The sequence below is a fragment of the Lepidochelys kempii genome, chromosome 3, assembly GCF_965140285.1.
Source record: "Lepidochelys kempii isolate rLepKem1 chromosome 3, rLepKem1.hap1, whole genome shotgun sequence".
NCBI classification, from domain to species: Eukaryota; Metazoa; Chordata; order Testudines; family Cheloniidae; genus Lepidochelys; species Lepidochelys kempii.
Window position 1 is genome coordinate 158,541,491 of NC_136382.1, and position 144,179 is coordinate 158,685,669.

General features: G+C 45.4%; 1 protein-coding gene across 1 annotated transcript; it reads right to left on the minus strand.

Annotated features, from left to right (window-relative positions):
* Positions 1-19,404: 19,404 nt before the first annotated feature.
* STUM (stum, mechanosensory transduction mediator homolog) lies at positions 19,405-88,459 on the minus strand. Its single transcript, XM_073338697.1, has 3 exons — positions 88,164-88,459; positions 31,406-31,585; positions 19,405-19,587 (listed from the first exon to the last, which is right to left on the minus strand). Exons 1-3 carry the CDS (start codon positions 88,363-88,365, stop codon positions 19,562-19,564), a joined length of 408 nt encoding a protein of 135 aa, XP_073194798.1. The 5' UTR covers positions 88,366-88,459; the 3' UTR covers positions 19,405-19,561.
* Positions 88,460-144,179: the final 55,720 nt, after the last annotated feature.

Sequence of the window (144,179 nt, forward strand, 5' to 3'; positions counted from 1 at the left end):
TCAGGGTGTTTGGTGGTGGGGGAAGAATTTGACTCGGGAGCAAAGAAGGGGGAGGGAGGGAGAAAGGAAATCCTCTAAAATCCAGTTGCCTCTCTCCCCAAATCCACTCTTTCCTCCCTATCCAGATTTTCCCTTTATTGCTTTACCCAGGCCACTTTTTCCACCCTACCCCCTGTTTAATAACATGAAGCAGAAGTTTGGAAGGGATGAATGGAGATAGGGAGGCTATCGCCCTAGAGGAGCGGGGGCCAGGATCCCTTGCAATGACCCCATCTTATTCGCACAAATCAGAACTAGAGTACTCTCCCTCCACTCTCACTGTGCTGAGCTGCCAGTCCAATCAGCAACTACTCTAATTCCAAATGTATGCAAATTTCTATTCATCTGTATGGCTTTGCCTGAGAACATTGACAGGTGGGTGGAAGAGAAGCTGCAGGTGAGATCAAGCTGAGGCACTTTCAAAGGAATAGATTTTTTTTTTTAAATAACCCACATCAGACACCCCTAGAAGGCTCATAAAACTGCCACAAACTGCTGCCCTGGCCAAAATGTCACATTAATGCTTGCTACATATAAATGTGGAGAAGGCAAAGAGAAAGGTATTGAAACATTCGTGTTAAAAAAATACTCACCAATTCAGACCCCTACAAGAAATGTTATGCATGTTACACAGCAACAGAGTGAATTTGTGTGGGGGGGTGGAGGGTGAGAAAACCTGGATTTGTGCTGGAAATGGCCCACCTGATGATCACTTTAGATAAGCTATTACCAGCAGGACAGTGGGGTGGGAGGAGGTATTGTTTCATGGTCTCTGTGTGTATATAATGTCTTCTGCAGTTTCCACAGTATGCATCCGATGAAGTGAGCTGTAGCTCACGAAAGCTCATGCTCAAATAAATTGGTTAGTCTCTAAGGTGCCACAAGTACTCCTTTTCTTTTTGCGAATACAGACTAACACGGCTGTTACTCTGAAACATGTTACACAGGTATGTGTGGGCACACATGTAGCTCTGTAACAAATGACTCTTGAGCAATGCCTATTGTTAAAGTTGCTTCTGGGCTTCCATTATGAAGGGTCACTTTGTGGCTTATAACTTTCTCAAAGTTTCACCTTTTTGGCCTGAACTTTGACACACTTTCTGTCAGTCAGGGAGTGAGCTTTTTCAGAGAGTTTTACTGAAAATGGTTGAACCATTTTCAAGCATATAAGGAGTGAAAAATAATTTCTGCTAAGAAAATATTTGTGGCCGTGTTTTGTAGTAACAGCTCTAACACGTTGGGATAATATAAACAGAAAACTTGGCAGGCACTTGGGGCCAGCTTTTTAAAGGTAATTAGCTACTAGCTCGATTTTTCAAAAGCATTTAGCATCTTCAGGAGCTATCTGCATCCTTAGGGGCCTAAATACCTTTTTAAAATCTAACATTTAGTCCCTACGTCCTAGGACAATAGATGGACCACAGGTCTGAGTCACTCCTTACCTGTCTCTGTCCGTAGCCAGCAGGGCTGGCCTTAGGGGTGGGTGACATGGTCAGGGGGATGCCAGATGCAGCACAGAGATATACAAACATGAGTGCTGCACATGAGCAGAGTTTCGGTGGGGGGGGGAGTGGTGACTCAGAGCACCCAGCATTGCTGCTCGCTCCCACCCCCCCGAACATTCCTCTGCCCCCACATGGGCATAGGAGGGCTTAAGGGGGAAGGGGGCACAGGAGAGGAGTGCAGGGGTTAGGGGAGTATTGTTATTGTGTATTTTACAAATAATTTCAGACATACATCTCAGATTTGATGCCTGAAATCACATTCAATTTTATCAGTGACTACCATCTCTCAGGTTCTCTGCACTGGCACAAGATGGGTCCATCTTCCCCTCTGTCTGCCTGGGTTTTCTCCTTCCCTTATTTTATTCTTGGGAGCATGCAGAAACCTATCAGCAGGAGCCAAAAATTTGATCCTGAAACCTTTACTCTGCAAGGAGTCCTTACTCATATGCTTAATCCCATTAAACTCATGAAAGTTGCAGGATCTGTCCCCAAATCCTGCTGTAGCTTAGCAGATCAGAGTTTTGGAGCGGCACTATATTTGTGTTGATTTGTCTGCAAACATTTTAATGTTCTGTTGCTGTCATGAGGAATAAAGAATGATTCTATGTTCTACCATACAGTCTTTGTATCCTGAAGTAACAATCACATATGGCAGACTCCTGTTGGCTATATATAACATGTGTTGGGAGAGAGAAAGCATGTTTTCTTGCCGATTCTGACGCAGACATTGAAGATGTGTAATGTTGTTAAAGCTAGAATGTATGCATTTGCACAGGAAGAATTTCCCAACAAATTAATTTCTAATAAAGATAATTTCTTCAGAATAAGCACTGGAATCGATTTTTGCCATATTGATTAGCCTAATCAAATTATTATTTTTGTAAAGATTGTTTAATAGCAGACAATGTATGTCCAAGTCCAAAATTTATATCACTTATGCTATGGTTTTTGTACTTGTTTATATATTTATTGCTTTTTATTTTTTAGCCAACAGAGAGATTGCTCTGTGGTTGCTAAATTATACAATTATAACAACAGAACCCTGGCGAAGCAAGCGCTGTGTGTTCTGTATTCTGTTTGACTGGCTATTGTGAATATGTTTTTTTAAACCTTAATTTCTTGAGACTCCAATTTCACAGCCATGGATAGTGGACATTCCTGTGGTAGATGAAGCAGTGTTGTGCAGTAAATGAGGCATGGGACCACACATTCACCAATGAGGACAAAAGGAGCTATCAACTAGCTGCCTTGTTCCCTGAACACCAGCCATCCTACAAACCAAACAAGGCAGGGTTTCTTTGGGAAAAATAATACAGGATAGTATGATTAAAGAGGTTATCATAATGCATACACACAAGGGGGCTGAGTTAAGGTTGCAGGGGCTGCTTTGAGTGCTTTACTTGCAACCTTAGCATTCTTTTAATGTAGTATTGTTGAATGGGATATTGTATATGACAGTGTATGTGTCAGTCGCACGCTCTTTCCCATCACACAGACAAGAATCATTTCTGTGATTAGAAACCTAAGCCCTTGGAGAAATGCAAAACTGCCAGAAGAGACCCATCGATTCACAAAAGCACTCCAAACAACTGGAAGTGATGCAGCAACACTGTCGAGAGAGATGTTTCCGTAAGTTTTGGCGTGGGGGTATAAATGGGATGATACACTGAACTATAGCAATTCCTGCTCCCATGCAGGAATTGCGGCTAGGAGGTGGGGATACTTCTTGCAAAGTCAGTGCCTTCTTTGTTATGCAAACAGCTTGTTTAAACCCATGGTCACATGGCACCTATATCCAAGGGCAAGAGACAGCCAAAGTTATGAGCAGGCTCAAGGCCATCCAAACAGCCACATGAGAACTGTCAGCCAAGAGACATCGTGTGTGGGTATTTAAGAGCCAAAACATTTGCGAGGTCTTAGATCCCTGCCAATATATCTTCTAGGTTTTTACTCCCTTTCCTCTATGCATTGAATAAGGATAATTCGTTAGTATAAACAGGGAGATCACACCTGACTGTTTTTCTGTGTGAGTGCAAGGCATTAGTGGACCTCGGCCCTTTCCATCTTCCATGTTTATATTTAGCCATAGAGGCCCTGATTCTCCACTGCCTTGTAGCCTGTGTAGTCATTTATAACCGTGCAAAAGGAGTGCCAGGTGGTACCAAATCAGCATTTTACATCCACTTTGCCCTCATTTTGCACACACGTAAGTGACTATGCAAGACACAAGTGAGTTGAGAGCTAGGCCCAAAGACACTACTCTTTGTCCATGACCATGAAAATCAGTTTCACAGATCAAAAGGTGAATTATGTATGAAAGGTCCATGTCAAACTATTTAGGCTCCTCGGTGGATTTTTCTTTAATGGAAGGTGAATTCCTTGCTGCCTCTCTGGAGCATGCCTAATAAACACTGTATGTTAATATGGACATTACTGAGGACAGGAATCTTTTATAAGGAGTTGTCATGGACAACTCCGATAGCTGAACATTCCCTATATACAGATTCATTAAACTGTGATAATCCCCAATCTAACAGCCCCCTGCCTGTGTCTTGTGTTTGCTGAGCAACTGTACACTTAGGTTGGCTAGTAGGAAAATCGTCCTACAGATGAGATGGCTCAGTAAGACTGTGGACTGATCTCCCAAGGGAAGGGAGCTCCATTGCTGGAGTTATTTCAAAGCTGGACGAAACAACAAGGAAACCACAATAAGGAACAATTCTGCCTTTATTAGGGGATAGACCACGTGAGCTAATGGGTCTTGCTCAATCTTTGATTTCTAGGCTGTGGACTCAGGTAATGTTAGATGGGAGGGAAACAGCAAAAATATCTCTGTGTGGCAGTTTTGGCCACTCATCATTCAAGTCTGCATTTGCCCAATGGCCTCAATTCATTAATCCTTGAGAACGCTGGGCCATGTCCCCAGTCTCCCTTCAGACATCATGGGTGTGTGCTTATGTTTACTCAGAGCTACCACATATACAACTGGTGGGTAGGAAGAGAGCGCACATGTTAACTTCCACCCAATAAGAATACACTGTCTCAAGGCTGTAGAGAGAATCTCTTCCACTCCACTCAAACTGTACAGCAAGAGAATATATTTAACTAAAAAAAAATCCACAGTATCAAAACACAGCAAGTCACAGTAACATACTTTGTGATATAAATAGGCATACAATTTTTTTTCAAACAGTTTGGCACTCTACGCAATCAGTTTGGACTCTTATATATATATATATAAAGAGTATATGAGTGTGTGTGTGTGTATATATATATATATATATATATATAAGTTAAAATCAAGACTAACCATTGCATTGCAAACCTCTTAGCTTCCTTAGGGTGATAGGGAAGGGAAACCAGACATACACAGCCATTGCCTTTTGGGATGTAACACATGATACAGCAGATGAAAAGAATATTTCCTGATGTTCCTTGAGCAGCATCCAACTTTTGTTTGGTAGCAAAGAATTTTAGCCTATCCTATGTAGCACTTGTGTAAATATTTGCTGAAGAAGTTCACTTCAGGAGCTGTTGCTAACCTTTCAGGAGACCCAGTATAGGCCATGTTCTGCAGCTTGTTATATTAGTGTAATTCCAGAACAACTCCAGTGAAGTCGATGGACAAAATCCTTCTCTGAGTTGCAAGCATACTATTCTCGATTAACTCAACGAGAATAGCATCCTTGTAACTGAGAGAAGAATTTGGTTCAGTGAATTACTTTGGATTTACCAGTGTTAAATGAAAGCACAATTTGCACCTGTGTGGAGACCTTCCTAATAGTTATTTGCTTGTCTTCACTGTAGATTCCCCCACATTTTACTCTTTCATCCTGGGAAGAAATTAGGAAACATAGTTTTCCTTTGGCTTGTTCACTGATACACAGGACTACCGATCAGTTAATCCTAGCTTAGCCCTAGCAATAAATACAGATGATCAAGAGGAAAAGGTATGGGTCCTAGGTGTACAGTGGAGGTCATTAGAAATCATTTAAAACTGACTTGTGGGTATAATCTGATTTCACATCAGATCAGTTGCACATAAGGGGAGATAACACATAATGTGGTCCTGATTGGGACAATGAATTGCAGCATTACCTGGACATGTATAGGTGTCTGCTTGAACATGGAGGAAAGCTGGATGTACAAGTTTACTGAAATATTGTCAATACTGGCTGGTGGGGGCATGAGTAAGAAAGCACTGCTTTCTCCAGGATGGAATGTCGCACCTATTTGAGTCTTAAGGTTATGTCTTCTCGTGGCTGGATCCTAAGTGTCTCTAAGCTCTTATTGCTGCTGTACATCCAACAGATGCGTTCTTTTGGCTAAAATGGGAAAAGACTTGTTCTGACTTCTACCCTCGCTGTCGCTTGCTATGATATTCTATATCACTATAATGGAGTGGCACAGTGTATTTTGATATGCAGCTGCAATGCCCAAAATAAATATGGTGGAAATGGAGTGAGGGTAAAACCTAGCTTTTTTGACTCGTTTGTGGTTCTCCAGCTTAAATACATGTGATCTGTGCAGTGCATTAAAACAGAAGTTCTCCCAAAAGATCTTGCATGCTTCATGCAGCAGAGAGAGATGAGCACAGGGACAATTTACATCAGCACCTAGAGGGTTTTTTATTCAGTTGTGCATTCCCTTTCACAAACTTAAGGCGCATGCGTTTTTTTTAAAGAAAGTACAGGACGTAGCACAGACAAAAGGATCCTATACTTATAACCATTGATCTAATTTTCCTGTGTGCTTGAACAGCACTCCTCAACCTTTTCAGGCAAATGGATTGATTTGCCAGATGTCCAGATCAACCAAGTTCTTGGTCAGTGTCTGCCACCTCCCATTCAAATGTGAGAGCACTCTGAGATGGCAGCCTGGAACACCCCAATATCCATGTCCGGTCCGAGCACTCGTCACTGAATGGGAGGTGGGCAGTGGTGGCACTCTGATCCCTAGTAGACAGGACCATTGGGATAGGAAGAAAGAAACTGGAGTTACAAGCACGAAGGAACCACCACAATAAAGCCCCTTTGAAAGCCCTTGTTTTTATGTTGAGAAATATCACAGGTAACATTTTGGTGCAGTCTCATGCCTTCAAGCAAATGGTGATGCAGAAGAGACAAGTACTGTCCCCCTTGTAAAACTTTTATCTCAAACACATTCATATTTATAAAGGGGAAAATGACATCTATCTACCCTGGCGCTGTGCACATTAGAAATGTAGATCAGATAAACAGTAGATTATACAGAAATCAACAGCAGACAAAGTCACAGGCTTTAGGGGTTTTCTTTACTGAGACTATGAAATTAGGAAATATTTGACTGGCAGCGTTTTGGTGGAAGCACTAAAAATTTGACGGAGGTTCCTGTTTCCTAGGTTTTCTCACAAGGAACTGGGCATTTTGCAGGTAACCTGAGTAACATGGTGTGGCAGGAGTTAGTGAAATGAAGCATTTGTATTTCTCCCACTGACAACAGGCGAATGATCAAACCCACATTGCCTGCTGGCATGTTGGGGGAGGCAGCCTTCCTCTGCTGCAGTTTTTTCAGAAGGAGGCATAAAAGCTCCGGGTGATGAATCCAACCCTCTTCCTGCCCCCCCCCCCCAAAAAAAACAAAAACAAACCCACAACCAGCAAACCCTCTCCACTCATACGGAGGGAAAAAATCACCCTCCAAATGAGCACTTATGAGTTTTCCCTGTATGATTCTTTTCATTACAGGAATTGAATCCAGGACCAATATTTAGCTTTCATTTATGAGTTGACACTAGCTTCCCTTCTGTAAGTACTTGAAATTCTCTCTGTTTATGAGCAACTTTAGGACTTTGATGAGAGCCGAATACTTAGAAGTTGTGGGGTCCAGTGAGGCCTCCTGGCCTACGGGAGGGTTTTGAGTGCCATCCAAAAAGGGAGTGGTATTCAGCTCTTTCCAATGACCTACATACAGTAGGGTTGGTTCTGCTAGGCTCTGTTCCTTGCTCAGATTCTTAGGAAGCAGTGTTTCTCCTTGTTCCAATAGTCCTATGCTGGAAGGGAAGGTTGTCCCTCCTGGTCTCACATTGGGTAAATATCAGTCGCAAACCAAAGCAGCCCAGTTCAGAAGGGAGTTGAAGGGATAGCGCTGTGATTACAAAGACCCTTGTTTATATGGCAGAACAAGCAGCCTAGTCCCTACCTCAGCTCAAATGGGAAAGTCACAATGCTGCAATTAGCTGGACAGGACAGGGAGGCCATTGGGGATCCTTCAGATCCTGTCTCCTGCTTCCAGATTTAAGGGAGAATTGTGCTACTTTGTCAGGCTCATTCTTCTCGTGTTTTATTTGTGGGGGAGGGCAGGGTGGGAGATGGGAATGAACAGAACCCTCAACTCTAAACACTGGGACATCTTGATCCAGACCCAAACTTCATGGCTGGCCCTGCCCTATACAGTGGCCCAGACTAAAACCTCAGATCTCAACTTTGGGAAAGTTCAGATCTGGAGGGTTAATGGTGCAATGGGAATTGGAACTGTATAACTGAGAGCAGGATTTGGCCCTACCTAGTCAATCTTCACAAGTGCTCAATGAGGTATTACCCCCACTTTACAGCTGAGGGAGACAATGAGACAGAGAAGTGAAGCAATTTTCCCAAGGCCACATAATTAATCGGTAGCAGAATTCAGGGTGTCCTCACTCCCAGTCCTGGCTGCATTTCTTCAGGTTGTACTGTCTCCAAAACCAGACAGACTCACTTTTTAGTCAGAGCAATTAGATGGGAATGAAGCGATTATTTATTTGAACGGTGGTACTTTGAGGAAAATCCAATTCTGTGCTTGTTCTCCAGTCGCCGTTGAGAATCGCTAGCCAATAAAGTGCATCAACAATAAACGGCACCAGCTGGAATGATCTTGTTTGTCACTAATTAAAATTGATTAAGCAAATATAAGGTGCCAGGCAAAAAAATTGCCTTTTGTGTGTCACAAGCAGGGCTCAACATCGCTTCATCTTAAATATTTCAGAACTTCTTGAATGGCAAGTTGGCTGCTTTTCTGCCTCAGTCAATCTGATAAAACAGCTCAATGGCTATGGAATTTTTAACAAAACACCAGAACTTGCATGTAAATTATACATCCTATAGCCTGTTTATGCAATGCATGATGCTGTCTATGCCAACATCACTAACGCAATAAAAGCAGCCAAGACACAGGCATAATTAAAACACTGCAGTCTCAGAAGATACAAGGCAGCCCCTCCGAGTTCAACATTTCCATAGCAACTATCCCCTGATTAATCCCATTTTCCTGTCCTTGCTAGAATGCACGATGGAAAACACCGAACATTAGACAAAAAAGAGACCGGCAAAACCTCAGCAATGCAGACAAGCTGCTAAATCCTTTATCACCTTTTGGTACCAAGAGACTTTCTGAGGCGTCCTGAATTCCAGCATGTCAGACCCAACAGTTGTGCCAGAGGCATCTGTTGGCTGGATCTAGAGTCTTGTATCTGGTGTCACAGGAGACATGTCTGTGGGCAATTTAGTGTCCTGTGGCAGCACTGGTCTGTTTACAACACTGAGGTTTTCCAAACTGATTTCCAAAGAAAGCATATGCAAATGTTCAGACTCCAAAGGTAAGAGCAGCATCTAGAGGGTTTGTACTATTGCCTCATCTCTGAGCTACTGAAACTATTGAGAATCAGAGGGCTCTAAGTTACACCCTCACCTCGGATGAATCACTGAGCCCTTTGAATTGGGTCAACCACTAGTTGCAATGAAGCTAGGTACCCAGACCAAGAGCAATTCCCAGTAGCCAGAGCACGACAGTGGAGTTGTTCTTGGGTGCACCATAGATTCACTCTCTGACCGTGGTGAGGTCTATGCCTCAGTTTCCCCTGCTGTAAAAGGGGGATCATATTCTATAGGACGGTAGGTGAGGACTAAGGCCAGGTTGACACTACACACCTATATCAGTATAACTACAGCGCTCAGGGGTGTGAAAAATCCACACTCCTGGGCGACACAGTTATACTTCTCTACCCCCCGTGTAGACAGCGCTATGTCAATGGGAGAGCTTCTTCGGCCGACATAGCTACCACCTCTCAGGGACGTGGATTAAATAGCTCAGCGTAGTACTGTCTTTGTTGAAATATTACAGCGGTGCAGCTGCATTGCTGCAGCGCTGTATGTGAAGACAAGCCCTAAATCCACAATGTTACACCTATCTGTCAGGGGGTTTTGAAGCTTAATTCTTTAATATTTGTAGAGTTCTTTGAGACTGAAGAAGCTAAGAAGTGCACGGGACTATTATAGTACTGATCAGTGAATAATGAGCAGCCATGCAGTAATGTATTCTAGTTGGTATAAATTACCAGAAAGACTTAAATTCTGAGGAGAATTCCTGTGGGTAATTCCTGTAGTAATAGTAATCTTGATGATTTTATCACTTGGCATTAATACAGGTGATTCACATGATACTTTGGTAACATTTCCAGTATAATTCGCCAATGATTAACTGGGCCTTGATTTTTAACATGCTGCCGTTGTGGAACTTTCTAAGGGGCAAAGCGAAGTAACCATCTCTCCGCCTGAGTGTTGCATAATGACAACGATAGCAGTTTTCTTTGTTAATCACTCCTAGCAGCACGTTAAGGAGAAGCAAAAACTGGCACCTATCACTCAAACAAACCCACTTTGCTGCTGTCTGTATTGTGTGATTTTTAAAAAAAAACCCTCCAGAGTTGGTGTTTTGTTTTTTAAAGCTACCTTCCTCCAAAATTTTAAGGGCAAAACTTTCCTCTCTGCTCCACTCTGCAGATCTCTTCTCTGCAGTGCAGAGCTGAGAGGTGAATTCTAGCCATGCACAGCAGCCACATTTTAATAAAGGATATTTATTTATCTTTAATAAAGAGTATAAAATACTAGGTATTTAGCTTAGCAATGTGGTCCAATGCATAGGACATCAGGCCAAGGCCATGGGCTTGTTGTATAATCTTGGTCAACTCTTTTGACTTCCCTGTGCCTCAGTTTCTCATTGGTAAATTGGAGGTAATGATTCCTACATTCATAAAGTGCTCTGAGATCTACAGGCAAAAAGTGTTATTGTTAGCATTCAGCCAGGCCACATGAAGGGCTAACTCAGGGAGCTCCGTTATAGCAAGCAAAGCTAATCTGTTGGTTGATCTTCTGCCAGTCTAGTGCTGTTTGATCTTCTCCTGAGGGAGCTGTCCCCAATACCACTCCTTTTTATGAATTTGTGCCAGTTGTGCTTGAAGAACCAGATGAAACAGGCTTTCCACCCTCCCAAACTAATCAAATGCTGCGTCCCCCTTCCCCATGTGATACAGACATAGGGGGATGCATTTTCAGCCAAACGTCTACATTTTCACATGTAAACCCTGCATTTGTGTGAGCACGTTGGCTGGTTAGAGGTCTTCCTAGCTTGGTGTTTACACACCAGGTAGTGTCTGTGTATGCCTAAAATACAGACCCAGCAAAAATTGGGCCTAATAAATATATAACTACATAAAATCCATTGTTTATATTAAGGATTTGGCTCCTGATAGATAGTCTCTTTTGCAGTCTCCATGTGTGATATCAAGGCAGTTGAGATCAGCTAAAGTACTTGAGCTAACAGCCTCCAGGTTTAAATGGAAGAGACTTAGAAAATTTCAGAGAAGGTTCCTGGACTCTTGAACTCACTCTCCTTCCTTTCCATGTCTGACAGATCCTCAACCTATTGCCCATTGGTGCAGTTTGTTGTCTGAAATGCTGATCTATTTCCCATGCCTGGTCTCTGAGTACATCTACACTGTCTACACTCACTGCAGCAAGTCTCAGAGGCCAGATCTAGGCGAGGTATTGCTAGTAGAGACAGAAAAGTCTTCTTACCATTACACAGCGCACTGGTGAGGCCTCATCTGGAATACTGTGTGCAATTTTTGTCTCCTATGTTTAAGAAAGATGAATTCAAACTGGAACAGGCACAGAGAGAGGCTCCTAGGATGATCAGAGGGATGGAGAACCTGCCTTATGAGAGGAGACTTAAGGAGCTTGGCTTGTTTAGCCTAACAAAACAAAGGCTGAGTGGAGATATTCTATAAATACACCAGAGGAATAAATAGCAGGGAGAGAGAACAGTTATTTAAGTTAAGGGCCAATGCTGGTACAAGAACAAATGGGTATAAACTGGCTATCAATAAGTTTAGGCTTGAAATTAAGCAAAGGTTACTAACCATCAAAGGAGTGAAGTGCTGACACAGCCTTCCAAGGGGAGCACTGGGGGGCAACGAAACCTAACTTGTTTCAAGACTGGGCTTCACATGTTTATAGAGGGGGCGGTACAATGAGGTTACCTACAATGGCATATGGCCTACCTGCGACTGCTAGCAGCAAATATCTCCAGTGGCTGGAAATGGGACATTAGATGGGGAGGGCTCTGAGTTACTAGAGACGATTCTTTCCCAGGTGTTTGGCTGGTGGGTCAAACTGATCGCTATATTTGGAGTTGTGAAGGACTCAGGGAGGGAGGTCACCTTCCTCTGCAGCACGGGTCACTTGCTGGTTTGAATGAGAGTAAATGGGGCATGTGCTGTAACTTGAAGTCTTTACATCAAGATTTGAGGACTCCAGTGACTCAGCCAGAGGTTAGGGACCTATTACAGGAGTGGATGGGTAGGGGTTCTGTGGACTGTGCTGTGCAGGAGGTCAGACTAGCTGATCATAATGCTTCCTTCTGGCCTTAAAGTCTATGATTTGGGCTCGTGCTATGGCACTAAGAACAGCCGTGTAGACATTGCCACTCAGGCTGGGAGGGAGATGGGCTTCAGATCTTAAGCTCCAGCCTGAATGTCTACACAGCTGTTTTTAGCACTGTAGTGTAAACATGAGTCTGTGGACCTGGGCTCTGAGAATGGCTGCTGTGGGTTTTAGAAACCAGTGTAGACCTGCCGTGAGAGGGTGGACTGAAGGAGAGTTGGATCAGCTCGGTGGGATAGGAAGGTTTTTATGTAGATGATGGGTAAGCCTGAATTATTTTGACTGGTACTAAAAGAATAATAATCTGGCTCCAGCTTCTGTTGAAGTCAATGGGAGCAGGACCTTAAATTATGCCTGCCCCATGACCATGACCATGGGAGAAGTGCTTTTTTCTGAGTATAGAAAAGTACAGCGAGTACACGGGTGTCTCCCCTCCTGAAAGCTTTCTGATGCATGCACTGAGGAGCTGTCTTCGTTATTTCTGAAATCCAGAAAAAGATGAATGAAATGCACTGGTGAAACCCTGATAGGAGCAGGAGGATGTGAGGGTGATGGGCAGGGGAGGGAGGAAACCCTGGCTTCTGAGAAGAAGAATGGACACAGCCTTCAATGAAGACAAGCTGCCCAGTTACAGTTGGGAGAAGAGCATTTGAGATTAGAGATGGTCTGAGCTACCTGCTTTGTAGTGACAATAGTGTTGAAATTAGTTACTGTCCCATCCATGCTACCTGTGGTAGTTATTTACATACAGGTCTACAAAATGCAGGACACATCTCAGTCTGGAGAGAGGGGCTGTGGCTGTGGTGTATCTAACTATGTAACTGTTATTTCTTGGTTTTCTGAGCCCTACCACTTTAAATCTGGAAGGACTTGACTCTTTGCAGAGCCAGGCAGCCATTTTTGTGTTCAGTCCAGTGCAGACTTTTATAGAGGGCACCCACATCTGCCACAGGTGCTCCATCATAGAGACTTTACTTTTGTTCTTTGTTCTCTTTAAACTAGAACAAAGGTCATTCTAATTGAACGGATCTGTTGGCTCTGAAAAACCACAGCATGATCTAAAAGCAAACATGGAGAGGGAGATCTGGATAGAAAGCTATGTGGAGGTGGGATTTCATGCCCTAGCCCCTCTCCCACTGGTTCTCTTAACTATGAAACAAAGAGGGGTGTGTATGAGAGAGAGAGTTACTGAAGAGTCTTGTACTTGGACATGTCTCTCTTTTGATGTGTCTCGATTAAGGCTGTGGGGATTTTTAACTAGTTTGCTGAAAGAATAGTTCCCAGAGGGTGAGAATGGCAGTATGATTTTGTTTCTGAATGGCTCCTCTCATCATCTTCTCATAGAGGGGAAGTGACTGGCAAACACGGTTCTGTCCATTGTTCACAGTGCACTATGAGCCTGATATTCAGAAGTACTGAGCACCCACACACCTCTGAATGTCAGGCCATCAATCTTCCCATGAATTTCATTCCGGTGTGCTGGATGGAGGGGCCTGGAGAATGAAGTCCTTTCTTTATGCTGCATCTATTTGAAGGCTAGTCAGTGGCAGTGTTTCACAATATCAGTATGGCTCAACCCCGACCTGGAGGGACCACCACTCTAGGCTTCAAAGGGTAGTTAATTTTCCATGCTCCAGTGAGTGGCCAAGACTGCTAACATGGTGTCCAGTTAGTGCCATCTGTTGCAGTGGTCTTTGAAATATGGGCACTTGACCCCTTGGAAGAGGATCAAGACCACTGTATCATGCAACACAGGCAACAAAACACACACAATAATTATATTAACTCCCACAGTATGGTGCTATTTATCCACAAGTCTCTTTCACTGGCGTTTTAGTCTCTGTAAAATACCAGTTTAAACCGGAAGCATTAGACAGCACAAACCTCACTCCACCCCCCCACCCCCCCGCACAAAGCACACGTCACACCATGGCGACCCAGTTCTTTGTAAGAACCAGTTTGTTACTGGCTCGTGGCAGGTCAAGTCTTTTCTCTTCTTTCAGCAGGTAGAAGCAGGCAGGGCATATTCACAGCCTGGGTCACCAGTAAAGTATGATTTAGAGCAGCCACAAGCAAAACGTCAGAGGATCTGCAACGACAGAGGTTCAGTGAGCATCATAAACACACACAGCAGAAGAGGCTGAGCTGAACCCCTGTTATCATGAAGCAGTCAAGAAAGGACTCTCAGGAAACAAGGTATCACTCAGCTTTGGCTTTTACATACTGGACATATATCTATAAATATCTCCTTCATCTTGATGTTCACCGCTGGGCTCCTTTAATGGTCAACTACAAGGAGGGCAAATGTCTCCAGCTGCTTCACACCCTGCAGCTGGAGAAAGCAGCATCCCCACTCTTCTCACCGCCAGCCCAAGTGCCATCTTCCACAGCAGCGTCTCATTCTACCAGTGTTTTCCTCCCTCCTCGGGATTGGCCGCCGATCACGACGTGCTGGCTGTGCCAGTCCTAACCCACGTCATGTTTGCCTCATCGCCGGTTCTAAAAGGGATCAGTGAAGGTCTCCATCTGCTGCTCTGCACCTCCGCTCCGCTGAACAGACGCACGCATTGGTTTAAAAAAAAAACAAAAAAAACAAAAGAAAAGAAAAATGAAAGTGGAAAGGTCCTTGTGCCCACAGCTGACGGACACACCACGTTCCGTGGAACACCCTTGTCCCAGCCATTACAGCTGCTGTGGGATCCCCTGTTCCTTGTAGCCTGTGGGGTGGGGTGGGAAGGGAACATGATTAAAATGTTGTTTCATGGCCCACAGCCTTGGTGAGCTGCAAACAAGCAATCAGCAATGGGTCAGGTTTAACAGGACCCATCCCACTGGTCAGCCAAGAAGTGGGGGAGAGAGAATTTTCTCTTTCATTTATTTCCCCTGTGCAAGGGCATGTGTAGTGGGGGACTTGTTTTGGGGTAATCATTGCTGACTTAGCCCATTTTGGGGTAGCTTGGTCATTGCCCTTTCTGATGCGCAGTTCTGACAGGAAATGGGCTCTGGGTTATAGCTTTTGCAGCCATATGTACAGTGGGGCTGGCTGGCAGGCATGGTTTGCAGGACGCAGAGCCAGCCGATTCAGAGTGCCTCTTAGGACATTGTGCAAAGTACACTGGGGAGCAGTGGCTGCAGCTCCCTCCCCTCGGGCTGGCCTCAGAGTGTTTGGGGGGCAGACAGGGCGAGGGCAACTGGCAATGCCCCCATCCTGCGCAGCCAGACTCCCCTTTGGGATGTGTTTTTATTATCCTTCAAATCTCCCCTTAAAACTCACCTCTGATGTGATGCCTACAAACACTTGACAGCAACCTGGGCAAGTGGCGTGCTGGGACTGCAGCTTATTGTTCTGACTGTAACCATCTCACGGTTACCTCATGCTCCCCCGTCTGCTTCTTGTATCCACCTGTTGCCTCAGCATAAACGTAGAGTGTACGCTCTTGGGGGGAGGGCCTGTCTTTTGTTAGCTGTGTGTACGGCACCTAGCACAGTGGGGTCCTGATTGGGGCCTGTAGGAGCTAGCACAGCACAGTAATAACAGAGCGCCTTGCTTCCCTGGCCTTGCCCACGTGCCATTGCACTCAGGGAGCACAAATGTTAACGTTCTGGCTGCCTTCTGCATGCCCTGCCCCCCACAACCTGCCCTTGTAACAGCAACCACACTGGCCCACAGGGTCCCTGTGTCCCTAACACAGATTTCCTCAGCCCTTCTGGTTCACAGGGGGCTCCCAAACATTTTCCCCAGATTCAGAGCATGTGGGTTTACGTCGCCATGAGCCTTGCTTTGAAATTGGGGAATCAAACCCATCCTACAGCCCCCAGCAAAGCTTAAGCAAAATGGCCCCATTTTGACTGGTTTCCATCCAAAGCCATAAATCAGCCCAGGTCTTGGTTGAAATTTGGCTCCAAGCAGCTTGCTGAATGGTCTGTGACTCTCTGGAAGGGAAGCAGAGGGCCTGCATCAAAAATGAAAAGAGGTGACTTTCCCCTGCTTTCACAATGAAGGATTTCCACAGCACTAGTTTTAATACAGCAATTTTTTCGGCAGGTTTCCCCTGCGGTGACAAGCATCATCCTAGGTATGGCTGTCCTGCTCCATCTGGAGGCATGTGTCCTGGGCGTCACAGGGCACACAACTTCCTGGAGGCAACATTTCTTCTGGCAGATGACTGGCTTTTTTGGTCTTCCCCACTGCTGGCTCTCTGTCTAACTGCACCTGCTGTGTTAGTAACTGTAGAGTCTGCAGTGGCAGGTCTGCCTTGAGAGATCCTGGAGAGACTGCAGAAGTGCATATGGGGCAGGGGTAATAATGGATGAGCCTATGGGGACAAAATTCAGTGATCCACACACCCCTTCCTGTAAATGTGAACTTTTCTGCCTACATTATTGAATGCATGTATATTATTTTTCAGGAGGAAGACAGAGTTAAGGGAATGAAAACGTCAATATTACTCCCAAGGCGTTTCAGCAGCTGCAGTATTCAGACACTGCTGGCTGGCTTAATAACTTTTGTGATACTTTCATCTGAGATGCTAAAGGAAAGTTTGCATGTTCTTTTATTTAAACTTGTATGAAGCTAGTGCTCACTAGTGCCTGCTAACAAGAACCATACAGGAGCTGTGTGCAATCTCCCTTAGACAGCTGCTCTTCCAGGCTTAGCTGAAATACCCCTGGCTTTTTCCAGGCATGGCCCTCTCTCATAGAGCTCCCCAGCAATGCCAGATTGGAGGGTGGTCTGGTGATGGGGACAAACATCCACTTGAGGTTAGGATGAGACCTAGGTTATGGGGCTAATAGGCCAGGATTGGAACACAAATCTCAGGCCCCCACCAGCGAGCTCATCCCTTCATGCTCCCTTCCTCGACATCCATGTTTCCGTGCTCTTGCTGAACTAGCACATCAGAATCTCATGCATTATAATCAGGGCACAGCTGTGCTGATGGATTTGTAAGCGTGCAAGGTGTTGGAGTGGAGAAATCAGTTGCACTGGGTGGCTTCTGGATTCTGATATAAGACAGAGGAGTAGGAAAGGCTTCTCTCATTACGTCCCAGGCCTTGCCCACCTTACTCAGATAAAGGTAACCAGTCACTGTTTGCTCATGTCATCATCAAGGAAGCAATGCACTAGTGGCTTTTCCCTATTGTGCTCGCAAATGGTCTATAGAAATGTAGGGGTCCAACCAGGGGACTTCAGTGCCCAGCTTTAGACACTCCAAGAGCTGGGACCCAATCCCCTATTCTTCCGTGCTTCTCGTCTTCTCTTCCACCTTTTTCCTGGGAACACAAGAACTGCCCTCCCAGATGGTGTCGTGGGTTCCTGTGTCTCATTCCCCTGGGAACACAGAATTTGCCCTCCTGGATGATGCCATTGACACGTGCTCATGAGCTTGGACCTTTGTAGCTATTTTTCAACACCTGGTGGTTGAGTTGGGCGTCTATTTGGGGCACAGTTGCAGGTAGAACTCCATTCCCCGTGACTACTCCCCAGATGGTTACGGTCAGGGGAGAGGGGCAGGAAAACCTCTCTCCACCTGTTTCTCATGATGGCACGTGACCATGGCGGTATTAGTTCTTTTAACTTTATCCAGGTGGTCACAAAGTCTTTACCAGAATTACCACCTGGCTTTTCCAATTGAGCCAATGGTTATTATAATGGCATCAGTGTGGAGCTCATCTATTTAAGAAAATAATTGTCCTTATCTGTGTCACCAGTAACAATGGAAATGTTTAAAATGAAACAATTAAAAATGCCGTTTCCTTTTCACCTCCCCCCCAGCTTGGGCAGTGAAACTAGACTGGTCAATATAACTTCTTGAATCTCAAGCAATTTTTAAATGTCCAACATTGCAGAGGAATATTTAAATCCTAAAACAGCTTTCCACTCTCATTTTCTTTACTCCACTGTTCGTAAAACCCTTTGAATACAAATGTGAATGAAAACTACTGGAAAGTGTCCCAATCTGTATCTTTGAGGAACTTTTATGACAAGTAATAGCCAGAGAGAGATATTTAAAAAACGAAACCCAATAGAAACATCCCTGCACATCAGAAAAATTCAGATCCAGGTGCAAATCATGGAGCCTGGGTCTATCTCAGGTAATAAAGCGATGCAAAGAAAAGAGATTGGCACTCTTTACTATTTCTGCGTCCATTTTCAGTTTTGTTCTACATGTTGTGTGGATAAATAGACACCAGAAATACATTCTGCTTTTCCAAACAGCACTTTCAAAGTACATAAGGAAGGTTTCCTCTGCATTTCTTAGCTAGAACATGGGAATTAGGTTTGAAGGCAAGATTAAAAGACAAAAAATCCTAAAAACTAAGGGCCTCTCTATGCACAGAAATTGCACTGATTTAACTTAAATCAGTTTAAAAACCAACTTAGTTAGACTAATACAAACTCCTTTGTGGATACTCTTGGTTATATCAGTTTAGCTTACACTTCTAAATTTACAGGTGCAAGGTAAACCAATATAAGGCCTGGTCTACCCTAGTATAATTATTTTGGTTAGGGGTGTGATTTTTTTTTTTAAGGAAGTAGTTATACCAGTAAAAACCCTAGGTTGTGTCTACATTCTGGAGACTATACTGGTATAGCTATGCTGCCATAGCCCAGTAGTGTACACACAGCCAGAGGTTCTTCTGTCAGTTCAGGAACACCACCTCCCTGAATGCAGTGATCTAGGTTAACAAAAACCCTCTTCTTTTTTTCACACCCCTGCCTGATATAGCTATGCCAATACAGAAGTTTTCAGCATGGACCTAGTGTGGAAGCAGTTATACCTATATAAAGTTGCCTTATATTGATATAGCTATTCCCCTTCCCATACAGAACTAGCAATCCTATTATAAAGCACCTTTATACCAATATAACTGCATCCACACTAGGGGGATTGTACCCCTTCACCATACCGGTATAGTTAAAGTGGTATAAGTTTCTAGTGTCGAGAGCTTTTAGGATTAAATTGAGTCACACACAAAACTGCACCGATTTAACTAAATCAATTTAACACCACACCTTTAAGTAAACTGAGACAGCTTTGTGTATAGACTGGGCCTATGAAAAAATGCACAGGGACAAACTCTCCCTCAGCTGTGCTTGTAGAGATCTCCTACTTAGGGGACTGGGAGCACACATGCAAAGTCAGATTTTGACTGAAAATGAGTAAAACACGCTGAACTGAATCCTAAGGTCTTTAACTGGGGCAAACATTCATTGATTTCAGTGGAAATTTGCCGGAGTAGGTAAAGCAGGATTTTAGTCACTGGAAGTTAAGAGAAGACTTAGAAGAAAAACTTACCTTGTGAAACTTTGAAGATGAACAAACAGAGGCAAAGGAAGCATAAAAGAAAGAGAGAAGAGAAAAATATAACAATACAGGTAACATCCAAAACTTATAAAGAACTAGAAAAGAATAAATAAATTGAGGCTACATAGTAAACAGAGAACAGCTCCACTACAATTAAACATTCACACACAGCTAACCAGGCTTTCTTTATTAATATCCATCAATTTCAAGAAGCTGATTTCATTTTGTGAAGGGGAAATCCCTACTTGCTCTTACATAACTGGACCTAGGCCAATAACAAACTTTGACACTTCATGATCAAAATTATTACCCCACAAAACCTACATTAGCAATGTAGCCATTTCATGTGTGTTGGTTAAGGGGAACTGTTGAAATTAGGGTATATAGGAAGCAGGACATTATCACACAGGAAGAGGTGTATCCTATTTGTTAGCATAGGGGACCGGAAACAAAAGTCCTGGGTTCTTTTGCTACTGATTTGATCTGTGCCCATGGATAAGTCACAGCAGCCACTCTGTGTCTCAGTTTCCCTGTTTATGAAATGGGGATAATGCCTACCTTTTGGTCAAGTGTTGCAATGGTTAGTTATAATGTTTGTAAAATGCTTTGAGATTCTTATCCTATTACAAAGTAGATCCGTATTGGGTCTGAAAGTGCAGAAAAGACTACTTTTACATACTTTTCTCTGGCAGAGGTGAAGTGCAGCTTTAGGGGGTAAAAAAAATAAATAGAGGTAAGCAATCACTTTCTCCTCCAAATTTCTTTCATCCCAGGAAGGCTTTCTCAGTCAAAGAATTGGTTCTGGCTTTGCTTTTATTGTGTGTTTTAGCAACACTTGCTACCCTCCCACCCAGCCACTGAAGTCTGGCTTGGCAGCTGCAGCATGAGGAAAAGAATGCTGGATATGCCTTTCTAAAGGCCCCTACAATCTAAAAGTACAGTAGCCACATTATCATTCTGTGCCGCTAGTAGGTTCTGAGCACTGTAATTAGCAAACGAGTGACAAGTGGACAGCATGATTACAGGTAATTTCTTATTACCAGTTGGTAATGAAGCCTTGACAGCCAGCATCATGACCTGTTAACCTTCTGAGATGTGACTGTGAGAGTCTGCTGTAGCCCATGAAAACCAAGTGTTCCTTGAACCCAGAGTACTTATGGCTGCAGTTATTTGTGGGCACAGACACACACATTGCAAGTAGAAAACAAGAGGCTAAGCTAGGGACTCTTTAAAAACCATACCCCTATATCAGATGGCTTATTTAAAGGGGAAAAGGTGTGAATTGACCCCTTTGCTCTGATATAATTTAAGTGGCTTTTATGGTCAGAGTCTCTGGTACGTCAGAGAGCAGGATTTTTTTTTTTTTGTAATGTGAATTCAGTGTTGTTGAGAGGCGCTAGATTGACAACCCTGTGGGCCAAAGGCTCAGGCAGGTAAAGCACAGTCAACAGGAGGGCAACCTTCTCCAGAAAATGCCTCATGTGTGACCTGAACAGACATCTCTGGCAGTGTGTGGCGAGCTTACTATCCAGGATCTGTCATTTTCTGTTGAGACCACTTACGTGGAGGGCCTTTCTGCTGCGGACACTTGTCTGCGGCCCTAGGACTTGGTCTGAGACTTAATCCCAGCTCATTTCACAGACAATGATGGTGAGGTGGTAAACAGTCTCAAGTAGGGTTCAACCTAGAGGTGAAAGGCTCCCCCACGACCATTACCAACCCCCGAGCCAGGCGGTCCCTTACTTCTACTATCCTCACTACCTAGATATGGTATTGATTATTTTGTAGATTGCTTTCAACAATTAGCATAATTTTTTTTACAATGAGGCACTGCTGAAGCAAATGGGTGAGCTTTTAAGAAGGGCAATTTTGTTCAAACTATCTGACACTCATTTGGCTAACATTTGGGATGGTGGGAACATACCCCAAGGACTGATTTATGTGGGAGTGGAGGGGGAACTCGCACAAAAACATGTGTCATTGGCCAGGTAACAAAAAATTAGCTCCATTTCACTGTAGCTCTTCGCAGCCTCCACATAGATGCAATCAAAGATTCACAGGCCTGGTCTACACTGGGGGTGGGGATTGATCTAAGATACGCAACTTCAGCTACGAGAATAGGGTAGCTGAAGTTGACGTATCTTAGATCGACTTAGAATCACTTACTTTGCGTCCTCGTGGTGCGGGATCGACGGCCACTGCTCCCCCATCGACTCCGCTTCCGCCTCTTGCAGCGGTGGAGTTCCGGAGTCGATGGCAGAGCGATCGAGGATCGATTTATCGCGTCTACACTAGATGCGATAAATCGATCCCCAATAGATTGATCACTACCCGCCAATCCGGCGGGTAGTGTAGACGTGGCTAGAGAGACTTTAGTCTCTAAACACTGCTCAGCAGCTAGCAGCTGGGGAGGGGCTGGGTGGTGATCATAAAGTCAGGAAGCTTTAGAGCAGAAGAGCGCTGCCGAGGGAGAGTCAGCAGTCACTCTCTGGGATTAGACATTAGGGAGGCCAAAGGGGAGAGCAAGTCCTGGGATCCTTGCCTAAGTGCAAGAGGCTGTCAAATGGCCACAGGTGACACAGAAGAGGAATTGGAGAGGAGCTGGCTCTGGTGGGAAGCCCTGACGAAAGGGCAGGAACTGGACTTTCAGGGAGAGGGATGCATCTAGTTGAGAGGGATGTACAGTCAAGCCCAAGGAGGGAGGAAGTGGGTTTTTGTTTATACTTTTATGTTGGGACTTTGTTAGGGGATTCGGGGTGGGAGGCGCACCTGAGAGTCCTGCCCCCTGAAACAAGGTTGAATCTAGAGAAGTTGCGGGAGGGGTGAGAAGGCCTGAGAAAGGCTGGGTAGGAAGAAGCCCCGGGAAACAGCAACAAGGATAGGACGGAGCAGCCCTTGGACGCTGGTTATAGGGTCCCTGGGCTGATACCTGGTGCAGAATGGAAGGCCTAGGTTCCCCTGCCAGCCAGCAGAGAAGATGGTGTGAAACCCCTGAGAAGGGCATAACGACCAACAAAGAGCTCTGCGAGGGTGTGATGACAAAAAGGTCTGGAGTTGGGGCCAAAGACCTTTGGGTGAGGATGTTTGGATCCTTTATTTGCTGGACATTCTGTTACCCTGGAAGGATTAAATTAAATTGTGCCCTGGCCAGGGGGCTGAATTACAGGAACAGAGATCACTGCAGTGCCAGAGTGACTGGCGGCAGGGAGCACTAGATCGGGAGAGAGCTACTCTGCCACACCTGACCACAAGGAGGCACTCTGGTGACGAGTCCCCCACCTCTACTGCCAGTGAGCTCTTTTTGCTTTCAGGCCCCAAATGAAACAAGAAGCTGTTTCAAAAGCCATATATAGTTGGTTAGAGAAGATATCTGTTTGGTAGCTAATGAGGCCAGCTGGCAATTCATTTACATTAGGAAAGAGATGGGAAATGTCCCTTAAAATTGGACAGTCAAAAACTAATTACCTGTGATAATAAAACTGAGTTCAATTATTGTTTCTCCTAGGGTGGATCCCTGACAAAAGGGCAATGTGCGAAATACTAGAGCATCCTCCAAGCCCTCTTCATTGAACTGTCTCAACCCATACCCTTTATCTTAGTGAGCTGAAGAGATCTGGGCAACAGGCAAACTCAGTAAAGATTCCAGCAACAATTCCCATACAAAATGTTAGAGTCTACCAGGCTCTTACCGCGAGAGACTTTGCAAAGTGACCTTAACCTAAGCTTCTCTCTCTAGGAGTTTACACACAGGATTTATAGCTTCACCCACACTCTCGGGGTTCTTGAGGAATCTTTGCAGGTATATAGAGAAGAGACATCAGCATCTCATTTTAAGTACATAGCTCTCATGAGAAAGGTAGCTGCTCTTCTGGCTCCTTTCCAGGGTCAGCAGTAAGCATAAACTGCCTAATCCGTCCCTCAAATAAGACTGGGACTGATGTAGTCAATAACTCACCAGACCACTTTCTAGTAATTAAGTTTAGCAGAGCTGTAGTGGGGTTCAGAGCTGGAATCTCAGAGCTATTGATCAGGACTGAGGTACATTGGCTATAGGGTGGCTCAGAAGTAGGTCTGGGTGAATAACTGATTTTTCAGTTCATTGACCATTCAGAAACATTGGGGCGGGGGGGGGGAATGTGGTTGGAGTCAAACCAAATCTAAAAATTCCAAAGAGTTTTGGTGAGTCCAAAAAGTCCATTTTGCGTTGAACACAACGTGGTGTTTGATGCAAAATGTTTTGTTTCTGGGCATCTTTAAAGGGGCAAATTCACAAAATGGCCAGAGGAGGAGGTAGGGCTGTCACTGCCATCCTTATAATGTTTTGTACAGTGGTGTGGTTAGGACACTCAAATGGGATGTGGGAGATCCAAGTTGGAATCCCCTCTCTGGTGCAGCTCTCCCTGGTCAGGTAAGTACCCTAATCAGCAGCCTGTAGGCTAGTCTGTGATGGCCCTTCCTTGCTCAAACCACCTGGCTACAAGCCGGGCACTACCTCTTCCTCCAGCCATTTCGTAAGAGTAGCCTGAAAAAAGATGTATTGCCAAAACTATTTGGCAAATTCATGTCGAACTTGTAAAATGGGGGTGGGTCAGCCAAAGCTGACCAATGAACTATTTGTCTGAAAAAATGTGCCCAGTTCTACTCAGGCCCAGAGCGGCAGGGGGAGTCACTGTTTAGCATACAACCGCAACTACAAAGCTACCATTAGGTGGCCAAAGCATTTTTCAGCACACAGTGCCCCACACCTGCATCTAGCCAGTAAAACTGGCTCTTGACCCTCACACACAAAAACCAAAAGCAAAATGGTGGCCCAAACCAAGGACCTAGGACTCTCCCTCTTCCTGGCCCCTTTTTTCATTGCTGGCCCCATTACCCTTAGATATGATGCACTTTCTGATGCCTTTGCCCCTTCCCCCCAAAAACTCGCTATGATCCATATAATGGCACATCTATAGGTCCTTATGCCAGCTCGGGGGCTAACCCAAGCTCCAGCTGCCAGATTGTCACTAGTTGTTGTCACGCGTATTTCCTTGGAGAATAAAATGTCCTTTTGACATTTCTCGCCCTCCCTGTGCAGAACAAACAGAGCAGCGCTCGCTAAATCCTGTTGTTATGTTCTGGCACCTCTTGGCCTGAACTTAATCACCCCCCATCCTTCTCCTTGGCAGATGTGTGTTGCTCTTGGAAATGGTATCTGCCAGCTTTCAAATTCATCAGTGGTAACTACACTGACAACAGGAGGCACTTGTGACAGATACTTCCCAGCTGCACCTTCCTTTCTAGCAACCAGGCTGGAAAATTACTCAGAGCCTTTCTGCCTGCTGCCCAGATGATTGGCACTGCATTATCCACTCACCAATAGGGACTCAGGGCTCATCTTCACTACGGGGTTATAGCTCTACAGCTGCAGTGACAGAACTATGCCACTGTAACCCCGCAGTGCAGACGCGTCCTACAGCAATGGAAGGGGGTTTTCCATCGCTATAGGAACTCCACCTCCCTGAACAGCAGTAGATAGGTTGACAGAGGCATTCTTCCATTGACCTAGCTGTGTCTACCCCAGGGATTAGGCTGGCATAGCTACAGTAAATTAGAGAGGCATAGTTGGGCCGTGGCCAGATCCTAGACTATGGGAAAAGGTGCTTTTTTGATGAAGTTAGTTCAACTGATCTAGTTTAACTTGATTGAAAACTCCACTTAGCACCAGTATTAGACATAGTTTAACACCTTTAGCTTGATTTTTAGCAGGTCAAGTTATAGCCTAGGTTGAAAATAAAGAGATAATACATGGTTAGCTAACTGGACGTTCTAATTCGTTTTCTTTGGGCTATGTCTACACTACAAACTTTGGTCAATGCAAGTGACATCATCATGCAGCTGCCAAAGTTTGTATATCACTCAGGTGCATGCATAATTTGCTTCTTGCATCGACACTGTGCCAACTCACCAGGAGTGCTTGCGTCAAGGCAAAGTGCAGTGCGTCACCAGTAGGTATCGCAGTGTGCCATGCACTACCATCTGGTGCAATACTTTTAGGGAAATTTTCACAGTGTGTTGTAGGGTGGAAATGACTCATCCATGGATCTCTGGGAGATAGAGGTCAAGTTCCCAGCATTCAACTTCCTTCATCCCATGATGCCATACATATCCCATCATTTTTGTGCCTTTTAAAAAAAATCCTGCAAACCCATCAAGCAGTTTTTGGAGTCCGTCATCTCGGATGGAGCCTGCAGAGCTCTGCACTATTCTCACGAACATTGCAAGTGCAGGAGGCATGAACCTCCTGTATTTGCAGCCCTACAGTAAGTACCGCAGCAACAGAGGACACGATTTCTTCGAGGACAGTTTGCTAAGGGACATAGCAAAAGCCAATAGAAGGTTGTTGGTGGCATTAATGGAGCAGCTGCTGATGGTGTAACACCACTTCTGGGCCTGAGAAATGAGTACGGACTGGGGGGAATGCATTGTAATGCAGGTTTGGGTCGACAAGCAGTGGTTGCAGAACTTTCAGACATGAAAGGCCATTTTCCTAGATCTGGGCCGAGCTTGCTCCAGCCCTCCAGCGCAGGGACACCAGAATGAGAGCTGCACTGACAGTGGAGAAGCAAGTGGCCATCTAACTCCAGAATCTTGCAATGTCAGATTGCTGCCAGTCAGTGAGAAATCATTTTCATTTTGAAGCTGGAAAATTCACAGTGGCGGCCGTCATCATGATTAATTATGGTGTAGGGCCATTAATCATATCCAGCTATGCAGGACCAGGACTCTCAGCAATGAGCAGGACATAATGGATGGATTTGCTGGAATGGGGTTCCTGAACTGGTGTGGGGCAGTAGACAGCACACATACCCCTATTTTGGCACTAGCCCACCTGGCCATAGAGTTCATCAACAGAAAAGGCTATTTTTCTATGGTTGTGCAAGCATTGGTGGATCACCAGAGATGCTTCTCCACAAGCAGTGTGGGCTGGTCAGGGAAGGTGCATGATGCTCGCATCTTTAAGAAAACTGGACTGTTCAGAAAGCTCCAACCATGGTCATTCTTTCCTGACTGGTGGATTACCACTGACAATATCGAAATGCCTATAGTGATTGTGGGGAACCCACCCTGCCCCTGGCTCATGAAGCCGTACACCAGCCACTTGACAAGGAAAGATTCAGCTCCCTGCTCAGCAAGTGCACAATGACAGTTGAATGTGCTTTTAGTAGCCTGCAGTGTTTACTCACTTAGACTGGAGCTCATTGAGAACAACAGCCCAATGGTTATAGCTGCTTGTTGTGTCTTGCGTAATATCTGTGAGGCAAAGAGGGACAAGCTGCCACCAGGGTGGAGGGTGAGCGGCTGCCTGCGGCCTTTGAGAAGCCAGAGGCCATTACAAGAACCCAGCGGGGAGATATACGGTTGAGGGAGGCTTTGAAAGAACAATTTAACGGTCAGCCACAGTAGTGTTCTCTGCTGGCATGCTCTCTTTGGGTGCCGCTAAGAATTGCTCTGCATTTATAAAGAGGACCCAGTGTTTTCCTGACGCTCCGAATTACGTGGTACTTGCTGTACATTTACAAGTACCATTCCCTTTGAGTGCCACTGTGCATTCTGCAGTATGCATTGTCAATGAATAAAGATAATTTTATTCTCCAAAAATAATATGTTATTGAGTAGGAGAAACAGTGCAGAAAATCAATGTGAGCTGCCCGTTCCCCAGGCAATACAATACAACCTTTTGACAAATTAATGGCGTGGAACTTTAAAACTGGAGAGGCAGCAAATATTTCTCTCCATTTCAGGGCACAAACGTAGACCGATGTAGACCGTGGTTCTTGCAGGTCCGTGTACGTGCAGCTGTAGTTTTCCTTGTTTCCTCCAGCATTGAGTGGTAGGGTAAGGATATGGCCTGTGATGCCACATAATATGTTGAGGGGTGCACAAAGCAGAGACCATGGAGTTCTCCAAGGACTGAAAAGGGTGGGGAGGCCAGGATTTTTGAACCTGTAGGCCAACCAGGGTCTACAGCATTTGGGTTTGCTGCCTGAGAAGACCCATTATGTCCTGGTGTATTTTCATCTACTTTTCATGCTGGGACTCCTGGGCCTTTCTCCTGATCTCTTTCCTTCTCTGTGCCGTCTGCCATGTTGGCCCTGCAGGTCCTTTGTTCAGTGCCCGATGCAGCACCAGCTTGCAGGATCTTGCTGAGTATGTCCTCCTGTGTCCTCTTCTGTCTCCTCCTCATCAGATCAGGCATTTTGCAGGTGTGGAGGGGGCACCCTGAAGGCCACCATGCCAGAAGCTGCTATTAAAAGCAGAGAGATGTACCTCTGGATTTACAGTCACAGCAGAAAGGGAAAGATAAGTTTCAAAACTCCCTTCCCTTATTCCCATAGACACTTCTAATGAGACATGCTTATGGACTCTTCAGCTTTGGAGTGCCCAGCACCACTCTCCAGGCCCAGCCATGGGGAGTTTGGCCTGCCGGGGCGAGGAGAGGGTGAAGGATTTTTTGTTGCATGAAGCAATAATATTTCAGTCCCTGTTCCACGGGGATGCGTCTAGGGCAATGACACTGAATGCTGGTGCCATTGTCCACAGGCAGTGGGGATTTTAGCTGCTATCTCATTCCTGAGGGTAACAAAGGCACAGAGAGCACAGCTATCCCTGGCGTCCCGAAGCTGCCCAGGCCTGTATGCTGCTAGCCTGCGTACTGCCACGGTGCCTGCTGAACTCATAGCAGAATGGCGTGGGAAACTGTCCTACCAAGGACGAAGAAATAAGGCAGCCATCCCTAGAAACCGTCATGAGACGACTGCAGAGTGTCTCCGTGAAAGTTTCATTGAGATCTCTCAGGAGGATACAAGGGACATCCCTGTGTACATAAACAAACTGCTCCGCTGGCCCTCCCACCTAACCTACAGGGAATGAAAAACAGAGGCCAACTCTACCTCTGTTAGTTGTACCTCTATCTTATCTCGTAGGAGTACAACTATGAAAAGTCAATACCTGTGTCTTGTTAACTTGGGATGGGCCGGGTGCCATCTTTACATTTAAAAACTCGAAGGAAAAATGCATGCACACACTTACCCGAGTTCCCTTCCCCTCCACCAGGCTCATCTATGCTCACCTGTTGGAATTGGCTAGACTGTGGTGGTGTCTAGATCAGGTCCTGGCTTGTTGCATGGTTGGAGCTCCTTCCTGTGTCACCCTCCTCCCACACCTTCTCGTCCTCGCTGGTCACTGCAGGGGGTCTCTGTCTTGGGGTCCTCCAAGCAATGTTCCCTCAAATTTTTTACATCCACGTGCGGAATGAATTTTGCTATGTGCACCAATATGGAGGTGATGTGTGGAGGGGGTGGGGCCAAGGGGTTCGGAGTGTGGGAGGCAGCTCAGGGCTGGGGCAGAGGGTTGGAGTGCAGGGGGACTTGAGCTGGGAGTGAGGGCTCTGGGGTGCAGCTGGAGATGAGGGGTTTGGGGTGCAGGAGGGGGCTTAGGGATGGGGCAGAGGGTTGGGGACAGTGGGGTGAGGGCTCTGACTGGGGATGCAGGCTCTGGGGTGGGGCTGGAGATGAGGGGATTGGGGTGGAGGCTTCTCTGGAGCTGTGGTGGGGAGAAGGACTCCCCCCAGCCCTCTCTCTGCCGCAGCAGCCTGGGGCCGGGAGAGAGGTGCCTCTCACCGGCCAGGGAAGCTCCAGGGCTTGGGCTGGGGGAGAGGCACCTCTCCCAGCCGCAGCAGCTCCAGGTCCGAGACTGGGGGAGAGGTGCCTCTCCCCTCTGCATGCCTGCGTGGTCCTTGATAGCCTGCTGCGCAGCCATGTGCCTGCACAGCTTAGAGGGAACTTAGCCTCCAAGGTATCCTCAATGGTCTGCTGGGTCTGACATGTCTGACATGCGGCTCGTTGTAAAAGCAATAGATCTATGGGGTACCACCAGATCTATTGTTGGCCTTCTTGGTCTTGTGCTATGCTTGGCCAAGTTCCTTTGCTTGCACATGGTGCTGCTGCAGATCCCTGTCATACCCCTTTTCCTGCATCCCCTGTTCATAGATATCTATGTTCCTACCTGGTCCGTAGCTACGCTTGCACAGCCTCTTCTTCCCACAGGCCCAGGAGATCCAATACCTCCTTTCTGCTCCTGGCAAGAGCAAGTTTAGCTCATGGAGCCAGCACGGTCGGTTGGGGAGTTGCATGCATCAAGGGTGAACTACTTGGTGTGCTCACAAAGGTGAGCGATGTGGAAAAGGCATTTCAAAAACATGCAGAGGTCTTTAAAGGGGGATGCTTCCAGGCTCCGTGACCCCTGGGAAGTGGAGGTTACAATGGTGACCAGAGTGGTCAGTACTGCAGGGCATGGGGCATTATGGAACAGCTGCTGGAAGACTGTTGAGGTTGGCACAGGCCACACAGTGTCTGTATTTGCACCGCACTGACCTCAGTAGCTTGACCATGGTTCCATGCTGTTCAGGGAGGTGGTTTGACTGCGTCGCTGTAAAGGGACACTTATGTCGGCTGGAGACAAATTTCAGTGTAGACGCATGCGCTTACGTCGACCTAACTTTGTAGTGTAGACCAGGCCTTTTAGAGATGCATTTGTCTCTTTCTTCCCCTAAGACTGAGGTCTTTCTTGGAGTTTCAAGGTCCCAAAAGGGGACTTTTACATTGGAGAAAGCTTTAAGATGCATTGATAACCTCGTTTGCCTACAAATTGATCTTAAGAAACCTTTGGATAAATGGGGTTTATGAGAAAGTGGGGAGCCAGCCACTCACAGAATGAGGAGGATTCAGGGCATCTGTGGAGGTAGCTACCTGAGGTTTTGTCTACACTATGAGCACAGTTGAGCTGTTCAGAATGTAGATGTAGTCTAAGAGTACATACGTACCCAGATTGGTGGGTAGTGATCAATCTATCGGGGATCGATTTATCGTGTTTAGTGTAGACACGATAAATCGATCCCCGATTGCTCTGCCGTCAACTCCTGGAAGCAGAGTTGACAGGGGGAGTGGCAGCAGTTGACCCCGTGTCATGAGGATGCGAGGTAAGTCGATCTAAGATACATCAACTTCAGCTACGCTATTCTCGTAGCTGAAGTTGTGTATCTTAGGTCGATCCCCCTCTAGTGTAGACCAAGCCTTAAAGTACAACACCAGAGAGTCTAACTAAACTTGGGTTCACCTCAGTTAGCTGGAGTACGGTTAAATGGGAGGATGCTGTGGGACTGCTGAGGGCGAGAGTGCTTATTCGAACACCGATTGATGCAACATCAGGAAATGGGGCCCTGTAAAGCAGGGGTTGGGCTGAAGTGGAAGGGGGCAGTATTTTGTGCCAGCACTTCTCTGGTGGCCCCATTCATTTCTACAGCTTTCATTCTAAAATGGAATATCACATTCCTAGACTTAATGGTTGTGGGGGGAAAAAAACTTTCCCAAAGTGAATCAACACCGTCCTGTCCTCTTGAGTCTGCAGAGAGACTGTGGAACAATCGCTCAGGGAAGTGGGGGCTACTCCTGTTGAGTGGAACACTGTTCACTCTGAAGCATAATGATGCCAAGTGAAAGGTGAACTTTGTTAGGCATCTTACAGAAACATTCAGCTACTGGGAGCAGAGCTTGATATCATGGGAAGAAATCAAGCAAATGTTCATCACTAACCTCCCCATAGTGCTGGGGCAGATCCACTCTTTATGTCTCTTTTCCCTCTGTTTCAGTGTGAATGTCCCCATTTAATAAAAGCTGCCTGGTACTGTTTCCACTTTCCTCATTTCTCGGCTGGGTTCCAGGACGCTAGCTGAGCCCTAACAACGTGGGGGTGGAGACAATGATTGCACTGTACTTACTAGCAAGAATGACCATGTCCATCCCCCAAAATATACTCATGATCCAGCCAACCATCACGATAGCCGTCAGAATCTGAATCAGCGCCGCAGCGATGTTCAGCCAGAAGACGCAGCACATGTGCCTGTCGGGGAGGTCAGTCCGGGCTCCGCACAGCACAGTGAAGGCAGACACGAATGTCCCTGTGGAAACAGCAACAGTAAACACTCAGTGGAGAGCCTGACATAGAAACAGCAGGAGCTGGGATGTTAGTGCCTCCCCAGAAAACAGCGAAGCTCCATCCAGACTGCCCCCCCCAAACTCTTGTTTTAGATCTGGTGTTCACAGCATCCCTCTTTTTATTGTTGCCACTATAGAAATGCTACAAGCATGAAACTGTTCACAAAATGCATCACAGTATTTGCCCAGACATCTCAAGAGGTGCTGACTCCTTCTGAGAAACAAAGGCCCAATCAAACTGAGACTGCACCTTGATTTTAGAGATCAGCCAGCTCTCTAGGGGACACAGTCCAGCTGCTGGGCATACCCTGGGCTTCCCGAGCTCGTAAAGCCCCCACTTCTCTTCTTGCTGCTGCTCTGAACTGATTTCATACTCCCACCTCATTTCCTTTACAGCAGCTTGAAGATGGGAGTGGAGAAACAGTTTAGAGGCAACACAGAGAAATGGAGTAGGTGGGAACGGCTGAAGCAGTGGGAGGCAGCCCCGCATTGGAATATTACAGGGAGGGGAGATGGGAGTTCTTCCCCCATGTGAGAAATCCCCTCAGGGTTTTAGCCTCCTACTGCTCAGGCTCTGATATCCAGGGTTTTATATTTGGAGCTGCTGAAGCCTGAAGTGTCACCTGTGTAATTAACCCCTTTATTGCTGCCTCGTGTCCACCAAGACAAAATGTACTTTCAGTGCCAGGTACACAGGGTGGGAAAACTCCCATTGTCAGCCCAGGGCAACCAAAGCCTCATCTCGGTTTCCTGGTAAACAGCAACTGTGCCCTGTGCTGGTCTTTGGAAACAGCACTTCCTCTATCAGCCATGTGTTCTCTTCCTGGGGGGGCAGCGTGCCATGTACCTGGCAGAGAGGGATCTGAGGAGTCCAGAGTAGTGGGGATGGACAGGCAAATCTTCCAGGTCTTCCCAGCGTTTTAAAGGTGGGGGCGTGCAGTTGTGAACATATATTACCCATGGCTCAGCTTGTGCTGGGTGCTCCTGTCTAGAGGCTGCTCCACTGCTGCCACCAGCTTTTGGGGTCCCAGGTTGAGTCCTCATTGGCAACCCAGGATGGCATAAAAGAGATGTGTGCAAATGTACATGCACTCAAATGTCAGATGTACATGCACGTATCAGGTATATTGCATACAGATGCACATCAGCTATATTGCCTCTATGCTTATCAGCTACACTGTTTTTTTCCAGTTAGATCTGTATGTAACGTGCACATGGTTTGCATATTCAGATCAGATGTTTGCATGCATGTTGGTGCAGCCCATGCAATTGCCTGTGACTACCACTGGTTATCTGGACTTGCTTTATTCATCCTGAGGGCTTTTTTGCAGAGGCTGGCGGACAGGCAAGGAGTGTAATTACAGTAGTATGCCAAGAAAGCTGAGTTAATGTGAGAGGCGTCTGAGGCAGAGGACGGGGAGATGAGAAGGTAGGAATCTAGCTATGATGTCTTTTAAAAATCCCCATGGTGGAAAGGCCTTTTAAAAAACCCTTTGAGATGCAGCTGAGGTGCTCCCACCCCCGAATGAACTGTCATTTTACAGTTGCAGTTTACAACTAGGAACCTGTGTAAGCTTGAAAGCCTGTCTCTCTCACCAACAGAAGTTGGTCCACTAAAAGATATTACTTCACCCACCTTGTCTCTCTAACTAGGAGAGGGTGGGGAGGGGGATCCTCCTTTGGGAGGCAAGGGCAAGTAACATTAACCAGCCTGGTGCCACCTGGCTATGTGTAATCTGTGACATGGGATAAGGCAGATTGTTTTCTGGGACAGATGCCTGAGCCAATGGCTGGTTGGGCTGGGCAGGAAACGGGAGATGGGGGTAATTATTTAAAACCCTCTGGGTATTGCAACAGCCTCACCCTTGCTTGTTATCAGAGGCAACCCGCTCTGACACAGTGGCTTTGCTATCATTCCAGAGGAAATAGCCTGATGTCTCCCTCCCTACTTTCCCTACACCGTATGTTTGGAAAGGCAAGAAAAGGAGTTGGAATATCCCCCAGATCTTGTAAAAACTGGATTAGGAGAAGCTATGCACCCTGAGATCAAACTTGGATCAGGGATAGCTAAGAGGATGGATGGATGTTTCTATTACAGTGGACATCCGTATGCTTAGTCTACATTTAAAATAACCCTCCACCCTCTCTCCCCCACCTGATTCTTCAAGCTTATGAAATAGTTTGTAAATGAAAAATAATTCTCAATACTTGGGGCTCTGTTATACAGACCCTTCCAATGATGTTTTTATTCAACACTTCATACTGGCAGACTGCTGTACTGCATTAGCTAATTAACCTTCCCAAACAGCCCTGTACCGTACAGAAGCATGTTTGTTCCCATTCACAAGATGGAGCAGCACACAGAGAAGTGGGACATGCCCAAGCCTAGAGAGAGAATTTGTTTATAAACTAGGATATGTAGATTCATAGATTGTAAAGCCACAAGGAGCCATTGTGATCTCTACTCTGACCTCCGGGATGACAGCTGGAGCCACACCCCCTCCAGCTCCCCTTCCTGCTCCTCCCCTTTCCCCCAGCACCCCTCCCCTCTCCTACTCCTCCCCCTCCCCCAGCTTCCCCTGCTCTGGCAGTGTCCTCCTTTTGGGAACCTGAAATATGGTAACACTATGCCTCCCAGTGACACTCAGTCTGCAACTACAAGCCCCAGTGAGAAGTTGTAGTGGGGCACCAGCCCTACTCCCGCAGAACAGGGGTTAAAAGCAGCCCTGGAAAGGGCGGCAGCTGGGAAAAGGGGTGAGAACAGCTGCGGGAAGCTGACTGAGTAGCTGACCACAGGTGTGGCCAGCTCAGTTAGGGCACAGCTGGCCCTGCTCAGAGGGCTGGGGGCAGTGCCAAAATCTTAACAATCATAGAATCATAGAATATCAGGGTTGGAAGGGACCTCAGGAGATCATCTAGTCCAACCCCCTGCTCAAAGCAGGACCAATCCCCAATTAAATCATCCCAGCCAGAGCTTTGTCAAGCCTGACCTTAAAAACTTCTAAGGAAGGAGATTCTACCACCTCCCTAGGTAACGCATTCCAGTGTTTCACCACCCTCCTAGTGAAAAAGTTTTTCCTAATATCCAACCTAAACCTCCCCCACTGCAACTTGAGACCATTACTCCTTGTTCTCTCATCTGCTACCACTGAGAACAGTCTAGAACCATCCTCTCTGGAACCACCTCTCAGGTAGTTGAAAGCAGCTATCAAATCCCCCCATATTCTTCTCTTCTGCAGACTAAACAATCCCAGTTCCCTCAGCCTCTCCTCATAAGTCATGTGTTCCAGTCCCCTAATCATTTTTGTTGCCCTTCGCTGGACTTTCTCCAATTTATCCACATCCTTCTTGAAGTGTGGGGCCCAAAACTGGACACAGTACTCCAGATGAGGCCTCACCAATGTCGAATAGAGGGGGACGATCACGTCCCTCGATCTGCTCGCTATGCCCCTACTTATGCATCCCAAAATGCCATTCGGTTCCCTATAAAAAGTTCTGATTTAAGGGATGTGCCCCAGTATGTATTTTTTGTACCAATTTAAAATTTAAAAATTCCTCCCGGACGGTGATTTAAGAACCAAAAAGCCTGACCTGTCCGGGAAAACACGGATGTATGTTAATCCTGCTTAAAGTTCTTTGTTAAAAAGATGGGCCTGAACTAGAAATGAGCTCCGTTTCACATGTGTGGGTCCCTGCCACTCCCTGGGGGTGTGCTAGGGTGACCAGATGTTCCGATTTTATAGGGACAGTCTCGATTTTGGGGTCTTTTTCTTATATAGGCTCCTATTGACCCCCCCCCCCGTCCTGATTTTTCATACTTGCTGTCTGGTCACCCTAGGGTGTGCACATGTGTGGGTCTCAGCTGCTCCTTGCCCCCCTCGTTGAAGCAGGTGTGCAGGGTTACTGCCCTGGGAACTGCAGGGCACCAGTGGACGTGGAGTCAGCTGCAGGCAGGGGCATGGGGCAGGGTTAGCTGGAGGCAGGGGGTGCAGGGCTGGCTGCGGGCAGGGCAGGGGGTGCTGGGGCGGCTGGAGACAGGGACTGGCTGCGGGCAGGGCAGGGGGTGCGACAGGGGCTGGCTGCAGGCAGGGCAGGGGGTGCTGGGGTGGCTGGAGACAGGGGCTGGCTGCAGGTAGGGTAGGGGGTGTGTGTAGCAGGGGCCGGCTGCAGGCAGGAGGTGCAGGGGTGGCTGGAGACAGGGGCTGGCTGCAGGCAGGGGGTGCAGGGGTGGCTGGAAACAGGGGCTGGCTGCGGGCACGATGTGTGGGGGTGGCTGGAGACAGGGGCTGGCTGCAGGCGGTGCGTGCAGCCAGGGCTGGTTGTGGGCAGGGGGTGCAGGGGTGCCTGGAGACAGGGGCTGGCTGCAGGCAGGGCAGGGGGTGCGTGCGGCCGGGGCTGGTTGCGGGCAGAGGGTGCGGGGGTGGCTGGAGGCAGGGCAGGGGGTGGCTGGAGACGGGGGGTGGCTGGAGGCAGAGGACGGGGGGGCAGCTGGTGGCAGGGCAGGGGTTGCTGCAGGGGCTGGCTGCAGGCAGGTGGTGCGGGGGTGGCTGGAGGCAGGGGCTGGCTGCGGGCAGGGTGGTGGGTACTCATGGGGAGAGCAGCAGGATGCAGCCCAGGCCCAGCAGAGCAGCCGGGGACCCACCAGGCATCATCGGGAACCCCAGGGCCAGGAGTCAGGGGAGCAGCAGCAGCACCAGGGCTCGTGCCCAGGGCCAGGCAGCAGCCCACATGGCTCCTGCAGTGCAGTGCCCCCAGCGGCCAGAGGAGGAATTACATCCCTTCCCGGCCGGAGCCCATCAAAGCCTCAGCGCCCCCTGCAGGGAAGCGGGTTAACAACCGGTTCTAAAACGGCTTCAAAATTTAACAACTGGTTCGCGCGAACCGGTGGGAACCGGCTGCAGCTCACCGCTGGCTGGGGGGCCAGAAGCTGGAGGGGTCTCACTCCAGCCCTGGAGTGGGAGGGGCTAGTTGCCTGGAAGCAAGGTGCCTGAAGTGGAGCAGTGCTGGGGAAGGGCAAAGGGAGCTGGGGAGCTCCAGCCTGGTAAATCCCCAGGCTGCAGGCCTTGTTTAAGGTCTACGAAAGGTACTGGGGCTGCAGAGGGTCAGCCTGAGGACAGGCAAAGGCAGCAGGTCCTAACCCCTTGCCAATGATGACTGGCCATTATAGACTGCAGTCTGCCCCAGAGAAAGGGGGCTAGATGATGACTGGCAGAAGACACTGAGGCAATGTGGGTGTAGAGGGTTGGGATTCCCCTGGGAGGGGAGACCCAGAATGTGGGGGTACTGTGGTGGGCAGAACCCCAGGGTAAGGGGCACCGGGGTCTGGGAGGGACACGGGGCCAGTGGCAGGCGAGACATTGACCAGGAGGAGGCACTCTGTATGCTGGAGAGCTAATTCCCAAGATGACCAGCAGGAGGTACTGTGCTGGTGAGTCCTCGCTTAGCTACAGAAGTCTAATAGAGCTGAGTGAATAGTTGGGTGGGAAAATCACCAGTGAATATTTATTTTAATTCTAAAGCAAATTAACTTGACCATGCCTGGGACCTCTGAGTGTTTGCATTTCCCTGAAGCATGTAAGCTTCCCTAGGGTGAATACTCACAAAGTGTGATTCACAAACTCGGATACTGGTTCAAATGAGAATTTCATGTTTATTTGATTGTTAAATTTGCAACTTGCACTGTGCTGGTTAGTTAAGTTGGTCATGTGATATTTTTTCTGTTCCCTGATTGGAGGACTGATGTAACTAACCAACACATAAGAACAGCCATACTGGGTCAGACCAAAGGTCCATCAAGCCCAGTATCCTGTCCTCTGACAGGGCCAATGGCAGGTGCCCCAAAGGGAATGAACAGACAGGTTATCATCAAGTGATCCATGTCCTGTCACCCAATCCCAGCTTCTGGCAAATAGAGACTAGGGACACCATTCCTGCCCATCCTGGCTTATAGCCACTGATGGACCTATCTTCCATGAATCTATCTAGCTCCCTTTTGAACCCTGTTATAGTATTGGCCTTCACAACACCCTCTAGCAAGGGGTTCCAAAGGTTGACAGTGCGTTGCGTGAAAAAATACTTTCTTGTGTTTGTTTTAAACCTGCTACCCATTAATTTCATTTGGTGGCCCCTTGTTCTTGTATTATGAGAAGGAGTAAATAACACATTCTTATTTACTTTCTCTATACCATTCATGATTTTATAGGCCTCTATCATATCCCCTCTTAGTCGCCTCTTTTCCAAGCTGAAAAGTCCCAGTCTTATTAATCGCTCCTCATACGGAAGCTGTTGTATACCCCTAATAATTTTTGTTGCTCTTTTCTGAACCTTTTCCAATTCCAATATATCCTTTTTGAGATGGGGCGACCACATCTGCACACAATATTCAAGGTGTGGGTGTACCATGGATTTATATAGAGGCAATATGATATTTTCTGTCTTATTATCTATCCCTTTCTTGATGATTCCCAACATTCTGTTCACTTTTTTTGACTGCTGCTGCACATTGAGTGGATGATTTCAGAGAACTATCCACAATGACTTCAAGATCTTTCTTGAGTGGTAACAGCTAATTTAGATAGGATGATGTTTTCCAATGTGCATTACTTTGCATTTATCAACATTAAATTTTATCTGCCATTTTGTTGCCCAGTCACCCAGTTTTCTGAGATCCTTTTGTAGCTCTTCACAGTCTGCCTGGGACTTAACTATCTTCAGTAGTTTTGTATCATCTGCAAATTTTGCCACCTCACTGTTTATCCCTTTTTCCAGATTGTTTATGAATGTTAAATAGGACTGGGCTCAGTACAGATGCCTGGGGGACACCACTATTTACCTCTCTCCATTCTGAAAACTGACCATTTATTCCTACCCTTTGTTTCCTATCCTTTAACCAGTTACCAATCCATGAGAGAACCTTCCCTCTTACCCCATGACTGCTTATTTTGCTGAAGAGCCTTTGGTGAGGAACCTTGTCAAAGGCTTTCTGAAAATCTAAATATACTATATCCACTGGATCTCCTTTGTCCGCATGCTTGTTGACCCCCTCAAAGAATTCTAGTAGATTGGTGTAAGCTGCTAAAATTACAATTGAATATACACTGATGGCCCTGAAAACCCTGCTATTTTAACCTAATGTAAACAGATGAACTTCTTTGAATATCTGCAGTATTTCCTTGTACTACCCTATAGTTAGTATAAGAAATACCTTCAAAACTGCAAACACTGAGGTTAATCTAAATACAGATGCATACATGGAGCATGATCCTGGTTCCTTTTCTTGCACTGAGTAGTATTTTTGCTGACATTTAGCTCCTGGCAAGCTGGGGCATGAATCTAACCCGCACTAGTCTGCCATGCAGTAACTGCCCTAGACCCTGCTAACATGCACGAACAGTTCCTCTGGTGCACTTTGATCTGGTCCCTTTTCAAAGCACTATATATCAACGCACCCTACAGAACTTTTAGTGGACATCAGCAGGGTCCACATGCACACTTAGTGTGCAGCAGGTGCAGGGATTTACACCCCAGCTTGCCACATACTAAGTATTCATGTAGACAAGCCTTTACTCCAAGAGTAGCTCATGGAGGGCTGCCCAAAGGCGGGGGGACAAAAGGGCATTTTGCCCCACTCTGCCCCTTTGAGAGGGGCCCCCAAACCACATGGGATTGAGACTGCCATGCAGGGGTCAGAGTGCCACTATCTGAAATTTGGCCTCACAGCTCCTCTCTCATGATGGAGAGGCAGTTGGGCCAAACTTGAGGAGTTCTGCAACCCTACATGCCAGGTTGCAATGCTCTGAGCGGGGAGCTGGGCCCAGTCCTGCAGGACATGAGCCGCCATGGGGGGATGAGTGTGGGGCAGGCTTGTTCTCCGACTTCCTTCCCCTGCTTCCCCTCAGTGGTAACTTTTTTTTTTTTTTTAGAAGGGTGAGGGGGCCTCCATTTTAGATATTGCCCTGGACCCCCACAAACCTCTGTGTGACCCTGGTCTCATGGTTCTTTTACTCCACAGGCAGTTCCATTGAAGTCAATGGGACTACTGAAGGATTAAAGTATCGCTCAATGTGTCTAAGGACAGGACTACACTACAAATTTACAAACGTACGCTGCTGGTGCGTGCAGTGAAGATATTCTAAGCGGACGGGAGAGAGCGCTCCCGTTGGCTTAATAATTCCCCTCTATCAGAGGCAGTAGCCATATCAGCAGGAGACGCTCTCCTGCCAACATCGCGCTGTCTACATAGGGGCGGGGGGTTAGGTTGGTATAACTACGTCACTCAGGGGTGTGGATTTTTCACACCCTGAGTGACTACTTATACTGAAGTATGTAGTGTAGATCAAGCCTAAGGGTAGCAGAACTGAGCCCTTAGTTGCCTAAGGGGATTGCCAAATCAAGAGCCCTACTGTACCAAGAAAAATTTGTGCTAGGCAATAAAACACAGACTGTGAATATTCCCAACAAGTTTCTCAGGAAAGAACTAAGCATCCAAGAATTATCTGCTTCAAATATTTTGTAATAATATGGAATAGTGAATACATGTGATCCCTGTGTAGACAAATTGCCAAAAATAAAGACAGACTGTGTCAACTAATTTGTCAGCTCTGCCTAATGATTATGGCACTTGAGCTCATCAAGGCCTATCACAACCCCCTGAATGATCCTCACAGGTGCTGATTGGGCGTGTTTGTTTTACGCCCTCAGCTTGGGATCTGGTTGGAGCTCTCAGGGACTAAGCCCTGGGGTAGTGGGAAGAAACCGCAGGGTGGATTGGGGTAGAATTTTGCCTCTCTACAGCAGCTGTGAAAGTACCAGATGCAGCAGTGATGGGCAGAAGCAGGAAGCCTGTGACACTACCATGACTCTGTTTGCACCAGAGGCGTCAGTAGGATGTAGGCACCGCGACTGGTAATAGGCAAGCAAGGAAAGAGTCTGCAGGAGAAATGGGAAACAACCTTTGAGAAGCTGCATTTGCTTTTGCTATCAACAGAATCTGACAATTTCTAATTATACAAACAAATTTGGAAAGGCTTCAATTTCAGCAGTTTGGCCCTTTGAACCTGGTAAGGGGTATATTCACCCTGAGGGGACTTTACGGGTACTGCTACACAGCCAGCAGCAGCCTGCAGCAGTGAGGCTCTGAGCCTGGATTGGCAAACTTGCGCTCATGGGGCTCGCGCAATGGCTCTAAAAACAGCTGTGTGCCCATTCCTGCCCAGGCTGGAGCTCAAGGTTTGAAGCTTCCCCCCCCATCCCTACCTAGGCTTCAGAGCCCGAGCTCTGGCCTGAGCCGGAACAGCCACACAGCTATTTTTAGTGAAGTAGCCTGAGCCCCACAAGCCTGAGGGTGTCAACCTGGGCCCTGGGACAGGCTGCTGCCCACTGTGTAGACTGAGCTAGTCTGCCAACTCCTCCCCTTCCATGTTCCTGCTCCCTCTCTCCGCTACCAAACAAGTCCTCGTGCTCTTCCCTGATGACCATCCTAGATACAGCCCTCCACTCCACCCCAAACATGCTGATGGCTTCAAACTGCTGGCTCATTCTCTCCATTGCCAGCTGGTCTTCCCACACTCTCAGCCTTCTCACCCAACACACCCTTCCAGTTCCTAGCCTGAGAGAGGAGTGGGGGACACTGGTCAAAGTAGGAGTGACAGCCAGGGGATAAGGATGATGGTGTGAGGCGTGGGATGCACGGTAACTGTGGCTGTATTGTGGAAATGTGTAGTGAATCCAAGCCCTGATCAGAGCATCTGACAGGAAAAAAGAGGGAGAAAATGTGTGTGAGGATTGAGTTTATTCCAGGTGTGTGTGTGTGTGTACATGTGCGCCTGTAACCCACTAGTCAGTGTGTGTTATGCATCCCCTCTGGGCATGATCCACAGAGGATGTGAGTCTGTTACAGGTCTTGGATCTTTAGGTGTAGCTGTAGAGACTTTTTTTTTTTTTTTTTTCTGGCTTTGGACATTTTCAGTTCAATCTCCAGAGTCAGTCAAGATGGTAATTGTCACACTCTTGAGGGGAGATAAAAATAACTACGGAAATGCTTAGCCAAACAAGAAGGATGTCTGTTAATTGTCTAAACAATTCCTTGCTCCTTCCTTGGATTTTCCACCTTTCAGGTAAACAGAGCGCTGTCCAAGGGGCACTACTTACAAGTCCTGGACTGAAATTGCAAAATAATAAAATTCAGGCTGATGATCTGGGAACATCTCCTGAGCGTGAGATGCCTAATACTTTGGAATAGTTTCTCAAAGCAAGTTTCTCTTTGCTTGAGATGGCAGACACTAGTTAAAGCCCTCAAATATACTGTTAGGGACAGAGCTTCATTGGCCAGAAGAATAGAATGAATGTGTCCCTTCCATCTTCAGGTGCTATGATCTGGCTCTAATGAGGGCCTAATCTATACTAGAAAAGGTTTGCGGGTATAGTTATACCAGTAAACTCTCCTATGCAAAATAGTGCTTTTGCCAGTATAGCTTATACAGATTCTCCAGATGGAATAAGGTATACCCGCAAAAGCAGTTTTATGCTGGTACAACTGCATCTACAGTAGGGCTTCTGCCAGTAGAAAACTGTCTTTTTAATCACACCCTTAGCCAATATTGCTGTACCAGGTAAAGCTTCTAGTGCAGAACTGGCCTGTCTCAAATGAGCAGGTGATCATTTTCTAGCTCTACAGCTGTAATCAAATGAGAGAACAAATCAGTTAATGATCCAGTTATTTTCTTCGCTCTAGAAATAAGGCAACACATTACTTGGCAAGCTGTAGAATTACACCTATAAGGAGATATATAGGTCAATGAAACGCAACATGCAGCACTTAATTACCCAGTTAACCTAAATGCTGGAATTATATTGAGACTCAGTCTCCACAGTTAGCTGCCTCTCTTCTTGAAGAACTGGTCTCCTAAACCGAATATCCTGACAAGTTTCCCTTTTCAGATCAAATTTTATTGGATAGCTGTGCAAGCTTCATCATCCATCTTGCTAATCTCACAAGGCCTACTCACTCTTCTCCCATAAAGGTGAAAACAGGCTAGGATGGATATGTGGCTTCAACAGATGAAGAGAAAGAGAGAAGGCTCAGTAAACAAAGGTTTATTCAGTCCCAAAGAACATACTTTAGAGTGGGGAGTTTGAATTGCAGATCCATGGGTCAACATCGATCACCAAGCAAGATGACCTTCAACGTGTCAGACAAAACAATGTGTTTGGGGTGGAATGGACTAAAAATCAGTGGGCGATACTGGTGGACACCTGCAGCAATGAGACCAATTATTAACTACCACAGATTTCAAAGCTCATCCCAGTAGGTGGGAATGCACACAGGATCCAGGTGACACAAATGGGAGTAGTGGGGATAGGAAGAGGAGATGGAAAAGACTAGAGGAAAAAATGCTAAGCAAATGTGATGGAATCCAGCCATTGCCACTGAGTGAATCTCTTGTGATTTTTTTTTGACTGCCATGAAAACAGCTATGTTTAAAATAACATTAAAAGGTTACAGCAGAAGTGAAGCAAAGCAAGGAAATTCTATGTGAAGCCTGACTGTCCAATTCTTCTTGACTCACTGTGAACAAAAATACACAACAGCTTGATGAGTGAAAGCTGAAGAGTCAGATTTGCACTTTTGTCTCCCATCTCGGTTGGGTTTGTCACAACTTCAATGTCCCTTTAAGAAGCATTTTTTTGATATTGAATTATCTTATTAGTTGCCCCATTAAATTAAAAATGTCTTTAAAAGATGTTTACAAAACACATAATTTACTGAGTCAAGATAGATTGGAACAGCTCCAAATATGTCATTAGTGCTCAGATAAAGAGCTACAGTTGTTTACATTATAGTTTGGTTTGTTTCATGCATTCAGCATGACCTGCCTTATTATTATTTGCTCTGTGGTAGCACCCACAAAGTACTAAGTGCTGTCCCCACACACAGGAAGAAGATGCCGTTCCTGCCTCAAAAAGTTGAGGTTATTTTTGTTGTATGGAAAAAACTATTAATTTTGAAAAGTTCAAGTTTTGCTGTAAATTTCAAAATGTTTGCTATGAAGGTCAAAATTTTGACTGTAAAATGAATTTCACTGACATTTTCAAATCTGTGAAAATACAGACAGCAAAAATTTCAGGTTGTACAGATTTTTGTGACAGTAAAGTAATTTATTGAAGCCTCAGTTACCCACAGATCCCGTAGCATTATTTTTATCCTGTAACTCTGCTATATTTTGTACATAAAAAAACCACAACCGGAAAACAAACACTCAACAACTATTGATATATAGTTAGACCACAGTATGGCATGTTCTCCTGCCAATGTTTCCTAATAATTTTCAGAGTTAGGGATCTAACCCTCCCTCCCCCCACCTCTCTGCCTAAGGCCCCAGTTCAGCAAAGCCTTTAAGCACATGTTTAAATTCCACTGACTTCATGCTGAAAGTTAAGCAAGTATTTGAGTACTTTGTTGAATTGCAGCTTAAGGCCCCAGTCCTGCAATGAGATCTGCATGGGCACACAGTGAGTCAGTGGGAGATGCAGGGATAGAACCCAGGAGTCCCAGATCTTTATTTTAACCAGCAAAAAGCTAGACCTCCTGAGATGACCAGCAAGGGTGGCGATTGTGTTCTTGGTTTTTGCGGTATGGACACCTGCCAGTAGGAATTGGGCTGAGACAACTGAACTCTTTTAACAGACCACCGAACACAACCATCAGGTGGTAAGGACTTTTAGGAACTAAGGACCTGCCTTGACATGCCAGTTAAATTAGTGCTTTCTTATTTTTTTCCTCTGTACCCTATAACTGTCCCAGTGACCCCATCCCCTTCTGCTTCATGGCCTTCATTGCCCCTCATGCTCCAGCAGTTCTGTTCTAGTCTATTCTGGTTTTTATATCCATTCCCTTCCTCATTATCCTTTCATTCTCCTTAGACTCCTTCTCCTGACAATTATGTTCTTAAGGTGAAGATTGACTCCTTCATGCTATAGTTTGTGACATTGCACTACATATGCTTTATGGAAATATGCTTGGAATGTGAATATAATGTAACTGGAATATGCTTTATGCAAAAGGTCTCTTGTAAGGTATTATTACAAAGCTTATAATCTACTGAGTGTGGTCATCCTATTTGTATGAATGTATCATTCTTGTATCTGAAGCTAGAAATATGAAGTATTACTCTGAAGTCCTATTGTCTAGACTGTGAAAGAAGTTTATTGGAACACCTCTGAGGGTGAGATTTACCTGTATTCAGTTTCTTAATGTATTAGGCTTAGACTTGCGTGTTTTGTTTTATTTTACTTGGTGACTTTGTTCTGTCTTTTTTATTATTTGGAACCACTTAAATCCTATTTTTTATTCTTAATAAAATCACTTTTGTTTATTAATGAACCCAGAGTAAGTGATTAATACTTGGGGGAGCAAACATATATGCATATCACTCTGTCAGTGTTATAGAGGGTGGACAATTTATGAGTTTACCCTGTGTAAGCTTTATATAGAGTAAAAACTGATTTATTTGGAGTTTGGATCCCATTGGGAGCTGGGTGTCTGGGTGCTGGAGACAGGAATACCTGCTGAGTGGTTTTCAGTTAAAGCCTGCAGCTTTGGGGACGTGGCTCAGACCCTGGGTCTGTGTTACATCAGGCTTGCATGTCTGGCTCAATAAGACAGGGTTCTGGAGTCCCAAGCTGACAGGGAAAACGGGCTCAGAGGTAATTCCAGCATACCATGTGACAGTCCCGGGGGGGTCTCTGTGACCAAACCCCATCACAGTTTACATTAAAATCCCATGGTGGAGCATTGCGTTCTGTCAACATGCAGAAGAATCATAGAATCATAGAATATCAGGGTTGGAAGGGACCCCAGAAGGTCATCTAGTCCAACCCCCTGCTCGAAGCAGGACCAATTCCCAGTTAAATCATCCCAGCCAGGGCTTTGTCAAGCCTGACATGCAGAAGATGCAGATTCAAGAGTCCAAGCAGGTCAAAGTTGTGATGAAACTCACTACTTCTACGTGGTTTTTTGTTTTTGTTTTTTATCCCACGTCTTCAGCCTCCATATGAATAAATAATCTGATAGCCAGGGTCAGCGATTGGTGCTGGAATAGAATGGGAAGGGCATAAGGGTCTGTATAGTCTCAGGGCTAGTTTTTGAAATAGCCAGCCATCTGTGCATTAAGTTTTGTGTTGCAATCTGTAAATTTCAAGACAATGCTGAGTCCAGATCTTGCAATCTTCAGATCAGAGGAAGACTGTTTCCTTTTGTCAGAGATCCCCTTAACAGCCACGTTACAGAGTAGGCCAATCAAAGTACCCTTGGAGCAAAACAGGCATGGCTAACTACTTGTAATTAGACAGGAGAATTGGCTTTCTTCTGAAGGCTTGTTTATACATGATTTAATCTGTGTGATGATACCTAGAAACCATGAGGATGGACTAGAAATATGAGCTATAGACAAAGTGCAATACAAAAATACACTAAAATGCAATAATTAAACATTTGTAACAAATATTACGGTGGCATACTAGCTGGTGCAGAGCACACATCACATTCTGTTTTATTCCTGGCTGGTACAGTCAGCCATACAAGCATTCCATTTGTTGGAAAATGACAGGACTTAAGGCTGATCTATGTCTACGTGAGCAGCACATTGCCAATATAAGTAGACAGGTACACGATACCAGCAGAGCACTCCTCATGTGGGTGCAGTTTTTATACCAGCAAAACTCAGCACTTTTGCTGGAATAGCTTATTTCAGGCCCTGCCCTTCCCAATGTGAGACAAGCTGTAATGACAAAAGCTCAGCTTTGATGGAATAGCTGCATCTACCCTAAAGGCTTTTGCCTGCACAGCTGTCAGTCGGGGATCGCACCCCTGATTGACACAGCCATGCCAGCCAGCAAAAGACTGTAGTGTAGACCTGGCCTAGAAAAGGTATGCTATGCTGGTCAGGAGTGTGTGATATTTTTTTAACTAATATAGCTCTACCAGTATAAGCCCTTGTGTGGATGCAGTTATACTGGTTTATCTGTGCCTTGTACTGACATAGTTTATCCCAGTCCCTGAACTAGCATAAGCTATACAGGTATAATATGCACTTTTACCTGAATCCACACTAGAAGGGTCTTGCTAGTTTAACGATACTGATATAGTTAAACCCTCAAAATGTGCTAGTGTAGGGTAGCCCTAAAAGTCAACGTTGTGCTTTGCAATACCCTGGCTACTCATTCAGGCCCTAAAACCAGTGTCTAGCCCTGAGAGTGAAAGGGGGATCATCCACCGGTGTCAAGCAGGCCTGGGGGTTCTTGCACCACTCCCTCTATCTGCTGCCAGCATGGTAGGGAAAAGAGGGTGTGGCCAGAGGAAAAGAGGCATGGTTAGAATGCCCGTGTTCCACACCAATGCCCGCTATGGTTTAAGCTCCTTGGGACCGGTGTAAATTAGCAGCTGGTGTAAGTTACAGCAGCCCTCAGGCTGCTCTAATTCAACACAAGAAGATCAGACTGCACACTCAGCAGCAGCAGGAGCAAGGAAGTATAAAGTTGACCTTTAAGCCACCCACACCTATGCTCTGTTTGCAGTCCAACAATAGCCAAGGATTAAGGCCTATTGTTAGGATACAGATATGCAGGCCTGTCAGTAAAGGCCTATACTCTAATTTAGGCGTATTCTTATCACTTAGCTAGTTACAGAGGTATAAAAGAAAGAATCAAAATCACTGTCTGCTGGTGTAAGGGCCTTCTCTTACTGTGACAGTCTGGGGCCCTGTTCTTAGGCTAAGGCCTTTGGCTAAGCAGCAGAGACAGCCATAAGCTGGGAAACATATGGTCACATCTTCACATTCCAAACTAGTCACATTGAAATAAGGTGCTATTGGGCTGTTAGGAATACAATCCTGTCCTGATAATGCCTGTCACCTCCAGAGAAAGGGAAGTGCCTAGAAGATGTAAAAAGAAACTTAGTTTGATAGCATCCTGTCTGGCAAGAACTCACTTAATAAAAATAGCTGGGATGTGAAATCTTCATTTCTGTGTTGCTCTATCACTGTAGTCCCCATTTCCCTATTGTTTGTCTGTATAATTTCTGTCTGGTTCTGTGATTGTTTCTGTCGGCTGTATAATTAATTTTGCTGGGTGTAAACTAATTAAGGTGGTGGGATATAATTGCTTAAATCATGTTATAATATGTTAGGATTGGTTAGTTAAATTTCAGTAAAATGATTGGTTAAGGTATAGCTAATGTGACGGGACAAGGCCAGATGGCTATAGAAAAGTAGTGGGAGCTAGATATATTAGCTCCAGGCTAAACAAATCCCTGGTACCAGGTTAAGCGAAATGGAAGCTGCTCCAGGTCAATTAAGACACCTGGGGCCAATTAAGTACTTTCCAGAAGGCAGGGAGAATGCTAGGTTGATTGGGACACCTGAAGCCAATCAGGGGCTGGCTGAAACTAGTTAAAAGCCTCCCAGCCAGTCAGGTGGGTGTGCATGTCAGGAGCTGTGGAAGGAAGTTGTGCTGCTGGAGAGGCTGAGCAGTACACACCATATCAGGCACAAGGAAGGAGGCCCTGAGGTAAGGGTGAAGTGGAGCTTGAGGAAGTGAGGGCTGCTGTGGGGGAAGTAGCCCAGGGAATTGTACATGTCATGTTTCTAAAAGGTCAGCTGCCATAGTTGATACTATTAGGGTCCCTGGGCTGGAGCCTGGAGTAGACGGTGGGCCTGGGCTCCCCCCCACCTTTGTCCCCTGATTAATCACTGAGACTGGGAGACAACAGAGACTGTGCAAGGAAGGATCACTTCTCCTCACCTCCCTTGGTGGCTTATGATGAAAATGGCTCAGTAGACTGTGACCCTTCTCCCTAGAGAGAGAAGGGTTATGTGGAGGGTAACAGTGAGCCTCTGAGGCTAGCGAAATCCGCCAGGAAACGCGGGACCCACGGAGGCAAGGACAGAGCTTTGTCACACTAAGCAGAACTCAAGTTTTACTATATAGTCTGCAGTCAATCAGGAAGTGGGGGGGGGGGGGGGAGAATTGGAATCATGTTTTGCTAAGGGGGGGAATGGGAACAGGGACAAAGGTAAGGCTCTGTGGTGTCAGAGCTGGGAAGGGGGACACTAAGGAAGGAAACTGGAATCATGCTTGCTGGAAGTTCACCCCAATAAACATCAAATTGTTTGCACCTTTGGACTGCCAGTATTGTTGCTCTCTCTTCATGTGAGAAGGACCAGGGAAGTAAGCGGGTGAAGGAATAAGCCCCCTAACACCTATAACTACGACCCTGCCAGATCCTATATGCCTCTCACTCTGTCTCTTCAGCTATCATCTCCAATTGAGTTGTTAATCTAATCTGGCCCTTTTAACTACCTAATAACATTGTCTCATTTATGGAGAAACAGATCAAATACTTCCCAGATTCACTCCTCAGTGCATGGTGGTTTGAATCTGGGTTTATGGAGATGCCCTACGGTCCTTTTATCATAGAGACAAATTACATTAATTCAGGGCTACACAGAGACACAAGACAGAATCAACTGTATTAAAAAGTTAGATGTGGTCTGGGGACATAGAGCAACTAGACTGGATACAGACCAAAATAACCTGAGTGTAAGTGCCCCAGCCCCCAGCACTGCAGCTAAATAGGAATACAACACAAAGCTGCGGCACTTTTGGGTTCTGGAGCAATATTTGCAACCAGCTCCCAAGCATATTGGTAATCTACACTGATGGTAGGCAAAGAACAGTTTCTTATGAAGGCAGAAATAATTCTTTAAAAAATCTGTATGAAAGTTTATATGAAGCCAACATTTTTGAAACACGGAATTAAGAGGAGCCATAGTACAACATTTAAAGAATTACAGTGTGAGGCAAGGCAGGGTGGCCTTGCGATAAAGCCACTGGACTGTGATTTGGGAAATCTGGCTTCAGTTCCCAGCTCTGCTGCAGAGTCATTATGTGATCACTTTAATCTCTCTGTGCCTCAGTTTCCCGTCAATAGAACAAGGATAATAATACTTCCTTTGTTTGTTTTTTGTAAACACTTTGGGGAAGGGGACTGTCTCTTATTATGTGTTTGTATAGTTCCTCAGTAGAGAATGGTCTCAGTGGTGCAACAGTAATACAAATAATGACCATCACTCTCTCTATACAGAAGAGAACTGTAGCTTCAGGTTCTTGTTTCTGTGGACAACCCCGTGCTGCTACCAAGCTATCAGCAAAGTCACTTATTTTGATGAGTGATTCTCAGCTTAGGAGAAGGTGACTTACTCCATGAAACTTACTATCATGCTCTTTAGTGGCTTGGATGGATGAACGGGCACAAGAATTCAACATATGCCACTTAAAACCTGTACAGAAAACAAGCCAATTGTCCTGTTCGGGGAAAAATAGGGGAAGGTTTCTGGGGCATAACCAGTCCTACCTTTAATCAGAGGCATCTAGATAACTGCCCAGGAGTCAGAGCAGACACTAACACCCTTTGAATGATACCTCTCAAAGCAGGATTGTTTCTAGAAAGGAATAGCAGGTAGTGAGGAAGACAAGAGTCCCCATGCATTCAGACTGCAATCAGGATGGGTCTGATTGGCTGGATCCTTTTTCAGCCTATTCATTTTAGAATTGTGATAGGTGAAATTCAATGCAAGGCCCTCCACACAACGTATGCCCTGCAATTTAGCTTCTTAGTGAAGGACTGTGGGAGGATCACGAGTGCAGAGATACAACGACGTCCCTCCCTACATGCTATGGAGAGGTGCTATACAGTAGCCCCAAACAGCCCAGCATATAGGGGAGGTATGATGACAGGCTGAAGGCGGGACCATGATGCCTGTGCCTTGATACCACACTGAATGGGCACTTTATAAATACCTAGAGACTCTAGACCAGGGCGGGTCCATGGCTGCACAGATTCTGCAACCTAGGACCTCTGTGTGCACAGGGGATGTAGAACGATAGGGGCTGTTATTATTTCACACACTGATCACCCTCTTACAAAGCCAGAGCTCCAGCTTTGAGGAGATGAGATGAATTTCACATCTATGTGCACAGCAGATACTGCATCAAACTAGACAAGAGTTCATTTTAGGAATAAGCCAAGCAATGTAAACTCAGCTACAGCTCACACACACAGTGTTCTGAATGGAAGGTTTCCTATTAGGGCTAACAAAATGCAGAGACTATGGAGGCTGATGCACTGTACCAGCACTACCCGGCAGTTAGTAAATATCCTGTGATATTTCAGGAATTCCAGCCAGTCTCTTCTGGGCTTTAGCTGATATAAATAGAGGTTGATTAATGGGAAACCTAATAGGGACTCCCAAACCTTGTGAAGCGTCTGTGTTTTACATACTGAAAAATAAACTGCTGATAAAGACCACCCTGTGTAATCTCTATGGGGAGTTTGTCTTCCCTTCCCTTGTCCCTGTGTATAAAAACCAAAGTAAAATATGCTCTACCTGGCATGATCAGCATCAAAATTCAGCTTCTTTCTACTGTGCAACATTCTCATGCCACCATGTCATGGACCGCCCTTGAACACAAGACCCTCATGGATGTGGGGCCAAGCCATATTCAGCTGTCTGATACCTGAACATATGGGTCCGGTTACTCTCCTAGGAATTAATATCTGAATGGGAAATACTTTCACAAGGAACCACATGCCCAATAATGTGTGAAATGTAACTGTGTAAAGGCAGAGTCCCACAACATTCCTCACTACTACTGCCACACACACACTGTTGTCCAAGCACTCTCCCCACTTTCTGGAGTTTGCCTTTAATAGCAAAGCCCTAAAAAGCAGGACTCTGCTTTCACATGTAAAAAGGTTTAGCTCAGCCAAAATTCTCTTCCCCAGAGAGCCACTTAGCCTTTTATATCTCCAAATGGGGGCTAAAGGAACCCACCTCATATAGCTGCCAAGATGAGTCAGAGAAATAGCTCTGCATTGCCCCGCATTCAGCATATGAGTGGTTTGAATCCTGTTAAGATTCTTTAGGCACCATCTCATCCCTTTTTACTCTTTCATACAGCTGTATCTGCACTGAGACCTGATCGGGTATGTGCACGTGAGATCTCATCTGTTGTACTTACTAGAGATGGGCCAAACCAGAAACGTTTATCTGAATATCCCACATCCACCACTGCCTCTGGGAATTCTTGGGTTTCCAATTTACAGGAAATTGTATTTCATCTACCCTTGTTTTGAGTGTCACATGTTTTGACCATCTATAGATGGATATGTTATACACTCACATGCATTTAAATACATATTTGTCTTTGTAGGTGTAAATGTATATGCATATGTGTGTGTATATATATATCTCAGAGAACTGTATTCCTAGCATCACGTACATTGTGTGTGTAGCAAGTAGAAGAATAACTCTATTATGCAAAGATTCAAGAAAGCCTTGCTTTAAAGATTAGAGCAGAGATACATGTGGGATTGTGAAGTACTAGGGAAAGTGCTATAAAAAGGTAAACCAGAAGTTATCAGGATTTCATACTATCTGTGGTTCTTTATTTTATCTGAGAATTATAAAAGGATAAATTGGGCTTTGGGGGTGGATTGAAATAGTTTAAATCTCTACTGGAAGAGTTCTGGAAATACTGGCCTTAATATTAAAGGGACAATGTCAACATAAATCTCACATTTTGTATAAATTTCCTCTCCTGGGTATAAGATCGCCTTAAATTATTAAAAGAAAACATTCTGAAAATCAGCATTGACACTGGGATGGCAGATACCACAGTGATAGGCAGAATGCGACCACCTAAGCAGAAAAGGATAGATTGTGTTTACTTTTCTGTAGTTGCCTTAGCTTGGGAAAGAGGACTGGTTTACAGTCTGTACCTGGCCAGTTTCTCTTTCTGGTTCTATAGTCTTGGAAAGTGCTGTTGTGTTTGGGTTTCCAACACTACAAAGCAGTGGTTCTCAACCTTTCCAGACTACTGTATCCCTTTGAGGAGTTTGATTTGTCTTGCGTACCCCCAAGTTTCACCTCACTTAAAAACTACTTGCTTACAAAATCAGACATAAAAATATAAAAGTGCCACAGCACACTATTACTGAAACATTGCTTACTTTCTCACTTTTACCATATAATTATAAGATAAATCAGTTGGAATATAAATATTATACTTACATTTCAGTGTATAGTGTATATAGAGCAGTATAAAGAAGTCATTTGTCTGTATGAAATTTTAGTTTGTACTGACTTCGCTAGTGCTTTTTATGTAGCCTGCTGTAAAACTAGGCAAATATCTAGATGGGTTGATGTACTCCCTGGAAGACCTCTGTGTACCCCCAGCAGTGCATGTACCCCTGGTTGAGAACCGCTGATACAAAGGAAAACAAACTAAAAAGCCAGCGTTTTGATTAGATTTAGTTCATTATTATTCTGTGATTGTTTTGCTGTAGCGCCTAGGAGCCAGAGTCATGGACCAGGACCCTATTGTGTTAGGCCCTGTACAAACACAGAACAAAACGACTGTCCCTACCCCAAAGAGCTTATATTAATATTGGGGGTTTGTCATTTTTTTCAACACCTACATTTTGGGCCCACCGTCCCTGACAGCATCCCTTTAAACTATTGTGGGGACAGATTCTCTGCTGTGCCTCAGAAGGACCACTTAGGGGCTGCTGCAGGCTATGGCACAGTCCAAAATCTCTGTGAAGACTCCCCGTATGCTGAGGGCTATGAAGGGGACAGTGTGAGGCTGGGGGAAGTCTCTCCTAGCCAAATGCACATCTTTATGGCCTGGTGTATAGGGACCACTCTAGCTGAAAGGGCACGTTTTCAGCTCCTTTATGTGCTTTTTCTATTGTTGTTCTACTTCTACCCCCAAAAAATTATACTGGACCCACATTCATCCCTCACATAAATCCACTGATTGCAGTGGAGTTACACCAAGGATGAATTTGGCGCACCACTGCTTGGCAGCAATTCAGCAGTGCAAACGCCAGGAAGATGAGTCAAAGGAACTATGTTCGCAGACCACGACAAACAATGTCAGATTGGAGTTCTACTTCTCAGCGTGTGGCTGACAAATCAAATACAAACATAATCCTGAGCAGGGCAGACATGAGTATGTGTCTGTGAGGTTTAGTTAGGATTAGCTCGCTTTTAGAGAGGATTAATAACACCACATTCATAAGGGGCCCAACGTAACTTTGGTGTAATGTCATTGATTTCTGAGACATGACACCAGGGATGGATTCAGCTCAAGATACTGGCTGGTGTCATTGTCACGTTATAACAATCTGAACCACAGGCCTTGGCGATTCTGCAGCCCTCCAGGCCCAATTTGTGCAGAAAGGCTGTGGCAGTTTGGATGACACGTACATTTGTGCTAACTTCTGTAGCCCTGCTGTAGTGCTAAGAAAATAATGGGCTCACAGGTACCAAATGTTGCAGCTGCACTGAAATCCAGGGGCCAAATTCTGACATGGCTTCAGAGAAGCTGCACCACTTATAGTCCATTGGGGTTGCACAGGTGGAACTGAGGACAGAATTGGCACACACTCACAGCAAAATAAAAAAAAAGGATCCCTGGTGTAAATCTACTGACTTCAACAGAGTCCTTTAACTTTACCTGCTTCTCCAGCCCACCTCCCAGTCTACCTCCTCCCCCTCATCTCTAAACTCATTGAGTGGGCTGATCACAGTCATTGCTTCAACTTCATGTCCTCCATTCCATCATGGTTCTCTTCAAATCTGACTTCCGCTCTCTGTACTCTACTGAAACTGCTCTTGCTAATGTCTCTAAAGCCCTCTTCCTGGTCACATCTCAGGGCCTCTACTCCATCCTCTGCCTCCTGAACCTCTCAGCTGCTTTTGACACTGTCCGTCATTCTCTCCCTCTCTCTATGAGTGGGCTGTGGGGATACTGTCCTCTCCTGTTTCTCTTCCAGTCTCTTCAGTATCTCTTTCAGTGGGTCGTCAGCCTCTCCTCTCTCACTGTGGGTATATTGGAGCTGGGGGCTGGCAAGGAGACATGCTCGTGCTAACTCTGATCAAGCTGTGTCAGCGCAAGCAGCAGGAGAGGCTCGCCACCTTGAGTACATACCCAGTGTCTCAGAAGGGATTGTATCCAGGGCAACTGGCCCCTCCTGCCTCTCACAGCTATACTCTATTTTTAGTGCACTAGCTCAGTCACAGCTGGCATTGGTATGTCTCCTCAAGCTGGAAATTACACCTCCAGCTCGAATTGTAGATGTACCCTGGCGGGGGAGGGGGGTGGTACCCCAGGGATATGTCTATGGCCCCATTCTCTTCTCACTTTACACCCTATCTCTGGCCAATCTTAGCCACTCACAAAGTTTCAACTACCATCTCTGTGCTGCTGACTCACAAATCTACTTCTTTATCCCTGGCTTGTCTCCTTCTGCCCAGCCCCACATCTCACCCTGTCTCTCTGCCATCTCCTCTTGGATGTCCTCTTCTTGTGTAAAACTGAACGTGGCCCAAAATCAAACTTCTTATCTTCCCTCCCAAGCCACTTCCCCCGTTTTCCCTCACTGGTGACAACACCATCATTCTCCCCGTCATGCAGGCCTACAATTGGGCCGATTAATTTTGTTAATTTGTCCTCTCCTTTAGCCCATGCTGTGACCCAGAAACCCATTGGTGCCAGTAGGCAAAGGGTTCATTGCTCAGGGTCAGCAACTCCTAAAAGGCCTGACAAACTCACTACACCAACACACCACTTTCATACTATTTATCCATCAAGAATATAATGTAAAGTATCCAATAAAAGCGTATGTCATACTGATTCTGATCATCGCTGTGAGTGGGTGCGGCTTCATACAGATGATATTTGAGGAGGTGTGTCTATGTGCTGAAAACAGGGCCTCATAGTGTGTATGATGGTGTTACTCCCCAGCAGAGGTGAAAAACTGGTCTCCTGCCAGACCAGAGATGTTTAGCCATCTATCTGATGAAATGTCAGTTAGTGTCTCCTTCATAATCACTAATCTGAGCTAAATGCAGATGAGCTTTAACAGGAAGAGAAGAACAGCAAGGGGGAGTGGGGGAGCTTTGTCTTGAGGGTGAACTTCAAAGGTTGGTGGGATTATAACTGGAGGACAGGGACAGCACCCTGTTAGCCTGCATCTGAAGAAACAATCTGTGATTACACCCATGAAAACGGGATCCCAACCTGTTCTGGCTGGCAATGCTGCAAGAAAGCTCTGGGTGAGATCAGACGGCTGGCAGACAGATGGTTAGCCTGCTGAAGTGAAGTTTAGTCTATAAGAAGCATGTTACACTTTTGTTTTACATGCAACCATTTAGTTTCCACATATTATCCTTATTTGCAATCTCGTCAACCTTTATCTTTGATACGCTTATGATTATTTCCACTATACCTAAATCTCAGTGCTGTGATCTTATAAAGAACCTGATCCTGAGTTGGACTACCAAGCTGAATGCCCGCTGTTTCCTGGGGGACAGCAATCCTGGTAATTTCTGTGAATGTCCCGGGAGAGGGGCTGGCTATTACAGGGGGGTGCTTCCAGAAAGGCTCAGGGGCTGGGTGCATCTGCTGTTAGCCTGCAGGGCAAAAAAGAGCTGGCAGAGCCCTGAAGAGATTGTTTGGGTAGCTAACAGACAGGTGGTGTCAGGCAACTTGCTGTCACGGAAATGTAAGACCAAGCAATGGATTAGAAATCTGTATGAATAAGAAATGCACCTGCAGTTCTAACAAGCTGAAATAAAATGACAAAGGCTCTACATTCTCATGCCTTAGGCATGAACTAAGGTCAGGAAGAAATGTCCCTCCACCATTGTACTATTAACCAGTGACAGAAACTGAAGTAACAGGCAAAGTGTGCTCTCCAAGGCAGGCTACAGAGCTAGACAGACCATTGGTATGTTGCAGTATATCAGTATTATCTTCCTATGCAGATCCCTAACTGTACTATTTTAACTCATTTAGGTGTCTATGGCATAATTATGTAGTCATTATAGCCTACACATAAGCATTAAATAACCCCACATTTCTAGCTAACACAATTCCTTTTTCTTTCTCTTTGAAGATAGGAATGTGGCATTTTTCTCCCATTAGGCTTTTACAAAAAAGAATTTTCTAAGTTCAGTATCATTCAAAAACAGCTCTCTGCCACATTAGATGGAGCCATTTTGCCCTCTTTTATTGTGCATGCTCCAAAAAAATAAGCAAGTATTTTTAGCTGACTGTGCTACATGGAACAGTCTGATTGCAGAAGCTTGTCTTCAAAAGAACATTTGCTTAACCAGATGCAGTCATAAAAAAATTACCTTCATTTTTATGATCATAATGTTTTATAGATAAAGTTTGCTGGTAACAAGTGAAATCCAGAGATAGCAGAGTACCAGGCCCATGCCACATACTGTTGTCTTTCCTCTGAGATCAGTTAGAACAGGATCAACCAGACACTGAGACATGCATGGCCACATGGGAAAAATCATATACAAAACTTGCACTGACGTCACTCAGCTATCACAGTGATGAGCACAGCGTAAGAACCTCAACAGGAGAGAATGTCATAGCCACTGTATAACCTTGTACAGTACTGTACATGTACTATCCTGAAATGCACCTCTTTCTGCTGGGGTAGACGCAGCAAATTGGCACATATCTCAGTAGTGAGGGATGGGAACTTTAGGGCCAAGAATGATGGAGCAAACACTTGCTCTTATGAAAAGCACCATGGAATCTTTAATGACCACGTGCAGCCAATCTCAGAATGTAAGGTCTCATCCAAACTACTCTTGCACAATAACCTATGCAGTATCTCTGCCTTGGACGAATGAAGAGCTGCACTGACACTAGAAGGATTTGAATCATGGGCTAGGCTGTGGTTGCTTTTTGGAGCAGTGGTGGTGAAAAGCAGCCCTAAAGCTAGAGTAACTAGTTAATGAAAGATCACCCCAGAGCAGGCTGATCGTGAGGATGCACAGATGCCATAGCAGCTTTTATTCCACCACTCGTCCTGTAACTGGCAAAAGGAGGTGGCGGCTAGCAGAATTTAGGCACAGCTAGAACTTTTGGATCTACTTGAAGTCTTAAGGTGCTCCAGCCATCTCCAGTGTGGCCCTGGGATGATTTGGGGAATCAGTCTGTGCAATTTATGAATTCTATGTGAGATTCTGAACTCTCTGTATGTATCTTTACCAAGTGGTGAGTTCCATTTTCAATATGCAGAACTTTACCTTCTTCATTGTCCATTTGCCTCCACGTTAGACAGGAATTCCAAGGTTGGGTGGCAAGGGCTAACAAGAGAGGGTAGTTGACTTAATGGCTCTCCCATTGAAATGTAATCACTCTTAACAAGAGACTGGCTGCCAACTAGGAGAACTAGTTTTAGCAGGGAAAGGTCACCAACAATGAAATCACCTGGTAGGACTCTGTGGTCCCCTGTTGAGGTTGACACCAGGAAGTCTCCTGATTGAGGGATGAGAAGATTATAAAGGGCAGAAACTGCTCTTGTTGCTCTCTCTCTTTGGCAATTTTTTACCAGCTTAAGACGAGGGAAGCTGCTGCAGGAGCTGGATGAGGTGGGCAGGGGAGAGGAGGAGGAATGCTGCCTACATCTCCCAAGGGAAGCGGGAGTGAGGGGAAATCTCGTGGGTTGCTGGCAGGGAGAGCCCAACTGGATCTGCGGCAGCACATACTAAATTCAGGTTCAGGAGAGCAGAAGCGTGACTTAAAGTCACCTTTGTGTCCTCCTTTCTAAATTACACTATGCTTTCTTCAGCCACAGTGGAAGACCTAGGTCTGGATGTGTCGAGCTCAAGGTTTAGAGCATTCTACCAGCTGCTACAATTATCACAGCTGCTGTTGTTTGTATCTTGTTTGATAGATCAGTGGTTCTCGACCAGGGATTTGTGGACCCCTGAGGGTACTCAGAGGTCTTCCACGGGGTACTCAACTCATCTAGATCAGTGTTTCTCTACCTGTGGCTTGCAGCCCCAAGGGTGGTCATGGGACAGGTTTAGGGGGGTCGCAAATGCAGGGCTGGCATTAGGAGATGGCAAGCAGGGCAATTGCCTGGAGCCCCATGCCATATGGGCCCCACGCAAAGCTAAGTTACCTGCTTCAGCCCCAGGCAGCGGGGCTTGGTCTCCAGCCCTGGGCAGCAGGGCTTGGGCTTCAGACAAAGCTCACAAGTGAAAAACAGGCTCAGTATCACAGTGAAATGTAAGAACAATACTTATATTCCAATGGATTCATTTTATAATTATATGGTAAAAATGAGAAAGTGAGCAATTTTTCAGTAATAGTGTGCTGTGAGGCTTTTGTATTTATGTCTGATTTTGCTTGCAAGTAGTTTTATAGTGAGGTGATACTGGGGGTACTCAAGACAAATCATACTCCTGAAAGGGGTATAGTCGTCTGGAAAAGTTGAGAACCACTGTGATAGATGATCAAAAATTGCTGTTTGTTTAAGGTCCCCTTGCCCAGCAGGCAGATATGAGGTGCTGTATATGATTCCATAGATGCCATTTGATCTTTTGGCTGCATTTTTGGAACATGGTTGATACAAAGACTGTAACAAGCCCTCAAGGCTTTATGGTCTACAGCAGGAGTTTCCCAACTGATTTGTTGACCACTTGCTGGGAGTCCATTCAGAGCTGACTAGTCACATGGAACAAGCTCTGTTCTGTGTATCTAGCTAAGAGTATAAGGCCCCATGGGTCTAGAACCCAGGCCTGGGGTGCTTCTAGGTAGCTGACCTCTCCAGCCTGCCACCCAGCAGCAGTTATAACCACCTTGTGCTCCACTTCCCTTGACCCACTCTGGACACAGACTGTGTGAAGTTCCGCCTCAAGTGGTTGACAGACAGTAGCCCCATGGCTCCTGACTGGCTCCCTGCCCTATATAAACCCAGGGGGCATTCCAGGAAGCATCCAAGCAATGGTGTGGAACTTTTGTAGCTGCCATGACTGTTCCTTGCTCTTGAATTCATGGCTTGACTTGGTCTTTGCCTCTTGACTTGGACTCTGACCCTAAGTATTGACCTTGGCCTGGACGTGATTAAGAACTGCTTGGCTATTCCTAGCCTCAGGTTTGCCCCTGCTCTGACCCTTGGCCCTGACTGCCTTTATTGGTCTCATGACAGAGAGAAGGATGTGGATGGGAAGAAGAAATGGAGAGAAACAGCAGGCAGCATGAGCAACACTTTTCACAATGGTCAGAACATGTATTGCACTAAGACAGATCAATGAAGATAGAAATAATTTCTTAAGGTTACTTTCCACGTAAGCAATTCCTCCAGGGACGGCTGATGACACTCTGCTCTCCAAAGACTATCAGCGGGTGGGTTGGAGCATTGCAAGGGCACTACTAGCATGTTTAAAGTTGGCATTTTTATGTATGCTTTCTCTTGTGCCTTGTAGGCATGATTCCTGCATAATGCAGACATAATACCCCCAGCCATCACTACCTGAACTTTCCTTGCTGCCCTAACATGTCCCAGTACTGCTTACACCCTCTGTACCCCCTAATACATCTCTGGCTGTACGAATATGTAGGAGAGTTAAGAGAGAAGTGACAGCGTCCATAATGTCTGTACAGTGCTATTTAGGTGCTAAGTATCAGCATTGTTAGCCTCAGGGCAATCGGTGTTCGATGGGCACAACTCCATATCACAATCGTGATCCAAATATAACCACAAAATTTAAGATTCCCCCCAATACAAAACTCCTTTTTCCAAAGTGTCTTTTATTTTCCAGTTATTGCAGAATATTAGCAGCCAAACCAAATGCCTTCCCGAGGCGACCCTACCAACATAGCTCTCATATTTCTCAAATGTCTGGCTCAGAACTATTTATAATGCATGGATATTTTTTTTAAACATATGCAAATAACTCTGCTCATATCCTGTTTTGTTCTGATTTGAACACACTGCTGCTTCTCTTCTAACTCAGTTAAGTGGCCTGATTGAAACTAGCACTTTTCATCTTTGGTATTTCGTACACACTTCACAGGTAGGTCTGCATTATCCCTTGTTTTACCTCAGGGGAAACTGAGGCAGAGTGATTAAGTGACTTGCCAAAGGCCCCAGTGGGAGTCAGTATAAGAGCTAGACTGAAATTCAGAAGTTCCTGGTTTAAACTACCCTCCTCCGCAAGGCCTTCTGCTGTGATGAAAATGGAGCATATGTGCTGGGGCCAGTAATCTCCTCTCTATTAAAGATCTACAAATTGTAGAACTCTGAAGGCCACATTTGCCCAGCAGATCACTGTGAGCTAAACTATTACAATTAGTATTAGATCTTCTTTAAACCAGCAATTATGCTAGGCCCTTTACTGTCAAGGCAAGCAAGCAAACAAGATCCTTGGCCCAAAGAGTCTGCAATCTAAATAGACATTGTACAGATGACAGATGCGATGCAACTCAAATAGTGAGAGAGAGGTGAAGTTTACCATCAGTCTTGTTACTTCAAGTGTGGTAGCCATGTTGGTTCCAGGATATTAGAGAGACAAGATGGCTGGTCCAGTAAAATATATTATCTCATTGCCTTGTCAGTTCCAGAAATTCTTTAACTCTTCATAGCAATCAGGATGAGGGTTTGTAAGTACAGCTGAGCAAATAATTGATGTATTTTGGAGCGGGGGTTGGTTCAGGGGCTGCATTGCACCAGAAGCACTGGGGTCCCCATGTCTGGGGTAGTCTGCCTGGAGGATCTGCCCTGGAGCCTTAGAGCAGGGACCCTACCAGTCCTGAGAGACCTGGCTCTAGCCAGGGCTTCAGGGAATGATATATTCCCTGCCACAGAGCTTTGTCAAAGTTTTGTCAAATCTGCAATAGATTCAGCTAAACTTTTTGGGCCAATGAATCTGCATTTCCCAATGAAACTACGTTTCTGACCAGCTATATTTATAGGACTAAATTAATTGTAACTTGTTGTTCTGGCCTTAACACTACAGGAGAAACTCCTTAAGCTTTACAAACTGCTTTGTGGTGTTACTTACGTGATCTGCCAAGTATGTCAAGATCAGTTACCAAATCAGAAACCTGTCCTCAGCAGGTAACTATTGATGTCTGCCATTCTCCACCATGTGAGCTCTATGGCATGTTTGCGATGAACTGTCACTCACACAAGGTGTAAGCCATTCCTGGGCAAGCCCCTGTTTAGTTGTAGAAGGCTCCTCTTATTCTACTGAATTAAGCAGAAAGATGTAATTGTTTCTAATACTTCATAGCAATGATGCTTTGCACTTTCATCCAAGGACCTCTAAGCACCTTATAACTGTTAAACAGTTGAGCCTCATAATCCCATCTGAGGTAGCATAGGATTGTTATCCTCATACAGATGGGTAAACTCACAGAAGTCTTACGGCAGTGAAGTGACTTATCCAAGGTTCCACAACAAGTCAAAAGCAGAGGTGAGACTAGAACATACAAGTTCTGCCTCCCAATCCCCCCGTTTTTCTGCTAGACTACACTCCCTCAACATCTAGTAAAGGTCACCTCAATCCTGAACTCAAAAGAGAACAGCCATGGTGTTACGAGGTAGGTGATGCTACCTTGAGGCTTGATGTCAGAGGAAGAAAAATGAAAGGAGCCCACACAGTCTTAGCACTTCATTTGAAGGATTAGCCACCTTTCATTCCCGACAACCCTTCCTGAGAAGGGACCCGTTTCCAAGAACAGACTAACATAAATGCCTACAAATACAAAGCCCTCTCCTGTCAGCGGCACCCTCCTTTTAATGCAAGTTCCCCCCATTGTACCTTGGAGATGTGCAGCTGTTCTAATACAGCCAGACACAGGCAGTCTTTAGATGCTTATCCCCAATCTACCATGCACAATGCAGAATTTGTGTTATTGAAAGGCTGCCATATACTTTGCTCCAGCTGAAGCAACGTATGGAACTGCTGCTTGTATAATCCAGCCACGCACAACTGTCATGAAAACGCATCAGCTGGGGAAAAAGTCTGCAAGTGCTTCTTGACCCTCCCCACTCCCATATCGCTCCTACTCCTGGTGGCACATGCCTCTTCTCATTCCCTGGTGACTCCCCTTCTCTCCCAGCTGGGTCCCTGGTGGCTCTTTCTCCCTTGTTTTTGTTTCCTCTTGGCTAACAAGTGCTTTGGAGGGGAAGCAGGCTCCTTTCTGCCATATAAGGCTAACAAGATCAAGACAGCATTAGAAATAGGGAAGAGATTATAATGTGTTATAGAAATCAGTGGCATGCCCTCCTCTTGAATACTGTTTGGTATGGTCACCCCATTTCCAAAAGGATGTAGCAGAAACACAAAAGGTCCAGAGAAGGACAATGATGATCATTATAGGCACGGAAAGGTCGTTATGTGAGGCATGATTACAAAGGTTAGGATGGTTTAGTTTAGAGAAGAGATAAATAGTATGGGATGTTAGAGAAGGTCAGTCCAATTTATTCTTTCTCATAATGACAAGAACAAGAGGGCAACCAATAAGATGAACAGGCAATGCATTTAATGTTGATCAAAGGTAATATTCCTATTACACAGTACTTAATGTGTATGAATAACAAGAACATTCACCATTAAACTAATTGATAAGCTATATGAACTCATGTTTCAGTGCATAAGTGAACCAATAATTACTTACGTTAGAAATAAATTTCCACCGTGGGCAGGTTATTGTACAACTGTTCATCATTTTACCTTCCTCTGAAGCATCTAGGACTGGATAGGACACTGGACTAGATGGACCATGGGTTTGATCCAGGGTAGTGACTCTTATAGCCCTGATGTAAAATATGAACTTATTGTGGGTGTGGAGGGGAGGGGAGGATCTGAACTGAAAAACCTATTACTTTTTTTTTTTTTAATACTTTCATCATTCTTCCCTTTAAAGCAAGTCAGGTGAAAGCAAGTTCTTTCCCACGTCTATCTGCTGTGATCAGAGTCTTCACCAAAATGCCCTTGACCACTGCCTGAAGGCTTTGTAATGCTGACGAAATGCTCCTACATGTTCAGGAAGACATTGCCCAAATGTGGCTGTTTCTAATCCTTTTATACCGCATTTTTCTAGCGGGCATCTTTTCACAACATGACAGGGTTTGCATGGCTTAGATGAGCACTGTTGCTAAGAAACAAGTCCCAACTGTGCCTTTAAAACTCTGCGTTTAAACAGAAAACTCAGGAAAATATTTGTCTTTTCATGTGATTGCATTGTGTGTGTTTTTATTATAGATTTCTTTTTACTAGGCTTGATCTAGCTAGATCAAAGGTAGCTCAGCTATGTCTACACTCCTCCTGCCTCCAGTGTACACACCCTAAAGGTATGATGTCCAGCTCGGATACACATACATGTGCTAACTCTGTTCAAGCTAGCGTGCTAAATGTAGTTGTGTGGCCACAGTGGCCTGGCTGGAAGCTCATGCTAGCCCCCTGAGTATGATCCCGTTGAGATCCTAGGTACATACTTGGGCAACTAGCCCAAACCACCCCACCACCCATGCTACTGTGGCCATACTGCTATATTGAGCTCATGAACTCAAGCAAAGCTGGCATGTGTACATCTTCCCAGGCAAGGAATCACAACTCCCAGCTGCAGTGTAGACATACCTTGAGCTGGGAATCTCCTCCCCAGCTCAAAGGGGTGACATCCCACGCTAGCTCTCATCCAGCTAGTGTGCTAAATATAGAGTATAGCCACAGTCAAACGAGCCATTGGATGGGCTAGCCACACCAAGTAGGTGCCTAGCATCTGATGGGCACACACGAAGGCTTTGTGTAAAGTATCTAGATTCCAGAATCTGGGGAAATGCAGGACAAAATTAGAGTTAGGAGAATGAATGCCTGGCTCAAATGGGGAGAGAGAGAGAGAGAGAGAAGTGATGTAGTGTGTGACAGGAAAATACACATAAGATTAAAAGGGAAAGTCTATAAAGTGGTAGTCCATCCAGTTTTAAGGTATGGCTCTGAGTGTTGAGCAACAAAGAGGAAACATGAGCAAATGACTGTTCCACAGAAAAGCAATGATTGAGATGGATGAGTGGCATAAGCAAGACATGTGAGGAATCTGTATGTTAGGGACATGCTCAAAAATGAAAGAATGAGGGAGTGCAGGCTCAGATGTAAAGCCTGTAAAAAGGTCATGTAAAGCACAGTCTTGACAACTAAGTGGGTAAGAGTCCAAAAGATCGAGACTGAAAGAAAAAGAGAGAGGCCAACCCAAGAAGAAGTGTTCGGATGTCATGAAAGATGATATGTTAGCATGAGGTGTGATGGAGGAAATGGCATTGAACAGAGCACTTTGGAGAGAGAGTACTCAGAATACAGAACATAAGAACAACCTTACTGGGTCAGACCAAAGGTCCGTCTAGCCCAGTATCCTGTCTTCTGACCGTGGCCAATGCCAGGTGCCCCAGAGGAAATGAACAGAACAGGCAATCACCAAGTGACCCATTTGATGGGATTAATGCAAGGAAGATGACTTTTGTCTGGCTTATTGTAGGGAGGCAGTGTGGTTCCCCGGTGCCCCAGAGAGGGACGAGTTCTGCCAGACACCAGAGTGGGCGGAGTCAGAGCACTCTAAGCCCCCCCTCCCCCTCTGAGGGTGAGAGGCCGGACGGGAAGTATAAGAGCTCAACCCCAGAGCTCACTCGAGAGGCAGCTGCTGGAGAGGCCAGACATCCCAGGCACAGCTCCCGCCGGGGAGACTCCAGCAACCAGCAGCAGACCTGGAGACTGGCCTGACCGGCTGATATTCAATACGGACCAGCGTATGGGAGAGTTGCTGAGCCTACCCCTCACTAGCTACCCCGAGGATCCAATGGTGATCGACCCCCCTGAGGACACCACCTTGACCCAGGTAGCTCCAGAGGGGGAACTGGGAAGTAGCCCGGGGGCAGCCAACCTGAATCTGGCTGCAACGCAGCCAGAACCCATGTCAGTGTGTTGCGGCCAGGATCCCCACTGACACAGCAGCGGGCCTTGGGCCGCTGCTAGGGCCCCAGGCTGGGACACAGTGGAGTGGGAGGGCCTGCGTCCCGTCCCCCAACCCCCAACACATGGGTGGCAGTCTCCCCCTCTCCCAGGCCACTCGAAGCCTGGGTGTGCTATTTATCTGTGTTTGCTCAGCCTCTGCCTGAGGGCCTGAGCTGCGAGTCTTTATTGTCCCACCCTGACCCAGGGCCTGGGCTAGTTATCTGTTAATTGTTACCTGTGTGTGTTCAGCCCCTGCCCGACAGCTTGAGCCAGGACTCCTGCGGCCCAACTGATTCCCGAAGGGGCCGTGCAAGGACTAAGGGAGGCGGTGTGGTTCCCTGCCGGCCCAGAGAGGGACGACCCCGACGAACCCTCTCTACACTTATCTATTTAGATTGTCAGCAGTTTGGATGCAGGGATTGTCTTTTAGTATGTGTTTGTACAGCACCTGACACAATGGGGCCCTGATCTTGGTTGAGGCCTTTAAGTGCTACTGGAATAAAAATAATAATACAGCCAAACCTTGCTAATCTGCCTACTCTATACTTCAAACACAGTAATTGCCAGTCTATGCTCAGTTCTTAGCAAAGATTTAATATAAGTCACTGGAGTGACGCCTCCTTTTATTAAGACTTCATTACTTTTACAAAATATACTACCAAACATTGACTACATTGTGAAGCCCCATAAATAATAAGTACAGTACACTTCGTGAGGCATTACTCTGGGATTTTTAATCTTGGTTGTTTGCTCATTTGGAAAACAGAATAATTCCCAATGGATTTCCTAGTCATTAGTGCAAATAACCAGGGTCTACTCTATTGTTTGGTGTGCAACTTAAGGGCCGCATTCTGCAATCTTTTCTCACTGTGAGTAGTATTTACTTACATGAGCAAACCCATTTATTTCAATAGGGCTGCTCACGTAAGTACAACTCTGTGGGCCTGATTTTCTCTCTCTGTTTTTACACTGGTGTAACTTCATTGATATCGGTGAAGCTATCCCTGATTTTCACCAGTGTGAGAAAAGAATCGGACCCAAGGTGAGCAGAAGTTGCAGAATCCGGTCCTATGGGTTTGATTCAATATTACCCTGCACCTTATGCAGCCACAGCCTTGCTCTGAGGGTGCAGAACGCTGTCAGTTCTGAAAGGTACCATCTTACATCCACTTTACTCTGGTGTAAATTACTGCACAAGTGCAGGGGATGCTGGATTAAGCCCTTAGTGCAATTAGAAGTAAAGGATTCTATGGGCCTGGTCACCTGCCTGATTACCTGGACGCCAACGTATTAAAGGAGCAGTGAAAATGTCTTCCGTGGATTTAAAGTATTGTGAGTGAGTAGGCCTTATGGGCAGATCATCCGCTGTTGTAAATCAGCAGACCTCCATTTAATGTACATGCTGTAAGGTGGCAAATTCTCTTCTCAGTCACCCCTTGCAGGGTCCAAGAGCCCAGACTCCAGCCCAGCCCAAATGACTACACTGCAATTTCATAGCCCCACAACTTGAGCCCAAGCCAGCTGGCGCAGGCCAGCCACGGGTGTTTTGTTAGAGTGTAGACACACTCACAGAATCCGTTCCTTCTCATCACATGAAGGGCTTGTTTCAGCATTGCCCTGCACCTTGAACAGCTACTTACAGCAGTGCAAAGGGGATGTAAAATGCCACCGTTCGATGGAGCTCTGCTCATTTGCACTAACTGAGGAGCTAGCCCTTGAGATGTATGAGCGAGGCCGCCTCAGGGTACTTGAGGTTTGTGTAAAAATCAGTTCCACCGCAGCTGAATGTCCACTTCACAAAGGCCTGGTCTACGCCCAAAACTTAGGTCCACCTATCTACATAGCTTGGGCGGTTAAAAATGGCACACCCTGTGCGACATAGTTAGGCCGACCTAATCCCCACTGTAGGTGCAGCTAGGTTGACAACAATTCTTCTGTCGACCTAGCTACCACCTCTCAGAAAGTGGTGTGAAAAACGGGGTCCAAACTTACCAAGGGGAGAACAGCAGGTTTAACCTCCCCCCAGAATAAGCAGCTAAACCAACTGATTGCAGGAATTCCTTGACTTTAGCAAAGTTTTGGTATGGTCTCTCACAGTATTCTTGCCAGCAAGTTAAAGAAGTATGGGCTGGATGAATGGACTACAAGGTGGATAGAAAGCTGGCTAGATCATCTCGGCTTAACAGGTAGTGATCAATGGCTCCATGTCTAGTTGGCAGCCGGTATCAAGCGGAGTGCCCCAAGGGTCGGTCCTGGGGCTGGTTTTGTTCAATATCTCCATTAATGATCTGGAAGATGACGTGGATTGCACCCTCAGCAAGTTTGCAGATTACACTAAACTGGGAGGAGTGGTAGATATGCTGGAGGGTAGGGATAGGATACAGAGGGACCTAGACAAATTAGAGGATTGGGCCAAAAGAAATCGGATGAGGTTCCACAAGGCAAGTGCAGATTGCACTGCTACAGACTAGAGACCCAGTGGCTAGGCAGCAGTTCTGCAGAAAAGGACCTAGGGGTTACAGTGGACGAGAAGCTGGAAATGAGTCAACAGTGGGCCCTCCTTGCCAAGAAGGCTAACAGCATTTTGGGCTGTATAAGTAGGAGCATTGCCAGCAGATCCAGGGACATGATCGTTCCCCTCTATTCGGCATTGGTGAGGCCTCATCTGGAGTACTGTGTCTGGTTTTGGGCCCCACACTACAAGAAGGATGTAGAAAAATTGGAAAGAGTCCAGTGGAGGGCAACAAAAATAATTAGGGGACTTGAGCACATGACTTATGAGGAGAGGCTGAGGGAACTGGGATTGTTTAGTCTGCGGAAGAGAAGAATGAGGGGGGATTTGATAGCTGCTTTCAACTATCTGAAAGGGAGTTCCAAAGAGGATGGATCTAGACTGTTCTCAGTGGTAGCAGATGACAGAACAAGGAGTAATGGTCTCAAGTTGCAGTGGGGGAGGTTTAGGTTGGATATTGGGGAAAATTTTTTCACTAGGAGGGTGGTGACCTGGAATGGGTTACCTAGGAAGGTGGTGGAATCTCCATCCTTAGAGGGTTTTAAGGTCAGGCTTGACAAAGCCCTGGCTGGGATGATTTAGTTGGGGATTGGTCCTGCTTTGAGCAGGGGGTTGGACTAGATGACCCCCTGAGGTCCCTTCCAACCCTGTGATTCTATGATTCTAAGTATTACTGTAATATAAAAGTATCATGAGTAATGTCTTTTATGAAGGCTTGTAATGTTCTGAACTTGATGGTCATTATGAGATGGAGACAGATTGTGGTCATGACTTTATGTATTTGTGTATATATAAAACTGTGCTCATAATTTGTGCTTCAACATTCAGCTACACCTCACAGCTGGGCAGTGAGCAGCTAGGCCTCTCACCAGATGTTTACACAAAACTGCCCCCAAGCAATTATCCACTGTCCAGCCCAGGAAAGGATAATGGTGGACCACTGAAGTTAATGGAAAGACATTGAGACTACTGGGAATTTCTCCAATCTGAATAGCCATGAGTCACTGTAGCCTGAAAATGGTGGGGGAGGGAAAAATCCTTTAAAAGGAGGCTTGAACCTGAGGTCTTCATCTAGAAACTGAGGCCTGGTCTATGCTATAAAGTTAGGTCAACATAAAGCAGCTTACACTTATGTCAACCTAACTCTGTAAGCGTCTCCACTAAAATGTTGCTCCCAGCGATGTAACTCGCACACTACACTGACTTAATAACTCCACTGCCACGAGAGGCGTAGTGCTTTGGTTGATGTAGTTAGGTCAACACAGAGTCACTATAGACACTGTGTTGCTTACATCGACTGTTGCTGCCTTTCAGAAGCCATCCCACAATGCCCCACACTGACAGTTTAATCGGTGCAAGCACTTGTGCGGGGGGAAGGATGCACAACACTGTCGCAAGGAGTGTAGTCTGGATATGCAAAAGTGACTCAATTACTGCGGTAGCTGTAAGATGTAACTTAGGTCGACTTAATTGTGTAGCGTAGACTTGCCCTTCGGGACAGTCACTGGGTGGGTGCTGTCTGTGAAATTTTAGGTCCCCTCTATGGGAGGGGGCATGCTGGGAAACTGGTCCAAGGCAATAGGTACCTTCCCTTTTCGAATACAAGTTATCTAATTTGAAAGTCCAAAGCCTCAGACTGTATCTTTTTGTTGATTTTTCAGTGTAACTTGTATATGTTTGCTTTGCCTCATTATTTCACTTTTGAATCTGTGGTTTTTCTATTTAAATACCTGTTTTTGTTTATTTTTTACCCCAAACAGGTCTCTGTTGTGCAAACTGTGGAGTGCATGTGCCAAAGGAAGTGCTGTCTGGATGACTGGTGTTACATCTTTGGGGGTGATGAACCAGAGGAGAAAAGTCCGAGCGTCTGGTAGTTAAGAGCTTGGGGCAGATGGATTTGGGGAGACTTGGGACGGGAAGGGCTGTTGCGGTCACCCTGCAAGGAGTAACTGGGTTGGTGGAAGCCAGGGTGAGACGTTGTGCTTGTGGGCAGGCTACTGGTGTCAGGGCTCTGAACCACAGCTGCACAGCATGAAGGCACCCAAGGTCAGAGGGCAGGTGGTGACAGAACCCCTTACTGGTCTGGGTGATCCCAAAACGTCACAGGTGGACTTACTTCAGCAATAGAAAAACCCCTTCTGTCTGTCTAGTGCGTGTCTAACTACAGCTGTGCCGCTCTAGAGCCTGTAGGGTAGACATACCCTAAGAGTCAGGGGGACCTAATCTGCTCGGCTACATCTGTGCCATCCTGTTGGCTTCAGTGGGACATCTGGGTGTATTGACAGCCAAATTAGGTAAGCACATGACCACTATCACTTAATGTTTTAAAATAAAAAGAAGGAAAAGGTTTTGTGCTCACACCAGTCAGTATCTATGGACCCCGCTATCTGTTTGCTCTTTTGTATGATACAAGTGTCTTCAAGCAGCTCCTTGTCCTTTTCAGTCACACGAGCAATGTCCTCTGTAACCATAAAGAACTGTCAGCAGGAGAAAAAAGCTGATGTCTTTCCCAATACTGAGACCAAAATATTATTTACTTTGAATTTCTCTCTCTCAATCCCCTTTTGCCTCCTCAGACATTAATCATAGTTTGTTTGTCAAACTCAGAGCTCAGAAACGCCTTCACTCCTTTTATTCCAAATACACATGATAAAAACATATACAATCATTGCCATTAATATGGGCGGAGCTGGCAGCATTTTCAGATTTATTTGGAATGTGAGAGCTAATGTAAGGCCCCATCCTGAAAATTCTTACTTCACTGAGTAGTCTTCCTACAGCAAAGCCAATGAGCCATCATTCACACTGAATAACTGGAGAAGAAATCTGGTGTAAATGAGATCAGAATCAGGGCTTGCACTACACAGGGCTTCAGAGGGAGTTGTAACCTACACAGGCATGGCATGGGGAAACTTGGAATACTATATGCTTCCCTCACAGACACATGAATATGTGACCAGTGGAGTCTCATAATCATTACACCACTGGCTCCACCATGCAGGGAACTGTACTAAATGACCTCTCGAGGTCTCTTCCAGTCCTATCATTCTAAGTCCTATCCCAAAGCCATGACAGAAGCCACAGAGAGGATTATAAGGCAATGGGAGCTGAGGGTACTCAGTAGTTCACAGGTGCAGTTCTTGTGACTGCTTTGTAGGTATGCAACCATTTGGGGTCCATTTGTGCTTTCAGCCTTTGCTTGAGATTCAGAAAAAAGCTAGTCAGTTACATGGATAATGCAAATTTCCACCGCTATGTTACATACAGAGATCTAAACCCTCATGATTCTAGCACCTAAACTAACCACTAACTACCTGGATATAGGAAAGAATTTCCCTTATTGGGCAAGCTATATAATTGCCCATTACGGGGTTATTTGCAACTTACTATGAAGCATCTGGTACTGGCAACTGTCAGTGACCGGATACTAGACTAGATGGGCCACTGGTGTGATTTGGAATGGTAAATTCCTATGTTCCCATGCCAAGTTGCCACCTACTTTTCCCAATACTGCATACCAACTAAAATGTTGAATATGCACTCACACACAAAATTATGTTTATGGAAATGAAATTGTCATGGCAACAGCAAAGGTCTCACCAGTATTTTAAAAATAGCAAATTAACAAAACCCATTTATGAAATCCAAAATCCATTCTTTTATGAATACATTTAAAAACAGATTTTAAAAAATGGTTTCCTATCTACACAATAAAGAAATCATATAAACTGGAGATTTTGCCTTCTGATATTGGTGGATTTTTTTTTTTAATTTAGAAAAGCAGAGCTCAGTTTCAGGGTGATCATTATTCAGAACACTTTAGGGCTTATTAGTTTCTCACCAGGTAAAATATTGTCACACAAATAATATTATGATTCATACTCAGTAAGATTATTCTGTTTTTTAACCTAATACATTTATAACAGTGTTTAATCCTGGTGTGTCTATGATTTTGTGAATCTCCATATAAAAACCCAGTTTCTCAGGGGTTTATAACACTGCTCTGAAAATGTACTTGGCTCCAGGGTTACAGGGTTGTTTTCTTTTATAAATTTTCAATAAAATCAGTGTGGCCATTTAGGCTTTGCCTTTGCTAGACTATTGGTCATGGTGTAACTCAAGCTTATTGCTTGCCAATGAACCTGTGTTAATTACCCTATGAACTTCAGCATAGACATGCATAATGTTTGTGGTTTGCTGAAAGCTCATCCTAGAGTAAATAACAAATATTTGTGTCTTTGGACAAACCTTTTTTAAAAGTATATTAGGAACAGAAAGAATCCTAGCAATGGTATTGGTCCATTACATGATGGAAATGGTAGAATGATCAATAATAATGCAGAAAAGGAAGACAAGTTAAATAAATATTTCTGTTCTGTATTTGGAGGGGAAAGATTGTTATCATTCAATGATGATAAGTCTTTCCATTCCATTAGTATCTCAGGAGTATGTAAACAGAAGCTACTAAAATCAGACATTTTAAATCAGCAGGTCCACATACTGTACCCAAGAGTTTTAAAAGAGCTGTCTGAGGAGTTTGCTGCACTGTTAATGTTGACTTTCAATAAATCTTAGAACACTGGGGAAGTTCCATAAGAGTGGAAGAAATTGAATATTGTGCCAATGTTTAAAAAGGGTAAATGGGATCACCCAGGTAATTATAGACCTGCCAATTTGACATTAATCCTAGGCAAGATAATGGAATGGCTGATATGAGATTTGATTAATAAAGAATTAAAGTAGGGGAATAAAATTAATGCCAATCAACTTGGGTTTATAGAAAATAAATCCTGTCAAATTAATTTGATGTCTTTTTTTATAAGATTACAAGTTTTGTTGATAAAGGTAATAGTGTTGATGTAATACACTTAGACTTCTGTATGGCATTTGACTTGGTACTGCACATTTTAATTAAAAAACTAGAACATATACAATTAACATGGTACACATTAAATGGATTAAAAGCTGGCTGACTGATAGCTCTCAAAATGCAACTGTAAATGGGAAATCATCATTGATCAGGTGTGTTTCTAGCGGGGTCCAGTAGGAATCGGTTCTTTGCTCTATGCTATTTAACATTTTTAATCAATGACCTGGAAGAAAACATTAAATCATCACTGATAAAGTTTTCAAATGACACAAAGACTGTGGGGAGTGGTAATGAAGAGAACAGGTCACTGATACAGCACAATTTGGTTTGCTTGGTAAGCTGAACGCAAGCAAGCAATATGCATTTTAATACAGCTAAATATAAATGTACACATCTAGAAATAAAGAACATAGGCTATACTTAAATGGATGGGGGACTCTATCCTGGGAAGCAGTGACTCTGAACATGATTTGAGGGTTGTGGTGGATAATCAGCTGAATATGAACTCCCAGTGTGACACTTTGGCCAAAAGGGCTAATGCAATCCTTGGATGCATAAACAGGAGCATCTTGAGTAGCAGTAGAGAGGTTATTTTACCTCTGTAATTGGCACTGGTGTAACTGCTACTGGAATATTGTGTCCCGGTCTGGTTTCCATAATTCAAGAGGGATGTTGATAAATTGGAGAGGGTTCAGAGAAAAGTCATGAGAATGATTAGAAAATATATCTTATAGTGATAGACTCAAGGAGCTCAATCTATTTAGCTTAACAAAGAGAAAGGAATGACTTGATTACAGTCTGTAAGTACCTATATGGAAAACAAATATTTGACAATGGACTCTTCAATCTAGCAGAGAAAGGTATAACATGATTCAACAGCTGGAAGATGAAGCTAGACAAATTCAGACTGGAAATAAGGTGCATATTTTTAACAGTAAGAGTAATAATCATTGGAACAACTTACGAAGGGTCATGGTGGATTCTCCATCACTGGCAATTTTTAAAGCAAGATGCGATGTTTTTCTAAAAGCTCTACTCTAGGAATTCTTTTGGGTAAGTTCTGTGGCCTGTGATGTACAGGAGATCAGACAAGATGATCACAAGAGTCCCTTCTGGCCTTGGACTCTGTGAATCTTTATGATATGTCTGAATTAGCATTTCCTTAGGTGTTTGGCCTGGCCTGGCCTACACACAGATTTTGTACCAGTATCACTATTTTAGTGAGGGGTGTGATTTCTTTTTACTGAAATAGTTGTACTGCTATAACCCCTAGAGTGGATGCCGTTATATCAGTGTAAAGGTTCCTTATACTGCTATAGCTTATTCCCTTCCCGTACAAGAATAGCTAAAGCAGTAAAAAAGCACCCTTATATCGAGTCCACATTAGGGGGTTTGTACCACTTTAACTATACAAATCTCAGGCTTTGCCTATACAACAGGGCCTTTGCCGAGATATACCAGTACAGCTATACCACAGAAGCCCCTAATGTAGACACAGCTTATGCCAAAAGAAAAACTCTGTGTTGGCTTAGTAACACCACCTTCCCAAATGACATTAGCTATTCAAAGCACTCTTCTGTTGGTATAGCTGCGTCTGCGTGAGGTATTTTGCCAGCATAGCTGTGTCAGCGAGGGGATTTACACCCTGACTGACATAACTATACCAACAAAACTGTGTGGTTTAAACCTGGCCTCAGTAAAGCAGTACAACCTTTTGTGTGTAGATAAGCTAACTTGGGTCAATTGTCAAAAAACTGGCTCGGGTTACAACAGGGGCAAAAACCCAGCGGCTATGCCTAGACTCGAGTATGTCTGCACTAGAATTTTTAGCTCGAGTTAACAGATTGCCAATTAAGTTTAGTTAACTAATGCTTTAGTAAACGCTAGTCTGGATACTTGAAAAAGAGTTTGTTCCAGGACACAAACGTTTGTGGGTTTGTGCAGAATAGCTTGTACAAACATGTTAGTACGTTAACTAGCAATCAGTTAACTTGAGTTTAAAAACTCTAGCGCAGTTTTGCCAATCCCAAGTCCCCAAAATCAGCATTTTTTCCTGAAAGATTCCGCAGACTGCAAAACCTAGTAAGTGTATAACGTTAGATATACCAACAAGAGGAAACCAATTAAATGAGAGGGGAAGTGATTCTTATTCAGACTTCAAATCACTTTGGTTTTTTAACACATATTTAACTCAAACTCTCAAAAAACATATGGGGAAAATCTCTTTGTTAAAAATTTGGCACCCTTGCCCTGATAAATGAATGAAAAAGCGTCCAGTCTGCATCAGGAACCTTCAGCAAAACCAGGGAAATCCAGACTTCGCACTCCTGCTATCTCTAATGCCTGGTCTGCACACATTTTTTGTTCTGGTAAAATGATGTCAGTTAGGGGTGAGATCTTTTACCAATATAGTTACACCAATATTACCCCTAGTGTTGGAGGCATGTTTAGTGGTGTAAATGTACTTATACTGGTATAGCTTAGGCCAGGTCTTTTGCCAGCACAGATATGTTGGTCAGGGATATTTATCTAGCTATCAGGAATCATAGAATATTAGGGGTGGAAGAGACCTCAGGACGTCATCTAGTCCAACCCCCTACTCAAAGCAGGACCAACACCAACTAAATCATTCCAGCCAGGGCTTTGTCAAGCCGGGCCTTAAAAACCTCTAAGGATGGAGATTCCACCACCTCCCTAGGTAACCCATTCCAGTGCTTCACCATCCTCCTAGTGAAATAGTGATTCCTAATATCCAACCTAGACCTCCCCCACTGCAAATTGAGACCATTGCTTCTTGTTCCATCATCTGCCACCACTGAGAACAGCCGAACTCCATCCTTTTTGGAACCCCCCTTCAGGTAGTTGAAGGCTACTATCAAATCCCCCCTCACTCTTCTCTTCTGCAACTAAACTAGCCCAATTCCCTCAGCTTCTCCTCGTAAGCCATGTACCCTGATCATTTTCATTGCCCTCCGCTGGACTCTCTCCAATTTGTCCACATCCTTTCTGCAATGGGGGGCCCAAAATTGGATGTGGCATCACCAGTGCCGAATAGAGGGGAATAATCACTTCCCTCGATCTGCTGGCAATGCTCCTACTAATGCAGCCCAATATGCCGTTCGCTTTCTTGACAACAAGGGCACAGTGCTGACTCGTATCCAGCTTCTCATCCACTGAACTTGGGTTCTATTCCCAGCTTACCCACTGACTCTCTCAAGCAAGTCCACAACCTCTCTGTGTCTCCATTTTCACCGTCTGTAAACATGGAGATGATCATACTAACTGGCTTCACGCATGGGTCCTTTGTCAATGTCTGTCAGGCTCTCTGAGATCTGTGGATGGAGGATATAGGAGTATTGCCTCCTCCTGTCTGACTTCCCATCTAGCCAAAATGCTCCAGCTAAAAGTACCTTCCTTGTCCAAGTCACTTCCCTCTTCAGATGCTTTCACTGGCTTCCCCACTCCTTCTGCACAGAGCTCAAGCTCGTTATTCTGCCCTTCAAGGCTCTGCACATCTCTGGCCCCGGCAAACAGATCAACTCTCATTTCCTTGTATAAAGCCCCCTCAGGCCCAGTCCTCTCCCCTGCATGTTCCTTTCTCCTCCCACACTTGACTTTGTGCTTTCCTTCATATCACATCTTGTGACTGGAATAGCCTCCTTCAAATTCACTTTATTCATGTAGCCATGTATCACCAATCTCCTCTTCCTGCTGTCTGCTCCCACCTTCACCTTTAATCTTCCTAAAGTATCTGTCTAAATTACATTAGAGAATGAATTGGATTGCAAGAGATGTTCAGCAAACTCTGTCTTCTTGGTTGTTTAAGTGCAATGTACACCTATGCTATTGTATAGACAACAGCAGTGAACAGACGTACTTTTATTCGCTCCTTTTTTTCTTTTCCCATTTTGATGAAAATGGGAGGAGGGGTTGTTTGGATTTAACCAGACCCTTCAGTGGCTGCAGGGCCAGATTACCCATTAGGCAGTAGGTACATGCCTCAGGGTGCTGGCATTCTAGGGGTGCCTAAACATTCAAATTTTGCCACTCCTGGGTCCAGCAGGGGCAGGGGCAGGGCCGGCTGAGGGGCAGACAGCCCCATGCAGCCCTGCTGGAGTGCTCCTCACTCAGCCCGGTGGACAGTCACCACCTCCCAGTGGGGCTCATGAGTGTGGCTGGGGGGCAGGGCTTGCGAGAGTGGGTCTCTGGAGGGCTTTGGGGGGGGCCTTTGGGCAGTAAGGCGGTGGGGGGCGCTTGGCAGTGGCGGGGGTTGTGGGTGGCTCTGGGCAGTGGGAGTTCTGTGGGGGGGCACTGGGAAGTTGTAGTGGGGCTATGCGGGGGGTGCTCCGAGCCATCATGGGCAGCAGGGGGCACCTCACAGCTCCCGGCCACCACGGCGAGTGTGGAAGGGTGGGGCTGTGAGCTGCTGAAGGTGGCAGGGGGTGCTCCAAGCTGCTGTGGATGGCCAGGGGGTGCTCCAAGCCCATGCACCTGGGGTACCGCAGGTGTAAATCCAGCCCTGAGTGGCTACACTCCAAATACTGTGGTACTGGGCTAGTGCTTGATAGCCTGAAAATGAAACTGACTAGAGAGTCACTATAATCAAGAGTAAAACTGACCAGACTACTTTCACTGGTCAGTGAAAAAAATAAACAACATAAATAAAAATATCATTATTTGTATTGTGATAATGCTCTGTGGTGGGGCAGCTGCCCTAGACAGGTAGATGGAGGGTTAAAGCAGCCCTCAAGGAGGCTGCACAAAACCCAACCAATGGGAGGAAGGCTTGTAGAGAGCCAATCAGGAAAAGGCTTGTTGGAGCAGCCAATCAGGGCCAGGGAGGGCCACATAAAAAGGGCTGCTCAACAGAGCAAGGGGAGTTTCCCCCAGGAATGCAAAGGAGATGGACTGGCTGCTTTAGAGGAGTACTTTAGCTAGAGCAGTGTCAGGGGAGCAATAGGGAGCTCCAGCTTGAGGACTGCCAGACTGAGGCTCCTGGTACAAAGGGCTGGGAAGATGCTAGAGCTATGGGGAAGTGGCCCAGGGAAATAGGCGGCAAGAGTTGGAGGAACGGCAGCACGTGGCTGCCGGCTAGCGGGTCCCTGGGTCAGGGCCTGGAGTAGGGAGCTAGGCCCACTTGCCACAGAGGGGGGTGTCCAGTATTCGGACTACAGTTTACCCCTTGAGGTGAGGGGCTAGACTGAAGGCTGCAGTAGGCCACAGCAGCAGGTGGATGGACTAGAGACAGCCGGTCCCCCTGGAAGGGGGAAAAAGGGAGCGGGGCACAACTGGTGGGCTGTGCCCAGAAGAGGATGCTGTGGTCTGGGGAGTGATGTGGATCTTAGAGGTGGAGCAGAAGCGATGGCGGTGAGACACCATTAGGGGAAGGCGCACCGGCAACCCAAGAGCTAATTCCCAGCACAGCCAGCAGGAGGCATTGCGGGTGGTGAGTCTTGCCCGATTACATGCCCCCGATCAGGACCTCCTTCAGCTAGGCACCATACATAGACAGCCATGTCCCTGTCCCAGGGACCTGAGAACTGTATATGCCTGTCCTTGTTCAAGTGCTTGGAGTATTGTGCCCTATAATACACAATAAATTTATAATCTCTTAAAGCCAAACAGATAAACCCAACTGAAGGAGTCCAATAAATAAAAAGTGGGAAAGAGGAAGGTAATAAGTATTGGGGCAGCAGTGGCCATAATGAAATACATCAATGGGGTGGAAAACAGCTTTGAGATGTTTCTTAGACATGGGGAGAGATGGATGGAGGTGGCTATCAATGGGAAGTGAATTCCATCTAGCGCACAGCACATCTAAAACCTCAGCCCTTTCTGACCTGAGACATGGCTGGAGCCAGGAGGACTCTGTAACAAATCATTTATTGGATGAATGTTGCCCTTTCTTCTGTACACAAATTATCTGAACAGACATTGATTTTATGAGTTTGCTTGTTATTCCACATCGTCCAAACTCTTCATTGCTACAAACATATTCCAGACCCATTTGACCAGATCTTCGATCAGTCATTATTTGCAATCAGCAGCCTAAGGTCTCGTCTACACAACAGGGAACAGTCGATCTAAGCTACGCAATTTGAGTTACGTGAATAGCGTAACTCAAGTTGACATAGCTTAGATCTATTAACCGGGGGGTCTGACTACATGATGTCGACAGGAGACGCTCTCCCGTCAACTCCTCTTACTCTTCTTGATCCAGTGGAGTACAGGAGTCGCCAGGAGAGCAATCTGTGGTCGATTTAGCGGGTCTTCAGTAGACCTGCTAAATCGACTGTCGATGCATCGATTGCTGCTGGTCAATTCCATCAGTAAATGTAGACAAGCCCTTAGACACATGGTATTCTTTCTGATCTGACTGAAACTTTTGTAAACAGGAGGAGAGAAATCCAAGGCCTTCTCTACACTGGAAAAAATGGGACCTGCAATGGTGGAAGCTGTAGTGTATACGAGACTCAGAAGTTCTTACTACTGTCACTGTGTTAAACTAACCGTGCGATCCAGCTATACTACACCTTCCACCATTGGTGGCACCAATGATGAATTACAGGTCTTCTTTTTTGACAGTGCAAATTCAGCCAGAGTTCTGTACTGAGAGTTCCACTATGAACCTTCACATGAACCCAAACGTGCACAGGTGTTTGCTTTCCACAAACTTGCTTGCAAACAGACTAAACAAAATCACTCATTTCCACATTTGTGGACAAAAAGGGAAAAAATACCACAATGAGTTCCTGAGTTTAGTGCACAGAGGTTTGAAAGTCCTTTTTTCTTCTTGTATTATTTGCCAGATACTAGATGTGACAATGAGAATGTTTTAAAATTCTTCAATTTAATAAACTGAAGTGTTGTTGGTAATGGGGTGACCAGACATCTCAATATTAGGGGCTTTGTCTTGTATAGGAACCTAGTAACCCTACCCAACTCCCGGTCCTAATTTTTCATACTTGCTATCTGGTCACCCTAGTATTGGTAACAAAGGGAGGAGACTTTGCCTTGAGACGTCCATTTAATTAATATGACAGCAGAAATAAATAGGATATTGATATCATCATGCAGATTTCATTCTTCTGACTGTTGCAGGTGATGATTTGTGCCCTTATTCAGTTTATGCATAGAGAACTCAACGGGGCTCTCTGCCACAGAGTTGTAATTAGAGCCCTCAGGCAGATCATCCATTTGAATAAATGGATGTAGCTCCATTAAAGTCAATGGTACTACACAAATTTATACCAGCTAAGTATCCGGCCCTTAAACTTCAACAAGGAGACTGTAAACTGAATAAACAGTTGGAGAAGAAGAGAAGAGTTGTGATCAAGAGTGGAAACATTCAGGATAAACAAGAATTGCACAGCACTAATGAAAAACATTCAGTGGGATGAGAATCATTCCCTGCCTCTCTGCATATCTGTGGGAGGCCATGGACTGCACATCCTTCAACTGGGACCTTCAGTGGTTACCTGATGGTGGCTCCCCCATCTTGTCCTCACATTATTTCAAGCCATTTCTTTCAGTTAATGCACAAAGATGCTCTCTTTAAAACCACCAAGTCTGAACAATACAGGATGTGGTCCAAACCTCCGCCCCCAATCTGAAAGGGGGTTTTCATACCAGAGAATATCTTACACTTTCAGATCATTCCACTCACTTTTCATATTTCCTCCAACGCCCCTCACAGCACCATGTGTTTTAGTGGAGGAGATATGTGTAGGGAGGGGGCCATGACTTCAGTGTATTGGCTCAGGGGGAATGCTAGGGAGCCATATCCACTCCCACGCTGGCTGGCACATGGCAGCTCCAAGGGAACACAGTCTGCCAGCAAAAGGGCCTGGCCAACCCCTCATCTCAGCTGCCATCTGCAGCACATGCTAGCTGGAGGCTTGCACTGTGAAATCCAGCAGGATCTGTCAGGTACTGGAACAACTTGTATAGTGGGGGTGCTGAGAGCCATTGAACCAAACTGTAAACCCTATATATAATGGAAACCACTTCAAGCCAGAGCGTGCAGCAGCACTCCCCGCATCCCTAGTTCCAGCACCTACAGGATCTGTGGAGCAGAAGATGCACCTGAGGAGTGTCTCTGGCTCCTCTGGCTGCCACTTTCAGGGCTCACCAGAGCAGGATTTGGTACTGAGGCTTAAAAACAGCCTCTCTTCCTGAGGTTCTTACTGCAGGATACAGCTAACTCCCATTGACTTCAGTTCAAAGTGCCTGTGACACAACTAGAAATAACAACTAGTTCTTAGATAATGTTTTTCAGCAGTAGATCTCAAAGCACTATACATAGCACAGCACTATCATTACCCCCACTTACAGATGGGGAAACTGAGGCACAGGGCTAGGAAGTGACTTGCCCATGGTCACTCAACAGGCCACAAGCAGAGCCAGAAACAAAAGCCAGATCTTCTGATGCTCAGTCCTGTGCCTGGACTCTGGCTCTCCCTTTTCTCTCTCTCTCTCTCTCTCTCTCTCAGCCTAAATCTTCCCCTGTTCTGACCTTGAACTTGTGACACCTCCATTATTTCTATGATTGTTCCTTCCATGTTCAGAAAGGCAGAGCTAGGAGAGATGCAGCTAAGGCAGATGGAAAATTCTGACCCAGCACCTCCACAAGCTTTTATGTCTAAATATCGCAGATGAATCCGAGCAGTGTAGGAAGGTAAGTACCTCATGTTCTGCCATGCCAGAATACAATGTGATGATCCTAAAGGTCGTATGTGGCCCGAAGTTATGGCAAAGCAAGGGGAAGTGACGAACCTATTTTCATTGCCCCAAATGGAGCAATTAGCATTAACAGTGAAAAGTAAATTAGATGTTTAAAAATTCTCAGATTTCACAATCTAAGGTGATCAAGTTTGGTTGAGTACATGTTGTGGTGGGCCACAGCCCTACCCCAGTCAGGAAATGGTTAAAGAGCTCCTCTGCACTTAATCAGCCTCAACCCGGTGCACCTGGCAGACTTGTCAAGCCTGGAAATGGGCAGGTCCTTAAAGGAGAGGATCTCAGCATAGTGTGACACTGAGAGGAGCAGGACTGTAACTCAGAGCTCCACAGCTCCTTGAAGCAGGGGATGCGGACCTGCAAAACAGCTCGTGAGCCTGGGCGGCCCTGGCCCTCTCAGAAAGGTGAAGAGCTGATACCTCTTTTGTCATTGGCTTCCCACGGGCCTAGGACTCTGCTTTTTGTGGCCTGAGGAATCACACTGACTTTTGGTGTGGACAACTTTAACTCCCCGCTTCTTCCCCTTTGCCCCCCCATCCCCTGCAAAAGGGTCAGTACTTTTCAGCAGCACAGCCAGAGGGCCCTGCCCTGACCTGACTCTGACAGGAGCAGTGCCCACCCTCTCCACAAGGGGGCAGTAGAGAGGTATAGCCTGCTACAAATGGCAGTGAATGCAGGTGAGCGCTTCCCAACCCAGACACACGAGTAAATCAGTGGGAGCTGGGAAACCCATGCACAGGAGAGACAGAAAATCCAAGCAGCACTGATCCAGAGCAGGGATGCAAATGGCTGACAGAGAGCCTGTGACAACAGGCAGCCCAGCCACAGCAGTTTCCGCAGCAACTGTTACAACAGTGGGCCACTCAACAACAGCTACAAACAGCCCACCAGCAGCAGCTGCTAGGTGAGATGGCAACCAGCAGAAGGACCTGCAACCAAACTTGCTACCACTACGACTGACAGAGCTAGAGCCTGCCGGGGCAGCCGGAGTCTGGCAGCCAGAGTGGGAGCCTGGGGCCTGTGCTCCCACCAGTACCAATGAAGCTGACTAAGATGGAGCCTGGCGACTCCCTGAGGCTTTCTGGACCATTTTTGAGTGAGTGGCAGTGGCCTCCCAATGGCCTTCAGAACCCTGAGCCCTTGTGCTGGCCGCCTACCTGACTGGTGCAGCCTAGGCAGCCGACTGAGTGTTTGACCCTGTGGGATTATGCAGGTTAAGGGTGCCACCCTGAACTTTCTCAATATCTGACAAGAGATGCACTGCTGCCGCTTCTGGATGGAAATGGGAGCCCTGCTTGGCGGGGGGTGGCCCAAAACCAGAAGGAATGTTGCTGCTGATGGTTACGGCCAGCCGAGCAGACTGCAGCCCAAGTGGCTGAGTTAGTACTGGTTGAACAGTTCATACAAATACTCCCCACTGGTGGATACTGAGACGTCACCCAGGGTCTCTATCAAAGGCCGTGCAGCTGATGAGAAAACTTTATGGCCTCTGGGGAACCCCCTGAACTAGGGGGAAGGGACAACCTGGGGCTAAGAAGCTAACCCAGCCTGATGTGAAGCCAGCCAGATGAGACAATAGGCTCAAAGCACTACAGGGTTTCTCAGGTGGGCTACTGAGACACATCTGAAGAGACTGTCCCCTGGTGGACAAAAGGACCCACCAAAACAACAGTCCCCATGTGGATCAATGGGACCAAAATGCAAGGTCTGTTGGATAACACGGGAAGATATTAAAGATTGCATAGTCAATGAGCTAGCATCCCAAATGGTAGCGCATCATGAGGCATGAGAGCTGAAGCAAGCACACATGACTGGAAATGTACCATGCACACAAGAAATAGGGCCAGCCATGCCCTTAATTCCTCAAGCCATAAGTCTGAGTGCCTAGGCAAGAGATAAAAGGGCAACACTAGTAGTGAGGAAACACTTGAAGAGGAAGCAGTAACAAATACCCAACAGTAAGTAGAGATGGCTTAGGATGTTATAGTGGGATGAGATGGTGGGATCTCTTGTACTGGATGCCCCTTGCAACACATTTAGGCACCTACTGCTTCACATCATGTGTAGCCTGAGACATATTGCCAGGATTTGGCCAGGACAGTCAAAAGTCACATTCTTAGTGACCTTATGCCCCCTGGGTAAATTCCCATTGAAATGTGTAGGATTTTACCAGCTTCATCACAAGACAGACTGTATGTAAATTAGTCAAATTCAGAGCCAAAATCTGCCTCAGATACAAATGTACTATTCTGACCAAAGTCAACAGGAACCTGTGATGGGTTCTACAAACCCCACATGGCACAATGTGGGCTTAATGAGCTAAAGAGGGCTCAGGTGGTTCCAATCTGTTGCATCTGTGAGAAATGACAGGACCGGAGGGAGACACTTAAGAGGAAAAGCCCCTGCTCAGCTGATGGCAGACCAAGGAGGAGAGCAAATCTTCAGTGCTAAGCTACTGAAGAGAGGGCTGACTGAAGGTAGGCACTCCCCAGCTGACAGTTGACCGGTGTCCCCTCCTCAGAAAAGGGAGGGCTAAATGCTAATGGACTTTGAGAAGGAATCAATCCCTTTTACTTGTGAACTCAATTCCCCTTAAAAAGAAAAGGAGTACTTGTGGCACCTTAGAGACGAACAACCCCTTCACAGAACCCCATGCACAGACATAGAAGGCTGGTATTTTTTCTTTGCTGTTGCTTTTACAGCTGAAAATCCAAGTGGAAAGTGGTCCAGCCATAAAGTACCATTGAAATGAGCAGATCAATGTGAAGAGGGGTCTGAATAATCTAAGGCTTTTAAGAAAAAAGGACTTTGGGTTGGCCTAGCAATCTCATGGTAATATAATAGGCACAGATGCAGAGATCCAAGTCCAAGCCTTAAGCTCCCAGCCTGGCAAAGACTGGAAGTATTGTGCAGGTAGAAGCCTCGGACCTTAGAAGGGAGGGAGTGCCTTCTGCAAAGAATGGCACTGATGAACTACAGAGGGCTTTCTACAGGGTTTGGTCAGGGGGAAAACCCTATACAAAAAATGAAAGATCCATAAAGAAAGCTCCCCTATGCCCTCCCATGGTGGCCCAGGGAAAATGATGAGGCAATTTTTAGGGTTCTGAGTAGCTTGTAGTCCCCAAATAATGTAGTCTAATAAATAGCGGAAAGGGTACTGACAGCCTCTCCCTTGCCAGATTTTCTTATAATTCTACAGAGAGGGGGAGGGGGTATTTTCTCCTGTGATAGAAAGATATCTTCAGAAAGATAGAAGGAAAACTTTGGTTTTCAAAATATTTGGGGGGGGAGAGGTGGAGAAAATGTTACATGATAAAGGGTCATGTGATAAAGATACAGAGGCACTCAACTGGAGTACTTCTACGTGGTCCATTAATCTATGTTCTTGAAGTGGCTGAGTACAAGGAACACTAACGTAACATACCTGAAGGGTGTGATATGGAAGCATATACCCCAGTGTCATAGTTATATAACAAAACTTTAAAAAATTGAATGTTTTCCCTTGAAATAGATCCCTGGGTTTTTTAAAATATTGTACGTGTTGTAAAGACATTAGTTTGTATATGGTGTTGCACTTAAGGTATCTACTTTCATCTCAGGAATTCAGTCATTATGCATGCATTAAACCATACAAACACACCTACAAAATACGTGTGGCAGGGTGCTATCCCTTTAAGAGCAGGGCAAGGTGGGAAAACTTTCTAGGATATAAAATAATCTCCAGAGGGGAGGCTTTGATGAAGGAAAGATCAGCAGGAACAGCAGTAAGGAGTCTACAGCCCAGAATGGGAATTCTGAGGTATGGGTTGTTCCTGGTTTTTGGTTTTGTTAAACTGTGATTTGGCCTTGCATTCCTTGAATCCTTGTACTGCTAAGGCTTAGGGATCCATATGGCTCTGCATTGCAGTAGGCAAGTATCCCCATTTTACAAATGAGGAAATGAGGGTTAAAGCTAACATTTTCAAGAGCGGCCTCAGTTGGGGACTGTCCTAGTACTAGAGTAACCAGACATCTGATATTCAAAGACATTAGCGTCCACATCTTCCATGGACATTGTTGATTGAAGTGGAATAAGCACCAATGTGCCTCAAAGGGAGTACCTAAAAATAGAGGCCAACGAAATTAATGGGAGTTTCCAGAAATGTTGACCTCAGTGGCTTGACCATGGTCACTTAGTGTAGTCACTATCAAAGTGAGGATATTAGAACCTAGGAGTTCTAAGTCCCAGTCCTCTGCTCTAAGCACTAGACTGCACAGCTTCCAAACAGTCTGTGGAAAATCCCTGCCTAAAGGGCACATTAACTGGCCCAAAGGGGTAGAAATTCCTGAGAGCTTTCTGTTAAGAATAATTACTACATTGCTGGGTCTCTGTGCAGCCACCACTTCAGCTGTGAACCCCACAGAGTGAGCACAGAGTAGGGGAGCCAGAAGGATGTCATCTCAGTCTTGGCATCATTTCCTGGCTGCTGTAAAAATTCATATTTTGGCATTTCCATCTTTACTTTTAAAAAATAAATGAAATATAAATGTAGTAGAGTGGATGCTATTAATTCCTGTTTTAACAGATGAAGAAAAAAATATGCTTTAATTCTAGCAGGTGGAAAATTCTGCTGTGACTAAAATGACATTCTCCTGCTTCCTGTGTCTAGGCCTTGTCTGTGCTCAGAGCTGCAGGAAGTGAGACCCAGTTGAATGTCACTTGTTCGAACACACTGATTTTTCAGAAGGCAGTTCTTTTGAGTATTAAAAAAAGCAACAGTTCATTTTTGTGCCACTTCTTAAAGCGGATGGGGGAAGCCACAGGCTCCTGTGTGTCATCATGTAGAACAATGCCAAGCAGACAAGAATACAGAGAAAGGAGAAAGGGATAAATACATTCCCTAACTAGGAACAGGCAACAGAAGGTGAAATCCTGACCCCCTTGAAAACAAGGGGAGTCTTGCCACTCACTTCAGTGGAGCCAAGATTTCAGCCAGAGCTGGGGCTGGAGAGGGTTCTCTGATGCTGTCCTCACCCCCAATCTACAACAAAATATTGATCTTTAGTTCTACCCCTTTAAGAAGAACTTTCTGCCAGGAAAAGTAGTGACCTCAGGAGACCGATCTATAAGCACTTTCTCTACCAAAGCCCAGCAGGTTGGCAAAATTTCCAGGGTGCCTGATCCAAAGCCCTTGGAAGCCAGGGGAAGGGATTTAGGCCCTCAGGGCTCAGCGGCACAGGGGTTCCTCAGGACTCCTGCCCCCCACCCCCCGATTCGCCATCTCTGCAAAGGCATTTTGCAGAGGGTGACGTGCAATAGGGAAGGACCTTCTAAAAGCGCGAACACCCCCCACCTTGTGCCATCCCCGCGGCACAGACGCTGGTGCATGGGTGGAATCGAGGGCTGGCGCCTCTGGAGCCAGCTGGTCCTTTCCTGCGCTCAGCAGGGCCCTGTCTGCCACATCCCGGGGTGGGGGGGGTCCGCGGAGTATTGCGTGAGCCCCAGACCTGCCTCTCTCCCGAGCGGGTTGCAGCGCTGCACAATCCGAAGCTAGCACTGAGCAGAAAAACACACCAGGGCCAGCCAAGGTGCAGATCTTCGCGGGGTCCGAGAGAGAGGGAGAGGCAGGCGGCCCCCTAAGAGCCAGGGGGTCTAGACAGCTCCTACCCCCGGCTTCCCCTCTTGCAAAACTAAAGCAGAAGTGACACACACTAGACTAAAGTGCCCGGAGCAGCTCCGCCCCCAGCCCAGCCTGGGGCGATCTCCCGCACTGCTTCGGGCGAGAAGGTGGCCAGCTGGAGAGGGGAAGCCGTGTGAAGTGCCAAAAGAGGGGCGGCCTCACCTGGCATCAGCCGCCCTGATCCGAGCTCAGCGAAATCCGCCTGGGGTTACGGAGCGAGGGAAGCGGCTGCCCCAGGAGGAGGAGGGAGGGCAGGGCACTATTCCCGATTTCCCTGTTCGATCGGGTCAGGAAAAGTTGGGAGGGGGATGTCGTAGGAAAGTAGCGGTAGCAGCAGCCAGGCTGAGGAGCGGGGTGCAGTCCAGTCCTCCAACCCGCTCCCGGCTCCCCCGGCCGCGATCGCCTCATTACCACGCCGCGGCCACTCTCAGCACCCACCGTGCACTTAACCGCTTGCAAAATCTGCAAGCAGCAGGGAGCGGACCGGAGCCGGAGCTTGGGGGGAATCAGGGACGGGGCCTGGCTCTGGTCCGCTTAGAAGGGAAGGTGGCTCGCCCCAGTAGCAATAACAATGACCGCAAATCCCCTGGCTTCACCCCGGAGCCCTTGTAGCCGCGAGCCCCTCCATGCAGCCCCCCCCCAGCTGCACAGTAACCCCCGTTACACCCCGTAACCCTTCCGTGCTAGGTACAGACGCGCCCCCGTACCGGACAGATCTATCCGGCGCCACCTGTGCACACAGCAGCCCTTAGCTCTCTCCGCGCCCCCCAGCACGAGTGACCCTCCGCCCCTGGTCTGCAAGCACAGAAGCGCCCTTGCAGTGACCCCCCCGCCGGCCGGGCACCAAGGGCAGCTCGGGGGGCTCCTTACCTAGCCCCGGCACGAAGGTGTTGAGGAACAAGCAGATGACAGCCACGGGGAACGGCATGTAGGGGATGGCAGCGCGCAGGGGTCCCTTCTTCTCCCGGACTTGCACCACCACCCCGCTGGAGGAGGCAGTGCCCCTGCTGGGCTCCCCGGCCGCGGCCGCCGCCGCCGGGGCAGGCTCCCCTTCTTTGGGAAGCGGATCCATGGCTGGCGCGGCGCGGCGCTGGCGGAGCTCGCCCGCTGCTAGAGGCGGCCGCGCCCGGGGCTGGGGGCACGGGGAGCCTGTCTGTGCTGGGAGCCGCGGCGGCTGCTGTACTGAACTAGCGCTCCGGCTCCTGAGTGCTCGGTTTAAAGAGACAGTGCGCTGCCACACGCACTCAGGCACACACAGTCTCCCCCCCCACACACACACACTCCCCAACGCACACTCTCTCTCCCACACACGCCCTTTCTCTCCCACGCACACACACATACACAGTCGCTCACACACACTCTCCCCCAACACACAGTCCCTTTCCCACTCACGCCCTTTCTCTCTCTCTCTCTTTCTCACACACACAGTTGCTCACACACACTCTACCCCAACACACAGTCCCTTTCCCACTCACGCCCTTTCTCTCTCTCTCTCTTTCTCACACACACAGTTGCTCACACACACTCTACCCCAACACACAGTCCCTTTTCCACACATGCCCTTTCTCTCTTTCTTTCTCACACACACATTTGCTCACACACACTCTCCTCCAACACACACCTTTTCTCTCATACACAATCTCTCAGATACACTCTCCAACACAAAATCTCTCCACACACTTCCTCCAACATACACACTCACACACACACACACACACAGAGTCTCCCTCATGCTCTCACCAACACACACCCTCTTTCTCTCTCCCATACACTCCCCCCACATAGCCTCTCTCTCTCACACACACACAAAGTCTTCTTCACACACTCCTTCCAACACACACTCTCTTTCTCTCTCCCACAAACTCCCCCTCACACCTACATCTAATCTCACTCCTCAGTTTCTCTCTCTAGACTAAGATAGATGGTCATGTTTAAAATTTATTAACTAAGCTGGAAAAGGGCATTCTGATTCTGAAATACAGGTCTGCATAGGGATTTAGGGTTTGTCTACACTGGCAGAGTTACCTCGCCGGCAGTTACAGCGCCACTCAGAGAGCACTGAAGGGAAACCGCTGTTGTGTGTTCACACTGTGAGCTGCCTGCGCAATAGCATGTTCACACTTGTGGCTCTTACAGCAGTATTTGGAGCGGTGCACTCTGGGCAGCTATCCCACAGAGCATTTCTTCCTCTTCTGCTGCTAAGAGTTGTGAGAAGGTGGAGGGGGTCATGGGGCATCCTGGGTCCTGTCCTAATGTCCTGTGATGCATTGCTTCGCATCTCAGCAATCCCTGTGCTTCTGTCCGCATTTGGCGCTATCTTTCAATGGTTTATGTACTGCACACTCTGCCCCTTCGGTCGGCAGGAATGGATCCCGTACTGTTGACCAATATGCTGCTTGCTCTCACTAACACATCATGAATGGCAGTGGAGTTATTCCTTAAACTACAAAGGCAAGAGGAGTTTGACATTGATCTCACCACGTGTAGTAGCTATGACACGAGATTGCTTGTGGCATTCATGGAGGTGCTGACCACAGTGGAACACCAGTTTTGGGCTCAGGAAACAAGCACTGTGTGGTGGGATCACATCTTGATGCACGTCTGGGATGACGAACAGTGGCTGCAGAATTTTCAGATGTGGAAAGCCACATTCATGGGACTGTGTGATGAGCTCGCCCCAGCCCTGCAGCGCAAGGACACAAGAATGAGAGTTGCCCTGTTGTTGGAGAAGCGCATGGTGATTGCACTGTGCAAGCTGGCTACTCCAGACTGCTACTGATTGGTCGCTAACCAGTTCGTAGTGGGAAAGTCGACCGTTGGACTTGTGTTGACGGAAGTGTGCAGGGTCATTAATCACATCCTGCTCTGAAAGACCGTGACTCTGGGCAATGTGCGTTACATTGTGGATGGCTTTGCACAAATGGGCTTCCCTAACTGCGGAGGGGCGATAGATGGCACGTATGTTCCAATTCTGACACCAGACCACCAAGCCACTGAGTACATTAATCAGAAGGGGTATTTCTCTATGGTTCTCCAGGCACTTGTGGATCACCCTGGGCGTTTCACGGACATTAACACAGGCTGGTCCGGAAAGGTGCTTGACGCATGCATCTTTCATAACACTGGCCTGTCAGGAAGCTGCAAGCAGGGACTTTCTTCCCGGACCAGAAGATCACCGTAGGGGAATTGAAATGCCCATTGTGATCCTGGGAGATCCTGCCTATCCCTTAATGCCGTGGCTTATGAAGCCATACATGGGGCACCTTGACAGCAGCAAGGAGCAGTTCAACAACAGGCTGAGCAAGTGCAGAATGACTGCTGAGTGTGCTTTTGGCCATTTAAAGGCCCACTGGCGCTGCCTGTATGGGAGGCTGGACCTGGCCAATGACAATATTCCTATGCTTATAGCCACATGCCTCATGCTTCAAAATATTTGTGAAGGGAAGGGTGAAAGCTTCACTCAGGGGTGGACTGCTGAGGCTCAGTGCCCGGAGGCTGAATTCGAACAGCCAGAGACTAGGGCTATTAGAGGGGCTCAGCGTGGGGCCATAAGGATCAGGGATGCCTTGAGGCAGCAATTTGAAGCTGAAAGCCACTGATATTTGTCGCTATGCTCAGGAGTGCAGTGCTTGTAATGCTAGGAGGTGATTGTGCTTGGTGCAGACGATGCACTGTGAAGGTTTAAGAAAATTGCTTGTTGCTTTGCAGGGCTCTGTTTGCTTTCAGTGAATGGAATAAAGATTGCTTTCAACCCAAAACAATTCTTTTATTAAAAAAAAAGCCCAAAAAACCAAATCAGCACCGTGGGGGATGGGGGAAGGAACGGTCCCAGGAGGAGGTGGGGTCCTGGGATGGTTAAAGGTTTGTGTATGTCCAGGTACCCGATGCAACCTTGTCCTTTGGAGTGCAGTGCAGCAGGTACTGTACTTCAGCAGGGCTAAACTGCAGAGGGACGGGTGTTGAGTGCAGTGGGTACTGGGCGTCTGCAGGGCTCGACTGTGACGGGGCAGGAGTGGAATGCAGCAGGTACAGACTGGAACCAGGAGGTTGATAAGAGTGTGCTGGCCATGAATGGGGGGCACATGGGAAAGAGTATTGTGACAGTGGCTGCAGGGGAGGGCGGGCGCGGAGCTGCTCAGTTTGCAGTGCTAGTAGCACCTGGAGCGTGTCTGCTTGGCGCTCCGTAACGTTTAAGAGCCGCTCGGTGGCTTCATTCTGGCGTGCCGCGTTCTCCTTTTGGTCCCTCTTCTCGCTGTCCCGCCACTCCTTCGATTCTTGTTTTTCGGCCGCGGAGTGCATCATGACGTCATGCAGGAAGTCCTCTTTAGTTTTTCATGGCCGCTTTCTAATTCTGCGCAGCCATTCAGCCTGCGATAACAAAGAGGGAGGCTGGGCTCCCAAGGTCATATCTATGAAGCCAGAATGCAACATTTTACAGAAGCAGTGTTGTTTGCAACGCACAGACCACTGATTCAGTGATTTAAAAGACAGTCACTATTCACATACCTGTCACTAACTGGCTGACCCCGGGCAAGCACATATGAACCACAAGACCCCCAAAATAGTGAGTAACCACAGGGGCAGGGGAAATCAGTGTTCCAGGACTGTACTGTACACTGGGCATGTGGCTCTTGGGGAGAGCCAGCACTGTAGGTGGGGTCTTATAATCATTCCTGTCCCCACATCTTCCACAGGTTGTGTTCATTATGGAAGATATCTCGCTGCTGAGGGTGAGCAGGGAATCAAGGGAGGGTCTTCTCCAAGACTGCAGCTTCCGCCCTGGACCTTTTGCGGCTCGCCTGTGTGCAGCAGTGGTCCCTTCCCCCTGCCCCATGACGACAGAGTGGTACAGGAAAGGTACCGTTAATCAGGCAAGAAACAAAGCAGCTCTGCCAAAGAATCTGCAGCAGCGGATTGCCCAGTATCTCCATGAGAGTTTCTGTTCTGCCGCTAGACTAGGCATGTGGTGGTAGGTGCATCATCCAGACACAAGCCTGCTTTCTGCAATTCTCCTGCCCCCAACAACTCGCTTTAGCTATTCCCAAAATCAAAGCCACTTACCAGGGGCCTCCTCTCCTGTTTGCGCTTTGGCAAGCTCCAATAGCTGTGACTGGCTAGCCTCCTCCGGGATAGAGAATAGCTCCTGGCTGCATGCATCTCTGACCTCTGAGTCATCCTCTGGCTCTGGGTCCCCCTCCACATCCTTGTCCAAGATTTCCTCCTCCTGGCTCAATCCACTCTCAACTGTCACGTGAGCCACCGAAGTATCCACAGTGGCCTTCTCAGTGGAGGTGGGGTCGCCACCGAGTATCATGTGCAGCTCTTTGTAGAACCGGCAGCTCGTTGGTGCAGCACTAGAGCGGTGGTTTGCCTCCCGTGCCCTGTGGTTGGCATTCTGTAGCTCCGTCACTTTGACCCTGCACTGCAATGTGTTTCAGTCATGGCCCCTTTCTGTCATGCATTGTGAAATCTGTCTGTAGGTATCATAATTCCTATGTCTGGAGCACAGCTGGGACTGGACAGCCTCCTCCCCCCAAATGGTGATGAGGTCCAGCGGGGGATTGCCTGGTGCATGGAGCAGGCATGGTCACCCGGAAAGATGTGCTGAGACCACTGCATGCGTCACCAAGCAAACAGGAAGAGGACTTTCAAAATTCCCAAGGAATTTAAGGGGTGGGACTCACGGTTGGTCACCTGAGGGCAGGGCAGTAGAGTTCAAACTGATGACCAGAGAGGCGAGAACAGGCATTGTGGGACACTTCCCAGAGAACAGTTGTAGCGGTGTAATCGACCAGGGTGTCTACACTGGCACCATGGCGCTGTAGCCCCAGCGCAGAGAGCTGGTACGCCTCTTGTCGGGGTGTTGTTGTTTTTTTTTTTACAGCACTGCAGCTGTGCAGTTTCTGCACACTACGTGGCTTGGCAGTGTGTACACCTCGGGAATTACACCACAAAAAGCTGCTTTACTGTGCAGAAACTTGCCAGTGTAGACAAGGCCTTAGAGTGGTAAAACCAAAGTGATATAGTTATATGGTCTTGCCTGTGTAGACAAGCCTAGGCTGACCCCCCAAGGTTGAGCAGGGCCAGCTCATATTTTCAGACATGACTTGCCCTTTGTAGACTGGGTGCAAAGTCCTGTTTAAAATCATATTAGTTAAAACAGGTTAATTGATCCTGGTCAACACTGAAGGGAGTCAGATGGGCATGTTAACTAATGTTTTAAAACATGCCCCTTTTTCCTAATCTCCACATGCTCACAGTCTCACGCACACATTCTCTGAAACCCACCCACATAGCCTCCTGCATGTCCATCTACACTCACAGACATCCGCATACCGACATACACCTCGTCATGTACGCACATTACCTACCTGTGGCTCTCTTTGGCCTGGTCTACACTTAAAAATTAGATTCACTTATCTATGTTGCTCAGGGCTGTGAAAACCTAACCTACACCACCACCATCGATGTGGCTAGGTCCATAGAAGCCTAGCTACCATGAACCTAGCTACCACCTCTCAGAGAGGTGGATTAGGTATATTGGTGGAAACCCCCCTTTCATCAGTGCAGGAAGCATCTATGCTATCGTGCTACAGCAGCACCACCCTAGCTGTGCTGCTGTAGTGTAGACATACCCTTACACTTCTACAACGCACTCTGTCTCTCATACACAGAGAGAGAGAGAGAAAGCACTTCTACCCGCATAAACCAAGAGTAATTCTAGTGAAATCAATAGAGCCCCACTGGTGTGAAATGGCTCGTGGTGAGAAAAGCAGGCCCACTGTCACACATGCTCTCCCCCAATCTCAAATATATGCTGCACATACATAAACGCTTCGAGACCGTCTCTCAGACGCTGCACAGCTGGCAAATGGAGATAAGAGAAAGGCAGGGCAGAAAGGTATTTGATTTGATCATTCTGAGGGGGAAATCCATTGCAAAAAAGCACAAAAATAACAAAAACTGATAGCTTTTCATATCAGAAAAAAGTTGTTCTTGGGGGTGTAGGTAGAGCTGAAAGTTAAACCCACTCATACACTCATTTATTGTCTGCAAAATGTTGCTTTAGGGGGAAAAAAGTGATTCTGAAAATGTAAAAAAAACCCAAATATATGCCCCTTAGAAGTTAATCTGGGTTTCGAACGGAGTGAAAATATATCTTAGTTTATATCATTAGCATAAGGCCTTTTGTATGGCTGGTGATTACCATTCAGTATGCAGTTTGATGGATGAATCGGTAATAGAACTTGAAGGTATCTGTTGTTGGAAGTGATGACAATGCTGATCATTGCAGACAGTCTTGAGTGAAGACACCAGGGGAAAGATCAGCGGCAATAATCACAGTACAAAGTGTAAGCGTGACATGCATGTTATATTTCTATGGCAATGATCAATAGAGAATAACCTTTGTGCCACTATACAGTTCAAAGCTGCATTTGCCTTAAGGGTTCTTAAGAATTTTAACCATGACAGCAAAGCTTAAGTGGTTTGTATGTGTAATCGGAACCCCATCTAATGTAAACATACAGTTTAACGATATGATGAGGATCACAGAAATGAGTGTGGAGAAGACTGTTAATCTAAGTAATCCCATTGCCAGAGCAGGATTGTTCCCTACACTGTATTTTCTAGTAACTGTGTAAATTTCAAGTTTGGGTGTTATTTTTCAACTACATGGGCAACAATCCCCCCAAAATGTAGACATCCAATGTAAACTCTGACATTATAACCACGTTTGTTAGCTCTTGCTTCGGGAAGTGTATTTGATCTGCAAATTTCTCTCATTTCTTTTGATTAAGTAGCTAATCTGGACATTTTTCTGGACTACAGTAATTGACATTCTTTAGGCATCTAGAATACTTATGGTGACATCATTTATTCGTATCACAGTAGAGCTTGACACCCCACAGGACTTTAAATGCTGTAGATTAGAAGGCTATCTCAGGTATGCACCTGTTTTTAGAAGGATCTACTGGAAATGATTTTTGGATCTATCAATCTCTCCAGTGTCTGGGCAATAAGATTACATTTACACTGTAAGATCCTCAGGCCAAGAAGATTGTCTAGCTAGGTTGTACACTAGGCTAAGTGCATTCTTGGAACTCAGTCAATAATAATAATAATTAATAATAGTAGTATCATTCTCTTCATTCTCAACCAAGTGATAAACTGCTAACATTTCTGGTATTTGTGGGAGGGTGAGTTTACATTATGTAGACTAAAAATAGGCAAATAGTAAACCATTGTGTTTCATGAAAGAGACTAGATAAAATACAACAACAGGAGCAGAGATCAATTTAAAAAATATTTTATTAATAATATGTTTGTGCTTCTATGGAAGATTTCCTTGGAGAGTCTTGAAGTGCTTTACAAACAGAAATTAATTAAATTTCATAATATTCCTTTGAGGTGGGTAAGGAATCTGTAGGGATTACTTTACACACCATTGAAATGCAGCCACTTCTGGAGTGGAACGAATCATTAATTTAGTAACACCCAGCAACACTACACAACAGATTATTTATTCATGTAGCACCAGCGTGTAGGTGCTTTATGGATGTTTAGGAAAAAAGCTCCCTGCCCTGAAGGGTTTAAAATGAGGAAGGACACAGTATTAAAGTGAAAACCTACAGCAGGAATCTAAGAAGAGTGTAATTATTAGAGCTGGAATTTGGCCAGGATAATGGGTGAACATTCTTACTCAGACAAAAGGTGGGATTTTTAATCGCCAAAAATTTTACTCAGATTAATAATAAATAGAAGTCTCACTTCATCCTCTTAGCATGGAAACAGCCCTCAGATTTGGTTTAGTTACACACAAAACCATTGCACTATAATCACAAACAGACTGGAGGCGGAAACAGGCCCGTGTTTCAAAGGGGCCCCCAGCTGACAGCATTACTTCCATTGTGCATTGCAGCACAAACATCCCTGTATCAGTGTAGATCTCTTAATCTGTCCCTGACTGGGACTACATCTTCCCTAAACCCTCCCCACCCCCAGACTTTACGGCAGCAGTGCTGTAGAAGGCAAACAATCAAAAATGAAGGTCAGGATTATAGCTTTACTAGAGGGCATGACTTAGCAGTCTAAGCATCAGTCTTAAGATACCTGTTCTCTGTGTTCTTCTTGACTTCTGTTTGTGTGGGCAGACAGTTGTTAAAGGCACTAGGCTGGGTTGGTAGTGGTGCTGTGCCTAAGATGAGACCAATAGGAGCCAGAGACAAGGCTTCTGTAGTGGTAGGGCCTACTGCAAAGTGGGCGGGTGGAGACATGCACTACAGTGGGTCACAAGCTTGTACTTCTACACTCAGACAAGCCAGCAAGCGCATGTTCTGAGGACATACAGGCACATGTCCGAGGGCTTTATGTGTGGATGGGGTATATGTTGGCAGCGGGGCAGGGGGGGAGATGTCAGGCTTAAGCATGTGGAGACCTGCAGGTGTAGCCATACCTTTGCTTCTGTGTCCTTGATGAGCACAGCAGTCTCAAAGGGCTGTGAATGGAGAGACCATCCCTAAGGGTAGCTTGGTCTGAGTCCATTAAGCGTTTTAAGGATTAAGATTTGAATTGGACTTGCTGGTAGACAGGGAGGCAGCGCAGGGCACAGAGCATTGCAATGATCTTTTTGTGGTTAGTCCCATTTGTTCCAGTGGCAAGCTGGAGCTTGTGGTTGACCTTGATCAACAACCTAAGGAATGTGCGTTAATCACGTCTTGAGGTGTCTGACATGTGGATCATTATTGCAGTCTGTAGTCTCCTACGTAAGTGAAGGCAGGAGAAGGCATTAATTGTTACAGTCATTACCTGGCTCTCAAGGAGCAATGATGAGTCTAGAATTTCTACAGGACTTTGCACTACTCTGACAACTGTTCCCCCACCCCCTCTTTCCCATCCTTTTGAGACTCGGAAAGGAAGATAAACTGAACCCCATACATTGTACTGCATGGACCTTTTCAGTGAGAGCTCAATTTAAAAAATGGTCCTTTGAGCCCAGGATGGACTTTAAAGATCTAATAGCTGAAGTGCAGGTGTTTGCCCTATCGTTTTTGCCCAAATGTTTTCCATTCCACCCTTGTGCTACCTTCCACCACATTGATTGCTCTAGTTCAGATGTACCTATGCAGCCAGTCCGTGAAGCATTCTGGGATCCTTGAGAATGAAAGGCACTGTATGTTGTACTATTATTAATAGTGAAAGTAGTGCAGTTTGTCTTCTCCGTCTAAGCCAAGGCAAGTGTCAAATCCTAATACCCACTGCTTAGCAAATCTGAAGTGAACAGGGCACTGTTCCTTTAAAATACACCCCCCACACACCACAGAGCTTGAATTCTTTCCACGTCAGTCTTACATACTATAGAAACATTTTAAGGGAGAGATACAAAAATAGGCCCAAAGACAAATCAAAAGAAGAATGTTATTAACAGGGACACGAAGGGACCCAGCAGAATTCCTGCTCACTAACAAACCCCTGGGGGCAGGAAAACAGCCACAACCCCATTCTGCCCTCAGTTACACTGCCAAAAATCCAGAGTTACTCCATGGATTTGAATCGTTTCTCTGGATTTACACCAGTGTGGCTGGGGGCAGAATTTGGCACCAGGAGTCCAGTTTGCTCCTAATATAAAAAGTCAATTAATTACTACAATGGAGGGGATTATATTCATAGTACACAAACATTACAATATTGTCAGATAATCAGGCTGGTCAACAGAGAAACTAAGCACAGGGCCCCCAATTTGCCCTGACTTACACAGGTGTTATTCTCCTTGTGCCAAAACCTGCCTCACTCCTGTGCAGAAAACCAGCCTCCGGCCTAAGCACCACTTCAGCTCTATGTTAACTTGACTTAAATGGGGCCTAGATGTGAGCTGTCTGCACAGGGGTGAATCTCACCCAGTCACCCCAGTGTAAGACTAGAGCCTTTCCACTGATGCCCATGGGCTCACATTGGTGCAACTGAAAACAGGAGTTGGCCCACTGACTTCAATACAGGGGCAAATTCTGGTCATTGTGGAGTCCATGTAATAAACAGCAATGGGAGTCGTACATAAAAAACTTCTGGCAGAACTTGGCCCTTTGGACCAAATCTTGGTCTCCCCAAAGTTATCAGCAAGACCTCCATTGACTTCAAGTGGGGCCAGGATTTGGCCCTATATTTGTAACCTACTCTTGTGTCACATGGTTTGTTTCCATCATTATGACAGAAAACACTGGTTTCCGCCTCAGTGCCAGCTGGCCTACGTGATTTAATGGTGGCATTTGTGGATGTGTTCATCTCTGTTCTAAGAGTGAATGGTGCGAGTGCCACTAAGCTTCAGATTTCTGCTGTCTGTTCTCAGCCAGTTAAATCCTCAGGTCTACGATTTTGAATTATCACTTCACCTTCAATTCCTGTACATATCCAAGCAGTTAAAGGAAGCTGTAGGCTCTTGTCACAAGGCAGACCCTAGGTTTAATGGGGTCTTCCTGAATTCATGCATCTAGCTGTCCTCTGTACCTGTGACAGGGTCCTGCTATCTCTGGGTATCCACTGCTCCCTCTTACCCACAACAGCTTCTGGCTGTGGCAAATCCCCTCTTCATCTGTTTGTCAGGCTCTGTGGCCTGTTATGTCCCCCTATGTGGACCAGAAAGCCCAGAGAGAAAGGGAGACAAAGCAAAACTGTCCAAGCAGGGAATGGGAGAGGACAGCTAGGAAATTCAATCTCTACTGACCTTGGCACTATGGAGGGAGAATCAGAGATGCTATTCTAGCTGGCAGGTCTGGTGTCACAGTGGAGAACTATGCAGATAATAGTTCACGTGTAGGCACGCTGCTCAGCAATTTCTCCTAGCCCAAACCTCTGTGGCTATGCCCTCCCCTAGTTATTGGGGGTGATCCACACTTGCCTTGAAAGATGAACCCACAGTGACAAGCACCCCAGTAACCACCACTCTGATTCCCCACCTAACTGCCCAAATGACATTGCATCCTACAAACATGTGAGGTCAGCCAGTGATGGTTTCCCGGGCCCATCCTGCCTTTCTTCACTTTGCACAGATTCTAGTACCAGCCCTAGGCAGTTCATCTCATATAAGAATTTTACACATGTCAAGCATTCTTTGGGATGAAGAACACCTTCATATTAGTGATAGCTGAAGGTCAAGAGGTTCAGAGTTTGAGGTGAGAGCTAAGCACAAGCCAGAGCATTTGGATCAGGTTCTAGATTTTAAACTCTCCACACCGGAGCTGTTCAGACCTAGGGTTTTGGTTTAGTCAAAGGATAAGAGTCCCTTTGTGAAACACAGGTGCAGATCAGGGTTCAGATTCTGGTTCCCTCACCCACAGTCCAGACGTGCTTAAATCTTAGGCTGTCTCTAGTTCAAACGCTTTTCTGACTTACCCACAAATCACAAGTTCAGGCTATTGAGATACACAGAGACTTGTTGACAGCCTGTGCTACTCTAAATGACCGATTTAGTGCATTTAGCCTGATCTCCAAATGCTCAAACAGATCCACTCTATAATTTACCTGTCACTGTTACAGACTAACAAAGAGGTTAGCTAATGAAACCTACATAAGTGTCAGGGAGAAGAATCACTCAGAATAGAGAGAATAACCTGCACTGGATATCTATCTTTACCGATGTTGTCTACTCATTGCTCTTGCTTGCCAAACAGCCACCTCTAAGGTCCACGCTGCAGCTGGGAGATGTGATTGCAGCACGTGTATATAGATCCAGAACAGCTTTGAGCTAGCTACATCAAAGCTAGCTTGAGAGGAACAATGGCAGTAAAGCTGTGGTAACACAGGCAGCAGCATGGGTTAGCCACGCAAGTGGTACCGAGAGTCCCGGGTGGCTGGGTCGAGCCTGTGCAGCTGCGGCTTCACTGCTGTTTGTTTGTGACAACGGAGTCAGTGTGAGCCATCCGACACCAGCACAGCCTCTGTCCACAGGATTAAGATCCTGGTTCTCTACTCCTTTTGTTCTCCCTTTTCAGGCAGCTTTTTATTAGAGATGAGCCTGAGTCAAAAAATTCAGTGCTGCTCTTGATCCAGTTCTAAACTACTCCAAGCTCAGGTTCAGCAACCCGGCAGTTTGGGTCCATTTCTACTCCAGCTGCAAAAGTCTGCAATTTCACCCTACCCAGATCTCTTCTCCATTCCCGTGTAACTATCACTATATCGCAAAAAGAAAAGGAGTACTTGTGGCACCTTAGAGACTAACCAATTTATTTGAGCATGAGCTTTCGTGAGCTACAGCTCACTTCATCAGATGTTTACCGTGGAAACTGCAGCAGACTTTATATACACACAGAAATCATGAAACAATACCTCCTCCCACCCCACTGTCCTGCTGGTAATAGCTTATCTAAAGTGATCAACAGGTGGGCCATTTCCAGCACAAATCCAGGTTTTCTCACCCTCCACCCCCCCACACAAATTCACTCTCCTGCTGGTGCTAGCCCATCCAAAGTGACAACTCTTAACATAATCAAGTCGGGCTATTTCCTGCATAGATCAAGGTTTTCTCACATCCCCCCCGCCCCCATACACACACAAACTCACTCTCCTGCTGGTAATAGCTCATCTAAACTGACCATTCTCCAGGTTTAAATCCAAGTTAAACCAGAGCATCTGGGGGGGGGGGTAGGAAAAAACAAGAGGAAACAGGCTACCTTGCATAATGACTTAGCCACTCCCAGTCTCTATTTAAGCCTAAATTAATAGTATCCAATTTGCAAATGAATTCCAATTCAGCAGTTTCTCGCTGGAGTCTGGATTTGAAGTTTTTTTGTTTTAAGATAGCGACCTTCATGTCTGTGATTGCGTGACCAGAGAGATTGAAGTGTTCTCCGACTGGTTTATGAATGTTATAATTCTTGACATCTGATTTGTGTCCATTTATTCTTTTACGTAGAGACTGTCCAGTTTGACCAATGTACATGGCAGAGGGGCATTGCTGGCACATGATGGCATAGATCACATTGGTGGATGTGCAGGTGAACGAGCCTCTGATAGTGTGGCTGATGTTATTAGGCCCTGTGATGGTGTCCCCTGAATAGATATGTGGGCACAATTGGCAACGGGCTTTGTTGCAAGGATAAGTTCCTGGGTTAGTGGTTCTGTTGTGTATGTGGTTGTTGGTGAGTATTTGCTTCAGGTTGCGGGGCTGTCTGTAGGCAAGGACTGGCCTGTCTCCCAAGACTTGTGAGAGTGTTGGGTCATCCTTTAGGATAGGTTGTAGATCCTTAATAATGCGTTGGAGGGGTTTTAGTTGGGGGCTGAAGGTGACGGCTAGTGGCGTTCTGTTATTTTCTTTGTTAGGCCTGTCCTGTAGTAGGTAACTTCTGGGAACTCTTCTGGCTCTATCAATCTGTTTCTTTACTTCTGCAGGTGGGTATTGTAGTTGTAAGAAAGCTTGACAGAGATCTTGTAGGTGTTTGTCTCTGTCTGAGGGGTTGGAGCAAATGCGGTTGTATCGCAGAGCTTGGCTGTAGACGATGGATCGTGTGGTGTGGTCAGGGTGAAAGCTGGAGGCATGCAGGTAGGAATAGCGGTCAGTAGGTTTACGGTATAGGGTGGTGTTTATGTGGCCATTGTTTATTAGCACTGTAGTGTCCAGGAAGTGGATCTCTTGTGTGGACTGGACCAGGCTGAGGTTGGTGGTGGGATGGAAATTGTTGAAATCATGGTGGAATTCCTCAAGGGCTTCTTTTCCATGGGTCCAGATGATGAAGATGTCATCAATATAGCGCAAGTAGAGTAGGGGCTTTAGGGGACGAGAGCTGAGGAAGCGTTGTTCTAAATCAGCCATAAAAATGTTGGCATACTGTGGGGCCATGCGGGTACCCATAGCAGTGCCGCTGATCTGAAGGTATACATTGTCCCCAAATGTGAAATAGTTATGGGTAAGGACAAAGTCACAAAGTTCAGCCACCAGGTTAGCTGTGACATTATCGGGGATAGTGTTCTTGACGGCTTGTAGTCCATCTTTGTGTGGAATGTTGGTGTAGAGGGCTTCTACATCCATAGTAGCCAGGATGGTGTTATCAGGAAGATCACCGATGGATTGAAGTTTCCTCAGGAAGTCAGTGGTGTCTCGAAGGTAGCTGGGAGTGCTGGTAGCGTAGGGCCTGAGGAGGGAGTCTACATAGCCAGACAATCCTGCTGTCAGGGTGCCAATGCCTGAGATGATGGGGCGCCCAGGATTTCCAGGTTTATGGATCTTGGGTAGTAGATAGAATATCCCAGGTCGGGGTTCCAGGGGTGTGTCTGTGCGGATTTAAGAATGAGCTCTCAAAAATGGATACTCTCATAAAGAACCAACCTTCCACACAAACTTCCTCGTGGCTGGATTTTACTAAAACTAGACAAGCCATTTACAACGCACACTTTGCTTCTCTACAAAAGAAAAAAGACACTAAACTTTCTAAACTACTACATGCTACAAGGGGCCACAGCAATGGTTCCCTCACCCCACCTAGCAATATTGTTAACCTATCCAACTATACTCTCAGCCCAGCAGAAGCAGCTGTTCTATCTCGGGGCCTCTCCTTCTGCCCCTCCACCCCCACGAACATGATACAGTTCTGTGGTGACCTAGAATCCTATTTTCGACGTCTCCGTCTCAAGGAATATTTCCAAAATACCTCTGAACAACATACTAATCCACAGAGGTCTCCCTGCCAACACTACAGAAAGAGGGATTCTAGATGGACTCCTCCTGAAGGTCGAAACAGCAGACTGGACTTCTACATAGAGTGCTTCCGCCGACGTGCACGGGCTGAAATTGTGGAAAAGCAGCATCACTTGCCCCATAACCTCAGCCATGCGGAACGCAATGCCATCCACAGCCTCAGAAACAACTCTGACATCATAATCAAAAAGGCTGACAAAGGAGGTGCTGTTGTCATCATGAATAGGTCGGAATATGAACAAGAGGCTGCTCGGCAGCTCTCCAACACGAGTTTCTACAAGCCATTACCCTATGATCCCACTGAGAGTTACCAAAAGCAACTACAGCATTTGCTCAAGAAACTTCCTGAAAAAGCACAAGATCAAATCCGCACAGACACACCCCTGGAACCCCGACCTGGGATATTCTATCTACTACCCAAGATCCATAAACCTGGAAATCCTGGGCGCCCCATCATCTCAGGCATTGGCACCCTGACAGCAGGATTGTCTGGCTATGTAGACTCCCTCCTCAGGCCCTACGCTACCAGCACTCCCAGCTACCTTCGAGACACCACTGACTTCCTGAGGAAACTTCAATCCATCGGTGATCTTCCTGATAACACCATCCTGGCTACTATGGATGTAGAAGCCCTCTACACCAACATTCCACACAAAGATGGACTACAAGCCGTCAAGAACACTATCCCCGATAATGTCACAGCTAACCTGGTGGCTGAACTTTGTGACTTTGTCCTTACCCATAACTATTTCACATTTGGGGACAATGTATACCTTCAGATCAGCGGCACTGCTATGGGTACCCGCATGGCCCCACAGTATGCCAACATTTTTATGGCTGATTTAGAACAACGCTTCCTCAGCTCTCGTCCCCTAAAGCCCCTACTCTACTTGCGCTATATTGATGACATCTTCATCATCTGGACCCATGGAAAAGAAGCCCTTGAGGAATTCCACCATGATTTCAACAATTTCCATCCCACCACCAACCTCAGCCTGGTCCAGTCCACACAAGAGATCCACTTCCTGGACACTACAGTGCTAATAAACAATGGCCACATAAACACCACCCTATACCGTAAACCTACTGACCGCTATTCCTACCTGCATGCCTCCAGCTTTCACCCTGACCACACCACACGATCCATCGTCTACAGCCAAGCTCTGCGATACAACCGCATTTGCTCCAACCCCTCAGACAGAGACAAACACCTACAAGATCTCTGTCAAGCTTTCTTACAACTACAATACCCACCTGCAGAAGTAAAGAAACAGATTGATAGAGCCAGAAGAGTTCCCAGAAGTTACCTACTACAGGACAGGCCTAACAAAGAAAATAACAGAACGCCACTAGCCGTCACCTTCAGCCCCCAACTAAAACCCCTCCAACGCATTATTAAGGATCTACAACCTATCCTAAAGGATGACCCAACACTCTCACAAGTCTTGGGAGACAGGCCAGTCCTTGCCTACAGACAGCCCCGCAACCTGAAGCAAATACTCACCAACAACCACATACACAACAGAACCACTAACCCAGGAACTTATCCTTGCAACAAAGCCCGTTGCCAATTGTGCCCACATATCTATTCAGGGGACACCATCACAGGGCCTAATAACATCAGCCACACTATCAGAGGCTCGTTCACCTGCACATCCACCAATGTGATCTATGCCATCATGTGCCAGCAATGCCCCTCTGCCATGTACATTGGTCAAACTGGACAGTCTCTACGTAAAAGAATAAATGGACACAAATCAGATGTCAAGAATTATAACATTCATAAACCAGTCGGAGAACACTTCAATCTCTCTGGTCACGCAATCACAGACATGAAGGTCGCTATCTTAAAACAAAAAAACTTCAAATCCAGACTCCAGCGAGAAACTGCTGAATTGGAATTCATTTGCAAATTGGATACTATTAATTTAGGCTTAAATAGAGACTGGGAGTGGCTAAGTCATTATGCAAGGTAGCCTGTTTCCTCTTGTTTTTTCCTACCCCCCCCCCCAGATGCTCTGGTTTAACTTGGATTTAAACCTGGAGAATGGTCAGTTTAGATGAGCTATTACCAGCAGGAGAGTGAGTTTGTGTGTGTATGGGGGCGGGGGGGATGTGAGAAAACCTTGATCTATGCAGGAAATAGCCCGACTTGATTATGTTAAGAGTTGTCACTTTGGATGGGCTAGCACCAGCAGGAGAGTGAATTTGTGTGGGGGGGTGGAGGGTGAGAAAACCTGGATTTGTGCTGGAAATGGCCCACCTGTTGATCACTTTAGATAAGCTATTACCAGCAGGACAGTGGGGTGGGAGGAGGTATTGTTTCATGATTTCTGTGTGTATATAAAGTCTGCTGCAGTTTCCACGGTAAACATCTGATGAAGTGAGCTGTAGCTCACGAAAGCTCATGCTCAAATAAATTGGTTAGTCTCTAAGGTGCCACAAGTACTCCTTTTCTTTTTGCGAATACAGACTAACACGGCTGTTCCTCTGAAACCTATCACTATATCACACACAATGTCTGACTTCTTTCAAGAGCACATGGGGAATATCACTGGGATTAAAAGTTTCAGAGTAACAGCCGTGTTAGTCTGTATTCGCAAAAAGAAAAGGAGGACTTGTGGCACCTTAGAGACTCACCAATTTATTTGAGCATGAGCTTTCGTGAGCTACAGCTCACTTCATCGGATGCATGCCGTGGAAACTGCAGCAGACTTTATTTATACACAGAGAATATGAACCAATACCTCCTCCCACCCCACTGTCCTGCTGGTAATAGCTTATCTAAAGTGATCATCAGGTGGGCCATTTCCAGCACAAATCCAGGTTTTCTCACCCTCCACCCCCCCACACAAATTCACTCTCCTGCTGGTGATAGCCCATCCAAAGTGACAACTCTTTACACAATGTGCATGATAATCAAGTTGGGCCATTTCCTGCACAAATCCAGGTTCTCTCACCCCCTCACCCCCCTCCCAAAAACCACACACACAAACTCACTATCCTGCTGGTAATAGCTCATCCAAAGTGACCATTCTCCCTACAATGTGCATAATTAAGGTGGGCCATTTCCAGCACAAATCCAGGTTTTCTCACATCCCCCCCACCCCCATGCACACACAAACTCACTCTCCTGCTGGTAATAGCTCATCCAAACTGACCACTCTCCAAGTTTAAATCCAAGTTAAACCAGAACATCTGGGGGGGGGGGGGGGTAGGAAAAAACAAGAGGAAATAGGCTACCTTGCATAATGACTTAGCCACTCCCAGTCTCTATTTAAGCCTAAATTAATAGTATCCAATTTGCAAATGAATTCCAATTCAGCAGTTTCTCGCTGGAGTCTGGATTTGAAGGTTTTTTGTTTTAAGATAGCGACCTTCATGTCTGTGATTGCGTGACAATGTCTGACTTCTTTCAAGAGCACATGGGGAATATCACTGGGATTAAAGATTTTTGTATGTGACACATGCAGCTGCCACTGCCTTGCACAAAGATTCTTGTCTGCACAGCTGATCACTGGGTTCTATTGAGGTATGGGTCATTCTCATTGCCACTTGCTTATTTTCCAGTAGCCTTGGACATCTTCATCCCTTATTAGGACTCTTGCCATCTGATGCTTGGATGACAATGGAGTGTAGAGGGAGTGATTTAGATATTCTTGTTGACAGTGTTGAAAAGGCCCTTTAACCCTTTTCGCTGCACCTAACCACCTCCTCTCCCCTCTAATTGCCTGCACTATTCAGGGAAGTGTATCTATTACAGCACTTCACAAACCATTTTGTCCCTCAGCTGACATTCCTAGATTCTCTTTTCATGCCACTTGCTTTAAGCAATCTTCTCCTTTCTGCCAAGCCTAGTATGAATCCTTCTGAGATTACAGACCGTATTATATGGTCCTCCCAAGTATTCATTTGCTTGGAAGTATGGAAAATACCAGGGTACTAGGGGCTAGATGCTTTAATTATTTGTTTCCTGAATCATTTAGTTCTCTTTACACCACAGTTTGGTTGCGGTTTTTCTTCAGGAAAAGCAGCTGCTGTATTTGGAAGTGTCCTGAGACTCTCTTTCTCTAAACAGTTTGTTTCTTACAGGAGCTTCCCATCAAATCTGTCTTGCTGCTTTCCCAACCTCTTTCCCACCACCCCTTGGTTCCTACTCTCCCTTTCCAGCCAGTCCCAGTCTCCCGTAACCCCACCCCCCAGTCAATTTTCCTCTCTCCTTCCTATCAGCCTCCAGTTCAGTCTCCAGCCCACCTCCCTGGCTCCTTGTCCCAGTCTCTTTTCCCCTCCCATGCCTGGCTCTTGTCCCCTCTGAATTGATTCAGGCAGCTTCCTCCTCCACACAGCCTGGCACCAGCAGGATGAGCTTTAAGAGCACATGAGACACAGTCTCCCTTCTCGCATTTCAGGTGCCTAGACCTGGCACAGCTCATAGCAGCCCAGAGCTGCAAGAACAAAAAAAGTCCTGCTCAGACCCGGGCTGGAGCATGCCCATTGCTGATGGAATCTACAGGGGATTAAGCTGTGAAGCTCTAGCTAGTCTCTACTCAGCATGTGTGTACTGCAATTTTTCAAAGGTTTATACCTTGGCCAAATTTGGGCAGATTTTCAGAAGGATGGCAAAAGGCATGACACTGACACAAAGGCCACCCTCACTCCCACAAAATTGCAAGTTCCCACCCCAAAACATGAGGACACTAGAGCTTCTCAAAGAATAGGTCACATAACATCATTTTCCCTAGCCTTGTCCTTGGAAACAGCTGATCTGTTATGGCTGAAATTTTCCAAAAACCACAGTGTGAAGAAGACACCTGACATGTAAAATTTCAGCCAGAACAGATAGAGTTTGGCAAAGTAATAAGCACCCGCAAACAGGGTCTTATAATGGGATGTGTCAGATAACACCACCTATTATTAAGGGTATCAGCTTTGCCTATAAATAATAGTCTATAGGCATATTGGTCTTGTGGGTAGGATGCTGGCCTGCTGGGACTCCATCTCAGCCATTGTTTGACTGTGACACCATGGGCAAGTCACTTCATTTCTCTGTCCTGCTGCTCTCCCCTCATCTTTTGTCTGCCTTGCATAGATTGCAAATTCTTTAGATAAGCCAGAGGTTATCCCTTACTATGCATTTGTATTGTGTTTAGCATGGTGGGGCCCAATCTCAGTTGGAGCCCTCTACCATTATTGCACTACATTCTTAGCCTCTTTGCCAGTGAGAGAACCAACTATTGACAGTTGTGACATGAGCACCTGTCCACTACAAACTAAACTGAGATCCCAAACTCATTTCACATCAGACACCAAAAAGGCATCACAGGTTCACAACTATTAATTGCTCTCTCCTTAGGCTGAAATCAAGCAGGTGTCTTTTAGATAAATGGCTGTATGTCCCATTACCAATTCCCTCAGCCATCCACTCCTTCACAAGAGCTAGTTCTTAACTGTTTTGTTAATAATGGTTTGTAGATTTAGGATGATCCACTGAAGAATGTTGTTGTGCTAGGAGCTGCTGGCTATCTGGTTGCAGGTGTGACTATGAGGTGAAATGGAAACCTTTCAAAATTACACTATGAGCCATTTCTCTCAGGATCACATCTGAATTAGCCAAGCTACAGGCTGGGGCTTGCACAGCCAGCCCTAGACCAAATGGTGCCCTTGGCAAGGAGCATCTTCAGTGCCCTGCTGCCCATTTGTTAAACTTTTGAATACCTTATTTTTTATTGCATTTGTAGACCATTTTACAACTTTGCACGATTTGCACGCATGATTTATCCCTGTCATATCAGGCAATAAATTTGCACACTGGGATCTGTAAATCTTTATTGATTCATGCCATATATAATCAAATAAGCTTACAGAAACTTCTTAAATTTAAGAATAACTGAAATGTACTAACATCAAGAAATTGAACCGTGCACCAACATTGGGTGGTGCAGTATTAAATAGTGTTACGGTAGGTGACAGCCTTAGAATGTTAACACTAGTTCTTTAATTCAAAAGGTTGCTTTTCTCGCCTTTGCCCTTGCGAGCTGAAGCACTGCATCAAAGAAAGGTCTATAAAGGTCCAGAACATTCTAGGTGGTTGTGCAAAATGAACCCATATACAGAATACCTGAAACATTTTACTTCAAACATTCTATTTTTCCTTTTGCCGCTAACAACAAAAACAGCACCCCAAGCTCGGTGCCCTCCAAGCCTGGCACCCCAGGTGGTCGCCTGAGTCACCTGCCCCTAAATCCAGCCCTGGTGGCTTGATAGCAACAGAACCGAGGTCTAGCTGTGAGGTACGTTATTAGAGAGCCTTATACCCTACATTAAATGAAACTGTTTCAGTCCAAATTGATTGCCACTTACAAATTACGTGCTCAATATACCGTGTTCCAGACAAGACAAAATGTTCTATTTTATATGGCAGCTCTCTCAGAAAGTTGGGAAACTGAAAAAAGAATGTGTTGCTCTCTTTTTGAACTTGAACCACAGTTCAGTCATTGTCTGTAGATGTGAATGTGTAATGCTGGTGGAAGCTGCCAGTCTGAATGCCTGGTAGGGGGACTGAAGTCCTCTGTTTATCACCACAGGAACTGCCGCAGCGCCCATTTCCCTTATGCTGCTTCACCCCTAATCTGGAGGGACTGGTCTAAGGAATGAGGGAGATGTTTAATAACCAGGAATCAATCCGCGTTTCTCTGCTGAGACTGCCTACAGGTTTGTAGGGCCTGTTGGACTGCGACCACCAGCTAATTTTATATAAGGCGCTGAACAGGCCTCAATTGGTGGCATTTGGTGACAAACAACCTGGGCTGGATTTTACCCGGCTACCTAGAAATAAAAGTACCTGTAGTGCATTAGCAATCTTCTGAGCCATCTCGTCCCCGTCGGTAAGGAGACTGGGTAACCTGCTTGTATGTCTTTCTAATCTTAAAAAAAAAAAAAAAATGGACAAACACTCTCAGACGTATTTCACCCACAGGCAGAAGAGCTAAAACCTCTCCGTTCAGTCCCTGCTGCTGTAATCCACAATGATAGAATATGCTCTACTGTGTTCAAACCAGTAGGGTAGATCCTGCAGAATTATGTACTACCAGCAAGGATACCCTTAAATCTAAATATTAAACACTGCAAGGGGGGCTGGATGTCTCAGGGGATTCAGACTGGGATATGGAGCCTTTTCACTGTTTTGTAACTGGCTGGGATCTAGCCCAACGGCTGTTTAATGATGTCAGTGACATAGGTTGCTGGATCTCTGTTCCTAGGGACAGGGACTCCACATGACAAATAGAATCATCTCGACTGGTACCTCTATGGGCATGTTTAGTAGAGATACTAAGGAAGGATGAAGGCTCTTGCCTGAAAGGTGGCTTCTACAGGTCGCTGACAGCACTGTGTGTGGAATGATTTCACAGCCACCTATGCTGTGGCCCAATGGACTTGATGGTTTTCAGTCTGAATAAAACTCAGGAACCTTTTGCCCCGTGAACTAAAGGAGCATGTCAGTTGGGTGTGGTAGTAAGACTTGTATGCTCAGCCTCCAGTTAGTAGAGGGCAACATGGTCACATCTGCCAGAGGAAGTCTAACACTCCATTAGAATATTTTCTTGGTATTTCAGCCCCTGTTGCCCCTGTATCCATTTTTAATTTAAGTTTCCTACCATTTAGATCCATGCTTCTGGTCTACTGAGGATATAGTCCCTAGAAATATGCACTCATTGTCATCTGATGATTACACTCCCTCTTGGAGTGTTTCCACTGCTCTTGGTGACCAGCATGCTATTGCAAAATGTCATATTTTCTGCCATCTCCTACATTCTGCCTCTTTTGCTGGTCTTGGTGTCTTAGTGTCTTGACACATCTTCCACAGCTTTTCCAACCTTCTTTCCAACTCAGGTTCTTTGGTCTCCCACTCTCTAGTTGTGCAGTGTTATGGTGTAAATTTGGTCTGACTGATCCTTTCACATTTGTGTTTTTTCTCTTTGCTACTGTGTCAGTATTGTTTGAGGAGGTCTCCCCTGTGCTGCAAGCATGCAAGTCACACAGTTACATTCTTTCTTTTGCTAGTGTTAGATCTAGCTGAAGCTATACAGATAAATTCTCTTATACCGACAACTAATTTGTCTCTTATTAGTTCTTCTTTTAACATTCCATATTTGCAATGTTCAGCAAGACTATGAACTGCAGTAATAAAAGTCTCGGCTGTTTCCTCTTGTTCCTGGAATCTCTTCTTAAATTTGGCCCTTTTATGTATAATATTCTGTCTGCCTGTGAAATGGGCATTAGCAGTCTCTTTCACTTTGGAGTATTCTTTCTTTTCCGCATCAGTGAGGGGTAGGGCACATACAATATCATCAGCAGCATCACCAGTGACAAATATCAGGGCATTTATCTGCTATTTTTGTGCATTCTCTGCTAAATCAAAAGCCATCCAAAACTGCTCAAATCTATGGATCCAGCAAGGTCAGCTGCCTGAGCTGCCAAAACCAAACATCTGTAACAGAGCCATTTGCACTGTGGGCTCCATTGCCTTGCTAAGACAGGGCTGGGCACCTCCTTCCTGTTGTTGCTTTCACAGGTCTCCTCCCTGATTTTCCACTTTGTCCACTCACTCACCAGTCTTGCAGTCTGGGGGTCTCTTTCCTTTCCTTTCCTCCTTCTTTAGGGAGAGGGAGTCACTCACGTCACTTCTGACCCTGTGTAGTGTGAGGACATGAACACAAAGGGCCATGCTTTCAGCAGCAACTAAAGAACTCCCTAACCAGGAAATTCTATAACCACTGCACACTGGCCCTTTTAAAACAAATACCCATGCGCAAAGAGGCTTTTCCTGTGCTAAAAAGCACCTCCTGTGGGCTGTGGAACTGGATTCCTCACAGGGGATCTGTGCTGGACTTGGTACCACAAAAGCGGTCACTCCAGCATACACTTCCATGCTGCCTCACTGGCATCCAGCCTAAGCCAGCTGGAATTCTTCCTGCGACTGCCACCAATGACCTGCTCGTAAAGGCCGTGCTGCCCTGCTCAAGCTGACCGCCAGGGACAGACAGCCTCAATCTCACCCAAAGCATTAGTGGTTTATCTCCAGAAGTTGCTTACAGTTCTCACAATTCCTCTTCTCCTGTATCCAAACCCATTCGCTAGCCCATTGAGCAACACTCAGACCCCTGCCAGGCTTATCTTATGGCATAACCTTTTTATATTAGACTCTGTGCATTTGAAAAAGCTTCCCTAAAGTCCAATTAAATTGGAAAATCCATTATCATCAGATTTGTTAGGTATAATTCTCCATCTATTCATTATCCTTAATGAAGTCATAATTTCCTGAGTGATACTTATTTACCTCTTCTCTGCATCTACCCCCTCATTGTGGAAGTCAAGCTGTGGCTTTCTGGTTCTTTTTTAGATCCCTTCATAAATCTAGGCATAACACTAACTTCTCTCCGGCCCGTTAACTTCTCTTCTCCCCTGTTTCCTTTGGGAGTTTTTAAACTGCTCTTGCCACTGAGATATCAGAAACCCTCTTATGAGGCTTCAAGAGGTAATAGGCAATATTGTGGACAGCGGACACCAGTGTTCCCATGGCGTATACATGAGATTAGATTGGGGTGGGCCTGAGGGCCACATTGGCATTGCGAAACTGTATGGAGGGCCGGGTAGGGAAGGCTGTGCCTCCCCAAACAGCCTGGCCCCTGCCCCCTATCCGCCCCCTCCCATTTCCCATCCCCTGACTACCCCCCTCAGAACCCCCGACCCATCCCAACCCCTCTGCTCCTTGTCCCCTGATGACCCCCTCCCAGGACCCCGCCCCTAATCACCTCCCCGCAGGACCCCACCCCCTATCCAATCCCCCTGCTCCCTGTCCCCTGACTGCCCCGACCCCTATCCACTCCCATGCCTAGCCAACCGCCCCCTGTTCCCCGTCCCCTGACTGCCCCCCAGGACTCCCTGCCCCTTATCCAACCCCAGCCCTGCCCCTTTACCATGCCGCTCAGAGCAGCAGGAGCTCGCAGCCCAGCCGCCCGGCCAGAGCCAGCCACACTGCCCACGCTGCCCGGCAGGAGCGGTGGGCCAGAGCGCTGGTGGCACAGTGAGCTGAGGCTGCGGGGAAGGGTGGACAGTGGGGGAGGGGCCAGGAGCTCAGAGGCTGGGCAGGACGGACCCGTGGGCCAGATGTGGGCTGTAATTTGTTCACTTCTGGATTAGATCCTTTCTTCTTCTTCTTTCTTTCTTTCTTTTCTTTCTTTTTTTATGGTGACTAGCTCACATGCACAGGTTTCAGCTAACTGCCAGACTTAGTCAAAAGTTTTTCCCTGAGATATATTACCAGGAACTTTGGGAGTTTTACCTGCCTCTGAAACATTGATCAGAGTCATTACTCTGATCAGGTAGCGTGTGCAATCGTCAGGGTTAGGAATGGGTGAACTTTGGTCTTTCTGGTCTCCTGAGTTCCTTTGCTTAACCATCTGCTGTAATTTTTTAGTTAATTGCTTGATTTTTCTGAGATAGATCCCACCTGGTCCTGATGTTGTGTCAGCTTTGTGACATTCTGAATTTCTTGATCATTACTTCTGGCATGAGCTCAACTACTGACAGTATTTCTACTGTCTCCCTTAGAAAAAGTATGGCTGTTTTTGGCATGGCCTCCATCCCTCCTTGTAAACACAAGGCAAATGATTTTTTACTAAGTAGTCTGCTTCTTCTTTGTCTATTATAATTGACCCATTTATCTCCTGCCTGTCTCCTTAAATGAACTCTTGTTCTCTGTGTAACTGGAACCTTTCTCCTCCATTTAGATTGTTTGCACATTCTTTTGGTTAGTTTCCACCCTTGCTTCTCTCATCATCCTTTCAATCACTTTCAGTTTCTTTGTCTTTCTTGCAGTCTTCTCCTGCCTTTCATGTTTTCTGCAGTACCTCATATGACAGATATGGCCATTTCCTGCGATATCTTTGGGAGTTCTTACTGTGTTAAGTTTATGTATCATTGTGGGCCTGGGGTAGTGTGTAATTACATGGGGGTATGGTGACCACAGACCTCCAGGAACCAAGAACAGTGGGAAGTGATTAGACAAATTCACTCAGGTTGTAACACTTCTAGATAACTACCCACATCTGGAGAGGCTCACATATACTAGTTCAGGCTGGATTCACTAGAGACCAACTGACAAAAAAAGGACATTTGAATAAGTAGCTGGAGTTTAAATAGACTCAAGACCTTCCTTCTGATCCAGCCAACAGACAGAACCTTCTGTCCACGAGGAGGCCCCAATCTTTAGGGAAGGGTTGAAAAGACCAACACCTACCAGAGCCTGAGGCTGGAGTTGAGATGACCTCTGGTAAGCTTTTTAGCATGTGTGTAGATTTTTATTGTTTTTAATATGTTTTCTCTGTAATGCTTTCACCTTAAGACTACACGTGCTTGCTTAGAAAGAGCTGTGTGGTAACTTAACTGTAGAATTAAGCTGTTTATAGACTCTGAGGAGAAAGCAAAGCATAGGTGCTGGCTGTCTAGGCAGTCTGGCATAATGGGGAACTCACAATGTACTGGGCAGCCTGGAGAAACCCTCTCTCAGCCAAGAGAGGTTATGGTTTGGAGCCAGAAGTCTAATGGTTTGGAGCCAGAAGCCTAAAAGTGGGTGTCCCACAGAGGGAGAATACAGATGCAGTTGTCTTGAACTGTGACACTTCCCATAGGCCCAGATTACCTGCTGCCACATGAAAAGTGGAGAGGTGGGCTAGTGGTTTCTAGTTTTGCAATAACTAGTCTTCCTGTGATACCAACTCCAGCATGGTGGATTTACTCCTTAATGTATCTAGGGGCTAGCCTACATGGGCAACGCTAAAGCACTGCTGCGGTAACGCTTTAATGTGGCTTGTGTGGTCACAGCAGAGCGCTGGGAGAGAGTTCTTCCAGCGCTTTTAAAAAAAAAAAAAAAAAAAACCACCTCCATGAGGGGCGTAGCTACTGGTGCTGGTGCACTGTCTATCCTGGCGCTTTACAGTGCTGAAACTTGCTGCGCTCAGGGGTGTGTTTTTTCACACCCCTGAGCAAGAAAGTTGCAGTGCTGTAAAGTGCCAGTGTAGATGAGCCATAGGTTGGAAAGATTCTCAGGCAATTTCATGTTGTCCACTGAGACTTCAAGACCTGAGGTTCTGTGGGGACATTAAACTACCTCCTGTAAGAGTACTGCTGTGTCCATGACCAAAAATGCTCCTTCCTCCATTCCCCCTCACCCCACCAACACCCCCCTTGTTGTGCCATATGACATATGCTGTTCAGATTCTGCCCTTCAAACCACAGATGCGGCATCTCTGAAGTGAAGCCATATGTATCCGTGAAGAGCTCTGGGATAAGAGGCCCTATGTGGGCCAATCCTATGAGGTACTGAGCTCCCTCAGCTCCTAGGATCAGGCCCTGTGAAGGTAAGATAGGGCTGTTCACTCAGACTGGTATTTATTTTATAGCATTTGTTGCCTGCGCATTCATTACATTATCTCCCCACTTCTTCTGGCTGCTTATCCTCTCAGCCAGTTCATGGCAGGGCTAGTTGCTTTGCTGACACGGCCTGCATTTTTAAAGCACAGCCATGATTCACTTTGGATTTCAGTTCTAGTGTATCATTGTCATCTGTGGAGAAATTAATTTTGGTCTGTTCCCCTTATTCACCCCCTGGAAAGGCAAAATCAACATAGGTGCTCTATTTTACTCACAAAGTTTTAGGCCACAGTGCATAGGATTGCCGATTTTGATTGGAAGTATTCCTGGAGGTTTCAGCATGTGACATAAACCCTAATTAAAGATTAATCTTTAATTCCTGGAGATTCCAGGACAATCCTAGAGGGTTGGCAACCCTAATTGCAGCAGCTGTGCCTCTGAACCTTTTAAAGTGTAGACACTCACCATAGCAACAGGAGGGGTTCCTTCTGTCACTGTGGTTAATCCATCAACCCAGCACTGTCTACACCGTGTGCTGGATTAGCACAACTATGTTTATCAGGGATGAGGATTTTTCACACTCCTGAGAGACGTAGCCATGCTGATGTAAGTTTTCAGTGTAGACCAGCCCTAACTTTCAGGCATATCTCTGACCCTTAAAACCTGCCAGTGCATGATTCCAGCAGTGTATGACAAATGACCAAAGTGTGGTATTTTGTGCATAATGAACTACAGACAGATGAGTGTTTTTTTAATTATTAAACCTGTTTTAAAGGGTGTTTTCTTGTTGTGTGAATTAAATAAATCCCCTTTTTCTTTAAAAACAAAGCCGTGAAAACAAATAAGATCACATGCAACTATGGTTTGAATTGCAAATACACCCAGAGTCTTTTTTATGCAGAAACAATAATATTCTTCCTTTGCAATATGATTCTCATAACATCCACTGACACATTCCTCCACTTTCTTTCTTGAGGATTAAGATGAGCTACTATTAGAATCAGCATTCCAATCTATGTAACTTCTGCTTACTTGCAGTACATCAGTATCTGCTTTCATGCAGCTTCTATTACTTCACAGAATGCTCTGGGCACATTTAGGCTCATTTGATCTTACTCTACAAGCTATTTGCCTCACTTATTCTCTAGGATTTATACTCAGGCCTGGAGATTTTCTTTTCTCAGTGTTGTTCTCTTTTGTAATCCTTGGCCCTTCCTGAGATCATGCCAAAGTCCTCTCTGCCCCTTCACATTTATTGTCCACCTGGTTTCAATCAGCTGGTTATATCCTACCAGCCTGGTGAAGATTTCAGCAAGGTCTTGGTGGGACTAAACTCCTATGTGTGTAATGGGATTGGTGAGGGAAGTGGAAAGGAATGGATATGAGGCCTGAAGGGCGGATCCACTCAAAGGGATGGGGCTGAAATAAAATCATAATTATTTGACAGGGCCTCTACAGTACAGTAATAGATCACTTATTCCATCCCCGTACAAGTCGGGACTTGTAACAAACAGATTCTAGGCCCTGCTTTCCAGGTATAGTTGTATGAATGTTACAGTTGGCCCATGCCAGGCCTGCTAGTTTTGTGCCAAGATCCTCTGTCTGTTCTGACTCTACTGATTTCTCACAGAAGGGAGAATTATTCAGAAGTGGGTCACCAATATTCCCCTAGTGACGTACCCACTATTGTAGTGCTCGCCACATGCCAAGGCTTATCACTAGAGCTGACCAGGAAGGGATTCTCTCTCTCTCACTCACACTCACACACACACACACACACAATTTGGGTTTTCATAAGGGAGGGGGAAAAGTTGGAGGTTTTCAACAAAAACCTGAATATTTTAATTGAAGATTGATTCTTCACAGAAAATCATTTTGCTGAAATCCTATTTTTCAACAACAGCAAATCTTTCATCAAAAATATTCTGAACAGTTATTTCTTACAAGGAAAGCCTTCTTCAGTGTCTGAAATGATCTAGGACCAGTATAGCCCTTACCCAGTCCCTATGGGATAATTTGTTAGTATTTGTTCATAGGCATCCATTTTTATGGGGGAGGAGAGGTAAGGGTTTTTTTAAATGGCTTTTACAGCTGCATGCCCAGCATCTCATCCCATTTCCAACCAATTGTGTCTCAGCATCACAGACTCACTGAAGTTAAAGATGGAAAAGCCCTTATAAGTCGCTATCATGTACTTGTACACGGTCGGTTGCAGGGCTGCTACCAGCAGGTCAAGCTTCTGCATCAGATATGGACTGACTACAGAGCACACTTCTCAGAGACACACCAGATGTGTTCACTTTGACAAGGGTTCTCAAACTGGGGGCCGCAAGGTTATTACATTGGGGGTCATGAACTTTCAGCCTCCACCCCAAACCGCACTTTGCTTCCAGCATTTATAATGGTGTTAAATATATTAAAAAGTGTTTTAATTTATAAGGGGGAGGTCACACTCAGAGACTTGATATGTGAAAGGGATTACCAGTACAAAAGTTTGAGAACCACTGCACTATAAGATCCTTTAATGCTCTGCCTGGAATGGCTGTAAGCTTATTAGATACAGTATTTATACCTAGTGCCACCTAGCGGCTGAACAGTATAATACAGCTTAACATTCCATTACAATCACATCTATCCATCCTTTTGCCAAGACAGGATGAAGTGAGCTGTAGCTCACGAAAGCTTATGGTCAAATAAATTGGTTAGTCTCTACGGTGCCACAAGTCCTCCTTTCCCTACAGTATATTATTCAGAAATTTTTCCAGTTCACTTTTAAATGATCCTAAACATGCGGCTTCAGCCCCTGGTGTGATGGGGAACATATTTAAGATTTGTCTACAGAGCAATCAGAGGTGCAGTTGCAGCTCAGGGAGACATACGAGCACTAGTTTTTAATCAAGCTAGCATTGCTAAAAATCGCAACCAAGATGTGGGGGCACAGACCTGAGGGTGGGTTAGGGTCATGAACACATACTCAGAGTTCTAGGTGGGCTTGTACAGCCCGCGCTGAAGCCAGTCCCACTGCGTCTTCACTGCAATCTCTAGCCATGCTAGCTAGATTAAATCTAATGCAGGTAAGTCTAAACAAGCTGCAGTCACACCTTTGATTGCAGTGTAGACACACCCTTAGACTGAAAAAAAACAACATTTACAGTTTTTTTCCTGGCTCTCCCTGGGTTTTATTATTATTATTTATTAACTTGTTAGTGCCACAGTACCAGGCACTCTAGTGACAAGAATAAAAACAAGATCCCTGCCCGGCAGAGTTTACAATCTAAACCGTGTACAAGCATAAGAAGGGGGAATGGGAGGCCATGAACAAACAGTGTGACTGAATAGTGAAGAAGGCAGCACTTACATCCAAAGCTGAATTAGATTTTGAATAAAGTTTATGGTTGATTCAGAGCTAAAATTTGGATTTGATGGTGCCAGAACTGCATGATCTGCTCAACCAAGTGAGATCTGGAAGGACCAATGTCAGAAATTTGTTAGGGGAGAGAAGGAACCATGATGGACAGGGTCTTTCTGTCTTAGGAGCAATTGTGACAGATGGGTATAAAACTACTGAATGTGTACAACTCCTTATTATGAGACAAGGAAGAGTGAAAGAGATTAAGGGGAAGGGAAAAGTTAACAAACCCATGAACCTTTAACTCAGGAACAGAGTCCCAGGGGAAAAGTCCAAAGGCAGTTACAAAAGATGTTTTTCTTAATCCTCAATGACAAATTATTTTATTAGCTGTGGGATGCATTTTAGAAAAGGAATCATGGGCTTTCTTGAGGAAATACATGTGTGCAATATACTGGTTGCCTCTCTATGGGAAAGATTCCCAACCTTTCCTATTGCTTCCAACTAAAGCTTTTGCCATAGGTAGAGATCATTAATTAATATCAAAGCCACTATTTAACTGGCCCCAGAAACACAGTGCTTGTCCCGGCTGAGATCATGCACCCTGTACTCTGATTAGTGTGCTTTGGGTTTGTTTAACTTTTTTTAGTGACTTTAGTGCTGGTGAAAGTTGCCAGATTAACAGCCCTAGTGATACAAGTCTCCCGTTTAACCACAGAACAGGTACAGGATGGGCAATGGCAGTGCAAGCTTCCCACATCTACTGCCCTGCCAATGTGCCATAATCCTGACATAGAGCATGTTCTAATGAACTGAGCCCAGCTTTTTTACTGGTTGCTTGTGGGACCCAGAGCAGGTAATTTCATCTCTGTGTGCCTCAGTTTCTGTAGCAGCCATCACCCTGAGTGCGAAGTGTTCGGACTACAGTTGTGACTTTTGTGATGCCATCACGGCTGCTAGAAAATGTACTGAGGCTCACGTTTGCAGACCACCATCAGCCACTTCCAACCTCTATCTATTTTCTAAGAAATTGTAACATAGTTAAACATTCTGTCTAACAAGTAGATTGTTTTTCCCCTTCACCTGTTTACAATGTCCAGAAATCTCAAAGGTAAATTGAGCTGAAAAAAATAGATGAGAGATGTGAGTTAAAAGGTTCTGCTTAAACTCTTTCCTCTAACTGGAATAAATTGGCATGTTCTTGCCTCTGAATATGTGCCATGTGAATCTTTATAGCTGGTAAGGCATTGTGTTAAGCCATTATGAAACATTACAAATGATGATGGCACAAAAGCAGCACCGTGCGGCTGAGGAGCGTCTATTTCACAACAGCCAGGCTGACAATAAATTAAAGCATCTTTGTAATGGAAGGTCTTATTCCCCACCATGTTTTCAAAGCTCTTTCTTCTACTGCTACATTAACACGTAGAATAGGGGGAGAAAAGTATTCTTGATGTCTTCTAATACATCACTAGACTCAGCAACTGGCTCTCCCATTAGGAGTAATGGTATGTAAAGTGTTAGGTGAGCCAAAACCAGAACCTTGAAGTCGATTCCTTTTTGAATTTCAAAGAGCTGGATTCAATTCTTGCTCATATAATTTGGCACTGTCAAACCCAAACCTTAGCTTTGATTCAGACTTGAGCCTTGAACTCTCTCCTAGATCTAATCCAGTTCTAGATCTGAGCTCTCCCTCTCTTGCCATCAGATTTCTTATTCAACATGCTGATGCTTATCTTAGGACCAAAGTTAGTATATGACCATCCCCTGTCCTCACCACTCCACCCCTCCTCCCCCCCAAAAAAATTCCCTAAAACATTTTTTCAGTGACTGGATAATGCACTTAGTATAAGACTATAGGGAATAATTCTGCTCTCGCTGGTCAGTGGAGACGATGAGTAATGATACGATTTCATCACAGATTCCATGACTTTAATGAACCTCCGTGACTTCTTCAGCGGGAGCTGTCAGCCCCTGGGCGGCAGGGCTGGAGCTGTCAGTCCTTCCCCTCCAGTCCCCGTGGCAGGGCTCAAGTTTCAGCCTCCCCGCTGCAGTCAGTTCCCCTCCTGCCCACAGATAGGTTGCGGGCTCTTGTGAATTTTTGTTTATTGCCCTGTTTGTGACTTTTTATTTGCAAATAACCATGACAAAATTTTACCCTTAACAATGAGCTAGATGACTTGGTACATGAAGGCTGTGTACGCACTATAGCTTAAGATGGTATAACTTCTGTCACCTCTGGGGGGTGAATAAGCCAGCCCCTGAGCGACATAAGTTATACTGACCTACATGCCGGTGTGGATGGCACTATGTTGGCAGGAGCGCATCTCCTGCCGACATAGCTACCACCGCTCGCAGGGGCTGGCGTAATTAAGTCGACAGGAGAGCTCTGTCCCATTGACTTGAAGCTTCTGTACTAGCCGTGCTACAGTGGGGCAGCTGTATTGGGGCAGCTGCACCCCGCTGTCAGCTCTGTCATGTAGCCATAGCCTAAGCCTTTCCCAAATCAGTGTCTATGGGATACATTCTCCATTGCCCACCATCTGTGTCTGCAGCCACCACTGACATTAGTGGGAATTGTTTCAGTGTAACTGAGGGTAGAATCTGGCCGACTGAAATGAGATGGGAAAAACCTATTGTATTAGGTCCTCTAATCCAGGCTCTCCCTGAGCAATGGTGGATCAGTCCTTGCAGTAAAATCCCAAATGCCTTGGCCAGTTCACAATCCAGTGATGAAGCTTTCGGTGCTCCCCTGGGTAGCTTGTGCCAGCCGAATAGAGCTCACTACCAGGTTTCAGATTTAAATTTTCCTTTGGTCTGTTGATCCTGTGACTTAACGGCACTGTCAGAGAATAGCGGGGCCAGTGGAACTTTGGGTAATAGTAGGAGTGATAAGTGTGGTTTGAGCTTTGGCCTGCTAAACCCAGGGTTGTGAGTTCAATCCTTGAGGGGGCCATTTAGGGATCTGGGCCAAAAATTGGGAATTGCTCCTGCTTTGAGCAGGGGGTTGGACTAGATGACCTCCTGAGGTCCCTTCCAACTCTGATATTCTATGATTCTAAGTCAGGCTAAGATTCTCTCACCGATATCTTTAGTAAAAGAAAAATTCAGATGCTTGTGATGTGTCCCTAATTTTTACTAAATATATCCATGACAAAATGGGGAGCTGCAGAGTCCCCACACAAACCATGGTGGCTGGGCAGCTATGGGGGCCTGGCTGAGAGCTCCAGGGCCCCCACTATCCAAGGTGGCTTGGAGCTCTAGGGTCCCCCCGCTGCCCAGAGCTCCAGGTTCCCACCGCAGCTTGGAGCTCTAGGGGCCCTCACTGCTCGCAGCAGCTGGGAGCTGTGAGGAGGCTCTGCAGTGGGCAAGAGCTGTGGGGTACCCCTGCCATCCACAGCAGCTCGGAGTTCCCCACAGTCGTGGGGGGACCCTGCAGCTCCCAGCCACTGCGGGCTGAAGTCACAGAGTTCTCCTGGAAGTCACAGATTCCATGACTTCCACGACCTCTGTGACAAAATCGTAGCCTTAATGATAAGCATACTACAAAGAAGCAAAAGGATTTCTTTGCATCAGTCTTCACAAGAAAGGGTGTTTGGGAGATAAGTATTCTTTTCAGGCAACAAACGTGAGCCACGGTCAGAGGCTGGGGTGTCAAAAGAAGGCACAGAAACAAAATGATAAATTTAAAGAGCAACAAGTCACCAGGACAAAGGAGTATTCATGCAAGAGGCTGAGCTGCTAACTAGATGTGCAGCCTGTCATTAAAATCAGCTACTGTGCTGAAAAACAGCAAATGTCCTTTTAAAGGAAGGTTTCAGAGGAACAGCCGTGTTAGTCTGTATTCGCAAAAAGAAAAGGAGTACTTGTGGCACCTTAGAGACTAACCAATTTATTTGAGCATGAGCTTTCGTGAGCTACAGCTCACTTCATCAGATGTTTACCGTGGAAACTGCAGCAGACTTTATATACACACAGAAATCATGAAACAATACCTCCTCCCACCCCACTGTCCTGCTGGTAATAGCTTATCTAAAGTGATCAACAGGTGGGGTTTGTGTGTGTATGGGGGTGGGGGGGATGTGAGAAAACCTTGATCTATGCAGGAAATAGCCCGACTTGATTATGTAAAGAGTTGTCACTTTGGATGGGCTAGCACCAGCAGGAGAGTGAATTTGTGTGGGGGGGTGGAGGGTGAGAAAACCTGGATTTGTGCTGGAAATGGCCCACCTGTTGATCACTTTAGATAAGCTATTACCAGCAGGACAGTGGGGTGGGAGGAGGTATTGTTTCATGATTTCTGTGTGTATATAAAGTCTGCTGCAGTTTCCACGGTAAACATCTGATGAAGTGAGCTGTAGCTCACGAAAGCTCATGCTCAAATAAATTGGTTAGTCTCTAAGGTGCCACAAGTACTCCTTTTCTTTTTGTCCTTTTAAAGGCTCTCGGGGTGATCCTGGGAATTACACACCCATAAGGCTTACTTCACTAACAGACAAAGTGGTTGGGATACTAATTAAATACTGAATGACAAAACACTGAGCTGAACAAGATATGAGAGTGGGAAAACAGCAAGGAGGAAAGAATCCTGCTTCTAACTCATTGTAAATTGGTGCAGCTCCACATTGCATCAGCAGAGAATTTGGCTCTGACAGAAGCCTGAAGCTCTGACAGTTTAACAAAATGTTGTAAATTGAGAACCTGATCTGAAAACCGCTGTGAGGGAAGGAATATGGAGCCTCACAATGTCTGTTTTGCAGACACTATTCAGAGCATAACTGCACTTTAATGCTTCCTCTGCAACCTGAAGTCAATGGGGCTGTGTCAGTTTATACAACAGAGAATTTGGCCCACAGCCTCAACTCACTTTCTGAGAATCCAGCTGCGTTCTGCCTCTTACACCACCACTTGTAAGAGAGAATCTGCAACTAGAGCTTAAGCGACAATTGTACTGATGATTCATGAGAGAGAATAGAATCTACCTCTCTCCTGCAGCTTATCTTTCGTTGGTAGCAGAGATAGTAGAGATGATTAAAAGAAACACATGGAGCATATATTTGGCATTAAATTGTTTTTATATTCTCAGATTTCTGACTTGCACTTTACGGGAACTCTAGTGAGCTCTCAGTAGTTACAGTAGCTTTTAGTAGTTAAGAGTACTGTGCAGGAAACAGTCAGAGAAAAAAGAAAAGGAGTACTTGTGGCACCTTAGAGACTAACCAATTTATCTGAGCATAAGCTTTCATGAGCTACAGCTCACTTCATCGGATGCATATTGTGGAAACTGCAGAAGACATTATATACACAGAGACCATGAAACAATACCTCCTCCCACCCCACTCTCCTGCTGGTAATAGCTTATCTAAAGTGATCATCAAGTTAGGCCATTTCCAGCACAAATCCAGGTTTTCTCACCCTCCGCCCTCCCCCCCCCCACACACAAACTCCCTCTCCTGCTGGTAATAGCCTATCCAAAGTGACCACTCTCTTTAAAATGTGTATGATAATCAAGGTGGGCCATTTCCAGCACAAATCCAGGTTTTCTCACCCCCCCCCCACCCCCATACACACACAAACTCACTCTCCTGCTGGCGATAGCTCATCCAAACTGACCACTCTCCTTACAATGTGCATGATAATCAGGGTGGGCCATTTCCAGCATAAATCCAAGTTTAACCAGAATGTCGGGGGGGGGGGGAGTGTAGAAAAAAACAAGGGGAAATAGGCTACCTTGCATAATGACTTAGCCACTCCCAGTCTCTATTTAAGCCTAAATTAATAGTATCCAATTTGCAAATGATTTCCAATTCAGCAGTTTCTCGCTGGAGTCTGGATTTGAAGTTTTTTTTGTTGTGAGATAGCAACCTTCATGTCTGTGATTGCGTGACCAGAGAGATTGAAGTGTTCTCCGACTGGTTTATGAATGTTATAATTCTTGACATCTGATTTGTGTCCATTTATTCTTTTACGTAGAGATTGTCCAGTTTGATCAATGTACATGGCAGAGGGGCATTGCTGGCACATGATGGCATATATCACATTGGTGGATGTGCAGGTGAACGAGCCTCTGATAGTGTGGCTGATGTTATTAGGCCCTTTGATGGTGTCGCCTGAATAGATATGTGGGCACAGTTGGCAACGGGCTTTGTTGCAAGGATAGGTTCCTGGGTTAGTGGTTCTGTTGTGTGGTATGTGGTTGTTGGTGAGTATTTGCTTCAGGTTGGGGGGCTGTCTGTAGGCAAGGACTGGCCTGTCTCCCAAGATTTCTTTTTGCAAATACAGACTAACACGGCTGTTACTCTGAAACCAGTCAGAGAAAAGGTTCTCTATATTGTTTCCATGAGCAAAGGGGAATTTCTCTGATGTAATCCGATCTATTCATAAGAGAATGTGAGATCTAACTAATACCTAATGAATATAAAGTAAATTAATACCAAGAGGGAAAATGACCTTTTATTTAAATTCAACACCCACTGGGTCTAACCCTGGAGTCCACACTCGGGCAGAAGTCTTACTGAAGTCTGAGTAAGTTCTGCTGCAAGGAACACAAAGGACCTCTCTTCACAGTGATGTAACTTTCCATAGACCAGCTTCAGACCCTAAGCCGAGTTTCCTTATCACAGCTAGAGTTGCAATTTTCACATTGTGATGCACTGAAATGATCTGAGATGGTCCCCTTTAAATTGGGCATGGGTCTGAACCAGAACTCTGAATCTTTCTGCACACCCCAGAAATTTGAAGAGGTGTAAAATCCAAACCTGGATTCAGCTCTGCACGTTGCATCTGGCATTCCCCCATAGTACACCTTCATTAGCTTCTAAGGTCACAAAGTGGATGCAACTACATAATGTACAGCTGTGTTTCTCATCTTCTTTCAAGCCTTGGCCATAGATTCAGCCTCGCAACATCTCCAAAACTGTCTGTTGCCATGTAATACATTGCTAAGAAATGCAAGCAGTCCTTTGTATTGTCTCCTCTTACACATAGTGCTCTGTCGTCTGCATTATTATTGTCAATCTGGAAGCCTTGAGTTGCTCCTAATTTTGTTCTCCTTTAAAAAAAGGTAATTTTAACATAGCATTTCCTCCTTTTTAAATGAGGAACACAACAATTTGACTTAGTCTCTTTTTAAATACAACAAAAACACTTTTTACCCTTTAAAATACCGACACTGCAGCAGTGTTTAATCTAGATAGCAGCAGTATGTTAACACCCACAGTGCTGGTAGGCATTTGCTCAAACACTACACATACAAGGTACATTAAAAGGACCATGCTGAGACCAATCTGCTTTTTAAACACTCTTTGGCTCACTCCCCAAAACCCAGAAGATTAAAGGACAGCAGTGGCTTATGATTCTCTACTATGAGGTTTCACAAGACTAGTTTATTTTTTCTTTTTAACTCAACAGCAGTATCTTGCATGGTCTCAGACCTGTCCTGAAATGAACAATTCATCAAGTGAATGCAATTTGTCTGGGAAGTATTTTAAAATAAAATTGATAATGGTGGGGAAAATATGACTGCAGGCTCTGAAGACTCCATGGATTTCACATGGAAGGGAGCCTGCAGCTGAGGAAGGGGAGAATTCTGCCACTTTGGCACGAGCCTTTTTTTGCCCCAACCTGCTCCCATTCATGGGGACTCCATATCTGTTCTATGGAGCTGGAGGAGGTTGCTGCTGGAAGAGGTTGCTCCAGAACCACTCCCCCAGAGTCAAGGAGGGGAAGGAGCACAAGTTAACACAAGTGGCATTCATAGAATCATAGAATATCAGAGTTGGAAGGGACCCCAGAAGGTCATCTAGTCCAACCCCCTGCTTGAAGCAGGACCAATTCCCAGTTAAATCATCCCAGCCAGGGCTTTGTCAAGCCTGACCTTAAAAACCTCTAAGGAAGGAGATTCTACCACCTCCCTAGGTAACGCATTCCAGTGTTTCACCACCCTCTTAGTGAAAAAGTTTTTCCTAATATCCAACCTAAACCTCCCGCACTGCAACTTTCATTCGGTGGCACAAGTGCCCTTTATGCAGATCTCCAGGCATCTAGGTTAGTGGAGAGGACTTTGTGCTGCTTCTGAAGGGGAGACAAATTATCCTAATGGCAAAAGGAGTAGGAAGTTCTAAGAGATGATGCAACATTTCCTCTCCCCAATACAGATAGTTTCTTCTCTGTATCCTTCTGGAGGAAAGCGGTAGGGATGTAAAAGTGTTACATTTGGTATTTTTGCAACAAAGTTGGAAAGATCTCATTTCATCAGGACATATCTCTGCATGCATGAGGAGATGACAAGCAATACTGGGAATGTTTAAAGAAAAGGAGTACTTGTGGCACCTTAGAGTCTCTAAGGTGCCACAAGTACAAGTACTCCTTTTCTTTTTGCGAATACAGCCTAACACGGCTGTTACTCTGAAACCTGGGTATGTTTAGAGGCTGTGCACAAGACAAACGTTAGTGTTCATGTGCTGTTGTAACAAATTGTCATTGTTTCGCCTGTAGTGAGCACACACCCTGTGAGTAGGGTCTGATCCGATAGGGAACGAGTTACATGGGTTGTGCTGACTTACTGAGGCAGGTAACTCATTACCTCACCTGGATAGAAAAGGGAGCAGGAACTGGGCTATGAGCAGAGCAATACAGCTGGTTGAAATTTTTCCATCAGAACACTTTTTTGATTGAAAAAATGGCTTTTTTGACCAAACTGAAAACTTTTTTTTGACATTTTCATTTTGATTTTTTTTTTAAATCTAATTTATTTTGAAAATGGAAGCTGAAATTTTTCAGTAAATTTTTTTTGGATTTTGGTAAAAATGTTCTTTATTGGCTATTGAAAAACTAAAACTTTTACCAAAAATACTTTTTAAAAACCAAAACATGTTCCATGTACAGTTTGGGGATTTGGCTTTTCATGAAAAATTTAGGGAGGAATTAAAAAAAAAAAATCATTGGTATATTTCAATGGAATCTAGTGAGCAGTCCCAAGGTCCACACCATAGGAATGTGTGTGCCTAGCTGAGAAGTCTTGAGCTGAATTTAACACCATTTATTGTTAATTTTCTTGTTAATGAAATCAAGTCTCATTGTGACAAACCTGTCTAGCACAGAATTATGTTCTCTACTTATGCCTATATGTTGAAATCCTGACCCTATCGAAGTCAATGGGAGTTTTGCCTTGACTTCAATGGGCTCAGGGTCTTACCCATAATCTTTATTATAGGTGACACAGGTAGCATGCAGGCAATAGAGCTTCTCACTGAAAGGGCTGTAAAAAAAAATTACATGGACAAAACAATGTATCTTTCTCTAATCTCATTCTTGGAAATGTCTGAACCATATTAGCTGAAACTTTTCAAAAAAATTCAGCTGCAGGCAGACACCTGGCATAGAAAACTCCAGCCCAAACACTTAAGTTTGACAAAGTTATAAGCAACTGAAAACAGGGTCTTACAATGGAAAGTGTCAGGCAACCCCAACTATACTATTCCTGTACCCACATGAATGTTCCTCAGAGTTGTCATTCCCTGAATCACACACAGAGATGAGGTGAATTTATTGAAGTTTCAGCAACTCTTTCATCAGTGAAACAGGCTGTGGTTTTCCCAGTTAGTTGATTCTGATCTGAGGAACTGGCAGCTACTGGATCATTGCCTGAAACATGATTTTAAATACGCATGGTTGGAATGACAGAAGAAGTAGCATGCAATGTTGTTGTAGTCATGTTGGTCCCAGGATATTGGAGAGAGAATGTGGGCCCAAACACCAGGATCCTGACACCTGGTCACCACACTCCCTTTCTTCTAAATACCCAAGTTAAACAAAGCATAATTTGTCCTTGCACACTGAGCCAATGACTAGGCTACTGGTGAAAGTGAAGTAGCCTGTACAACAATAAAAAGAACAAAGAGTACTTGTGGCACCTTAGACTAACAAATTTATTTGAGCATAAGCCTTCATGGTCTAAACCCCACTTCATCAGATGCATGCAGTGGAAAATACAGTGGGAAGATATATATATATACACACACGGAGAACATGAAAAAATGCGTGTTGCCATACCCACTATAATGAGAGTGATCAGTTAAGGTGAGCTATTATCAACAGGAGAGAAAAAACAACAACAAAATACCTTTTGTAGTGATAATCAGGATGGCCCATTTCCAACAGTTGACAACAAGGTGTGAGTAACCGTGTGTGTGTGGGGGGGTGGAAATAAGCACGGGGAAATAGTTTTACTTTTTGTGTAATGACCCATGCTCTCCCAGTCTTTATTCAAGCCTAATTTAATGGTGTCCAGTTTGCAAATTAATTCCAATTCAGCAGTTTCTCGTTGGAGTCTGTTTTTGAAGTTTTTTTGTTCTAGTATTGTGACTTTTAGGTCTGTAATTGAGTGAGCAGGGAGATTGACGTGTTCTCCAACTGGTTTTTGAATGTTGTAATTCTTGATGTCTGATCTGTGACCATTTGTTTTTTTACGTAGAGACTGTCCGGTTTGGCCAATGTACATGGCAGAGGGGCATTGCTGGCACATGATGGCATATATCACATTGGTAGATGTGCAGGTGAACGAGCCTCTGAAAGTGTGGCTGATGTGATTAGGTCCTATGATGGTGTCCCCTGGATAGATATGTGGACACAGTTGGCAACAGGCTTTGTTGCAAGGATAGGTTCCTGGGTTAGTGTTTTTGTTCTGTGGTTGCTGGTAAGTATTTGCTTCAGGTTGGGGGGCTGTCTTTAAGCAAGGACTGGCCTCTCTCCCAAGATCTGTGAGAGTGATGGGTCGTCCTTCAGGATAGGTTGTAGATCCCTGATGATGCACTGGAGAGGTTTTAGTTGGGGGCTGAAGGTGACGGCTAGTGGCGTTCTGTTACTTTCTTTGTTGGGCCTGTCCTGTAGTAGGTACTCTTCTGGCTCTGTCAATCTGTTTCTTCACTTCAGCAGGTGGGTATTGTAGTTGTAAGAATGCTTGATAGAGATCTTGTAGGTGTTTGTCTCTGTCTGAGGGGTTGGAGCAAATGCGGTTGTATCGTAGAGCTTGGCTGTAGATGATGGATCATATAGTGTGGTCTGGGTGAAAGCTGAAGGCATGTAAGTAAGTATAGCGGTCAGTAGGTTTCTGGTATAGGGTGGTGTTTATGTGACCATCGCTTATTAGCACCGTAGTGTCCAGGAAGTGGATCTCTTGTGTGGACTGGTCCAGGCTGAGGTTGATGGTGGGATGTAAATTGTTGAAATCATGGTGGAATTCCTCAAGAGCTTCTTTTCAATGGATCCAGATGATGAAGATGTCATCAATGTAGCACAAGTAGAGTAGGGGCGTTAGGGGACGAGAGCCAAGGAAGCATTGTTCTAAGTCAGCCATCAAAATGTTGGCATTCTGTGGGGCCATGCGGGTACCCATAGCAGTGCCGCTGATTTGAAGGTATACATTGTCCCCAAATGTGAAATAGTTATGGGTGAGGACAAAGTCACAAAGTTCAGTCACCAGGTTTGCCGTGACATTATCGGGGATACTGTTCCTGATGGCTTGTAGTCCATCTTTGTGTGGAATGTTGGTGTAGAGGGCTTCTACATCCATAGTGGCTAGGATGATGTGTTCTGGAAGATCACCGATGGATTGTAGTTTCCCTCAGGAACTCAGTGGTGTCTTGAAGATAGCTAGGAATGCTGGCAGCGTAGGACCTGAGGAGGGAGTCTACATAGCCAGACAATCCTGCTGTCAGGGTGCCAATGCCTGAGGTGATGGGGCATCCAGGATTTCCAGGTTTATGGATCTTGGGTAGCAGATAGAATACCCCAGGTTGGGGCTCCAGGGGTGTGTCTGTGCGGATTTGTTCTTGTGCTTTTTCAGGGAGTTTCTTGAACAAATGCTGTAGTTTCTTTTGGTAACCCTCAGTGGAATCAGAAGGTAATGGCTTGTGGAAAGTGGTGTTGGAGAGCTGCCTAGCAGCCTCTTGTTCATATTCTGACCTATTCATGATGATGACAGCACCTCCTTTGTCAGCCTTTTCGATTATGATGTCAGAGTTGTTTCTGAGGCTGTGGATGGCATTGTGTTCTGCACGGCTGAGGTTATGGGGCAAGTGATGCTGCTTTTCCACAATTTCAGCCTGTGCACGTTGGCGGAAGTACTCTACGTAGAAGTCCAGTCTGTTTCGACCTTCAGGAGGAGTCCACCCAGAATCTTTCTTTTTGAAGTGTTGGAAGGAAGGTCTCTGTGGGTTAGTATGCTATTCAGAGGTGTGTTGGAAATATTCCGACTCATGCTTATGCTCAGATAAATTTGTTAGTCTCTAAGGTGCCACAAGTACTCCTTTTCTTTTTGCTGATACAGACTAACACGGCTACCACTCTGAAACCTGTACAACCATCATCTTTGTGTTGGTTCGTATTCCTGAGCACATGGAATGCCAATACTTGCCTACAATTAGACTTGCCACACTTTCTCATATGAAAGTCTATGAACCATAGACGGAAGATGGTTAACTCCAGTTTTGTCATGTTTAACTTGCTCCATTAGATGGAAAACCTATTTTGTAACTCTCCATTCTTCTGTACTATTAAACATCACCTTTTTAGACACTGACCTTTTCTTTGTCTGACTTGGCTGTTTGCCCATGTCAAATTATTTTGATTAGGCATCGTTTTCTTTTGAAGGTGTAATGCCAAAAGAAAAGCAACTTTTTCTAAACATAAAAACATGGCTCCATCAGCATTTGGACCTTCAGTCTTCACTCGGCAGCTTTTGACTATACAGGATTCTGTTACTGTAAGGATTTCAGCCAAACACCAACCAGAAAAGTCAAACTCTATTTCCCTACCAATAATAACGCCCTATTGACATTAATTGGTGTGCTAAATCCAGTACTTCATTGGAGTCACACCTCTGGCTTATTTTGTCCAGTCGCCTTATTGCTCTGCATAGGCCCCTCCTTCACACAATTAATTCTACCCGCACCCTCAAATTATAACTTGCCTTTTGCTGTCACAGGCTAGTTATTATAATCATGAATACCACTCCATTTGTACTGCTATAAGGCCTTTCATCTGAGGCTCAGACGACTCTCTAGGAACTTTAATTAATTAAACTTGAAAGTACCTATGTGAGGTGAGTAAGTGGATATAGGGAACATTTATCTTGGGTAGAATTCAACAGCTGTTTAATAGCTTTCAGCAATGCTATGCAGGTATGCTACAATGCTATGTAGAACGGGAAGTGAAAAAAATCCTGTGTTCACTTGGAACGTCTGGGTGGATTCTTATGCAGAATATCCCATTTATTATAGGTACATCATTAAGGACTGGATCCTATCAACCCATATTCTCATGAATAGTCCCCATTCACAGGAATAGTCCCACTGACTGCTTTCTCAACTATTCATCTATCCAGCTGTTTATATGGCCACTATAGAATCTGAACCTTCATAAGTATTTTAAAAAAGAACTAGTCAATAGTTCAATAATTCAGTACTCCTTCAGGGACCATTAACGTCACTAAGGGGTATGCAAAGTCAAGAATCAAAGACTTGGGGCTTTAATTGGGGAAGGAATTTAGCTTTAGATTTAAGAGTCATCCGTAGACGATCAAACATAAATAATGCACAGCTGAATATTTTGCTTTTCATTGGGTTTGCATAAAAATATATGCACATATTTGATAGGAATGCCAAGAGGGTCAATGAACTGGAAATGGATTCATAATTTTTTTTTTTTTTTAACAGTAGTGGGCTGAGATGCTCTGCAATTCTTTGCCACTGCCAGTTTGCCTGACTTGGTTCCCTGTCCTTTTGCAAAATGGTTGCAGTGCATTTGACATGCTTTATCTAAGCTGCTTAGAATCCTAATTTTTTGTCCCAAGGAAAGAAGGGCATACGTAGCGCAGGGGACCTTGCAGAACGTGAGGACATGTCTACTGGCTATTGTACATGGAGTGCCCAAAGGAGGACAAGCTGTTCTGATTTGTCAAGTACAGACACAAAAACGTGCTTTCCTTAACAAGTTAGTGTAATAAACCAAAGGCAGCACTAGCTTCAGACTACATAAGTGCTGCTACTTAAGTGTACATCTTCCTAATCAAATATTCTTTGACCCTTTGTATAGAAAGCATCATATAGCTGGGTGAGATCTGTGGTGCTGGTCTCCTCTCACTCTCTCCTCCTTCCTACTCCCTTCCCCTCCCCAATTTCTACCTCCTCCCCTTCCTCCGCAGAGATTGTCCTCTGAACAGGCACAGATGAACCATTTTTTTCCTTTACTGAAAATTCTTCTGCACTAGCACAATGAGAAGTGGAAGAACCCAAATCCCAAGAGAGAGGCTGTGATAAATGAAGGAGAGGAGGGAGGATCGTTCCCTTTTATGGACAGCCAGTTAGCTATAAAATCCCTGTTAGTAGCTGTTCTCTACTTACTTTACCTGTAAAGGGTTAACAAGCCTACAGGTAAAAGGAAGGGAGTGGGCACCTGACCAAAAGAGCCAATGAGAGGGCTAGAACTTTTTAAAATTGGGGTGGGAGGGACGTTCCCTTTGTCTGTCTGTGGTTGTTCTCTGGAGAGAGGAGACACATAGCAGCAATGTTATAAGAAGCTTTAAGCCAGGTATGGAAAATCATCAGATCATATCTAGAACTACTTATTTGAAACCTCAGATATGTAAGTAAATCAGGGAATGTCTAGAAAGACGCAATTAGGGTTCTTTCTTTTATTTCTTATTAGCTTGTGGACTCCTTGTGCTAACCCCTGAATGCTTTTGTTTTGCTTGTAACCATTAAGCTGGACCTCAAGAAAACCATTCTTGATGCTTATTTTTATATTTGCTCTTTTTATATCTAGCAATAGCCTAAGTTCCAAATGTATTTTCTTTCTTTTTGTTTTTAATAAAATTTACCTTTTTTAAGAACAGGACTGGGTTTTTGTATCCTAAGAGGTTTGTACACGTGTTGTTTAATTAGCTGGTGGCAACAGCTGATTTCCTTTGTTTTCTTTCTCAGCTCTTCCCAGGGGGGCGGTGAAAGGCTTGAGGGTACCCCACAGGGAGGAACTCCCAATACGCCTTCCTGTGTCTAAAGGGGTTTTTTTTGCACTTGGGCAGTGGTAACATCTACCCATCCAAGGTCAGAGAGAAGCTTTGACCTTGGGAGTTTAATACCAGCCTGGAGTGGCCAGTATTCATTTTTAGAATCTTTGCGGGCCCCCACCTTCTGCACTCAAAGTGCCAGAGTGGGGAATCTGCCTTGACAGAGGCTATCTTTGCTCTATTTCCAGCATGACCAGAAGCAGGAAGCATCAGAATTCACAGGAGAGCCTGTTCCCAGAAGCTGTCCAGCTCAATTTTGAAGGCTCAGTTCAGAGATTCAGGACTGAGGTTCTGAAACGCAAGAACCTGTGAAACTGAGCTGGAGAGTTTGGATGCTTAGTCGGGGCAGATCTCAGAAGTTCCAGTTGTTTAATATCTGTGTGGGGCTTCTGAGTTTTTCTGACCTAATTCACTAAGAAGACCAATCCAGCAAGTTGCAAGGGCAGAGGCAGAGACAAAACCACATTGGAAAAGTATAGGGGGATAGTATAGCCGGTAAAACACCCAATCAGTATATAAAATTATATGTTTGGAAGGCATAACCTTTGGTGTGTGTTAAATTTAACAGCCACTTTGCTGTTTCCATAGAAACACTGAGGCGATTTAATAACAATTTGCTGTACAGTCGATAAATCAAGGGAGCCCTGAATACAGGCCCCCTGACAGAGTTAGATTTGAAGGTAGAAGGTTGTTTGACTTAGTTTAATTTGGGTTTAATTTGTGTCCAAGAGTGGAAGTTTGTACAGTTCTCACATGGAGCAAAGGAGCATTTAATTGGAGCAGGAAAATGCATTTAGCAGAGTGACTCTCAGTTTTTGTGTTAATAGGCCCTTCAGGATGGAATCATTTGCTACAGAGCTTGTCTTCCAATGTCTCCGCATGGCTCAATTAAGACAGGCAAAAAGTGTGTCCATTTGGAGCCCCGGATAATTTCCTTACCATTGCAGGCAGGTCATACTTAATCTAGAATATTTAGACCCTCCAAATCATTATTATTATTTATATAGTGTTGGGGGAGGGGGAAGGGCTTTGACAGGTTTAATAATAAGATTGTTGCCCGAAAAAGCTTGCGGCCTACACAGATGATAATTCACAAATTCAGAAGAGGGGTGAGAAGCAACAAACGCAATAAAGTTCTGTATGCATTTAGTCTGTGTCAAATCAGTCCTCGCCATCTCTGCTGTGACTGCTGACAAGAGTGTCTATGTGTGATGGTGTTTTTTTGTGATGTGGACATATGTCCACTAGGAACTGGACTGAGATCCCCAAGCTATTTCATATTGACCATTGAACAGATGGGTCTGACATTATTATGATTTATGATGGTAGTGCGTAGGGACCGACTAAGATCAGGGCCCCATGGTGCTAGGCACTGAGAATGGTAGATAGTCCTGGCCGCTAAGAGCTTGCAATCTAAATAGTTACTGACCTGGGCTTGATTTAAACCAGTGATGAAGAAACAAAAGGTTCTCCATCTCTTTATGGCATTGACAACCCTTTGAGTCCTCCAGTCCCCCACTTTCCACCCTACCTTCCCTCTCACAGTATATTTAAGGGACAGCAGTCATGTCAGATGAGTAGAGAAGACAGTAAATATCCTTGGTGAGCAATTTAAAATGCTCAAGCGAAGCTGAGGAACCCAATACCACAAATATTATTCCTGTCAGACAGCAAGATGGAGTCAACAAACAGTTAACATATAAATAAGAAATAATATTTGCCTAGTCTCACAAGGCTTTGATGATGCAGTGCTGCTGCTTTTTCTGGCTTTTCATTCTCTGGCTTTGAGGGTTTGTAGGAAAAAAGTGATAAATAGTCACTTTTTCAGCTGTGTGTTTGATCACCACTGTTTTCCAGGAAAGGCTTGTGCTATATCTCAGCACTGATAAACTATTCTACTAGCAATCAGCCAAACAGCTGTATAAATCCATGTCACAAGCCTATGTCCCCAATGGGTAAGAAACAAACAAAACCCATGAGAAGAGTGGCCAGGGTTGACTTTCATGGCTACAGTAATAGCCAAGTAATGAAGCTGTTAGATATTTTCTCTCAGCCATTGTTTTATCCTAATCCCACTGAAATATTACATTACAGGAGCTGCAAGAGCAGGCTCCCCAGACAAAACTGAGTCATACGTACAAATTAAAGAATAAATTATAAATGCACCATACAGGAACAATGTAATACTTCCCATTAAAGCATTGAATGAACAGAGGACAGAATAGCTTCTATGGCTTACATGGATACTTAAAAAGTGAAGGTTAACATTTGTCTGGCTGAAGCAGTAACAAGGGAATATTTCTAGCTGAATTAAGCTTTACTGGTTGACAAGAAGGAACAGCAACCTTGCCTCTTTACACTAGTAATGTGGAAAAATAGAAACAACCCTTATTTAAAATCCTGAATCCAAAAGCACCTGAACTTCAGATGGAAGCTTTTAGATCCAGCTGTGGACCCACCTATTTCAGCTCAATGGGAATCCTACAGGTCCAGATTTACAAAGGGGTTCACCCTGGTCTCCAAAGGTGGGCATTTAGAAGTGTACGGCTGTGCTTTTGTACACCCACTCTTGGCACCTCTTATGTTCACACTGGAGCTTGGCTGTGGGTATGGGACTTGTCTGGCTGTGTGTTAGACACCAAAGCCTACATTTAGGTGCCAAAAAGTGAACGCACAAACATAAGCGGACCACTATACGTGTGCAAATTGGAAGGCCACTTCTGAGAATTAGTCCCACACCAAGGGCCTGCTTCCAATCCTGCTGATCTCACTGAACGTATTAGGAGCAGAAGGTTCTGTGAATGTTGTAAGAGGCACTCTGCAACTTCCAACACTAGCTCACCTGTGAGCCAAATCAAAAGATGTGTTGGGCCTCTGTATCTCCCATTGTATACTATGGAAGTGGCAGGAGCTCATCAGGTGTTGAGAATTTGGCCCTATGTTAATAATCATCCTTCCAGAATAGCTGGGAGAAATGAAACCTTTAACAGTACACAGCAGTTCGGGGCAAGCAGTGGACAAGAATATGGTAGGCCAGTGAAACCACCCTCAGAATGTAATTAGCTCAAAATGGAGCTAATTACATGGGCAAGAGACCAGAGTTAATGCTCCCACTCTTGTGGGGCGGAAAAACAAACCCACAGGCTCTTTAATGACCACCAACAGTAAGAGCTGCAGCTTAACATCTTTTAAAACGTTAACCATTAGCAACATGATCCTGAACACCCAGCTAGGCCACTGCTTCAGAAAGGATTTGGGAGAAGAGTGGGGATTCAGTAGGCAAAAGATTATGTCACACAGCATGTAGATATTCTTCTAAGGCCTCCATCCAGGGATTGCCCTTGCCTAGCTTCTAAGATCTGGCAGCCCTAGGCTGTAAAAATAAATAAATAAAAAGTATGGCATTTATTTACATTTGCCAGACCTCCCACTCCATATAAAATATACTGGCAATATTCAGATTTCTTACTAACTCTTTGGCTTTTTCAACAATATAATGTAAGTAGGAGAGGTAGGGAATAAATCCAGATTGTATGTTAAAAGTATGCTTGAATACATCCCCGAAAAATATAATCGCAGGGCAATTTTAGCAAAACCTGAGTTATCATAATAATTAATAATTCATACATCCATATATAGCATCCCTCTCTGAGAATATCAATGCACTTCACAAATTTTAGTTAAGCCTCCCAACCAACACTCCTCTGAAGCAGGTAAAATATATTACCCCCCGTTTTACGGATGGATAAACCAAACCACCAAGAGACAGAAGTGATTTGCCCAAGGTCACACAGTTAGGAAGCAGCAGTGGCAGGAACAGAACCCGGGAGTCCTGACAGTCTTTGTGTAGCTGGTCATTTATGGAGAGATTTTTCTATGGTGTCTATTACCACTAATTAATTGAGCCTCACAATACCTTTGTGAGGTAGGGTTATATTATTATTCCCATGTTACTGTTGGGGAAACTGAGGTACACCAATTAAGCGACTTATCCAGGATCACACAGCAAATCTGTGGCAGAGGCAGGAATAGAAATTAGTCCACCTGAATGCTGGTCCAGTGGCTTAATGTAATCACAAGACTGTCCTTTCTCTCTGCAATCCAGATAAAGGTAGACATCACTGTCTAAATACTATAGACGGACTGATTCAGCTCTACTTTTTTCCCCTACCAGTGAAGATTTCTTTCCATAGTTGCAGTAAGAAATCTCCAGGTGGGGTGACCCTCCTAACATTATAAAACAGAGGTTGTAGATGGATCCAGCTGCCACCAGGTTATAATTTCATGATAACTACTGCCATATCTAAACCCTTTCTTCCTAGCAACTATCTGGCTAAAACAAGCTGTTTTGGATAAACACTGTGGAAACCCACTTCCAGGAGGTGAAAGTCTTTGATGGAAACACACAGCTTATAAATGAATGTACTTTTGTGGCACCGAGGGCGCCTATAGAAATTCTAATAGCAAGTTTTTAACAGCCATTACAATACCAGTATGCGAATAATTTAACTGCAATAATAACAAGGTGACTTCTCAAAAGAACAAATGGTCTCTGCAGCAAGCTATGCCTTACACAAATAACATATTTGCAGAAACCTCACAAACAATTACTTGTCAGAGAAGTAACCCCATTAGCAAGTACATATGGAGCCCAATGACCCAAAAGCTGAGACATGCACAAATAGGTTTCCTGTTCTTTCTAATTCCTACCTCAATGAGTTTTTCCTTTGGGGGGAAAAAATTGGTTCTGAGGAAACCGAGATTATTTGTGATTGGTTATTACACTGCAAAATGGATTTTCTCTAAGCATCCATCTGGTCTAGTTCTCTTTCAAACTAACCATCTAATGGGGATTAGTAATGGGATTTGAATTCCTTCACCGCCAGCCTGCCACCTAGGATGGCAGTCACTGAATGTTACCTTCTGATGGTAGTTGGGTGGCTTTTGTGAAAGGAGTTGGAGTCTCTCAGCCCAGGTGATGAGTCTATAACAAAATGATGCCCCTAATGTATAGGCATAGAAAGGTAAAGCCTACCGAGTCCTGTACTTCACAGGTATCGGGTACCATACTATAATGACAGGCACTCATGTACTTGGCTGATCCATTTTAACCCAGTGATTTTCTTCTTAAAATGTATTAACCGTTAGTTGTGACTTTTACCCAGAAATACAAAATGTGACCGGGGGGAAATAAGGGGACAAAATGATAAAATTGTGCAGTCTGCAAATACGCACATTTCTGCTCTCCTTTTCTCTTCCAGTGATTATTGTGCAGCTCCATGAATTTTGATTGCAGTTATAATTTTAAATAACAGAAAAATATGGGTTGTAGTTGTGGGATTACAGGTTGTTGGAAAACAAAGTTTAACTGAAGGATATACCAGTTCAGAGCAGATTATAGTATATAGCTATACCTTGTAATAAGGCAGGTCTCACATTTTGGATCAAAATTTCTTTTCCCCTACACTTAAGGCGGGTGTTTTCTTCCTGTTTACTTCTGTAAACTATTGACATCAGGAATATTGTATTAGCAAGAGCCAAGTAAATCACTGAAAGTGGATAATTTGATGTTTTGCCTCTTTTGTTCATGAATTGAACAACAATTACATTTGAGAAAAGTGGTGGGGAGGTTGTTGCGACTTATTCACTCATTATTTCTTAGAATGATTCTTGGTGTAGAGATTGCTTGTAAGCAATTCTTAGCAAGTATTCAATATTTGAAATTCAGATGAGCTAGTTAGCTCTGACAGGATGCAGAGGTCACATAGCATTTTTGTTCCCTATCTAGATAAGCATAACACTAGGAATCAGGATTCTGGTGCAAGTTATTTCATTTGCTGATTCAAAATTAATTTACTGTAAATATTCTCTAATATTAATTTAAAATTTCTGTTTCCATGAAAACACCAGACAGGAAGCTTGTTTCCTAGAATATTTATGGTAAAAGAATGAGTCATGAATGCAACCAAATCTAATTTACATTTGTATTCAAGCATATATTTGGGTAATGTTTTAAGCAATTCTCCAAGCGCTCGAATTAAGGATTTACACAGGGACTAATATTCATTGGCTATATTCCTAGTCTGTACAGTGCCTAGCACAGTGTTGGTGCTCAATAAACGATGAATTGCCTGGGATTGGTACTGGATATATAATTAAAATAGTATGACTGCAACTCTATCAGCCACTGCAGATGGTGTCAGCAACAACTTTTATGTGTCTAAATAAGTGGGGAAATGGCTTTCAGACTCTAAAGCAAGAAGGAGCAAATTCATTTTGCTACCCCCACCACTGTAATGGTCCAGCCAATTCTTCAGACCCAAATATCCCTAAAACTTTGCTGAAGTTTGGATTTTGAGTCGCATCTTGCTCTGTCTCCAAACTTGAGCCTCTGTCTAGTTTAAACACACCAGTGTAAATCCATTGAGTTTCTCTGGCATAAAGGAGAACAGAATCTGGCCCCATGGCATTACAATGTATAGAAATGAACTGTGATCTTTCACTTGCTATAATAGCAATCAAATGATTTCACAGCTTCATATTTGCCATTGTTTTACACTGCGAGTGTTAGATACAAAGGGTAGGTAAGGGTTTATTTAGGGCACTAGTGTAGCATTTGGAAGACCTAGATTCAAGTCCTTGCTCCAGCGTGGACTTCCTATGTGACCTTGAGCAAGTCTGTGCCTCAGTTCCTCATCTGTAACATGGGGATAATAGCTCTGCCCTACCTCATAGGGCGATTTGAGGATAAATACATTAAAAACTGTGAGGTGCTCAGACATTGTTATAATGGGTGCAATATAAGTACCTTAGGCCTTGTCTTCATCTTCACTACAGTGTTAACTCAAAGTATAACTCACATTTTGCCTCAACATGACTCCCATCCGCACACAAAAATCTCTAGTTTGAGTTATATGGTGCTGCAAGCTCCAGCTGGCTGGCCTATCGAGGGGGTAGGGGGGAGTTGAAGTGTGAAGTGTTGCAAATAATGCAGTGGGGATTGTGACGTTTTCTCAGGCCGGTGAGTCACTTTGTTACTCACCCTGCCTCCAGCAAGAATAAGACTTGCTGATGCTTAACTGGGTGGTCAGCTCCCTGAGGCCATCAGTCTGTTTACTACCCAGACAACCTCCTAAGGGCTCTGCCAACCTTTACTTTGCCTTGCAGGTTAACAGTCGATGCACCCCAAACCCACAGTCCTGTTGAAGTGTCCCCTGAAGTGTCCAGTTACTGGACAATCACAAAAATTACTAGGTTCACAAATCCCAAGGGGATGATGTACACACAAGTTTGTTTGATTCGACTGAGGGCAGCGCCTATGTAAAAACACAGCACTGAGATATATTTATAGTGAAAACAATCAGAAGTTTATTATCAAAAATTAAGATTTAAAAGCTAGTGAGTAAGGATAATTACAAACAAAATGGTTACATATAAATCAAAATATTAAAACACAAACCTGGGTCTACACGAACCAGCAGTTACCTTTCCTATACAATAAAAACAACAAGGAGCCCCTGTGGCACCTTAGAGGCCAACACATTTATTTGGGCATAAGCTTTCATGGGCTATAACCCACTTCATCAGATGCATGGAGTGGAAAATACAGTAAGCAGGTATAAATATACAACACACAAAAAGATGGGATTTGCCTTAAGTGGGAGGTCGGGGCTAATGAGGCAAATTCAATTAGGGTGAATGTGGCCCATTCCCAACAATTGACAAGAAGGTGTGAGTATCAACAGAGAGAAAATTATTTTTTGTAGTGACCCAGCCACTCCCAGTCTTTATTCAGGCCTAATTTGATGGTGTCAAGTTTGCAAATTAATTCCAGTTCTGCAGCTTCTCATTGAAGTCTGTTTTTGAGGGGGTTTTTTGTTGAAGAATGACCACTTTTAAGTCTGTTATTGAGTGCCCAGGGAGATTAAAGTGCTCTCCTACTGTTTTTTTAAATGTTACAATTCTTGATGTCTGATTTGTGTCCATTTATTCTTTTGTGTAGAGACTGTCCAGTTTGACTAATGTACATGGCAGAAGGGCATTGCTGACGCATGATGGCATATATTACATTGGTAGATGTGCAGGTGAATGAGCCCCTGATGGTGTGGGTGATGTGGTTAGGTCCTATGATGGTGTTTCTTGAACAGATATGAATAGATACTACACTGTCCCCACAGCTGGTACCCCTGTTGGTGGTCTCTGCCAAGAGCAGAACAGCCTCAGAAGAGGTCAAAACACTGAACTAAAAACTCTGATGGCAACCGGAGCTTTGTCTACACTAAGGCTCCCATCATTTTTGCCACCTGGAGACCCACAACTGTGGAGATTGTTTGTTTGTTTTGTTTTTGCAAAAATATCCCTTGTGTGGACAAGGCTAAGGAGACTGGCCTATTCTTTCCCCACTAGAAGGGAGTGCAGAATGTATGCAGTGCAGCTCAGGATTTCCCAGAGTGCCTTGCCAATGTGCCTTAATCCTGATCTGATGGATAGTTTCTAATTTAACAGCAGCCTCTGTACGGCCCATTCAATCCTTGGCCTTTCTTCAACAAAAAGGATGCCAACTGCAGAAATGGTTGTGAGCTATGGATACCTGGCCACTGGAATCCAGTCTGACATCATGCTCCCTTTTCACATCAGCCTGGAGGCGTCAACCTTCCAATCTGAGCCAGATTCAGACATACCCTATGAAATCTTTCACCTCTATGTCTACACTACCACTTCTGTCAGTATAACTTGTCACCGCTTGTTGGGGGTGGATTAATTAAGTCGACCAGAGAGCCCCCTCCAACTGGAATAGAGCTGCATTGGTAGTGTAGCCATAGTCCGTTCCTGGTTCCCTGAGAGCTGGCTAGTGCCCCAAGTATTAAAATTTATCATCAGCATTTAGGATTGCTTTATCAAGAAAAATATATTTTTGGCACATTATTCTATCAGCCTAACCATAGGATACAACAGCACTTGTGGTCTGGACATAACTAATGTCTAGTTAAATCTTAGATATGCCTTGGTTGCAGCTTTATCCAGCTCATATTAAAATAAAGGCCACTTTTCCTTTCATGTTTTCCTCAAATTAATGAATAAATAAATCTCCCATTTGCCTATTTGCTAGAAACTTTCACTTAAGCAGCTCATTTAGGAGCATTCAGTTTTATTCTTAGTTAGCACTGGCCAAGAATAAATCAAACTGCATTATGCAGCTCAAGATTGTGCCTTTCATCCAGGCTTTTCCCAGCATACCCTTCCATTTACTAAAAGCACATAATCGCTTGAATAAATCAGAGTTTCACCTTGCTGGTGAGACACACACCCTCTACCAGCAGCAAGCTCCTGCATAGGCCTTTCGGCAAAAGGCCACATACAAATCCTACCTGGGGATTTTCTTGGCAGCCTCTCCAGGCTCAGTCCTGCAGGAGGCCTTGTTACTCATGATCCAGTAGAGGGAATATTAGTTGTGGGGAGCTGACACTCCAGACTGAAGGTGCTGCCAAGAATGTGGTGCTCGGCATGTGTCATGCTGCACTGTGTAGCTGGCAGAGAGGGATGCTGTTTCACGGGGAGCATTTCTGTGTCTGGGACAGCCTGTACTGTCTTTGTCCCCGAAGGGCAGCATTTCTGCACTCTCAAGTAAAGCAGCCTGGAAGGTGTCGGGGAGTTACTTGTGTCCTGCAGCAAGAAAACAGAATACTTGGGGGGGCAGCAGGAATATCTTGCAGTGACGGGCATGGTGGCCATTTTCACGTCCAGGATTACAACCCATTGTACCCTGACCACACCCTACCTTTTCCCACCCAGCACCTTCCCACCTCATTCCCTCTGCTGCCCAGTCTCTGCTCAGGGTGGGCTGAGAGGCTGGCTCGTACCCCTCAGCGCTGCATACAACTCTGCACTGCACAGCAGCATCTCTGCAGGGAAATGGTGCGCGTGTGGCTTTGTCTCTCCCAACCTCTTTCCTCACCCCAGTTGTGCTCAGCAGCAGCTAGGTGTTCAGCAATTTTTTCTACCCAGGGCCGGCTCCAGGCGCCAGTGAACCAAGCAGGTGCCTGGGGCAGCAGGAGGTCGGGCTCTGGGGCGGCAATCCGCCCTCCACGGTGGCAGGAATTCTTTGGTCGCTGGCAGCAATTCGGTGGCCTCACCATTACTCCGCCTCCGTGTTCAGTGGCAAGGTTTTTTGTTGTCTTTTTTTTGCCGCTGGGGCGGCAAAAATGCTGGAGCCGGCCCTGCTTCTCCCTCCGGCCAGGGGCAGTGCTGAGAAGCTGCATGTAGAGAAAGCTGAAAACAGGGACAGTCATCAACACAGAAATGTGTGAAGATTCTAAGGAAAGGGGATCCCTCTTGCCACGTGCTGGGCACAGCGTT

What these genes read in the sequence shown, in the direction of transcription:
- STUM (XM_073338697.1), bottom strand. Translation starts at nt 88,365, where the DNA reads ATGGATCCGCTTCCCAAAGAAGGGGAGCCTGCCCCGGCGGCGGCGGCC. An exon ending in CACCTTCGTGCCGGGGCTAG is followed by an intron (nt 31,586 to 88,163) that starts GTAAGGAGCCCC and finishes CTGTTTCCACAG; the next exon opens with GGACATTCGTGTCTGCCTTC. An exon ending in GGACATGGTCATTCTTGCTA is followed by an intron (nt 19,588 to 31,405) that starts GTAAGTACAGTG and finishes TCATCTTCAAAG; the next exon opens with TTTCACAAGGTAAGTTTTTC.